The 144179-nt window shown below is 40.9% G+C and overlaps 2 protein-coding genes and 1 non-coding gene across 3 annotated transcripts; 1 reads left to right on the forward strand and 2 right to left on the reverse strand.

Annotated features, from left to right (window-relative positions):
- Positions 1-47741: 47741 nt before the first annotated feature.
- LOC132821718 (very long-chain specific acyl-CoA dehydrogenase, mitochondrial-like) lies at positions 47742-103956 on the reverse strand. The gene is made up of 17 exons (XM_060834425.1): positions 103914-103956; positions 100230-100294; positions 99674-99808; positions 93259-93403; positions 89083-89206; positions 87784-87909; positions 83348-83546; positions 79300-79404; positions 75319-75405; positions 70202-70264; positions 69758-69859; positions 67719-67816; positions 65442-65514; positions 63778-63850; positions 53603-53675; positions 50342-50417; positions 47742-47879 (listed from the first exon to the last, which is right to left on the reverse strand). The coding sequence occupies exons 1-17, from the start codon at positions 103954-103956 to the stop codon at positions 47742-47744; spliced, it is 1725 nt and encodes a 574-aa protein (XP_060690408.1).
- Positions 74163-74248, reverse strand: trnay-gua (transfer RNA tyrosine (anticodon GUA)). Its single transcript is given in 2 exon segments — positions 74163-74198; positions 74212-74248. It is a non-coding gene; the product is annotated as a tRNA-Tyr (tRNA).
- Positions 103957-136657: 32701 nt separating the features above from the next.
- Positions 136658-137695, forward strand: LOC132821489 (leucine-rich alpha-2-glycoprotein-like). The gene has a single exon (XM_060834088.1). It carries the CDS (start codon positions 136658-136660, stop codon positions 137672-137674), a length of 1017 nt encoding a protein of 338 aa, XP_060690071.1. The 3' UTR covers positions 137675-137695.
- The last annotated feature ends 6484 nt before the right edge of the window (positions 137696-144179 follow it).

Here is a 144179-nt window from a genome sequence, read left to right on the forward strand (position 1 = left end):
CCAGTCCCAAGCCTTGAACTCAGCCCGCCCTCCAGACCCATCCATCACTGCTCCCTCTGACCTATCACCTTCTCCCTCACCTTCATCCACCTATCGCTTTCCCAGCTATCTTCCCCCAAACCCTAACCCCTCCCATTTATCTGTCAGCCCTGGCCCACAAGCCTCATTCTTGATCCTATTCCTTGGATGCTGCCTGACCTGCTGTGCTTTAACCAGCAACACATTTTCAACTGTGATCTCCAGCATCTGCAGACCTCATTTTTTACCCTTATGCCTGAAATGTTCATTCGCCTGCTCCTTGATGCTGCCTGACCAGATGGAGGGACAGATAGTGTTGAGGAGACAGGGAGGCTACAGAAAAACTTCACTAGCTGGGAAAGTGGATAAAGAAGTGACAGATAGAATATAATGTAGGAAGGTTTGAGGTTATGCATTTCGTGAGGAAGAATAAAGTCTAGACCATTTTCTAAAAAGGGAAAGACTTCAGAAATCTGAAGTACAAAGGGACTTAGGAGTCCTGCTTCAGGACTCCCTTAACATACTGCTGAGGTTGTATAAGGCTCTTGTCAGACACATTTGGAGTATTGTGAGCAGTTTTGGGCCCCATATCTAAGGAAAGATGTTCTGGTCTCGGAGGTGGTCCAGAGGAGGGTTATGAAAATGATCCCAGGAATGAAGGGCTTATCATATGAAGAGTTGTTGAAGACTCTGGGTCTGTACTCAATGGAGTTTCAAAGAAGAAGGAGGGAATCTGATTGAAACTTACAGATTACTGAGGCCTGGATAGAGCAGATGTGGAGATGTTTCTACTAGTAGAAGAGGCTAGATTTCAAGGGAGTAGCCTCAGAATGAAGGGTTGACTTTTTAGAACTGAGATAAGGAGAAATTTCTTCAGCCAGAGGGTGGTGAATCAGTGAAACTTATAGCCACAGATGGCTGTAGAGGCCAAGTCATTCAGTGTAGTTAAGACAGAAATAGGTAAGTTCTTGATTAATAAGGGGATAAAAAGCTATAGAGAAATGGCAGGAAAATGGGGTTGAGAAACATATTAAACATGATCAAATGGTGGAGCAGACCTGATGGACTAAACAGCTTGCTTCTGCTCTGATATCTTACAATCATATGGCCTAATTAACATGTAGGAAGCAATCAGACTAGATCATATCTGCGATGGTGTTTGTCCCAGGAAACCACATCAAGACCCATCTAAATATTTGTACAGCACTGGGGCAATCACTTGGGTATCAATTAGTTGGAGAGAAATTGCTTTAACAATGAGACACTAATTGAGAGAGGAATTTCCAGCCATAATCCAATCAAAGGAATATGCAATGCACTGGCTGTGACTAGGTTTGGATCATTGGGCAGTTGGAGTGTGAAGTATGTGACAAGCCACTCGTGATTAAATGACTGTTTTCTTTACAGAACTGGACAAAATCAACTGGGAAGCTGAAGGAACAGTATGCCAAGTGGGTTCCTTCCCTCTTGCAACATCCCAGCCAACTTGCCCATTTTACATTTAGCCTGCTGTTTGACTATCTATGTGCTGCATTTCTTTTCTTAAAATACACAACTGAGCTAGGGTTGTTGGAAGATTATATAAATAATCTATCTATCGTTTTAAACTGTCTCAATACCAAGAGTAGCAGAACAATCGAGTTAAAGCAGCAGGACCATCAAGTTCAGGCTGAAGCTGAAGTTAAGTCGCCAACCTTCCAGAACCAGATACACTTTAGTTATGCGAGACTCTAAATTACTTAATTCATCGTGTGTGTGTGTGTGTGTGTGTCAGCCTGAGTGTAAAGGTCAGAGAAAATTTATTATTCTACTTGTACTGAGTTAAATACAATTGAATTATCACCTTTTTATAAATTCAAGAACATATCTTTTGGGTCATAACATGTGAACAGTTAAACACTCATGGAATTGGCAAGCATATCCTTTTTTTAAGGAAAATCATCCACAGTCAAAAACAAGCAGGAAAACAATATATCACCTTCCCACCTGATTGCAACCATGAGCAATAACTGGGAGATATGTGGTGCTCCCATCCATTTGCTGCCCTAGGTCTTCTTGATGACAGAGGATATGGATTTAGGGAACAGCTGGTAAAGGAGCAGTCTCTTGTGAAGATAGTTTTTACTCAACCACGATATGCCAATATCGGAGGGAATTTGGTATGGTGGATGGTATGCTGTTTTAATCAGATGGATTTATTCCTGGTTAGTGTTGAGCTCCTTGATTGATCTAAGAACCAAACCAATCTAGGTAAATGGAAAGTATTTCCTTACCTTATTGTCTGCCTGGTACTTTGTACAATAAAAATAACTTGCATTTATGCAGTCACTTTTACAAAATAAACTATCCCAATGCAATTCACAGGGTCATCAAAAACATTTGAAACCAAGCTACATGAGACATCATCAGGCAGGAGGTAAAACGTTCCTTTGAGGAGTACCCTCAAAGAAGCAAAGAAGTTGAGAAAGTTACAAATGAAATTCCAGACCTTTGGGCAGGGCAGCATAAGGTGGAGCATTTTAAATTGGGGATGGTGTAGATATTAACATAAATCCACTGGATTAGACAAAATTAAGTTAAATTAAATAAAATGAGAATAGGAAAGTGAAGTCTGGTGAGGACGTTATGGGTAGAAAGATCATTGCTTTTAATGTGTTTCTGTGTTTTGCTGAAGGAACTTGCATGTGTATATGTGGAAGGTTGCAATTCATCAGTAATGAACTGAACTGTCATAGAGTCATAGAGATGCACAGCACGGAAACAGACCCTTCGGTCCAAACGTCCATGTCAACCAGACATCCCAATCCAACCAATTCCACCTGTCAGCACCTGGCCCATATCCTTCCAAACCTTTCCTACTCATATACCCCTCCAAATGCCTTTATGTTGCAATTGTACCAGCCTCCACCACTTCCACTGGCAGCTCATTCCATACACGTACCATCCACTGCGTGAAAACGTTGACCCTTAGGTCTCTTTTATATCTTTCCCCTCTCACCCTAAATCTATGCCCTCTAGTTCTGGATTTGCAGACCCCAGGGAAAAAAAAAACTTTGTCTATTTATCCTATCCACGCCCCTCATAATTTTGTAAACCTCTATAAGGTCATCCCTCAGCCACCGATACTCCAGGGAAAACAGCCCCAACCTGTTCAGCCTCTCCCTATAGCTCAAATCCTCCAACCCTGGCAACATCCTTGTAAATCTTTTCTGAACCCTTTCAACTTTCACAACATCTTTCTGACTGGTAGGACACCAGAATTGCACACAATATTCCAACAGTGGCCTAACCAATATCCTGTACAGCCGCAACATGACCTCCTAATCCTGTACTCAATACTCTGACCAATAAAGGAAAGCATACCAAATGCCTTCTTCACTCTCCTATCTGCCTGCGACTCCACTTTCAAGGAGCTATGAACCTGCTCTCCAAGGTCTCTTTGTTCAGCAACACTCCCTAGGACCTTACCATTAAGTATATAAGTCTTGCTAAGATTTGCTTTCCAAAAGTGCAGCACCTCACATTTATCCGAAATAAACCCCATCTGCCAATTCTCAGCCCATTGGCCCATCTGATCAAGATCCTTTGTAATCTGAGGTAACCCTCTTCGCTGTCCACTACACCTCCAATTTTCGTGTCATCTGCAAACTTACTAATCATGTTCGCATTCAAATCATTTATTTCAATGACAAAAAGTAGAGCACCCAGCACTGATTCTTATGGCACTCCACTGGTCACAGGCCTCCAGTCTGAAAAACAACCCTCCACCACCACCCTCTGTCTTCTACCTTTGAGCCAGTTCTGTATCCAAATGGCTAGTTCTCTCTGTATTCTATGAGATCTAACCTTACTAATTAGTATCCCATGGGGAACATGGTTGAACGCTTTACTGAAGTCCATATAGGTCACTGAGGTAAAAACAATGACTGCAGATGCTGGAAACCAGATTCTGGATAAGTGGTGCTGGAAGAGCACAGCAGTTCAGGCAGCATCCAAGGAGCAGCGAAATCGATGTTAGGGGCAAAAGCCCACCCACTAATCCAGACTCCATATAGGTCACATCTACCGCTCTGCCCTCATCAACCTTCTTTGTTACTTCTTCAAAAAACTGTCACAGCAACTCTAAAAAAGCTGAAGTTCTGTTTAAAGACAGACAACAATAGACAATTGATCAGTTTACAACTTGTGATTGTCAGATAGAATTGTGCTATGTAAATGTCATATTATTGATTGGATGACTTAAAAGTGAGCAAGCTAAAACTAAGGTCAAAGGTTTTTAAAAGTAAGAGAAAAGCCTCTTACCGGGGAGAATCAAGCAAGTCTTAATGAACAATTAATGAAACTAACCTTGGAAGGTGACATGTTTGTGATGTTTGATGGTCAAACTGATCGCTTGCTGAGGACAGAACATTGTAAAAGTTTAAAGTTGAAAAATCACACAACACCAGGTTATAGTCCAACAGGTTTATTTGGAAGCACAAGCTTTTGGAGTGCTGCTCCTTCATCAGGTGGTAGTAGCCTACCACAACTACCTGATGAAGGAGCAGCACTCCGAAAGCTAATGCTTCCAAATAAACCTGTTGGACTATAACCTGGTGTTGTGTGATTTTTCAACTTTGTACACCCAATCCAACACCAGCATCTCCAAATTGTGTAAAAGTTTGAATACATAGCTTCTTTGTATGGAAAAAGGATATAAAGAGAGTTTGCCTTAGAACATAGTTAGTTACCTCAGGAGCGACCATCCGATTAGTGGCTGGAAATTGGATGGAGAGGGTTGAACTGGTCTAATCCCCACCAAGTCCATCTAACTAGATTCACTTGTGATTGTAAGTAATGTATGGGTGAGTTTTTCGTAGGTTTGTTTGTAGTGTACATTGCTATAATAAAAAGCTTTGCGTATACTCTGTTGTTGGAATTACTTTGGGTTAGTGATATCCAGAGTAAAGACAACAGTCCAAAGAAAGTGGGAACAAAAGCCTATAGTTCTCAAGAGTCTAGAATTAGGATATAGATGTCTTGAAACATCATGGATAGAAGTGATCAAATGAAAAGGGTAAGACCATCAGGATGTTTTAAATCAAAGATGAGAATTTTTAAGTTGAAATGTTACTTAACTGGAGAACCAATATAGGTCAGCAAGCACAGAGATGATGGATGAGTAAAGACATTCAGCAGATGCTTAAATAAGCTCAGGTTTATGGACAGTCGGATGTCAGATGGAGGAGGCCATCTTGGTGTGTGCCAAGTCAAGTCTAGATGTAACAATGGCTTGAAAGAGGGTTTCAACAGATGAGCTGAGAAAGATAGTCAAAAGATATTGCAGGGAAGGAAATGGATATTCTTTTTGACAAGTATAGACTGTGGCTAAATTTGACACCAAAGGTGTGAACAGTCTGACAGAGTTACAGTTACCAGACAGAGTCAGCAGATATTTAATAGAACTAGTGCATAATAGATCATCAAACTGAAACACTCTCTGCACAGACGCTACTACACCTTTGAAGTATTTACAACCTTCTGTTTTCATTTTCTATATGTGGAATATTTCATGCACTTCATGGTAGATGGAGGACAATGTGGGAAAGTGTGAGGTTATGCATTTTGGTACAAAGAGTAGAGGTGTACTATCTTGTCTAAACGGGAAGAGGCTTCAGAAAACAAGCACAGAGGGACTTGAGAGTGTAAGTTCAGATTCTCTTAAGATTAACATGCAGTTACAGCTGCCAGTTAGGAAGACAAATGCAATTCATTCCAGCACGGTCAGAATACAAGAGCAGAGATTACTGTTGAGACTGGAATGTCAGACCACATTTAGAAGGTTGCAAGGAGTTTCGGTCACAATAACAAAGATGTGCTGGCACTCTTGAGGAGGTTTATTATGGGATGAAGGATATCAGCATCAGTTGAGGACTCTGGGTCTGTGCTCAATAGAGTTTAGAAGAATGGTGGGGGATCTCATTGAAACTTACAGAATACTGAGAGGCTTGGATGGAATGGATGTAGAGATTATGTTTTGACTACCAGGAGAGACTGGGACCCAAGAATAGAGCCTCAGATTGAAAAGACAATCCCTTCGAACTAAATTGTAAAGAAATTTCTTCAGTCAGTGTGTAGGTGAATCTGTGGGACTCATTGCCAGAGAGGGCTGTAGAGGCCAAGTTATTGTCTGTATTGAAGATAGATGAAGACAATCAAGTCCTTCAGTGAGAAGGCAAAAGAATGGATTTTGGAAACAGATCAGCCATGATTGAATGGCGGAGTAAACTCCATCCACCAACTGGCCAAATTCTGCTTTTATATCTTATGACATTCAATTTCTGCTGCTTTATTTGTAGATTTCCCTTACTTATAATTAGAGATAAGATTTTCTGAAAACTATGTGTAACTTAAAAATGAAAAATGTGACGCAAGTGCAACTGAAGGGAAACATTAAGAAGGCAAATGAAATGTTGGCATTCATTTCAGGAGGGGCAGAATATGAGAGCAGAGATAGCTATTGAGGCTGGAAAAGCTCTGGTCATATTTTTTAACACCATTCGTGTATCTCTTGAAGCATTATTTATTGTAAAGGTAGAAATGTTTACCATATACTGGAAAATGAATCCTGATTGCAAAATAAACCCCAACTTAGCTTTCTTGTAGTTCAGGAACATTGCACATTCTAAAATGCTCATCACTTCACAAGATGAAAGCAGTGAATTTTTAAAAACTGTTTGAAAGTGTTCAGCTGTGAAATGTTCTCACTTCCAAATTTGCCACTGTGCAAGGGCTAACAGTACACAAAAAAATCCGTGAAGCCATTCAAAAGAATAAAAAGAAATACATGACAAATAGTCACGACTACTTTGTATTTTTATACTGCCAAGACCACTGCAAGTTTTCTGTATTTTTACAGTGTACAAAGCAAAATGGTAGCATGCATGAAAATTGAATAATATAAGTTTTAATAATGATGCACTTTGCTAAACCAGCTACAATAGAACATCAAAAATGGAGCTGCTTGCATTAAGTGCTTAGTTAAAACCCCAGTGCCTGGATAAACTTTTAAAATAACCACAACACAACGAACAGTAAGAGATTAAAACAATCTTGACAGTATGGTTAAAATTGATGACTTTAATTTCAAAACTCAACCTTTTACATTTAAAGCTTATTATCAGATGTAAGACTGCTATGATGGGTTGCTGACTGTCTTGGAGACTGTTTAATTTTCATTTCCATGAAAATTAATATTATTTATGGATAGCGATGACATGTAACTTTACTCTCTGGAAAATATACCTAATGCATTATAAGGCAGTTTCTAAAACAAGCAAGCAGTGTTGAATGCATGGTTTACAGCAGAGTGAGAGGGTGAGAAGTTGCCCATTCACGTTTTGACATGTTAATGACATGTTAAGTCACAACTACCAAGGAAGAGATGGGTTGTAGTCTAAATCATCAGGTTCATTATTTTCATGCACATCAGTACTAAATAAGTCAGTAATCAGCTTATGCCTCTCTAGTCGATAACATGACCTCAGCCAAGCCCTTTGTAATTTGGCTCAATAAATTCCCGTGATGTATGAATCAGAGCTTTAAAACAGTATAGATGTTTTGATAGTCACATTACTTCAAATGGGGACAAATATTGACAACTAATGATAACTTGGAGATACTTATTATGACTTTCACTTTCAGTAAAAATAAATTTGTTCAATTCATAGTCCACACAAGAAACCTTAGCATATAATATGTCATTCTAGATACATTAACTCAGTTGTGATGTGCAATTACATAAACTAAAACAATTCATTTTTATAACAGTTTAAAATTTTGATTTGTATGGTTTATGACCACTTCTTTATTAAGGGCAATTCACTTGATCGATTGTTTCAATTTTATTAATGTTGATTTCATGACTTATCAGAATATTTTTCAGATACTCGATGGTACTTTCATCTAGTTGCGCATGTCTTGACAATATCCACGCATAGATTGTGGGAGATAGAGAACGCTGAATACAGGAGTAGACCAGCGAATAACCTTTCTGGTCAAAGGCTAAAATCTGATATGGGATAAACTCAAATTTGGCTGCAAAAACAAAAGTTCATTGAACATTAATCAATGATGAAACAAATTATTTTCATGAGGAAAGAATAGAGGCATGAAACAAATATTTGATGTTTGTTTTCACAATAGAAGATACAAGTTGCTTTCCCGAAATTCAGGGTTCCCCGGGAGATAAAACAAGCAAGGAAATTAAAGTCACTCATGTTGGCTTCTAAACGAGATAACAGTAGGAGATAGGACACTCTAACTAATTTAGGGTACTTAATTTAGGGAGGTAGTGCACAGTAGTAAAGTCACTGGACTAGTAACCTGGAACGCAGGGTAAAGTTTCCTTGGGACATTGGTTCAAATCTCATCATAACAGATCATCAACTCCCCATACTGTGGAAACAGGCCATTTAGCCTATCAAGTCCACATCAACCTACCGAAGTGTATCACACCCAGACCCATTCCTGTAACCCTGCATTTCCGATGGCTAACCCACCAACAAGGCAACTTAGCATGGCCAATCCACCTAACTGGCACACCTTTTGACAATGGGAGGAAACCAGAGCACCTGGAGGAAACTCATGCAGGGACGGGGAGAATGTGTAACCTCCACATTGACATGAGGGTGGAATTGAACTTGAGTCCCTGGTGCTGTGAGGTAGCAGTACTAACCACTGAGCACTGTGGTGGTGAAATTTGAATTCAAAAATAAAACTGGAATAAGAAGAAATTGTCAAATGGTAACCATTGGACCATTGTCAATTGTTGTAAAAATCTAACTGGTTCATTGATGTTTCCATATTGAAGGAATTTTGCCATCCTTACTTGGTCTGGCCTATATGTCTCTCCAGTAACTGCTCTCTGGCCAATTAGGAATAAATAATATGAAGGCAGCTCACTATCAATTTCTCAAGAGCAACTAAGGATGGACAATAAAATTAGCCTAGCCTGTAATTGACTGCAATCCCCTTGAAATAATGGCAAGCAAACTCACTTTTTGAAATTTCATGGACCAGCCAAGTCTCTGAACATATACTTTTACAAATTTCAAAAATGTTTTTAAAAGTTCCAGTTTTCCAAACTTAAGAACAAATTGAATAAACTCATACTTTGTACTCCATCTGACACCTTGTATCCATTCACTTACACTGTATCTCTTTGCAGCCGATTAACAAACTGAGATAAACAACTGCCATCTTCGTCATCCAAGCCATTTATACAGACTGTAGGTAGCTGAGGCCCCAGCACTGAAGACCACAGCACTCCATTTGTCACAGTCTTCAAGCTTGAAAATTCCTAGTTTATGTTCACTCTGTATTTCCTGTCCACTAATGAATCCTCTATACACACTAATAAATCATACCCCAACTACATGAGTCTTTAATTTGTATATTAACATTGTGTGTGGTAGCTCATCAAATAGCTTTTGGAAATCCAGGTATACTATTGATACCCTTTATCTATTTTACTAATTACTGCCTCAGAAAAAACACCGCATCCTTTTTGTAAAACCATGCTGATGATGAATATACAGTTGGGCATGTAATTTAGGAACAAAAGCACGTCACTTAGCACTTCAAGCCCAATTCCCTATTCAATATGATCATAGTTGATTCATAGAATCCATACTGTATGGAAACAGGCCCTTCAGCCCAACAAGTCCACACCGAACCTCTGAAGAGAAACCCACCCATACCCATTCCCCTGACTAATGCACCTAACCTATACATCCCTGAACACTATGGGATGGACAGAGAGAGACAGGAGATAATTAAGAAGACAAAATAGGAAAAAGAAAGAGCAAGCATGAGACAGAGAGACAGAGAAGTGGATGGGCAATGTGATCAGCACTTTTAAAGGTGGTTCAATTTTTTATATGAAGGATGATGCAAGACTATTTATCAAACAAAGGAAGTGCAACATGCGCATTCAGGAGAAGCTTTGTCCAGGAGTAGAATAAGACAAAATGTTTATTCATTCATAACAGGTGGACATCACTTCCCAGACGACACTGATTATTTATCCTTTGTTGCCCTTGAGAACAGATGACACTGATTATTTATCCTTTGTTGCCCTTGAGAACATATGAACGAGGCACAAAATTAGGGTACTGTCTGCAATCTTGTCCTTCTAGCTGTGGATTTGTAAGGCACTGACTTAGGAACCTTGGTGAATTTTTGCAGGACATCTTGCGGACAGTACACACTGTTGCTTCTGAACAATGGGGTAGATGGAGTGAATGTTTGTGAAGGTGGTGCCAATTAAGCAGACTGCTTTGTCCTGGATAGTCATAGTGTCATAGAGATGTACAGCATGGAAACAGACCCTTTGATCCAACTCATCCAAGCTGACCAGATATCCCAACCTAATCTATTCCCATTTGCCAACACTTTGTCCATATCCCTGGAAGGAGAAAGTGAGGACTGCAGATGCTGGAGATCAGAATCGAGAGTGTGGTGCTGGAAAAGCGCAGCAGGTCAGGCAGCATCTGAGGAGCAGAAAAATCGACATTTCGGGCATAAGCCCTTCATCAGGCATGATTCCTGATGAAGGGCTTCTGCCCGAAATGTTGATCCTCCTACTCCTTGGATGTGCCTGATCTGCTATTCTTTTCCAGCACACACTCTTGACCCATATCCCTCTAAACCCTTCCTATTCATATACCCATCCAGATGCCTTTTAACACAGTAATTGTACCAGCCTCCACCACTTGCTCTGGCAGCTCATTCCATACATGCACCACCCCTGTGTGAAAAGGTTACTCCTTAGGTCCCTTTTATATCTTTCCCCTCTCACCCTAAACCTATGCCCTCTAGTTCTGGACTCACCCACGTCTGTTTATCCTGTCCATGACCATTGTGATTTTATAAACCTCTATAAGGTCAACCCTCAGCCTCCAACACTCCAGGGAAAACAGCCCCAGTCTATTCAGCCTCTTCTTATTGCTCAAATCCTCCAATCCTGACAACATCCTTATAAATGTCTCCAAACCCTTCATATTCATATACCCATCCAAATGCTTCTTAAATGTTGCAATTGTACCAGCCTCCACCACTTTCTCTGACATCTCATTCCATACACATACCACCTTCTGCATGAAAAAGTTGCCCCTTAGGTCTCTTTTATATCTTTCCCCTCTCACCCTCTGGTTCTGGACTCCCCCACCCCAGGGAGTCTATTTATCCTACCCATGCACCTCATAATTTTGTAAACCTCTATAAGGACACCCCTCAGTTTCCGACACTCCAGGGAAAACAGCCGCAGCCTGTTCAGCCTCTCCCTATCGTTCAAATCCTCCAACCCTGACAACATCCTTGTAAATCTCTTCTGAACCCTTTCAAGTTTCACAACATCTTTCCGATAGGAAGGAGACCAGAATTGCACGCAATATTCCAACAGTGGCCTAACCAATGTCCTGTACAGTCACAACATGACCTCCCAACTCCATGACAAATAATAGTGGATCCAACATTGATCCTTATGGCACATCTCTGGTCATGGGCCTCCAGTCTGAAAAGCAACCCTCCACCACCACTCTGTCATCAACCTTTGAACAATTTCTGTATTGATATGACTAGTTCTACCTGTATTCCATGAGATCTAACCATGCTAAACCAGTCTACCATGAGGTACCATGTCAAACACCTTACTGAGGTCCATATAGATCATATCCACCACTCTTTGTTATTTCTTCAAAAAGTCAATAAAGTTTGTGAGACATGATTTCCCATGCACAAAATATGCCGACTATCCCTAATCAGCCCTTGCCTTTCCAAATACATGTAAGCCCTGTTCCTCAGGATTCCCTCCAACAACTTGCCCACCACCGATGTCAGGCTCACTGGTTTATAGTTCCCTGGCTTTTCCTTACCACCTTTCTTAAATAGTGGCACCACATTGGTCAACCTCCAGTCTTCTAGCACCTCATCTGAGACTATCGATGATACAAATACCTCTGCAAGGAACTCAGCAATCACTTCCCTAGCTTTCCACAGAGTTTTAGAGTATACCTGATCAGGTCCTGGGGATTTTCCACTTTTGCACGTTTCAAGACATTCAGCACTTCTTCCTCTGTAAAATGGACATTTTTCAAGATGTCGACATCTATTTCCCCACAATCCATATCTTCCATGTCCTTCTCCACAGTAAACACTGATGCAAATTACTCATTTATTATCTCCCCCATTTCCTGAAACTCCACACATATGCTGCCTTGGTGATCTTTGAGGGGCCCTATTCTCTCCCTAGTTACTCTTTTTTCCTTAATGTATTTATAAAAATCTTTGAATTCTCCTTAACTCTATTTGCCAAAGCTATCTCATGTCTCCTTTTTATTTCCCTCTTAAGTATACTCCTACTACCTTTATACTCTTCTCAGGATTCACTCAATCTATCCCGTCTATACCTGACATATGCTTCCTTCTTTTTCTTAACCAAAACCTCAATTTCTCTAGTCATCCAGCATTCCCTACACCTAACAGCTTTTCTTTCACCCTAACAGGAATATACTGTCTCTGGACTCTTGTTATCTCATTTTGGAAGGCTTCCCATTTTCCAGCAAACCCTTTATCTGTGAACATCTGCCCTCAGTCAGCTTTTGAAAGTTCTTGCCTAATACCATCAAAATTAACCTTCCTCCAATTTAGAACTTTAACGTTTAGGTCTGGTCTGTCCTTTTCACTATTTTAAGACTAATAGAATTATGATCACAGGCCCCAAAGTGCTCCCCCATTGATACCTGCCCTGCCTTACTTCCTTGTCAAGCTTCTTGAATGTTGTTAGACCTACATCAATCCAGGCATATGGGGAGTATTCCATCACACTCCTTACCTGTTCCTTGAGGGTGGTGGACAGGCTTTGTGGAGTGAGGAGCCGAGTTACTCACCCCTGACCTGTACCTGTAGCCACCTATATGGCTAGTCCAGTTCAATTCTGGTCAATGGTAACTCCCACGATGTTGATAGATGGTAATACCATTGAATGTTAAGGGAGGATGTTGAGATTCTCTCCTATTGGAAATGGTCATTGCCTGTCATATGTTTGACGCAAATGTTTCTTGCCAGCTGTCAGCCCAAGCCTGGATATTGTCCAGCTCTTATTTGAACATAGCTGAAAATGTGTTTCTGGAAAAGCGCAGCAGGTCAGGCAGCATCCAAGGAACAGGAAATTCGACGTTTCGGGCATAAGCCCTTCATCCTGTTCCTTGGATGCTGCCTGACCTGCTGCGCTTTTCCAGCAACACATTTTCAGCTCTAATCTCCAGCATCTGCAGCCCTCACTTTCTCCTTATTTGAACATAGTCTTCTTCAATATCTGTGCTGAATAACATGCAATAATTAGCAAACATCCCTACTTTTGACCTTATGATGGAAGAAGGTCATTGATGAAGCAGCTGAAGCTAGTTGGGCCTAGGATCATATCATGAGGAACTCCTGCTGAGATGTCCTGGAGCTGAGATGACTGACCACCACAATCATTTTTCTATGTGTCAGATAGACTTTTCCCCACTATTCATTCATTCCAGTTTTGCGAAGGCTCCTTGATGCACACTTTGTCAAATGCAGCCTTTATATTAAGGTCCATTACTCTGACTTCCCCTCTTAAATCAGCTCTTTTGTTCATGTTTGGATCAAGGCTGCATTGATGTCAGGAGCTGAGTGGCCCTGATGGAACACAAACTGCATATCAGTGAGCAAGGTGTTGCTGAGCAGTTGCTGCTTGATAACATTGTTGATGACACCCTCCATTGTTTTACTGATGGTTGAGAGAACACTGATCGGTCAGTAATTGGCTAGGTTGGATTTGTCTTGGCCTTTGGGCAAAAGATGTATCTGGGCAAATTTCCACATTGTCGGGTAGATACCAGTGTTGCAACTGTATTGAAACAACTTAGCTCAGGGAGCAGCAAGTTCTGGAGCACATGTCTCTAGTCCTATTGCCGAAAGTTGTCAGGGTCCAAAGCCTTTGCAGTGGTCACTACAACCGTTTCTTGATATCACATGAAGTGAATCAATTGGCCGAAGACTGGTATATGAAATGCTGGGGACCACTGGAGGAGACCGAGATGGATTATCCATTCAGCACTTCTGATAGGAGATTGCTGTGAATGCTTCAGCCTTGTCTTTTGCACTGATGTGCTGGGCTTCCCCATTATTTAGGATTGAGATGTCTGTGGAACCTTATCAAATGTGTTGTTTAATTGTCCAGCACCCTTCATGACTGGTTGTGGCAGGACTGTGGAGCTTAGCTCTGACCCACTGAATGTATAATCATTTGATTCTGTCCATCACTTGCTGGTTATGCGGTTTGTCACACAGTCAGTCCTGTTTTGTAGTTTTACCAAATTGATTTGTCATGTTTAGGTGTGCCCGATGTTGCTCCTGGCATATCCTCCATCACGATTCACTGAACTACATTGATCCCCTGGCTTGATGCTAATGGTTAGGGTTAGGGGGTGATGTGCCAGGCCATGACAATGCAAATTGTATTGGAATACAATATAGCTGTTGCTAATGGCCCACACTGCCTCATCATATGTAGGTACAAGAAGGTGTAATAAATGTCTGTTGAATCTTTCACTTCTTGTAATAGCAACAGTGAGAAGACAGACAGATGGAAGAGAGCCATGACAGAAAGACAAAGAGAGAGAAACATAGCTACAGAAAAGAGGCTAATGGACAGGGAGAGAACATACGTTGCTTTGGTTCCATTTCAGAGAATCAATAAAACAGTGAAGGACCTGTCATGTAAAAATAAGCTTTTGGTTGTATTTAAAAGTTGAACATGGAATGATCTGTTCAGCATTTAGGTTTTAAGTATAAATGCTTACTAGATATAATATCTAATTATTATGCGTTTTCTTGTTCTTGAGTGTTACAGTAAAACTATTCAGTGAAATCATTTTGTATTTTTTTCCATTGTTAACTGATCATTCAAGTTTCTTTTTAAAGTGTTACCAGGCTTTACAGAGATCACAACACCATAAGAGATGTTGAATGAAATGGTGTAATTACTTCTGTAAAAGCTATAAATAAATCCCTTGGGCTTAAGGAAGCAGAGATGAAGGCTGTAGTAGGGGTGAGAGGGTAACAGTTTTAATGTGGACTACATCACTCAAGATTCAACATTTAAATCTCAATACCTTCCAAGACAAAGTAACCTGTTTATCTGCCCTCCATCTAATATTGTCTGAAGACCGTTGGTCAATTGTTGGAGTGTATCTCATAGATGGCATACAACAATGCCAGAGACAGTGAATGCTGAAGAAGTTAGATGCAGTGTCAATCAAGTTTTGTCCTGCATGGTGTTAAGTTCCTAGACCTTTTGTAAGGAGTATCCTATCACACTCCTGACTTGCGCCTTGTAAATGATGTACAGGCTCTAACGAGTCAGGAGTTACTCTGTACTGAATTTTGAGCATCTGACCTACTTTTGTAACTGGTCCAAATTAATATCTGGTCAATGGTAACCTCCAGCATGTTTATAGTGATGGATTCAGCATTGGTAATGCCATTCAATATCAAGGGAAGATGGTTGGATTCTCATTTTGGAAGATTCAAACTTCTTTGATAAAAAAAGGTGTTGCATATTTCAGTACATACCTGAATCGAAATTAAATAACTCCATATGTATACCTGAATCAACAAAATAAAAATCAATGTATTAACACCATGTTTGCCAAAAAGGAACAAAACTAAACAGTAACAATATCAATGCCAATGTAAAACTAAAATCACCTAAGTTCAGGCTAAGTGAATGCTACACACTCACTCTTTCTGAACAAGGTAAGAAATTGACACACAATTCCACAAATTATCAAGGGATGGAATATTTTGTCAATAATCCAGCAAACTATTTGCACAAAACTGATATCAAATATGAATTTTGTTGGCAGAATTTACTAAATATCATGTAAGATTGGATTGTATGTAGATTAGTTTTCTAAAGATAAAGTTATTAATTGATGTTATGATGTGGAAATTATTTAGAAACCAACAACAATGACTTCTGGTGCCAGATTGTCCATTTGATATCAAATTGTCCATGCAACTGAACCCAATGATTACTCCATTGAACAGAGGGATTATTATCAGTCAATCATCTGAAGCCTGAATTGGGCCTTAATAAGTGCTAATTCATTCTTGAAGCTTAACTAGTGTGAGAGTGAGCACTTTTGCCTGAGAGTGAGGTATAGCCTGAGTATAAAGTTCAGGGAATTTGGCAGTGTTGGGATGCTTTTTGCTTGCTTTGTTTTGGTCCACATTTTGTAAGGTTATTTTAACAGAATAAATTGAGGCCCAGGATTAGGGGCCCATCACAGGTAAACTGTAAGTTCATTGGTTGCAGGCTACAAACTAGAAGACCAGTACAAAGTTTTTAATTTGATTTTCTTCAAAAATTAAAACAGTAAAATCAAGATACCAGGCCAAGTAATGGCTCGTATGTGCATGATATAGGAGCTGGTGGACCCCATTGTGGCTCATAGTGACCACATCTGTAGCAAATTTTAGTTGGTTGAGGAACTCCAGCTCAGAATTGAGGAGCTGGAATCTGAGCTTTGAACATTGCAACACATCAGGAAGGGGGAGAGCTACTCAGACATCATGTTTCAGGAAGCAGTCATACCCCGTAGATTAACTACATCAAATTTGGTCAGTAAGTCAAAGACAAGAGGATGTGACTATGAGCAAGGCAGGTAGAAGGATCCAGGGGGTAGTCTGAAGGAGCCTCAGCCCTTGAGCTTGTTTAACAGGTTTGAGATTCTTGCTCCCTGTGGGGATAGGAGTAAGGGCTGTAAGGAGGATGAGCGCACTGACCATATCACAATAGTACAGGGAATCATTCAACGCTGGTTAAAAAGAAAAATATATTTGCGATCAGGGATAATATAGTCAAGGGAATAAATGCTGTTCTCAATGGCCCAGATTGAGAATCCTGAAGACTATGCAGTCTGCCTGATGCTAAGGTTTTGGGCTGCATTTTGGAATGGAGGGAAATGATCAGTTGTCCTGTAAGCACCAATGATATTGGTAGAAAGCACCAACGATATTGGTAGAAAGAAGAAAGGTGTTCCATTGAGAGAGTATGAGCAGCTGGTAGCTAAATTTAAAAAGAAGAACCAAAAAACATTTCTGGATCACTACCTGAGCCATGAGCAAATTGACATAGAGACATCAAGATTAAAGGACTTTTGTGGGGAAAAACAGGTTTGAATTTATGGGACCTGTACTGGAGAAGGAGGGAAGAGCTCTACCTGAATCATACTAGGTTCAGAGTCCTTGTGAGTTGCGTAACTAGGGCTTTGGAAAGTGTTTAAAACTAAATAGTTGAGGGCATGGGTTCAGTTGCATGGACAATTATGGGGAGCACTCAGCAGAGGTTAAAGTCTCTAGAACATGTAATAGGACAGAGATTCCCAGCTGTTTCTAGACACGAACCTCAGGCACAGCAGATAAGAGGACAACTATGAGAAGGGGGGAAGTCAACACAGGACTGTGAGCCACAATGGGGTCCACCAGCTCCCACATCATACATGTACAAGCCATCACTTGGCCTGATATCTTGATTTTAATTAATTAATTTTTGAAGAAAATTAAATTAAAAACTTTGTACTCGTCTTCTAGTTTGTAGTGTTATACTTAAATACACACAAAACTGAAACAAGATAAATAAGTTTCTAGCATAGATGGAAATTGATGGGGATAATGTTATGGATGTCACGGAGACATGGCTCCAAGGGGTTCAGGGCTGGAAGCTAAATATCCAAGGATACACATCCTATCAAAAGTACAGGCAGTTGGGCAAATGGGTCAGGGTTGTCTTGTTGGTAAAAGATGAAATTAAATCAATAGCAAGAAGTGATATGGAGTCGGAAGATGCAGAATCTGTGAGGGGGGAGTTGAGCATCTGCAAAGTTGATAACAGGTCTCCCAGCAGTATTCAGGATGTTCAGAAGAAACTAATTCAGGAGATAAAAAAGGCATGTAAATATGCCTCTTTTATAATAACCACTGGGGACTTCGGTACAGAGGTGGACGGGGAAAATCAGGTCGATAATGGATTTGAAGAAAAGCAATTCATGGAATGTCTACCAATGCTTTTTTTTGAAGTAGATTGTGGTTGAGTGCACAATTCTGGGTTTATTGATGTTTAATGAGCCAAGCTTGATTAGGGAGCTGAGGATGAAGGAACCCTAAGTGCCAGTTACCATAATATAACTGCAGTCATCCTGCAGTCTGAGAGGCAGAAGATTTAATTAGATGTAACCGTATTAGAATTCAGTAAGGGTAACTACAAAGAGATCAAGGAGGAGCTGGCCATAGTTGTTTGGAAGTAGAGCCTAGCAAGAAAGACGATAGAGCAGAAATGGCAAGCACTTCTGGGGATAATTTGGGAGGCACAGCAAAAAGTTCATTCCAAAGAAGAAGCAATACACATTCTGTGCTGATACAACATGATAGTTCTGTTCCTGTGCAATCCCGCATTATAAGAAAATCACGTCATAGCAGCACCATTTAAATCAATGGGGCTAGAAAGTTCATGTTCTACAATAATGGTCTAAATTCTTCAATCGCATTATAGCCAATTTGTATTGAAGAAATGCGCGTTATAGCAGAATCTACTGCATCAAGGGGAGAACGAGGCAACGATGGCTGACAGGGGAAGTCAGGGACAGTATAAGAAGTATACCATGAAGGTTAAGTTTAGTGGGAAGCCAAAGATGTGGGTAGCCTTTAAAAACCAACAGAGAATAACTAGAAAAGCAACAATGAGGAGAAGGTGAAATATGTAATAAAATAGGTCGTAATGTAAAAAAAGATTGCAAAAGTATTGTTTAGATATATAAAGGTAAAAGAGGCAAGGGTGGACATTGGATTGCTAGAAAATAAGGCTGGAGAAGTAGTAAAGGAGTACAAAGAAACAGTGAAGGAACTGAATAGATATTTTGCAGTAGTTTACACAGTGGAAAACACTAGCAACAAACCAGAACTTCAAGAGAATCAGGGGGCAGAGGTGAGTGTAGTGGCCATCGCTAAGGAGAAGATACCGGGGAAGCTGCAAGTGTGAACATGGATAAATCACCTGACCAAATGGACTACACCGCAGGGTTCTCAAGGAGATGGCTGAGGAGGTTGTGGAGACATTGGTGGTGATTTTTAAGGAATCACTAGAGTCAGAGATGGTCCCAGGTAACTCGAAAATGGCTAATGTAACACCATTGTTTAAGAAGGGAGGAAGGCAGAATACAGGAAACTATAGGCTGATTAGCCTGCACTTGGTCATTGGTAAGATTTTAAGAGTCTATTCAGAGATTGCAGAGTACTGGGAAGTGCACAGTAAAATAAAATTGAGTCAGCACAGCTTCATCAAATAGGGATTCATTCCTGACTAATCTGTTTGAATTGTTTGAAGAGCCAATGAGCGAATTTGACAAAAAAAGAGCCAGTGGACATGATCGACTTGGATTTCTAGGAGGCCTTTGACATGGAACAATTGAAGAGACTGATAAATAAGACCCAATGTGATCAAGGAAAACTACTAGGATGGATAGAGGATTGGCTGACTGGCAGAAGCAGACAATAGGGGTCTTTTTCAGGAATGCAGCCATTGACAAGTAGGGTTCCACAGGGATCCATTTTGGAACAACAGCTATTCATGTTACATGTTAATGATCTGGGCAAAAGAACTGAGGGCATTGTTGCTACATTTGCAGATGGCACAAAGTGGATGGACAGGTAATGGTGAGGAAGTGGACAGGCTGCAGAAGGACTTGAATATGCTGGGAGAGTGGTCAAAGAAGTGCAGATGGAATACAATGTGGGAAATTATGATGTTATGCAGTTTGCTGGAAAAAAACTGAGACAAAAACTATGCTTTTCAAATGAGAAAGGCTTTGGAAATCTGAAGCACAGCGGGAGTTCAGGATTATCTGAAGGTTAACATGCAGGTTCAATTGGCAGTTAGGTAGGCAAATGCAATATGGGCATTCCTTTAAAGAGGGCTACAATCCAAGAGCAGGAATGTCCTGCTGAGGCAGTATAAGGCTCTGGTTAGATTACATTTGGAATATTGTAAGTAGCTTTGAGCCCCGTATCTAAGGATACATGTTGACTATGTAGGGGGTCCACAGGAGGTTTATAAGAAATATCCTGGGGATGAAGGGCTCGTCACATGAGGAGCACTTGAGAACTCTGGGTCTGTATTTGATGGAGTTTAGAAGGATGTGGGGAGAATCTGATTGAAACGTATAGGATAATGTGTTGGCATTGAGAAGATGTTTTGCATTAGTAAGAGAGACTAGGACACAAGGGTACAGCCTCAGAGTAAAGGAATGATACTTTAAAACAGAGATGAGAAGCAATTTCTTCAGCCAGAGGGTGGCGAATCCATGAAACTCACTGCCACAGCAGGCTGTGGAGGTCAAGTCATTGAGTGTATTTAGGACAAATAGATTGATTCTGGATTAGAAAGGGGATCAAGAGTTACAGGGTCTTTACAGGAGAAATATAACAGCAATGATCAAATGATGGAGCTGGCTCAATGGGCAAAATAGCCTAATTCAGCTCCTATTTCTTGTGATCTTTTGGGTTTAAAAAGAAAACAACTGGTAAGAGTTATAGGCCAATGGAAGTAGTTTTAATGTTTCTTTCTGTACTTACCATGTTGAAACCGTATTTTAAGATTAGCTGTTTCATTCAGACGAGCTACAAATAACTCTCCTGTGTAAAGTATTCTTTTCCCATCATCCCTGCACAGAATACAAATTTTTAAAATATGTGTCAGTAATCTTTACTTCAGCATTTTGTAAATATCATGGTACAATTTGAAATCTCAGAAATAGTATATGACCAGGAGTGGCTCAGTAAACACACTAATGTGAGAGATGGGTTGAGAGTTCATTTACTGTTATAATGCTCTGTAGCAATACTCAGAAGGAAAACAATTTCTCCAGCATCTATAACATATGGAGCCAAGTAACAAAATCAGAATTTAATCCTGCACCTTTTTCTTCCCCCAAAGTGCTACCTTTGCCATTATGTAACTTGAGTGCAATGGAGTCAATAAACCCTAAAATAATTGGTAATGCATTTGGAATACAGAAGGTTCCATGGGAGGAGTGATTCAGCAGTGGTGCCCTGTAAAGGGCAACACAGTAGCTCAATGATTAGCACTCCTGCCTCACAGCACCAGGGAACCAGCTTCTGTCCCACTCTCTGGTGACTGTCTGGCTGGAGTTTACACATTCACCCCATGTCTGTGTGGGGTTGCTCTCAAAGTCTAAAGATGGGCAGGTCAGATGGACTGGCTGTGCAAAATCACCCATAGCGTCTAGGGATTTGTAGGCTAGGTGGATTAGCCATGAAATGTGGGGTTACAGGGTTTTGAGGGGGCAGTGGTGCTGGGTCTGGGTGAAATGCTCTTCTGAGGGTCAGTGTGGACTCAATGGACCAAATGGCCTGCATCCACACTACAGGGAGTTTATGATGAACCAGTCTGAAGTCTCAGTGATGGAAGGCAAGACAGTAACAGTTTATTATAGAAATTGAAGATAGCAGCAGTTGTCAAGTTGATTTCTGTAATGTTCTTGGGAAATGAGGCAAGAAGAAGGTGCCTTAAATAAAATGCAAGAGTGAACAATTAATCTGACAATCTTCCCCAAGAGCCTGTAAATAAAACTGCAGAAAGCAATTCACTGAAACTTACCAAATGGCCATTATTAAAAGATCAGCTATATTTTAATAGTTGAATCGGTGTGACAATGTATTTACTTTTATAATACAAGTGTTTCTCTTATTCAACTTGATGACTTCATATTCTCATTGCACAATAATTAGCCTAAATTAATCATTCTTCTTCTAATCATATTCCATGAGACAATTTCTCTGATACAAATCATAGTAAAACTTTTCAATCCACACCATCAATTGCAAGCTATTTTTATAGTTGCATCAATAATTGCACATATTAAATCATTGAAATGCAATGTTCCCCATAATCATGCTTTTTTTTTCCTTTCATATATCCAATTGTCTTTTTAAAGTAACTACTAAATATGTTTCTACTACCCTTCCAGGCAGTGCATCATGGATAATAAACACTTGCTGCATAAAAACTTTCCTTATTTTAGCTCTGGTTCTTTTATCAGTGAAATAATTGCTCCCTAATTTCCCTATTAAAACTTTAAATTATCTCAGTTAATTATTCACTGAAAAATTTCACCTCAAGTCTCTCCACACAACAGAAATCCCTCACCCTGGTGGCAATTTAGTAACTCTCCTTCACTTCAAAACCTTTGCATACATGCTATAAAGTGTTGTGCTCAGAATTGGAAGCAATACTTTAACCAAAGCCAAACTAGTGAGTTAAGTTTTTTGCATAATTTCTTTCATTGGTTCATATTTATAAAGCCTACCATCCCATGAGCTTACTTTCACTTGTCTTGACACCTTCAAAGTTTTGTACCTGCGAAGCCTTGCTCCTGAAATACCATTAAATCTATTTGTCATTACATTTCTTTGCACTGTTTTATAACTTGGTTACTTCTGAGGACAATAATTTCATTGGGAAGCTATTTGGTTGATTAATTCCATTGTCAAAAATAAATATCCTCCAATCTGTTTTCTGTTTAATTGCCAGATCCTACTCTTCCATTTAATTTTTGAATACAATTTTGTCTTTGTCATCCAATGGAAGTGTAACATTAGCTTTCCAAATGTTTAGCTCTAGAATTCACTCCCTAAATCTTTCCAACTTTCTCTCTCTCTCCACCTACATGAAAGTGGCTAGAGATCTGAATCAATTTTAATTCAATTTTTTTTGTCTCCATATGCTCATGTGTTGGGTGTTTAAAAATATGTTTTAAATATTAGACAAATATGAACTATTTGTGTTATTGATGATAAGTTACAATTGCTTTGAGCAACTCCATCAATATCCATTAATGGGCTATATTTTATACCTGAGCACAAAAAATACTTGATTTTTGCATCTGGATAAATATAATCCAAATTAACTGGAACAGCTTCTTCAGAGCCCCTGGTTTTTTTTTTAAAAAATAGATTTATTCACAGTTGCATGAAAACAAGTATGCACGAATTAAATATTGCGATGCTGAAAATCTGAAATAAAAACAGAAAATTTCCAAAAATATTCAACAGCTTACTGAGTGATTAGGACCAATTCAGGCAATATTTTTGTTTTTATCATTGCAACAACTTGCAATATGATTTACCAGTTTTGCACTTTTGATTTTTACCAATTGCTCAATTTTCCCTCTATTTCTGGAATACTTACCGCTTCTCTGTAGTGTTAACAGCGATCCAAAGTGTGGAGGTTTTCACAAATGTGTGTGTGATGCAACTTGCTTTATCGAAATGTGGATGAAGAGCTTCAATTTCATACCATGATCCCATAAACTGAAATACAAAATATAAACATTAGATTTGTGAACCTGAGTGCAAACATCAATGAAGATTTAACAATAATATCAAAACAACTTTCATTCCCTGTGAAGTCTTCAAAATTCAGATAATCTCAAACTTCACATAGTTTGTTAATATTTTAAAAATGATCACTGTCAAGCCCAGCAATCAATTTGTTAACTGCAGCAGTGAAATGCATCATTTTATAATTGCTCGTGAGATGAATGCTGGTTAGAAAACCGGAAGAAATCACTTTTGGTTTTCAAAGTATAATGATATATTTTATGTCTGCCTGAACAGGCAGTCACAGCTTTGATTCACCCATAAGGTGTCACAAGACAATGGGCTTGGAGTACTGCACTGAAGAGTCAGCCTCGATCAGTGTTTCTCAATAAGTGGGATAGGATGTGAAGATCATCCAGGTGGGGCACACAGTTTCTGGAAAAAAGGCATTAAAAACAGAATTAAAATATTATCTATTTGAACATATATGAAGACATGTTAAGAAACAACCACCATCTTCTTCCATATATTTTTGTGAGCAAGCCTTCTCTGCCATGGCAACTATAAAATGGAAGGAAACCAGCTTCAACTTGAAACAGCTCTTCATGTCACAATTTCAAACATTACCCCGAGAATTGGCATGTTTTCAAATTAACACAACTTCTTGCTGCGACTAAATCATTATCTCCTTTTTGTTATTTACAGTTTAACAATAAAATGAACTCAGCAAAATCATTGCAATTTTTTATGTCCTTAAATTTTAATTATTGATTACTACTGTAATCAACTGTACATCACTTCCATGTATATATAAACATAAAAATCACTCCTTTGAGAAAGTGAGTTTAGTTTTTACAATGGATGGATCAATTCTTTTGACAAAATGGTTGGTGGCATATGTGATGCAAAGGGTTTTGAACCATTAACCTAAATTCTGAGTCCAAGTGGAACTTTGTGGTCTTCAAAGGAGTTCATTATCAGTGATAAGTATAAAAAGATGTCAACGATCTTCCAAGTTTTGAATTAGTACCAACATAAATGTATGCATCTGCAGGCACAAATGATACATACTCAAAAGTCAGGAGATAACTTGCTTCAAGATTAAATGTTAAAAATGATCCAAAATATCTCAGGGCACAATCCCATTGTTGATCACTAAACTCAGTGCAGAGAGGCATGAGTCAGGCTGTTCATGAATCACTTTAGTACTCCTCCAATACCCACTTCTCTATACCTATCTGAAACACTAGCACCTACCTCACTGTGAGGAGGATCGGCTCCAGTCACTTCCAATTCTGCCAATGGGCTGATTTGCATCTCCACAAGATGAATTATCACTTTGCTCATTTTTCCTTGTATTTGCAACAATTCAAAGATCCAAGTCAGATATCTTGCCCTCACTGGTGGGGTGCACATTTGGTCTTGGAAAAGCACAGCTGGTCAGGCAGCATCCGAGGAGCAGGAGAGTCAGTGGTTTGGGCATAAGCTCTTTATCAGGAATGAGGCTTGTGGGCACTCTTCGACTCCGATCTCCAGCATCTGCAGTCCTCACGTTTTTCTAGCACATGTGGTCTTGTAGAATTTGGCACATGACCACTGAGTTGACAGCTGTCATTATTACAACAGGTTTATTTTGTAATGTTTCTGTAAAAAAAGGTTTCCTTTTAATCTGAGCAGCAGGAACCCTTGACCTGAGGAAGTCCAGACTGATTGCCAATTCCTTTGTAAGGGCTGCATAAAATTTCAACCCCTTAAAAGCCAAAAGGAAATTCAGAGAAACAGCAAGTTCCCTGGAAAAAAACATCTCATTGAGAGAAACACAAAAGCATATGGAATTAGATCTCCACCTCTGAAATGTGCTTTGTTTCTTCACTTTGTTTCCCCTCAAATTAGCTGAGTCATAAATATCAAGCTCTAAATTCATGTGCAGGACATAATACATTAATAGATCATCTTGAATGCTTCTTCCATCCAAAAAGCCAATTGTTTTCTGAATAATGTGCTACTACTAGTAGATTTTTCCAAGCATTAAACAGAAGTTCATAAAGTTAAGCCTTGCAGGTTATGAAATTTGTTTTTAAAAAAATCAAAAATGATTTGAAAGAAAATATGGATTGCTTCCTATAAAGATGAGATGTGAAGTGAAACAAAGGGAATTTTTAGAAAGTTCTTAGATGGGACGTGAGCATCATTAGCAAGGTTGACATTAGTTGTTCATCCCTAATTGAAATTTGAAATCTAATTCCATACTCTTTTGTGTATCTCACAATGAGGTGGATGGCTTGTTCATGGAATATATTATTTCTTTGAGTTTCCTTTTGGCTTTTCAGAAGTTAAAATTTCATGCACTGCTTATAAAGGAATAGGCAATTGGTCTGGACTTTCTTAGGTCAAAAGTTCCTGCTGCTCAGATTAAAAGGAAACCTTTACAGAAACAAAACAAAACAAACCTGTTGTAATAATGGGAACTATCAATTCTGTAGTCATTTACTAAACTCTGCAAGGTCATGTGCACCCCACCAGTGAGGTCAAGATAACTGACTTGGGTTTTGAATTGTTTCAAATAAAAGGATAAAGGAGCAAGGTGGTCATTCCTCTTGTGGAGATGTAAATCAGTCTATTGGCAGAGTATGAGGTAATTGGAGGCAATCCTCCGCACACTGAGATAGGTGCTAGTGTTTCAGACAGGCATAGTGAAGTGGGTGTTGGAGAAGTTCCCAAAGTGATTCATGAACCTTGAGCTGTTTAGTTTTTCTAAGCCATTTCAGAGGGCAATTTGGAGGAGATCACATTTTTTGTCACATATGGACAAGACTGGCTAAAGGCCCTTCCCTACTGGGACATTAGTGAACCACACAGGTTTTTACGACCTGCAGCAATGGTTACATGGTCTTAACTCCAGATTTTATTAATTTAAAATTTCATTATCTGCCACAGTGAACTTTGACTTCAACAGACTATCTGAGGATTCTAGATTACAAAATAATCATCGGATGATGTGGCAGAAACTTGTAGTTTCTTTCTCCAACTCAATATCAATATCTAATAAATACATGTCTGATTACTAGCTCTATATGCAATCTCCATTATATCTATATTTATTTGTGTGTAAATATTACAACTCTCAACATGAAAGATACCATGCTTGACAATATTAGTTAGCCACTTGGTGCAGTAAAGTTTCTTGATTAAAATGTACCATAACCAGACTTGGAATAAAGCCTTCTCACACATTTGCCTTACAACAAAACTTAAACAAAAGAGCTCATGCTTAGCCAATTGATCATGGATAACAAAGTTTTAGTATGAAGTACAGCAAATAATTAGGAAAGCTAATAGAATGTATTTACAATATTCATCTCCTTATTTAAGGAAGGATATAAATACAAAGGAAGCCGTTCAGAGAACGTTTACTGCACTATAATCTCGAAAGAGTGTGTTAGCTTATGAGGAAAGGTTAGACAGGCTCAGATGTATCTGCTAGAGTTTAGAAGAGTAAAAATCATTTGAATTGTAACAAATTTTCCTGAGGGATCTGGACAGGGTTGACGCAGAACGGATATTTGTTCCTGCAGAAAAATCTAGAACAACGGGTCACTAAAAATAAGCCTTGTTAAGACAGAGAGAAGAGGTTGATGCATCTTTGGCATTCTCTTCCGCAAAAAGCAATGGAGACAGTTTTCTTGCATATTTCTAAGGCAGAAGTAGATTTATTCTCAATAAGGTGGAGAAAGTTTATCAGAGGTCAATGGGAATTTGGAGTAATTAGATTAGCCATGATCTTGTTGAATTTCAGAGTGGGCTGAAAGATGTACTTCTGCTCCTAATTTGTATGTTTGTGTGTTCATATATTATACAGGAATGTTGTTACCTTCAGCAGAGAACTGATTTCATCAGACTATACTATACGGGAGTGAAATGAAAGAACAATGTGCTGAATCACTGTGCAATTCAGTCCTCTTAATGTGTACTGTTTTCTACAATTTCTAAAAGCTTCAAACATTGTTAGTATAACAGGTTTGGTGATGCCACATAACTATCTAATCACCAGCATCTACTCACATCATTTAGAGTGAAATTTCTTTGCACTGGTAATTTTGGACATGATTTGAAACTTCCTTTGGTGATGCAGATAGAAAACACAAGCAGCATCAATATCAGTCTCTGCATGCTACAGTCTTGGTGGTGATCTGAAAGGAAGAGAAGCTATATCAGATTTATCAACCTCATTATTCTGAGTCTGAATTCCAGAGGGTGGCATTTTCAAGTAATGGATGGAAAAACAGAGGCACATTTTTAAAATATTGCACATCCTGACACACATTATTTATTATCTGAACATGCACCTTTTATATAAAGGAGCATCAACTTTATCTTTTAAACTCAGTTGTTAATCTTCTCCAATCTTTGCTTTTACTTTCCTTTTTAAAAAGTGCTGTGGAAAACACTGAAACTACTGAGATGAGGATCTGAAAATTAACATCGAACTGGAAAGGTCGATTCTGTTTCTCTCTCAATAGAAATTGCCAGACCAGCTGAGTTTCTCCAGAACTTTCTTTTATATTGCCTCTATTATTTCAAATTAATATTGCCTGATAATGGTTTAATCTGGTATTTTAATTTGTTCCATTTACTGGGAATAAAAAATGAGGTCTGCAGATGCTGGAGATCACAGCTGAAAACCAGCAACACATTTTCAGCATTTACTAGGAAGTAATGCATCATTTCATAAAAAGGATTTTTTTTCGAAAACAGCTAAATTGTAGCGATTTTAATGATTTATTCATTTCCCTTTTTATTTTTAATAATATACTTTATTCACAAAAATATCTTTGTGTACGTACATAGTTACTATTGCAGTTCTTACAGTGGCGTAAGAATCATTGGAGTTTGACTCTATCCAACAAACAAACCAACCAACGCATTTCGTAGAGTAACAGGGTAGGAAAATGGGTCTGGGTGGGTTACTCTTTCGAGGGTCGGTGTGGACATCTTAGGCCGAATGGCCTGTTTCCACACTGTAGGGATTCCGTGATCATTTCTTGTACAGTAAGAAGACTCTGTAGCTGATGCCTATTAAACCTGAACCCCTAAGTGATTATGATCGACCAGTTTATTGCAAACTGCTGTATACACATAGTTTGCAGTCTTTGTTTTTGCTGTGCATGCAAATCTTTTGATTAGATTAGATTCCCTACAGTGTGGAAACAGGCCCTTCAGCCCAACAAATCCACACCGACCCTCCGAAGAAGTAACCCACCTAGACCCATTTCCCTCTGACTTTTCCTACTCGTTAATTTAAATTATGTTCAAATTGTGATTGAACCATTGTAAGCAGCAAACTTAGGCTCATTACCTCTTAGCGCTTTCCTATCATTTTCCTAAATTCTTCCCTTTTTTTTAAGTTTAACAGTTCGGCCCGTTCTCGGGTCCACACGTCTCCGTGCAATTTGTATGAATTGTACAGAGATGATTCAGTCGGTGGTTTAAATATATTGTTGCAAATTTCTCGCCCAAACAAACGCACTTGCTCGCTGTGTTTTCATCTAAAATTCCCAACAAATAGAGTCCCGTCTCTTCAGCGGCGCAACCCAACTAACTCAAAATGGGCTGAAACAATTATCAGGTTTTAGCACTGGGATGGCTAAGATAGAAACCCACCCCTGTTGCAAATCAGCTTGTTACAATCGTTTTTCTCTGATTAAGTACCACCTTCCACATCCCCAAACCCCTCACAAAATGATTATAATTCCCAGCAGCTTACCCTGAAACAAAGCGGAGAGTGAGTGACGCTGTCACCTCCAGGTATTGTCTGCCACTACCTAGCGAACAACTGCACAACTAGTCCTTATATCCAACTCCTCGCTACCCACTAGATCAGAGAGTTACCTAACAGGGTGAGGTAAAAGCAATCCCAGCCCGCGGTCTCTGGGGACATCCCGTGAGGTACACGTAAATTGGGTGGCTGCTTAGTTACTTTACAGTGCACTAACTGCTTTTGAAACAGAAAAATATGGAATTTTGTTGTAGAAATTTATTGGAAGGTTTGAGCTCTGGTCAAATGGCTCTTAATTGATCTGTCTTGGGAAATGTTACACGTGCATGGGTGCTGAAAGGAGTTGTATCACACCGTCTGCGAAATATCTCTGGTTCACAGAGTTGAGGAGAGACTAGTCTGTAATTGACAAACACATTCAAACAGCAATTAAAATAATAACCGTTTTTCTAAACCGATCACTGATTTATCTTCTGGCGTCACTTCTAAATGAGACCTTACTGCAGCATCTGAATTTCCCCATGGCACATTCCATTTCAGGAGCAGCTGGCTCACTGCTTGGCATCTGCCACTGTAACCGCAGCGCGAACAGGATGGAAATTATATCACATAGGGTTCTGCCAAGAGCAATTCACCCCCAACACTTCAGCTATTTCCCCACCACCCTCTGAGCTAATCAGTTATGTGGCTACCACTTGAAATATCTGTGTGCAATTCTGGGTTCCCTCCTTTCGGAAGGATGCTGTGAGAGTTGAAAGTGTTCAGAAAATATTTACAAGGATATTGCCAGAGTTTGATCGACAGGGAGAGGCTGAAAAGGCTAGGGCTGTTTTACCTGCAGCGTTGGAGGCTGAGAGTTGACCTTATAGAGGTTTATAAAATAAAGAAGGGCATGGATAGGGTAATAAATAGACAAGGTCTTTTCCCTGATGTGGGGGAATCCAAAACTAGATGGCATAAGTTTAAGTTGAGAGGGGAATAATTCATAAGGGACCTAAGGGATAACTTTTTCTCATAGATTGTGGTGCATGTATGGAATGAGCTGCCAGAGGAAGTGGCGGAGGCTGGTACAATTACAACATTTAAAAGGCATCTGGATGGGCATATGAAAAGGAGGATTTAGGGGAATATGGGTCAAGTGCTGGCAAATGGGACTAGGTTAGTTTAGGATATCCAGTCAGCATGGACGCATTAGTCCAAAGGGTCTGTTTCCATGCTGTACATCTCTATGACTCTACGGCTCTAGGTCTGATGGTGCACCCAGCTCTATCTCTCGGCCATAGGAACTAAGTTGAACTTCCAATCCAGGACTTGTTGGTCAATGAGGGTGTGTTTATTTTGTGGCCAAATCAGTTGTGTATCAACTTAGTAAATCCTTCCAACACATGCCAATGAAGACAATAAGAACAGGAGAGATTCCTGGCTAGCCATGTGAGGGCAAGAAAATTGGAACTCTACCGTCACCATCTTTGAGCCCAGGCTACCACCTGCTTGTAAAAGTGTAGGACATCACAACTCTGACCCAGTCCCTCCTTGGGGCTTCCAAGTTACATCCCAGCTAATACTACTGACCAAGTCAGATCGCAGCATGAAATCTGGCTTGATAGATCATACTTGGATATTTTGGGATAGTTCAAATACACACACCTGTTATACACACAATAGTTTGGAATACTGTGTGCAATTCTGATCTCCCTCCTATTGGAAGGATGTTGTGAAACTTGAAAGGGTTCCGCAAAGATCTACAAGGATGTTGCCAGGGTTGGAGGGCTTGAGCTACAGGAAGAGGCTGAGTAGGCTGGGGCTGTTTTCCCTGGAGTTTGGAGACTGAGAGGTGACCTTATAGAGATTGATAAAAATCATGATGGAAGAGGATAGGATAAATAGATAAAGTCTTTTTCCATGATTTGGGGGAGTCCAGAACTAGAGGGCATAGATAAAGGGTGAGAGGGGAAAAATTTAAAAGGGACCTAAGGGGCAACTTTTTCACACAGAGGGTGCTTCATATGTGAAATGAGCTGCCAGAGGACATGGTGGAGGCTGGTACAATTACAACATTTAAAAGGTTCCTGGATGGGTATATGAATAGGAAGGATTTAGGGGGATATAGGCCAATGATTTGCAAATGGGACTAGATTAGATTATAATATCTGGTTGGCATGGACAAGTTGGACCCAAGGATCTGTTTCTGTGGTGTACATCCCTATGACTATAACTCTACGACTTGGTCATTTCTTTAAATGTTAACCAGGCAGCCTTTCACTAAAACATAGCACAGAAGGCATAAGATTTTGGGTTGAACATTAAAACACAACAAAGACAAATAACATTTTAAAAATCAAGCTAACTTTATATACTGTTAAAAGGTTTCTAGCAACAATTAAGACCAAATCTACTCCCCAGTGCCATCACTTTACAGGTAACTACGTTCCAGAGACATTTTCCTTCCCTATAAAATTATAGGTTTGACTGAACTACTTCTGCCCAGTTCTGGTCCTATGAACTGCAATGCTTTTTTCTTTGACTCATGCAACTGATAACTTATCTTTCCCAGCTAGCCAGCTCCGCTATTTAACCTGATTATAGCCCATCTTATCCTGGTATCAACTCCACTTCCCTGCCTGCTCTCCTTAGCTCTTTATCCTGCTTTTCATCAGAAGCATATATATTTCTTTCTTGGATTCCATTCATTGATTCTGCCTCCACTGCACTCTGGGGCAGTGAATTCCACAAATTCACACTCTTCTGACAGAAGTAGTTTCTCCTCATCTCAGTTTTGAACCTCTCTCCTCTCACTCTACCTATCCCTTCTTGTTCAATACTGTCCCACAGGGGCAACATCTGTTCAATGTCCACCTTATCAATCCCCTTTAGCTTTTAACACACATCAATCAGATCCCTTTATTCTTTCAAACTTCAGTGAACATAAGCCCAAGCTATTCAACCACTACATAAGGCAGGCCTTTCATCCCTGGAATAACCTTGTGAACCTCCTCCAAACAGTGTCCAGCGCCACGACATCCTTCTTTAAGTAAGGAGACCAAAACCGGACACATTATTACAGATGGGACCTCACAAACGCCTTACGTAATGGTAACAACACTTGTCTCCTTTTGGAATCAAGTCATTTTGCAATAACCACCAGTATTCCATTTGCCTTTCCTATTATATGCAGCATTTCCATACCCACTTTCTGCAATTCATACACACACAGATGCCAGATCCCTCTGCACTGATGCACTTTGAATCTGCTTCCCATTTAAATAATAATTTGGCCTTTTATTTTTCAGGCCAAAATGGATGACTTTGCAATTATTCACATTAAACCCCATCTGCCAGATCCTAGCTCATTCTCCTAGCCTATCAATATCCATCTGTAAACTCTACCACCTCATCACTGTCTGCTTTCCCACTATTGTAGTGTCATCTGCAAAATTTGCTATGTTACACTTTGTTCTTGCTTGCAGGTCATTTATGTAGATTGTAAATAGTTGAGTCTAACAATGGAACCCTGCGACACTAAACTAGCCACTGTTCTCTATCTACTGAAGGATCCATTTTGTCCAACCCTCTACTTTCTGTCAGTCAGTCCTCTATCCAAGCCAATATTCTACCCATAACCCCATGGGATCAGTCTTTAATGTGGCATCTTGTCAAATGCCTTCTGGAAGTCTAGATATATCTACATTGACCAGATTCCCATTATCTACCTTGTTGGTTACATCCCCAAAGAACTCCAGAACTCCAGCAAGTTTGTCAAGCATGACTTGCCCTTCATGAAACAATCCTGCCACTGGTGAATTGTGCTGTGTTTTTCCACTATTCAGTTATCTCCTTCTTGAGATTAGATTACTTACAATGTGGAAACAGGCCCTTCGGCCCAACAAGTCCACACCAACCCGCCGAAGCGCAATCCACCCAGACCTATTCCCCTACATTTACCCCTGCTCCTAACACTGCAGGCAATTTAGCGTGGTCAATTCACCTAACCTGCACATTTTTGGACGGTGGGAGGAAACCGGAGCACCCGGAGGAAACCCACGCAGACACCAAACAGTCAGTCTGACTGAGGTGGGAATTGAACCCAGGTCTCTGGCGCTGTGAGACAGCAGTGCTAACCATTGTGCCACCGTGCCTTATGGTTGACTCCAGCAACTTCCCCACTGCAGAGGTCAAACTAACTGGTCTATGGTTTCACACTTCTTGCCTTTCTCCTTGTTTAAATAAGAATGTCACATTAACATGCTTCTAATTTGCTAATACCTTTCCAGAATCCAGGGAATTTTGAAAATTCATAACTATCTCTGCTGCCACATCCTGTAATGCCCTAGGACAGAGGACGCCAGCCCAGGGACTTATCTGCTTTTAATCTCACCAGTTTACTTAATACCTTTCCTCTAGTTACAATGATTTCACCGAATTCCTCTGTAGTAACTGCAGTTTTTTTCAAAGAAGTTATCATCTTCCACTGTGAGAATAGAGACAAAATACTGGTTTAGTACCTCTGCCATTTCTGAGTTTCCCAATATTACCTCAACATTTTCACCCTCTAAAGAGCCAATATTTACTTTCACTATTCTATTCCTTTTTATATACTAATAGGAGCTTTTGGTGTCACTGTTTATGTTTTCTCTGAGTTTCCTTTTGTGGATCACCATGGCTTTTAGATTTTGTTTTTAGTAACTCTTTGCTAATATTTAAATTTCTCCCAATTATCCAGAGTGCACTAACTTTTGTAGTATGACATGGCCAAGTTTTTGCCTTTATGTTCTCCGTGACTTCCTTGTTAAGTCAGGAATGATTTTTTTAATACCTTTTTACAATTCCTCTTCCTCTCAGGAATATGCTTTAACTGAGAGGTATTTGTATCTTCATAAGCATTTCCACTGTTCTTCAACTGTCCTACCCTTTAATGTTTTTGCCCAACTCCTTCCTCACGCCTGTATAATTAGATTAGATTAGATTCCTGACAGTGCGAAAACAGGCCCTTTGGCCCAACAAGTCCACACCGACCCTCCGAAGAGCAACCCACCCAGTCCCATTTCCCTCTGACTAATGCACCTAACACTATGGGCAATTTAGTATGGGGTAAAAACAATGACTGCAAATGGTGGAAACCAGATTCTGGATCAGTGGTGCTGGCAGAGCACAACAGTTCAGGCAGCATCCAAGGAGCAGCGAAATCGACGTTTCGGGCAAAGGCCCTTCATCAGGAAGAAGGGCAGGGAGCCTGAAGCGTGGAGAGATAAATGAGAGGAGGGTGGGGGGTGGGTAGAAAGTAGCACTGAGTACAATAGGTGAGTGGGGGAGGGGATGAAGGTGATAGGTCAGGGAGGAGAGGGTGGAGTGGATAAGTGGAAAAGGAGATAAGCAGGTAGGACAAGTCTGGACAAGTCATGGGCACAGTACTGAGCTGGAAGTTTGGAACTAGGGTGAGGTGGGGGAAGGGGAAATGAGGAAACTGTTGAAGTCCACATTGATGCCCTGGGGTTGAAGTGTTCTGAGGCAGAAGATGAGGCGTTCTTCCTCCAGGCGTCTGGTGGTGAGGGAGCGGTGGTGTAGGAGACCCAGGACCTCCATGTCCTCGGCAGAGTGGGAGGGGGAGTTGAAATGTTGGGCCATGCGGTGGTGTGGTTGATTGGTGCGGGTGTCCTAGAGATGTTCCCTAAAGTGCTCTGCTCAGAGGCGCCCAGTTTCCCCAATGTAGAGGAGACCGCATCGGGAATAACGGATACAATAAATGATATTAGTGGATGTGCAGGTAAAACTTTGATGGATGTGGAAGGCTCCTTAAGGGCTTGGATAGAAGTGAGGGAGGATGTGTGGGTGTAGGTTTTACAGTTCCTGCGGTGGCAGGGGAAGGTGCCAGGATGGGAGGGTGGGTTGTAGGGGGGGTGTGGACCTGACCAAGTAGTCACGGAGGGAATGGTCTTTGCGAAAGGCAGAAAGGGGTGGGGAGGGAAATATATCCCTGGTGGTGGGGTCTTTTTGGAGGTGGCGGAAATGTCGGTGGATGATTTGTACAAAGGTTGGTAGGGTGGAAGGTGAGCACCAGGAATGTTCTGTCCTTGTTATGGTTGGAGGGGTGGGGTCTGAGGGCGGAGGTACGGGATGTGGACGAGATGCATTGGAGGGCATCTTTAACCAGGTGGGAAGTGAAATTGCGGTCTATAAAGAAGGAGGCCATCTAGTGTGTTCTGTGATGGAACTGGTCCTCCTGGCAGCAGATATGGCGGAGATGGAGGAATTGGGAATATGGGATGGCATTTTTGCAAGAGGTAGGGTGGGAAGAGGTATAATTCAGGTAGCTGTGGGAGTCGGTGGGTTTGTAAAAAATGTCAGTGTCAAGTCGGTCATCATTAATGGAGATGGAGAGGTCCAGGAAGGGGGGGGAGGTGTCAGAGATGGTCCAGGTAAATTTGAGTGTGGAATGTGTTGGTGAAGTTGATGAATTGCTCAACCTCCTCGCATGAGCACGAGGTGGCGTCAATGCAGTCATCAATGTAGCGGAGGAAGAGGTGGGGAGTGTTGCCGGTGTAATTACGGAAGATCAACTGTTCTACGTAGCCGACAAAGAGACAGGCATAGCTGGGGCCCATATGTGTGCCCATGGCTACCCCTTTGGTCTGGAGGAAGTGGGAAGATTTGAAGGAGAAATTGTTAAGGGTGAGGACCAGTTTGGCCAAACGAATGAGAGTGTTGGTAGAAGGGCACTGTTGGGAACATCTGGAGAGGAAAAAACAGAGGGCTTGGAGGCCCTGGTCATGGCAGATGGAGGTAGAGGAATTGGATATCCATGGTGAAGATGAGGCGTTGAGGGCCAGGGAAACGGAAGTCTTGGAGGAGGTGGAGGTCGTGAGTGGTGTCTCGAATGTATGTGGGGAGCTCCTGGACTAGGGGGGATAGGACAGTGTCGAAGTAGGTAGAGATGAGTTCAGTGGGGCAGGAGCATGCTGAGACAATGGGTTGGCCAGGGTGGTCAGGCTTGTGGATCTTGGGAAGGAGGTAGAACCGGGCAGTGCGGGGTTCCCGGACTATGAGGTTGGAAGCTGTGGGTGGGAGATCTCCTGAGGTGATGAGGTTCTGTATGGTCTGGGAGATGATGGTTTAGTGATGGGGGGTGGGGTCATGGTCGAGGGGGCAGTAGGAAGAGGTGTCCTCGAGTTGGCGTTTGGCTTCAGCGGTGTAGAGGTCAGTGTGCCAGACTACCACTGCGCCCCTTTTATCCGCTGTCTTGATGGTGAAGTTGGGATTGGAGCAGAGGGATTGGGGGCTGCACGTTGTGAGGGTGAGAGGTTGGAGTGGGGGAGGGGGGTAGACAGATTGAGGCGGTTAATGTCCCGGCGGCAGTTGGAAATGGAGAGGTCGAGGGCTGATAATAGGCCAGCGCGGGGTGTCCAGGTGGATGCAGAGTGTTGGAGATGGGCAAAGGGGTCCTTGGAAGGTGGGCGGGAATCCTGACTGTGAAAGTAAGCTCGGAGGCAGAGGCGACGGAAGAATTGTTTGACATCATGGTGTGTATTAAATTCATTGATGCGTAGACAGAGGGGGATGAAGGTGAATCCTTTGCTGGGGACTGATCGTTCGTCCTCAGTGAGGTGAAGGTCTGGAGGGATGGTGAAAACTCGGCAGGGCTGGGAGCTGGGATCTGCTGTGGGTGTGGAACTGGGAGTGGGTGTGATGGTGAGGGGAATGGGGGTGGAGTCATGAGCAGGAGTGGAGTTCGCCTCGGGGTTCTGGGGGGTGTGGATAGTGACAGTGGGGTCTGTGGGGGGCGTGTCAGCAGAATGCAGGTGAATGGCATTGGTGGGGGTGGAAGTGGTGGCAGACATGGCAGTAGGGGTGGCAGAAGTCACTGAGCGTGTGGCATCAGCGATGATGTGAGGGGCGGACTTGATGTCAGTGTGATGCATGAGGAATTATGAGGGGCGGAAGTGGTTGTGGGAGTGGCCATGATGGGGGTGGAAGTGACATCATCAATCAGTGTGGGGGTGGCAGCTACATCAGTCACAATGCTAATGGAGTCCAAGTAGTTGCAGAGACTGGGGGAATCTTCTGGAATGTTTGAGGAGTGCTGGTTATGGAGGTGGGTAGATAGGTTTGTTGTACTTACAGTTTTTGATGTTTGAGATGGAGTTGAAATACTGTTTGTTGAGAGTATGAATTCTCCTGAGATGTAGTACAGAAGGGGTCCTTTGCAATTCTGAGAGAGTGTGGCCCTTCAGCTGAGGCAGGGCTGACTGTAGAGAGGTTAGGTGTTGGCGTATTGCTGCAAGCGTGGAGCGGAGGATCTTGAAGGAGAACCGTTGCTGGTGTTTTTAAATCTGTAGTCTGTATTGTTTGTCTAATTCACCTGACCTGCACCTTTGGACTGTAGGAGGAAACCAGAGCACCCGGAGGAAACCCATGCAGACGCGGGGAGAATGTGCAAACTCCACATTGACAGTGACCCAAGGCTGGAATTGAACCTGGGACCCTGTTGCTGTGAGGCAGCAGTGCTAACCACTGAGCCACCGTACCACCCAAATGACCTTTGCCTAACACTAAAACTCTTATTTGTGACACAGTCTTTACTCTTTCAAGCTGAATTTGAAACTCTAGCATGTTGTTGGCACTCCTTCCAAGAGTATCCTTAACTACAAGACCATTTATCAATTGTTCCTCATTACATAATACCAAATCTAAAGTAGCCAGTTCTCTGGTTGGCACCATAACATGTAGCTCGAAGAAATAATTCCTCAAAAAGCTTATGAACCTTTTTTCAAGACTACTCTTGCCAAGCTGATGAATCCAATCAATATGCATGTTCAAATCACCCATAATTACCTTGGTGCCCTTCTTCCTAATTATTTGCTCGATTATACTTTGGCCCACTTCAGAAGTACTGTTCAGAGTCCTGTAAGTTACACCTACCCAGGAGTTTCTATCCTTGCTTCCTATTTCCACCCACACTAACACTTTGGTCCCTCGTACCAATGACAATTCTTAATACAACCGTGATATCTTCCTTAACCTATAAAGCTACTTCACTTCCTGTTCCTTCTTCTCTGTCCTTTTAGAATATTGAGTACTTTTGGACATTGTACTCCCAGTCCTGATCATCCTATAACCACATTACAGTAATCCCCAATAGGCTGTACCCATTTGTCTTTTTGTGCTATCAGCTCATCAACTTTATTCCTAATTCTGCGTGCATTCAGGGACAAGGTTTTTAAGTTGTACTGGTATAAATTTCCCTTTAAATACTTTCTTGGGCATTATACTTTCCACACTCTTCATCCTTATTTATTAATTCCTATTAACCTCGACTTTCTGCTCACTTTCTGACCTGCTGCTTTGGTTCCCACCCCTGCGTAATAGTTTAAATCCATCTGAGTCACATCAGCAAACCTCCCTGCCAAAGCTTTGGTGTCCCTCCTGTTAAGATGCAACCCATTCATTTTGTACAGGCCCCACCTGCCTTGGAAGAGATCCCAATGATCGAAATATCTGAAACCTTGTTCCCCGCACTAACTTGTTAGCCATGTGTTAGGCTGTACTATCTTCTTCTTCCTTGTCACACTGCCATGTGGCATGGAGAGTAATCCTGAGATTACAACCCTGGACATCCTGCTTTTCAACCTACAGCCTAGCTCACTGAACTCGCCTTACAGTACGTCACTCTTCCTGCATGTGTCATTGGTACCAGTGTGTACTATGACCTCTGACTGTTCACCCTACCCCTTCAGTGTATCCTGAGCATGCTCGGATATATCCTTGACCCTGGCACCTGGGAGGCAACACACCATCCTGAAGTCTTGCTTGTGGCCACAGAAATGTCTGTCTGTGCCTCTATTGAGGCCCTGACCACCATTGCTTGCCTGCACTTCTGTGTAAAATCCCACAATATAAACAAACTTCCATGAACATTCTCGGAGACCTATAGTCATCTGCTGTGTTACATTTCTTGGTTTAAAATCATTGTCCCAAAAGGACTGATCTAATTAATTATTAAACGCACAATTCAAATGAATAATTAAAACCGATATGCCATGAGTTTAAAATCCCAATACCTTTGAAATATTCTATATATAAAATTATTGCAATGCTCTGGTTGGTCCTGCCTTGTGGTAGAGCACTTCTTAGGAGATAATATACCTTTTACCTCTGCATTTTGAATGTTCCCATGGATCAATTATCTTTTCAGATCTGTATCATATTTTTAAGACTGCTACTCAGCTGCACATGCAGCTTGACTGAAAGGTTAATGCTTTGCAGTCTTTCCCGTATTTCTGGTAAAGTCATGGTGATGGAGTAGAAGCAGCACAGAAGAAATTCCAGATTCTATCAAGTACAGTGCAGAGAAGACTGAGCCTGGTTGGGATTTTAACTCGAGGGGGGATTGGTGTAGAGGACAGGCCAGCACTAAATTGCTTGCAGTTCTGAGTTGATTAACACACACAACCCTTCAGGGGCAATGCATTGACAAGGAAAGAAATTCTGAGATTTACATGTTAATTGATCGGGACCTGCATTACCCATCCTAAGAGATTAAAGACTTACAACAATCTAGGTTTGCTCAATTCCTCACATTAGTTGTACGACGCTTTGCTCTTTTACTGTACATTCCTTGTCCTATGATCCTGCCCCACTAGCTACCTGACGAAGGAACAGCATTCCGAAAGCTTGCACTTTCAAATAAACCTATTGGACTATAACCTGGTGTGATTTTTAACTTTGTCCGCCCTAGTTCAACACTGGCCATTCCACCTTTTGGCTACCATCGACACGCCCAAAGTAAGGGAATGGTGGTGAGAGAGGAAGGGGACAAAATGGAGTTGGGGAGGGAATACTGCAATTATTGGTAGGCAGAGTTAATTGTAAGCACTAGGTTCATCATTAGGGAATACGGCAATTGTTGGTAGGCAGAGTTCATCAAAATGCAGGCTAGAAGCCATTAATTGATTTTATTTTAAAAGACTAAAGCTCCTTACAGTGACTTGAAACCACAGTCAAAATGGTGACACGTTTTCATAACTAGACTTTACAGAAGCATTGAAATGAGGCAACCAATCTGCATGCTACAGACCAAGAACAATGGCCTCAAAGGAAATTGAATACGGCGCTTTCCTGTTCCATTTAAGGCAGCATCCAAACAACTATTATGATATTCACTTTGGAGGAGATAAACCATTAGACATAATTAATTTGGCTAGGAAAGGAATGTGCCATGTAAGGAGGCAACTGGAAAGAACCAGCCATGACATTACTTCAGTCACTAAACAGTTGGAAAGAGAGATTCATGTGATAAACCAACCTTTTGTGTTTCAAGCACCTGTTGGCTCAGCAGAACAGGAAAACAACTAACACACTGAAGAAACAAGGACATGAGTGGATCCCGTGTGTGTGTGTGTGTGTAATTCTCTCTCCATCCAACTTGCAATACGACCCCATTCTGCTGATTTTGACAAGACACACGTTTCTGTTTTTGGAAAAAAGTTCTAACCAGTGCTGGTCATCCACACTGACTGTACATAGCACAAACTGTTTGATACCTCCCACTACTCAGGAATATGATGCCCGTGGAAGACAGGGAATTGGACATCAGCTTCTACAATGTGGTTCAGGAGAAGGCTTTGACAGCACTTCACACAGCTACATAATGGAACGCTCTCTCCAAAATGGGGTTTAGGGAGGGACATGGAATTTGATACACATGATTTACACAAACAGCTCAGCCACAATTTCAGCCGATGGAAATCACAAAGCTTTTGGATCCAAGGCTGGAGTCAAGCATGGCTATCTCTTTTCCCCTACCATAACTATATGCAGCATTGAGCCTTTTGCAGAGTCAAATAGGACATGCGCAGTCATAAGAGAGATGACTATCCCAGTTATTGGTGGAACTCAGACCAAAATCTCCCTGTACATGGGCAACGTCACCATCTTCTTCTTGAACCTGTGATCAGTGCATGTATTGAGCAAGTATGACCAGCTCCAAACAGGCCTCAGGGCTGAGCTAAACAATGGCAAGAATAAAGTAATGTGTGTCAGCAGCAGAGCAACTTCAGTGTTGTCCACTAATGAGACAGAGTGTAATTTAATTCTAAAATCAGAATGTGAATTTAAATTATGGAAAACAATGGTCCCAGCACTGATCCATGAGGGATCCAGCCAGTATCAGACACATAAAAATCACCAAAGGGTAATGAGACTTGAGCAGATACAACAGGGCAAGGCCATGATTAGATTTAAAAACAAGGGTCAGCCACAGAACATTGGTGTAGGAGTTCTCAGGATTATGTCCCAGACCCAACTATTTTGAGCTGTTTCTTGTAGATCATCCTCTATCACAAGGTTGGACCTGGGGATATTAGCTGATTATTGTACAATATTCAGCCTCATTTACAATTCCTCAGATACTGAAGCAGCCCATGTCCAAATGCTGAAGATCTGGACAACATTCAGGCATGGGCTTACAACCAGCAGAAACATTTATGCCCCACAAGTGCCAGGCAACAACCATTCCAATAAGAGCGAATCCAACCATTATCATTTGATGGTCAATGGCTTCATCATCACTGAATCTATCACTATCAACATAGAGCTATAGAACCATAGAATATCCTGGGGAATTACCATTCACCTGAAACTGAACTGCACTGCACCAAATATTGTGACTACAAGTTGAGATTTCTGCACCATAAATCACTTCCTGACTCTACAAAGCCTGTCTGCTACCTAAAAAACACAAGTCAGAAATGTAATGGAATACTTTCCACTTTCCCGAAAAAGTACGGCTCCAACAATACACAACAATCTCAACATCTAAGACAAAGCAGCCATTTAATTGGCACTCCAATTAACAGCTTCAACATTCACTCCCTCCATTTTCGTTGCATAATGATGTAATGTTTTATACCTTCTACAAAATGCACTACATTAACTCACTGAAAGTCCTGAGGCAGTAACTTCCAAAACCATGAGTTCTACCACCCAGAAGGATATGGGCAACCAATTTATAAGATCAATAGTGCCTGCAAGATCCCCTCCAAGCCTTTCACCAACCTGAATTGGAACGATCTCATCGTTCCTTCATTGTTGCTGACTCAAAATCCTAGAACTTGCTCCTTAGAAGTACTGTGGGTGTATATAACAGTCCATAAGATCATACTGAATTAAAGAAACAGAGTTAGGCCATTTGGCCCATTGAATCTGCTCCACCATTTGATCATGGCTGATGTTCCTCAATAGCATTTTTCAGCCTCCTCCTTCAACATTTGATCCCATTACTAATTAAGAACCTATCTATCTCTGTCTTAAATACATTAAATGGTTTGGCCTCTATGCCCTTCTGTGGCAATGAGTTCCAAAGATTTACCACCCTCTGGCAGAAGAGATTTCTCCTAAGTGCTAAAGGGTTATCCCTTCACTCTGAGGCTGTGCTATAGGGTCTCTCCTCCTAGTGTAAATACCTTTTCCATATCCACTCTGTCCAGGCCTGTCAATATTCTCTGAGTTTCAATCAAATCCCTGTTCATTCTTCTAAATTCCGTCAAGTACTGATCCATAACACTCTTGATATGACAAGCCTTTCATCCTGGGATCATTTTTGTAAACCTTCTCTGGACTCCCACCAATGCCAGCATACAGGACTCAAAACTGCTCATAATATTCCAAATGGGGTCTTAAAAGAGCTTTATTCCATGTAAGCTGTACATCCCTGCTCTTATATTCTAGTCCACTCAAAATGAATGTTAACATTGCATTTGTCGTCTTAACAGTGCATGTTAAGCTTAAGAGAATCCTGAAATAGGTGCCCAAAATCTCTTTTTGCTTCAGATTTCTGAAGCTTTTTCCCATTTAGAAAATATTCTATGCCTATATTCCCATAGTGTATCCTATCTGCCACTTATTTGCCCACTCTTCTAGCCAGTCCAAGTCCTTCTGCAGCTCCCATGTCTCAAGACGAGCTGTCCCTCCACCTATGTTCATGTTATCTACAAATACAGTAACAATGTGCTCAATACCCTCACCTAGATTATTAAGGTATACCAATAGAATTCAAAAGGACAGCTCAACACTACCTCTGGAGAGATATTGTGAATGGACAATAGAGTCTTAGAGTCATTCAGCACAGAAATAGACCCTTTGTCCAACTTGTCCATGCCAATCAAGTTTTCCAAACTAAACTGGTTCCACTTGTCTGCATTTGACTCATGTCAAACCTTTCCTATTCATTTATTTGTGCATGGAAAATCATGTCTCACAAACTTGATTGAGTTTTTTGAAGAAATAACAAAGAAGATTGATGAGGGCAGAGCGGTAGGTGTGATCTACATGGACTTCAGTAAGGTGATCAACATGGTTCTCCGTGGGAGACTGGTTAGCAAGATTAGGTCTCATGGAATACAGGGAGAACTCGCCATTTTTATATAGAACTGGCTCAAAAGTAGAAGACACAGCGTGGTGGTAGAGGGTTGTTTTTCAGACTGGAGGCCTGTGACCAGTGGAGTGCCACAAGGATCAATCCTGGGTCCACCACTTTTCATCATCTTTATAAATGATTTGGATGTGAGCATAAGAGGTAGAGGTAGTAAGTTTGCAGATGACACTAAAATTGGAGGTGTAGTGGACAGCGAAGAAGGTCACCTCAGATTACAATGGGATCTTGATCAGGCGGGCCAATGGCTGAGAAGTGGCAGATGGAGTTTAATTTAGATAAATGTGAGGTGCTGCATTTTGGAAAAGCAAATCTTAGCAGGTCTTATGCACTTAATGGTAAGGTCCTGGGGAGTGTTGCTGAACAAAGAGACCTTGGAGTGCAGGTTCATAGCTCCTTGAAAGTGGGATCGCAGGCAGATAGGATAGTGAAGAAGGTGTTTGGTATGCTTTCCTTTATTGGTCAGAGTATTGAGTACAGGAATTGGGAGGTCATGTTGTGGCTGTACAGGACATTGGTTAGACTACTGTTGGAATGTTGCATACAATTCGGATCTCCTTCCAATTGGAAAGATGTTGTGAAACTTGAAAGAGTTCAGAAAAGATTTACAAGGATGTTGCCATGGTTGGAGGATTTGAGTTATATGGAGAGGTTGGATAGGCCAGGGCTGTTTTCTCTGGAGCGTCAGAGGTTGAGGGGTGATCTTATAGAGGTTTATAAAATTACGAGGGACATAGATAGGGTAAATATACAACATCTTTTCCCTGGGGTGGGGGAGTCTAGAACTAGAGGGCATAGGTTTAGGGTGAGAGGGGAAAGATATAAAAAAGATCTAAGGGGCAACTTTTCCATGCAGAGGTTGGTACGTGAATGGAATGAACTGCCAGAGGATGTGGTGAAGGCTGGTACAGTTGCAACATTTAAAAGGCATTTGGATGGGTATATGAATAGGAAGGGTTTGGAAGGATATGGGCCAGGTGCTGGCAGGTGGGACTAGATTGGGTTGGGATATCTGGTCAGCATGGACGAGTTGGACTGAAGGGTCTGCTTCCATGCTGTACACCTCTATGACTCTATGTATCTGTCCAAATGTATTCTAAATGTTGTAACTGTACTTGCATCCACCACTTCCTCTCAAAACTTTGGCTGAATCAGAGATGTCAATTTTGCAACTAATCTGATATATATCATCCATGAATAGTATTTATATACTCTATGTGCTTTCCATGATAGGTAGGTATGTACCATATTTCTCACAGGACCACTGCCTGATGTTAATTACATCTGACTCTGCCAGTATTATTTACTCAAATTGCGTTAACTAGGAAAATTAATAAAGTTATGTATTCAAACACAAGATACCTGCCAGGAGGTGCCATTGACAGCACATTGTAAACAATATCTAAAATAAACTGGATCCAGAGGGAACAGACGAAGGAATTTCCAAGCAAGTTAACATCAATTTCCAATTCAGAATAAAAGGCATCAACATGGGGAGTTGATTTTCATTGTACTTTCTCTTAATTTTCACTCCAATTCTTTTAACAAATTTTGTAAAAACATTGTATTTTAACAGTACCCATGTTTCTAAAAAAAATTCACCACATGATTCTGATTTAATGTTTTCTTCCTGAGCTAAGACAGGTGTTAGCATAAAGTGGGCATCAGAAAAACACACATGGAGCAGACAAACAATAAGATCACGCTATACTGGAGGCTGATATTTCAAGTCAACACAAGTTTTTCCATCACTGTACCTAATACTGCTGCTGTTCCACTACATTTCAAAATAGAATTTCAGCAGTGGTAGGCCATAAGTCATTTCCATTTGTGCTTGTGTCCCACTATCAGATAAATGACTAGTCTTCCCTTTTCAACCAAATATTCATTAAATTGTACCCAGTTAATTATTAAAATCTAGCTCACAAATTCATGCTCCTCAGATTGCAATAACAAAACAACTTATGACATTGCAATGTCTGCCATAACTTCAGAATACCCCAAAGTTATTCACAGTCACTGAACTTTCAAAGTGTCACCACTGTTGTAATACAAGGGAACCTGACAACCAGGGGAGGATTTCACCAAGAGCAATTAAATAAATTACCAGATAATCTGTTTAAGATGCTATTCAAAGAAATGTTGGTCAATACACCAAGAGAACTTCCTTGCTCTTCTCCAAATATTGGCAATGTGTCCTTTATCACCAGTTAAAAAGACAGACATCACTGCTAATTTAATATCACTGCTGAAAGACATCACCCCCAATAGTGGAATACAACATTCATTGCAACAGTATAAATTTAACTTTATCACATCAACCTGTTTAGAGATATTATTACAGTTTTCTAGACCTACTTGAACCTGGACTTCATAGTCTAGGAGTCTAGCTCTGCACCACAAGAGCTCCTCATTCACAACCATTTAGAATGTATGACCCACTTATTCAATAATTGTGTAATCACTGAGCCAAGGCCAAGACCAACACTTAGTCAGGAACACGGTTCATATTCTTTCCCAAATGATTTAAAATAATGACTTGACACTCCCCTCTTATAGAATACATATTATTTATCCAATATCTGGTACTGTACATTGTTTAATTTATAATCTTTTTGGCTATGAAATAAAATCTTTCAGTTATGGAGGGTAGACTTTGGTTGTTAGGTTTCGATAAAGATAATATTACTAACTTGGTACTGTAAATTCAATTTAGAAAGAAAAACTTAAAATGAGCTAAATTCGAAATTATTTTAATTTAGGGTGAGAGCTGAGTAAGCAGTCCACATCTAGGCAACATGAGTTTCAGGCAATTTCAACTCTCAGGCATCATCAGTCAATTGCTCAACCAAAACTTCAATCAGGAATGAAATGGATCTGAGAAAGGCCAAAGGCTCTGTTCTCCTGTTCGGATTTCCTCAGGCCACAAATGCTTTTTCTACTTGGGCACACTTGTCTTTATTGCATAGGCCACTGGTTGATACATCACAGATTTCCGATCTGCTTTTTCTTAATTAATTTATGTGGACAACATTGGCTGGGCCAGCATTTAATACCAATCCCTGGTTGAAGCCTGCAGTTTGCTATTCCTCCCGCTAAAGAACAGATTAGAATAATGATAGTGGGAAGGAGAAGGCACAGTCTAAAGAACCAACCCTTTAGTCTCCTTGCACAAGTTCAATTTAAGGCAAAATAGTATGCCATTATGATTTAATGGCTACTGAGAACAAAGTGGCTGTGGTCACTCATCGGAAGAGCTTTCCACCAATACTTGTTTTACTATGTGAAACATCAAATTGTGTCATAAAATTCTGAAACAGAAATTCCTGACACATTAGATAAAAGTAAATCAGTAGGTAGAATACTCCTTTCAGAACATCACTGCTATATTCCCTTGGGCCTCATTAAATGTGTTTGTGAACCTCCTGATCACAAGGCTGCTGAACTTGTCAAAACATGCTTATTGTTTCTTTAACAGTATGTTAATGCTCCACTGTATAAAGATGGCTCTATAGTATACTCAGGAGGCTTAGACGGCATCAAAAGTTGTTAAGGTATGCTTCATGCACTAATTAAAGCCCATAATATTGCTAACATTTAACTTCACTATATTACTCATACTGTCAGTCATCCTCATGCTCTGACAGCAAAAAATTTCATTGTGGACAAATGTGAAACTCCAAGGATCAAATTTGCAGAAACTCTTAAAAGTGAACTGGCATTGTCACAATTTCAAAAGCCTTAATCATTATCATTTGGCTTCATGATTCTCCAGGAAAATAATTAATCACAGACGACGTTTTACCACAATCTTAAAGAGGACAGGAATGTCAGAAAACGGAAAAAGAAATCCATATTCTTGGTAAACAACGATGGACCTGAAGATTGAAGACTGGCTTTGAGGCTAAATTTACAAAGAAAAATATTTCAATTTCTGTTTGACTGATGTTCACAACAAAAATGGATCTTGTTCCAGAGGGCTCAACATGCATTTATTGTAAGGTGCACCAAAAACATAATTGCTTAAAAAAAAGATGTCCACCAAAGACTCAATGTTTAGAATCCAAGTGGATGATTTGCTACAACTCCTCCTTTGGTCACAAGGTCTTTTGATATTGTCTTCATGTTGCTGATGACCTGCATGCTGGACTCAGACTTCAGTGCATTCAGATTGTTGGTTATACGAGCAAATGCCTGACATAAAGATAGAAAGTTTGTTAAAATGCTGCATACTTTTTCTAAATAGCATTCAAGTAAACCAGAATGTGCACAGCGAATCTCCACATCTGTTGTAAAACTGAATTGTATTGATGTACAAGTTATAAATCCCTCCAAGTTTGAAGAATAATATTGAATTCTTTCATGATTGATGGGATAATTTATGGTACTTTGTTTAAGAAAACATTTTTTAAAGTCACCTGACAAAGAAACTTATGATTTCAAATAAACCGTTGGACTATAACCTGGTGTTGTGTGACTTCTAACCTTTTAAATTGACAGTAGCATAACAAAAGGAATAATAATTTAAAATTAATTTTATATTGATTATGCAATCATCTACTTCATCTAGTTGAAAGTCTTTCCAAAACTAATAAACTTATAAGTTGACATTGTGGAATCAGTTGTCTGGCTGATGCTGTTAGACTCCTGCGGAATCCCAGGCTTTCGGAGCACTGTTGTTTCATCAAGTTCCTTCACCTGATGAAGGAGCTGTGCTCTGAAAGCTTGTGATTTTATATAAACCTGTTGGACTATAACCTGGTGTCATGTGACTTCTGACTTTATCGCTTTTCATAATGATTGCTTTCCCTACAATTTCTTACAAGAGTGAATAGATTTCGTTATAAATTAACAAAACGAAGGGTTTGCTGTCACCCTTTGCAAAACCTGCTGTAATCAAATGCTGATTGGCCTGAGGATATCCAGCGTGTATCTAAACCTCACCAGCCTCATTTCAATGAACTTCATTTGTGCCTTGAACCTATCTATGATCTTTCCAAATGAAGTTGTGATCATCATTATAGAGGGAAATGCAACCATCAAATCACATACACAATGGTCCCAGAAATAAGAAGAATTAGCAACAATATGCTTGAGTAATGCTTATTTGATGCTGATCTCAGAGAGCTAAACTGCTCTTCTCTAAAAAAGTAGTTTCATGAGATCTTTCAAATTCCTCCAAGAGGGTAGGTAGACCCTTCATTTCACACATCATGTGAATGCTGACCACAGAAAGTGGTTTTAAATACAGTATAGATTATGCACTCAAACGTCTGGGGAAAGGTCAAAGCTCACGAGTCTCTTACTCAGAAACAAATGGAATGTTGCAAATCTAAAACAAATACAGAGTGTTTGAGAAACTCTGCAGATCTGGCAGCATCTGTGGAAAAATAATGTTTCAAGTTCAGTGAGATTCCTCTTCAGAACTCAAGAAGAAAAATTGAAAAAGAGCCATATCAGACCCTAAGTAGTCATGCGGTTTCTTTCTCCACAGTTATTGCCAGACACAGAGTTTCTCCAGTATTCTCTGTGTGCTCAGAAACAAGGTGTGCTGTTCTGAACCAAGACTGACACCTTCAGGTCACTGTGTGTATACAAAAGGGTATTTCCAGCAATAATGATACAGGCTGACAAATAAACTTGCTCCTCTATGCTAACTTCTCCTCACCCCCATCCCCTTCTCATTTATCTCTCCACTGCAGGCACTCTGCCTCTATTCCTGATGAGAGGAACGTCGCTTTTCCTGCTTCTCGGATGCTGCCTGACCTGATGTGCTCTTCCAGTACCACTCTAATCTAGACTCAGGTTTCCAGCATCTGCAGTTCTTGTTTTTACCAAATAAACTTGTTGGTTTAATAGAAAGTACAATGCAATTGTTACTTAATAACCAGTAGAACAGCAATCCTAAAATTTAAACTGATCTGCACTCATTTCTAGGGATGATTCAGGGGGTTGAGGATTGTTATTTCAGATCCTGGTTGGGACATTTCCTATATTTCAGTCGGTCATCAGCACAATGTAATAAAACAAAGAACAGCAGATATCTGAAAGGAGGTCTGAAACCAAATCAGAAATTGCTAGCAAAACTCAACAGGTCTGTCAGTATTTTTGGGGAGAAAGCAGAATTTTGTTTTTAATTCTGGTGATTCTTGATCCACACAATATTCCTTGTATCGATCTGTTCAGTCATCTCTTAACCACATACTTGACTGGAGAACCCCTGATCCATATTCTGCCTTGACCCACAATCATTCTTTGCTGGACTATCATTCTTCTCCCATAAAGCCTTCAAATACTTAACATTTAACAATGTACCAACTACGTGAGTCATTTTGAATGTTCACAATAGAATTTTAAGCTGCCTGTAACTTCCCTTTAAAGGCTGTTAGTGATGTGCAATATGAGTCTCAACCCACTCAACAAGATGTCAAAGAGTGCCATGTGTAATGCTAGCAGCTTATTGGTTCCAATCAAATGTTGATCATGAAAGAAAAAAAGATTATTGGTCACAAGTATAAATATTTGACACACACTTTCAGAAATTGTGGGTCAGGTAAATTTCTCCCCCTTAATTGCAAACCCTGCTAGAAATAAAGAGCATCAAACATTTGGTAAAACTGAGTTTCCATCAGAGAAAAATAGCACAGGAATCACACCTCAAGGCACCATGTTTCACAGAGGACCTTCTCATGTTGAGCTGATGGGAACCCTTTGTTGAGAGCACGGGATGCCCTAGATTACAAGAGAAGAGTGAATGGATTTCATTATAAATCAACAAAATGATTCTGTCTAAACCCTGATATAGATTTAAGGAATTTTAGTTTATCACAGGTCTTTACCCAGGAATAAAGGAACATGATTAGGCAATCGAACACATCAAGTTTGTTGTACCAGAGGAATAACGTCTTCAACTACTCCATCAAGTGCTCTAATACATCTGAAACAACATTTGGATAATACTTACACTCAAAGAAATAGAAAATAACCCTTTACACAAAGTTACAAATTACACAATACCAGGTTATAGTCCAACAGGTATATTAGGAAGCACTAGCTTCATCAGGTGGTTGAAGAAGGAGCAGCGCTTCAAAAGCTAGTGCTTCTCAATGTACCTGTTGGACTATTACCTGATATTCTGTGATTTTTAACTTTGCCCACTCCAGTCAAACACCAGCTCCTCCACATCAACACCTTTACATAAAGGTATCATTCTGATTAACCTTTTGTGCAACAATCACACAGCCTTTTGATTAGGTTCTGAACAGAGATTTATAAAACTCTAATAACTGCTATCTCATTCCATTTCAGCCCACATAATTGGTCAGTGTTTCAATAGCCTTTTTAATTCTTACTATTTAAAAGGTTTTTAGTGATTTCTGTATGTGGGGAGAAGGTAGCACAATGGTAATATCACTGGGCAAATAACTATTTTTATTCAATTATGGAATGTGGGTGTCACTAGCTGAACCAACATTTATTGCCCATCTTTAACTACCTGGAGAACAGTTAAGAGTCAATATGTTGCTATGGCCTGTAGTCACATGTAGGCCAGACCAGGTAAGGATAGCCGATTTCATTCCCCAAAGGGCACTGGTGAATCAGAGGGAATTTTTCCTGACAATCGACTTTAGTTTCATGGTCATCACTATACTCTTATTTCCAGATTGTTATTGAATTGAAATTCCACCAAATTCAAACCGAGGTCCCCAGAACATTACCTGGTCTCCGAATTAATAGTCTAGTGATAACACCTAGGCCATCACCTATCTTAGAAGCCCAGGCTAATGCTTTGGGGTAAATCCCGCCCCAGCAACTGGTGGAATATGAACACAATAATAAATTTGGAATTTAAAGTGAAGCATTAAGTAATGGTGACTATGAAACTGTTATTTATTTGCCATGACCCAGAATACAAGGGTGATAATAGAGGCTGAAATATTCTTTTCATATAGTTGAACAGGAATCTCTCTGAGTCTTACTGTTTTGAATTGGTATGATACGGAGATTGATTCTGAATCTGTTGAGATCCATTTTGAGCTCATTTTCTGTCTGATACTCTGGTCAGATTGCATTTGGAATATTGTGAACAGCTTTGGACCTCTCATCTAAGAGTGTCCTGGCATTGGAAGGAGTCCAGAGGAGGTTTACAGGAATGATCTCAGGTGCTTTTCATATGAGGGGTGGTTAAGGACTCTGGGTCTGTACTCAATGGAGTTTATAAGCATGACTAGATTAGATTACTTACAGTGAGGAAACCCACACAGACACGGGGAGAATGTGCAAACTCCACACAGTCAGTTGCCTGAGGTGAGAACTGAACCCAGGTCTCTGGCGCTGTGAGGCAGCAGTGTTAACGGTATGAGGAGGGATCTGATTGAAACTTACAGCATACTGACAGGCCTGCAGAGAGTGGACATGGGGAAGATGTTTCCACTAGTAGGAGAGACTAGCACCCAGGAGCACAGCCTCAGAGGGACAAGCCTTTAGAGCTGAGATGAGAAGGAATTTCTTCAGGTAGAGAGTGGTGACTCTATGGAACTCATTGCCGCAGAGGGCAGTGAAGGTCAAGTCATTAAGTATATTTAAGACAGAAATAGATAGGTTCTTGCTTATTAAGGGGATCAATGGTTAAGGGGGAAAGGCAAGAGAATGTGGTTGAGAAATATATCAACCATGATCAAATGGTGGAACAGATCTACTGGGCTGAATGGCCAATTTATGGTCCTATATCTTATGGTCATACGGTCAGCTTGGACTTGCTGCACAGCCCAATTTTTAAATTACCTTCTCCTACTAATTTCCCATATCTGACAGTCAAAACATTCTGAGCTGCGAAATGTCATTTTTAAACTTTTGTTTTATTCACTCACGGGTTGTGGGCGTCACTGACTCTGAACTTATTGCCCATTCCTACTTGTCCTCAAGAGGTTGGCTAGAAGGTAGGTTACATTTGCCCAGGAGGTAGGCTACTCCCTACAAGATTCCTAGCACTCAACCTGCTCTTGTAGCCATTGTACCTTTACCACGAACCCAGTTCAGTTTGTGGTCAATGGTAACCCCCAGGATGTTGATAATGGGGGATTTCAGTGATGGTGATGCTACTGAATATCAAGGGGCAAACATTAGATTCTCCCTTGTTGGACATGGCCATTGCCTGGTACTTGCCACTTGGCAACCCAAACCTGAATATTGTCCAGGTCTTGCTACATTTGGACATGGAATGCTTCAGTACCTGAGGAGTCCCGAATTGTGTTAAACATTTGATATAGTATTTCTAGCGATCCAAGTAGTTAAGGTGGAATCAACAAAGCAAAGGTTTGACTGAAGACTTTCCACAAAACAACTCTGGACATTGCTGAAGAAAAGGCAAGATTTTGACAAAGCAATCAGTACTCATCTTTACTACATTATAAATGCTGTTTTTCTTTTATTTGTCCTGATGAGTGCATGTTGAAAAGCTTCAATAAAATGGGTCTTTTGTCAGTGATACTTAACTTATGTGAAACCAAATAATTATTTGGATTAATAATATAGCATGTTCATTTATACCCTGAATAATTAATGCATTTTACTCCAAGGGAGATCGTGTTTTATGATGAGCAACATGGACACTATTTGGCAAGTGGCAAAATGATCTATTTAAGTATAAAATCACACAACACCAGGTTATATTCCAACAGGTTTAATTGGAAGCACTAGCTTTCGGAGCACTGTTCCTTCATCAGGTGGTTGTGATGAAGGAGCAGCACTCTGAAAACTAGTTCTTCCAATCAAACCTGTTGGACTATGACCTTGTGTTGTGTGATTTTTAACTTTGTACACCCCCATCCAACACCGGCAACTCCAAATCATGACTATTTAAGTATATTTAAGTGCATTATTCTATGGCAAAATCAAATTATATTTCAGGAGTTTACCTGGAGATGACCACAGTCATGGCATAAATATCAATTGCTGCATCAGCAACTTTCTTCAATAAAAACTGCTGATCTGAAAAAAAGTAAGATATTAGTGCTATATCAAGTTATCAAGAATGCAACCAGTGACAACAATAACTTCAGCATGCAATTTTTTTTATTGGTTCATGTGATGTGGGTACCACTGACCGGGCAAAAAATTATTGCTATCTCTAATTATCTAGAAGGCAGTTAAGAGGCAACCGTATTGCAGTTTAGGAGCACAGCAGTTCAGGCAGCAGTAAAATTGACGTTTCGGGCAAAAGCCCTTCATCAGGAATACAGGCAGAGTGCTTGAAGGGTGGAGAGATAAGCTAGAGGAGGGTGGGGGTGGGGAGAAAGTAGCATAGAGTACAATAGGTGAGTGGGGGAGGGGATGAAGGTGATAGGTCAGGGAGGAGGGTGGAGTGGATAGGTGGAAAAGAAGATAGGCAGGTAGGACAAGTCATGGGGACAGTGCTGAGCTGGAAGTTTGGAACTGGGGTGAAGTGGGGGAAGGGGAAATGAGGAAACTGTTGAAGTCCACATTGATGCTCTGGGGTTGAAGTGTTCTGAGGCGGAAGATGAGGTGTTCTTCCTCCAGGCGTCTGGTAGTGAGGGAGCGGTGGTGAAGGAGGCCCAGGACCTCCATGTCCTCGGCAGAGTGGAAGGGGGAGTTGAAATGTTGGGCCACGGGGTGGTGTGGTCGATTGGTGCGGGTGTACCAGAGATGTTCCCTAAAGCACTCCAATGTAGAGGAGACTGCATCGGGAGCATCGGATATGATAAATGATTTTGGTGGATATGCAGGTAAAACTTTGATGGATGTGGAAGGCTCATTTAGGGCCTTGGATGGAGGTGAGGGAGGAGGTGTGGGCGCAGGTTTTGCAATTCCTGTGGTGGCAGGGAAAGGTGCCAGGACGGGAGGGTGGGTGGTTGGGGGGCGTGGACCTGACCAGTTAGTTCACCGAGGGAACGATCTTTCCACAGAAGGCGGAAAGGGGTGGGGAGGGAAATACATTCCTGGTGGTGGGGTCCATTTAGAGGTGGCGGAAATGTTGGCGGATGATTTGGTTTATGCGAAGGTTGGTAGGGTAGAAGGTTGAGCACCAGGGGTGTTCTATCCTTGTTAAGGTTGGAGGGGTGGGGTCTGATGGCAGAGGTGCGGGATGTGGATGAGATGCGTTGGAGGGCATCTTTAACCACGTGGGAAAGGAAATTGTGACCTCTAAAGGAGGAGGCCATCTGGTATGTTCTGCTATCCCACTCCACCCTCCTCCCTGACCTATCACCTTCATCCCCTCACACACTCACCTACTGTACTCTATGCTGCTTTCCCCCCACCCCCACCCTCCTCTCATTTATCTGTCCACCCTGCAGGCTCTCTGCCTGTATTCCTGATGAAGGGCTTTTGCCCGAAACGTCGATTTTACTGCTCCTCAAATGCTGCCTGAACTGCTGTGCTTTTCCAGCACCACTAATCCAGAATCTGGTTTCCAGCATCTGCAGTCATTGTTTTTACCTAGTTTAGGAGATGTAACCATAATTGCCCATTTTTTGTTCTCTCATTTGATTTTTTTGGATTGTGAAATTTGACTGAACAACCACATTCACATGCATGGTGACCCTCAGGTTAAACCATCACCAAACTTCTCCCTCTAATGAGAAAGCTACCTATGGTCGGGTCAGAATATAGCAACTTTACAATGTTTACTTTTGGAATGCTTGAAGATCTAAGACCCCAATTTTAACTTGAACTGTGAATTGTGCATTTGGAGAGACAAGCGAATGGAAAGGCTTTCTGAAATTCTCAAGACATGGCAACAGAGAATGAAACCTATCTTTAAAAGGGGCATTCTTTCTTTCAGCGTAGGTCCTGAGTTGTCCACCTCATATTGTACAGTGAAGATGGGTGGGGCTTCCCATTCACTGTTGTGACTGAGTAGATAGTACGATCATTCATATTCACATCTGACCCGGAGGCGAAAATTGCCCAGGTCCCACATTAACCATGTCAAGAAGATTTTCCAACTCTCCATGTGCCCAATTTATGTTCCAAATTAAAATCTGTGATTTGAGCTCTTTGAACAGATGTCATGCCCTGAATTTTCCCAGCCCCTAAACTGCACACGCAATGACAAGTCAATTGGGAAAATATGGTGAGATCGTATAAACTATATTTTCCGTGTTGAGAAAACAAAATCCAATTTTCAAACCAAGGCTTGAGCTGAGAGACAGAAGTCTCAGTAGTGAGTGCGAGAGGCCTATTTAGATCTGTGCATATTTTATTAGTACCTAATCTCATCTCATTTATATCCTTCAGTTCTGAGGAACGGTCACACGACACGAAACATTAACTCTGATTTCTCTCCATAGACGCTGCCAGACCTGCTGAGCTTTTCCAGCAATCTCTGTTTTTGTTTCTCATTTATAGCATCCACAGTTCTTTTGGTTTTCATTTATATACAGTTTGCTATTCTCCCACTTCAGGTCTCTCTCTGGACCAGTAGCTCCCAACATCTCAGGGTACACCTCTTGGGTAGCCATCATCTGTGCTCCCTGGAGTTTGACATCAGAAATGCACCAGCCTCACCATTGCAACATGGTGCCTACTGATACAGTTAAAAAAAGAATATTCACTTCAACACTGCACTTTGCAGTGGACCAACACCTTGCCTTGTACTGTTGCTGCTGGGCCACTTTAGGCACAGGGACAAGCATACATTCATAGACTGGAGGAGAGTGCACCTTAGGGCTCTTTGTTTCACCACTTTGCACCTACTTAAATGCTCAACACATCTCTGCTCAGCCTTCTGCGCATTGCTACATCATTCAGAACTTAGAACTGCACAGCACCCCTGTCTTGTCTTGTCTCTTTGTGCAGAGACAAAGCCAGGTAGCTTGCCATGCTTGTCGGCAATCATCAGTCAAAGGAGTGGACATGTTGTTGTATGCCATAGGCATGATGGAAGGGAAAGCTACTCTTCAGACAGGGTTAGAACATCATGTAGTGCTAAGAATGGATGAAAAATTATCAACGATTTACAAATATGATAATTTATTTACAATGAAGTTTCACATGTGCTAGATACATGCTCAAAATGTTGACTTTTTCCTTTGCATCCACTACACAGGTGCGGCCTTGTGCTTTTGCAGCTGGAGTGCCTATACGGCAACCTCCTTATAGTCCAGCTTCTTGCTCTTGGAGTCTTGGGGCAGCGAGCGATCTGAGGGGTTGCTTGTAGCTGAAGGGCTTCAATATGCTGAGAGTGACCTACCCAGGTGCAGACTCACCCTCTTTGGGTTAAACTCCCATCAGGTGTTGGACTGTAGGCAACGTGAAGGTGGAGTGGCCGGGTACTTTGGAGGAAGTCTTCCTGAGAGAAGACTTCTGGAGATCCTGTAGATGGTTCCTTCTTTGACTGGGTTCACTGGGAGAAGAGGCATCCAGAGTGAGATCATGGTCCCTCATCACCCTGTCAGCTTGCTGATGGTGCTGAGCATGATTGGATGCAGTGATGGAGTGCCAGTCTGTGCAAACATTGAGTGTACTGCACTTGGTCTCCTGTTCACGGAGACAACCAGGCAGCACAGCACAGAAGGCACTGGTGGACTCCTCCAACTTTAGAGTTGTTCTGATAAACCTGCCTGCTGTCACTTAATCTTCTTGTGCAGTTAAGTTACAAATGGCTGACATGAGGTCCTCTCCTGCCTGGGGATAGGCAGGTGAGTAGTCTCTAATAGTTCTCTGAGTGCCAGTGACCTGGGACATTTCTTTTATAGCCTTCTGCAGACACATGTCAGTGATACACTCACCAGAATGTGCTCCCAAGTTTAAATCTAGGTGACATGGCCGCTGAGGTTTCAGTAACTGAGCTGGTGGAGGGTGCAGGTGTCAGCTTTGCTGATGATTCCTCTCAGGGATCTGTAGCTTGTCCTCCCATGAAGAGGGACTGCACTCTTCATGGCACCCAGCTGTATGGCAGATGAACTCAGGGCAAGGTTGGGAACATGGGACCAGGGTATCATAGTCATTTCAGAAACATGGCCCATGGATGGACAGGACTAGTAGCTTCATGTTCCTGGGTATAAATGGTATAGGAAGAATAGAAAGGTGGGGTAAGAGAGGAGGGGGTATGGTGTTTTTTGGTTAAGGAAAACATTACAGTTTTACTTCATAAAGATATTCCCGAGAGAAAGTTCAGTGACGTTATATGGGTGAAACAATGAAATAAGAAAGGGATGAGCACTTTATTGGGATTGTACAAAAGCCCCGAATAGTCGGTGAGAACTGAGAAGCAAATATGTAAGGAGATTTCAGATATCTGTAAGAATAATAGAGTTGTAATGGTAGGGGATTTTAATTTTCCAAACCTAGAGTTGGAATGTCATAATGGAGGTGTAGTGGATAGCAAAGAATGGGATATTGATCAGATGGGCCAATAGACTGATGAGTGGCAGATGGAGTTTAATTGAGATAAATGTGAGATACTCCATTTTGGAATATCAATCAAAGCAGGACTTAGACACTTAATAGTAAGGTCCTACAGAGTGTTGCTGAACAAAGAGATCTTGGAGTGCACATTCATAGTTCTTTGAAAGTGGAGTCACAGGTAGATAGGATAGTGAAGAAGGTGTTTGGTGTGCTTTCCTTCATTGGTTAGACCATTGAGTTTAGGTATTGACAGGTCATGTTACAAGTGTACAGACATTGGTTAGGCCACGTTTAGAATATTGCGTGCGATTCTGGTCTCTTTCCTATTAGAAGGATGTTGTGAAACTTGAAAGGGTTCAGAAAAAATTTACAAGCATGTTGCCAGGGTTGGAGGGTTTGAGCTATATGAAGAGGCTGAATAGGCTGGGGCTGTTTTCCCTGAAGCATCAGAGGCTGAGGGGGCGGGGGGCGAGGGAGAACCTTATGGAGGTTTATGAAATCATGAAGGGCATGGACAGGATAAATAGACAAGGTCTTTTCCTGGGGTAGGGTAGTCCAGAACAAGAGGGCATAGGTTTAGGATGAGAGGCAAAAGATATAAAAGGGACCTAAGGGGCAAATGTTTCCTGCAGAGGGTGGTGAGTATATGGAATGAGCTGCCAGATGAAGTGCTGGAGGCTGGTACAATTACAGCATTTTAAAGGCATCTGGATGGATATATGAATAGGAAGGATTTACAGGGATATGGGCCAATGGGACCAGATTAGGTTAGGATATCTGGTTGGCATGAACGAGTTGGACCAATGCGTCTGTTTCTGTGCTGTACCATCTCTATGACTCTTGTTAACGGCTCAGATGGAGAGGACTTTGTTAGAATATGTACAATAAAAAATTCTTATTCAACAGGTGGTTGTACATATTTGAGAAGGAACAAAACTTGATCTTCTCTTAGAAAATAAGGGAGGGCAAGTGATGGAGCACTTTGGGGCAAGTGATCATAATTCTATAAGTATTAAAATAATTATGGAAAAGGATAGACCTGATCCAAAAGTTAAAGTTCTAAATTGGACTAAGGCCAATTTTGATAGCATTAGATAGGAACTTTCAAAAGTTGATCGGGGAATGCTGTTTGCAGGTAAAGGGACAGTTGGAAAGTGGGAGGTGTTTAAAAATGAGACACTATGTTCCTGTTTTGTGAATAGTAAGGCTGGCGGGTGTAGGGAATGCTGGATGACTTGGGAAATTGAGGCTACGGTCAGGAAAATATAAGTCAGGGAATGACAACTTGGAGGAGTATAATGACAGTACAAGTAAACTTAAGGGGGAAATCTGGAAGGAATAAAGGAGACATGAGATAGCTTTAGCAAATAGGGTTAAGGAGAATCCGAAGAGATTTTATAAATACATTGAGGGCAAAAAACTAATGGAGGGAGAGGAGGGCCCAAGAAAGAGCAATAAGGCTAACTATATGTGGAACTGCAGGAGTTGGGTGAGATCACTATTTACTGTTGAGGACATGAAAAGTAGGGAATCTGGGGAAATAAATTATGATATCTTGAAAAGTGTCCATTGTCAAGAAGAGGAGATGCTGGAGGTCTTAAAACACATAAAGGTAGATAAATCTCCAGCACCTGCTTAGGTATTACCCAGAATTCTGTAGAAGCTGAGGAAGAGATTGCTGGATACAAATATCTTTGACAGCCATGGGTAAGGTGCCAGAAAGCTGGAGGTTGGCTAATGTGGTACCATTATTTAAGAAAAGTTGTAAGAAAAAGCCAGGAAACTACAGACCGGTGGGCCTGACGTTAGTGGTGGCTAAGTTGTTGGAGGGGATTCTGAGGGACAGGATTTACATGTGTTTGGAAAGACAAGGACAGATAAGGGAATTGTGCATGGGAAATCAGGTCTCACTAACTTGATTAAGTCCTTTTGCGAGGTGACAAAGAAGATTGATAAAAGCAGAGTGGTATACATCAATATGGACTTCATGAAAGTGTTCATCAAAGTCCTATATGCAAGATTGGTTAGCAAGGTTAGACCACCAGGAATACAGGTGGAGCTAGCCAATTGGGTGAAAAATTGGCTTTAATGTAGGGGACACTGGGTGGTGGTAGAGGGATGTTTCTCGGAATGGAGGCAATCGGTGCTGGTTGCTTTTGGCACACTTGTCTTCTTCGTCAGTGAATGGAGTATAGGAGTTGGGAGGGTATGGTGTGACTGTCCAGGACATTAATCAGACTGCTTTTGGACTACTGCATTCAAGTCTGGCCTCCATGCTATAGGAAAGATGTTTTAAAACTTGCAAGGGTTCAGAAATGATCTAGAAGGGTGTTGCCAGGCTTGGAGTGTTTGAGCTCAAGAGAGAGCCTGAATAAGTTTGGGCTTTTTTTTACCTGGATTGGAGGTTGAGGGGGGAACCTTCATAGAGGTTCATAAAATCATGAGGTGCATGGATAGGATAAACAGCCAAGGTCTTTTTCCCAGGGTAGGGGAATCCAAAAGTAAAGAGTACTTGAGTAAAGGTGAGAGGAGAAAGATTTAAAAGAAACCCGAAGGGTAACTTTCTCATGCACATGCTTTTGTGTGTATGGACTGGGCTGCCAGATGAGGTGTTGGAGATTAAAAAGGGATCTACGTGGGTACATGACTAGGAAGTGTTTAGAGGGAAATGCTGTTTGCATGCAAAGGGACAGTTAGAAAGCGAGAGACCTTTAAAAGTGAGACGGAATATTTTTGATATTGTGAACAGTAAGGCTGTCGGGTGCAGGTAATGATGGATATTTGGACCCCTTGCTGTGATATTTGTATCCCTAACAGCCATGGGTGAGGTGCTGGAAGCCTGATGGTTGGCTAATGTGGTGCCATTATTTAAGAAAAGTTGTAAAGAAAAGCCAGGAAACTATAGACGGTTGGGCCTGACATTAGCGGTGGGTAAGTTGTTGAAGGGGATTCTGATAAACAGGATTTACATGCGTTTGGAAAGGCAAGGACTGAGTAGGGATAGGCAACATGGCTTTGGGCATGGGAAATCATGTATCACTAACTTGATTAAGTTCTTTTAAGAGGGCTATGGGTCAAATGCTGGCTAATGGGACTGGATGGTGTAGGATTTCTGGTCAGTGTGGATGAGTTGGACCGAAGGGTCTCCTTCCATGCTGTACAGCTCTCTGACTCTATGTGGACGACACTGGTCTCTGCAGGAGACAAGAAGGAAAATGAGTTGTGAAATAGTAAGAGAGGTTTGGGCATTGTAAGAATGTATGGCAGAGGAGCACAACACTTGATGATGAATCTTACTTGTTTGCTTGCACATGGAGGTTTTGGCATCATCACATCAACAGTCAGAATGAAGATTCTGTCTTCATTGGAGGGTGAATACACAAATGTGAGTTGCACCACCATCTATCTTGGCTCTCTCTGCTCTTTTATGTGATGTTTTCACCTGGAATGAGACAAAGAGAAGGACTGAGAGAGATGGCAGTGGTTGGCCCAGCAGTGAGTTCAGGTGGAGGAAAGGCAGTTATGTGTCCAAAGTTAGTAGGGTAGGAGCTTTGGATGATGTGAGTGGGTGTAAGAAAACATTGCATGCAATAATGAGAGTGCTAGACCATGAACCTTGGTGAGAAATGAGTACAGTGGTAGAGGTAGAGTGTGAGCTAGTAGTGGCACATACTCTCATCAAATGCATAAGGTTAGTAACCTTGTTCAATAATTAGTGAATGTTCCTCCAGTTCATCAACACTGCAGTGACTCTGGTAGCATCTGCAGATACCATGGTGCCAATGTCTTTTCTGACAGTCTGGAGAAAAGAGGATGACATTCTTCTTCATCACCTCTATCCACCAGAACCTCCAGGTGCCTGTCAGTAAAGTGAGGCTCCAACGTGCCACTATTGGCTATCTCTGAGGCAGTTTTTCCCATACTGCAACTGTACACATAATTCTTGGTTTGCAGCTGTTAACCTGATGCGCGGCTGGGAAGTAAACTTGGCTCCAGCATTGGGTATCCTGGAAGTTTCCAGAAGTGATGGGTACTTCCATTGCTGGAAAAAGCAAGTTGCGTCATGGAGGTGTGGTATATCCTTAAATGAGGTAAATTGTAAAAATACATGTTTGCATTTTTCACTGAGAGAAACCCTCCATGAAACTCCATAAACTTGACACTTGGCTGATTATTGATAAAATTCAGCTCCATGTATTTTCCAGTCAGGTTGCACAATCATCTACAAAGCACATTCTCATCCAGTACGTACAATTCCAGTGGATTTAACATAAATCCAGGAACTACAAGGCATCAGTAGTTCATCAGAAAATCTTGATGAAATACGAAGTTAAAAATCACACAACACCAGGCTATAGTCCAACAGGTTTAATTGGAAGCACACTAGCTTTTGGAGCATTGCTCTTTCATCAGGTGATAGTGGAGGGCTCGAACCTAAAACACAGAATTTATAGCAAAAATTTACAGTGTGATGTAATTGAAATTATACATTGAAAAATATCTTGATTGTCTGTTGAGTCTTTCATCTGTTTGAATACCATGATAGTTTCACTTCTTTCATGTGTAAATCACAAAACCATTTTTTAAAAAGTTGCATTCTCAGGTTAGCTGTAACAATGGGTGATAGCTAGACAATATTTGTCTATAAATATAAATTTTTGCTATAAATTCTGTGTTTTAGGTTCGAGCCCTCCACTATCACCTGATGAAAGAGCAACGCTCCAAAAACTAGTGTGCTTCCAATTAAACCTGTTGGACTATAGCCTGGTGTTGAAAAATGTGGTGCTGGAAAAACACAAAAGGCCAGGCAGCATCCGAGGAGCAGGAGAATAACCTGGTGTTGTGTGATTTTTAACTTTGTACATCCCAGTCCAACACTGGCATCTCCAAAATTGATGAAATACAGTAGCTGTCTCATGAAGTTAACATTAACTTCAATTTCCCCCAATTGGAAAAGGTGTCATATAACTAGGGAATCATTTTAAAATCTGAGCACAAATGGTGGATCACAAAATAAATCAAGTTGCATAAAATTATTTATTTTCTTGTCTCAGACCCACCACCAGGTATCCAATTGCTTTTTAAAAAGAAAATTTCAATCACTTTACCCTCTACTGTTCTGTATGTTATTCACCCTACTGATAAACAATGTATTGCCATCAGTTCTCTCGTTTGACCTTATTCATCCTTTGTGGATTAGTTTGAAGTAACTTTCCAGATTTACTTTTCCACATGGTTTGCTACCGTTTTTTTAATTTCATAAGTTCAACACAGTCACTTACTTCTGTTTGGAAGCACATATTTTGACAAGGAAGTTTCTAACTATGTGGGAGTGAAGTGAACGAAATGCTTAGAAATGTGTGGCTCAACCATCTCCTACCTCAAAAAGGCTGGATGACTTTACCAAATTAGAAACAGAAAATCAGACTGGTCAGCTGAGAGATGTGGAGCTGGATTATCCTTAACAGAACATAGTAAGAAGCTGCCGGAAATGCTAAACAATTTTATCACCTAGCAAGGAGGGTCCTGCTGCTCCCAGTCGGGGAATGAAGCAGTGTATCTATAATAATGATAAACTCACATTGCATCCGCACATCTGTGAACTATTTTCCACAATACCAAAGCCAATGATATGCCTCATACCAACGATAACTTTGTATTCCATTACATGCTCCATCATAATTTACTTATTTTTGCTTCATCCTTATTTTTTCCTACGTACTTATTATTTCCTTCCTGTATTTCGATAAAAGATCTTCAATGGAAGTTCCAAAGTGCTCAACAGTTTTTGCCACCTGTGAAACATAAAGCCCATTATTAGTTTGAAACCTTTTGAATGGGACAGACTCAGTCCTGGGAAACACAGCATTCCCACCCTGACAAAGCCAAAATCAGAAAAACCAGGTTAGGTCAGACATAGCACACACTTGTTACAGAAGCAAATTGCTTGACACCATGAAATGTCTATATTATCTGCTTTTTATCATTTCAAATGCTTGAACTCAAATTTTCAACCAGCTTTCACTTGGTGGGGACATATTAAGCATTTGTATCGAATTCCTGTCTGCATGAATTAATTTCCTTATTTCATGCCTACAGTAGTCTGCCTCCATACCCGAGGGGGATACATTCCCAGACCTAACTGCGGATGGGAGCGAACCCATTCATTTCAATAGGAAATTTACCCTCCTGGCAGCTTTGTGGTCCCTGATTCTGGAATGTTCCCTATAATATATTCGGGCTGCAGTGAAACCGCGGAAAACAATTCCACAGGTACGGCGGTTGGCCTGTATTTCCAAAAGTTATTTTATATATAGCAGCCTGTTGTTTTTTGAAGAAATGAAAATAAGTATGATATTAATCCCTAAGAAAACTGAAAATGTAGGTCTGGAGAAGTGACTGAAAGACATAAGCAAGAGTGTTTGATCAATAGGTCGGCTAGGACGTTTCTCATTTCTGAAATTTCAATGCAGGGTATAGAAGGGTTAATTTTGAGAATGAAAACCAACCTGTGCCATTAAAATTCATTCTGGATGCATTCTGTTTGGCTTTGATGTGTATTTGCTTCATCTGAGGTCAGACTGGATTCTGCTCTCGGACAGTAGGCATCTTTGAATAGGCTATTAGTGAAAATTTCATTTCCAATCAATGAGCTTAGAAAAGTGAACAGGGATTCTGCTGCTCTCCCCCAGAATCTGAGACGTACTAGTCTTAGTCAGATTTTTTAACTATAGCCCACTGAGAATTAAACTGAGTAGCTTTGGCTAGAATGAACTACATGTATCGACATCAGGAACAAATTACATTTATATAGTACCTTTAATGTAACTTAGCAAAGAGCTGCCTAAGGGTATTACTAAATAGTATCTGACACCAAACTAAATAAGAAAATATGAGGACAGGTGATCAGAAACTTTGTTAGAAGAGGTAGATTTTAAGAAGCGTCATAAAAATGGAGAAGACAGTCAGAAGCAGAGAGGTTTTTATATACTGTATTAGAGACGGCACAGTGTTTAAAACTAGAACCTAGTTTTATGAAATGATTAAATTTAAAAACACAATTAGGACATTCTCTTCTCTCTTTGCATTGTGAAACTATACAGGAAAGTGAAAAAATAAAGAAGTTTTTCAAGTTTGGCCTCACTCTGAAAGAAGTTTCCATTACACCTTCCATAACATAATGGAGTCACAGCAGGAGTAGTGCTGAGGAATTGTTTAACTCCAGAGTTTTTAGTCTATCAGGAGGCCCTGTCACACAATGAATTATCCCAATGGCCAGCATGAAAGGATTTCAGTACATGCTGCTCCGAGAATTAGTCTGCACAGTGAAATCTCCCCAGTCTTGACAATCCCATTAAGGAATATTGTACTATTAGAAATCATTACCAAATCGCCACTCGCTGCTAGATCAGGATGTGTTACATTCTTTAATGATAGACCAGAGGACATGCCCAATTTCCTGTGAAATACAGGTGAGAAAAGACAACACATCAACATCCAAGAAAAAAAGGTAACTACCTCATGCTAAAAGTAACAGGGTAATCCATATCTTTCATCTCTTTATTCCATCATCACTGTCAAGGAAAATTAACCTGTAAGTACAGGTACACAATCCTTTATCCAAAATTCTGAAAACCAAAAAACTCAGAAAACTGAATTTTTTTTGTGGAGTGTGGAGCGGCATTTTGGCATGCAAATAGGTGACCGAACTCTACACCCAGGCAAACCACGTCACTCAGATATGACGTGGCAGCGTGGCCCAGCACTGGTAGGCGTCAATTGTGCCTCAGTGCTCATACTACTCACACATGCTTCTGCTATTAGGTAATTTTTTTTGTGAAAATATCATTTATTCCGAAATCTAAAAAAATCTAAATTCTGAAAAACAACCAGCCCTGAGGATTTTGGATAAAGGACTGTGTACCTGTAATTACTGCAAAAATATAGCTTAGAAAAGACTATTTACTAACTGTACCCAGGAAAAAATAGTAAATTCTTGAGAACTTCTGTCATTTGTTCACAAAATCATTCTGTTTCGTTTGCAAGGCAGTTGCCCTAAACAGTTGAATGGAGAAATCAGACAGCAGTCATTAGAAACCACAACAGATATCCTCCTGCTTTTATTCCATCCTCCATTTCTGACATATCATTTCATCAGAACCTAGTTTATCAGCAGCTTCTAACACAAATGGAGCTCAAAATCCTCAGTTTTACTAATGTGCAGACACTGGCTAGTAACTGTAGTAACTGAGATATTTCAACTAAAATGCCTTTTGCCAATAAGTTTCAATCTGATGGAAGGTTTAATTCTGTAGCTTGAATTTTCTCATAGGTGCAGGAAGCCAGAAACCCAAAATATGAGTATATAGAGTGGATCTTTCCAATGACAAACTTAAGCAACAAATTGTAGATTTGGCAAAAATAGACACATTGTAATCTCAAAGTAATCTTACTTATTTCCAAGTGTGGGCTGTTGTACTATTTAAAAACTTCTGGAATTTTTAAAAAGCAATAGTTGACAAATCTGTCCTTACAAAATTAATTTATTAACAACAAGCTAATTCAAACAGCCATCCACAAGTTGCAGGAGAATTGTAGAAAAATATCTCTACTGCAAAACATCAAACAGCCAGCAAATGGTGACCCCTGCTGAAGAAAGTGAGGAACTGACACTGAGTCATGCAGTCACCAAACAATGTAAAATGTGAATGATTACTAATTACATTTTATACCAATGAGTAGAAATAGATGCACTAACACATACACAGATCCAGCTGCAATTAATGTGAATACATTCTCATTTGAAACTACAGCAATAGACACTGATATCTATATATCTCATTTTGTATGAAATAAAATGCCTGTCCTTTCTTTTAAGCTAATGGCCTTATGGTCACTGAATCCTCCTTAACACTTGAGTCTGCAGGAGATACGAGAGACTAAGTGAAGATAAGGCATCTCAACATTTTGAAGTACAGAAAAAAAGTTTGCAGTATGTCAATTTCAAAGAAAAACAAAAGGGCAACATTTTTTGAGGCAGAGATACTGGATGATGAATATTATGAAGGCTGACATATCTACTGTTTGGGAAAAATAAGAAAGATAATTGGAAGAGCATTGAGCAAGATACTATTATCAAACACAGAGAAGAATACTGCAAGAGAGAGGGACAAAGAGAGAGACTGGAGCTCGAGGTTAAAGAAACCAAGTTTACTCTTCTATCATTGTGTGTAAGGAAGGTCCAGGAATAGGTTCTCAGATAGGGAGTGGCAGTATTCAAGTTTTGAGCACATTTAATTGTTGAGCTGAAAGACAATATTTTGTATATAAAAGTAATGTATGTGAAGGATCTAATACCGGATAATGCACTGGCCATATGTGCAGCTCAAATGTATTTTGCCTCCATGTCAGCTGTTCATATAGCTTTCTTATTATTGACAAAATACATGACTGGATTTTAAACTTCACTATTATGGACAATTGGTAGCATCTGATCAGTTACCTAAAACATACACCATCTAAGTTTACCCCATCGAATAACCCTATCATAGCATGAAAAATTAGTTTCAGGCAAATGCCAACTGGGTTCAAAAGTTCAACTTTGCTTAGTTGGGGTTCTAAACTCTCCTAATTATTGGGTCACTCCAACAGAACTCACAATACCGGTTAGCTCTTTTGAAGATTTGCTCCATTAGTATTCCAGGATTGCTGAACGGATTCTTCATGACCGTCTGCAGTCTTTTAAAGTACTCTCCACTTTTCTGTTACATTAGTATTTAGAAACATTTGAAAAAAAAATCAGTAAAGTACATTCCATTTAGAATTCACTAATGCAGGTCATCAACACTCTGCTCACATTGCTTGCTTACTTGATCAAAGAAGAATACACATTGAAATAAAAGTGTCACAAGTTAAAAAATAACTTCCCATCTTCTTCTGATCTGAGGTTTTGGATCTTCATAAACATTTGTTGAAAATATGGATCGAAGTCTAAGATTTTTGGAAATATTACTTTGTAAAAGACTGTCAAGAATTGAAAATGTTTGAGCAGTGGTGCTTTGCTCTCTAATTCTCCTTCAGCAGGAAATGCAGCTTAGGTTGCCTCAAACTGTTTGTATACTTTCCAAGTAGGTTAAAATTCTTTTTGTAGCTGACAGCACATTTTGAAATCAAGAGCTAATTATATGGTAAATCATTGGCAGCAATCATATTTACCACCCAAAGTATTCCACAATTACTTTCAGTGACAACTGGGAGCTCAACTTGCGGAATATCATGTGGATTTGACCCTGTATTCAAGGCACAGTGTATTAAGGCACTAACACACCTTGCTACTACATTAATCACAAAGGACTGAACAGATAAGTGCTAGATTTTCTTTCAATTATTCTGAATAAGGAGATATTTAGCTCATAAACAGCATGTTTGCAGAAAACTCAAAACTGGATCACCCTGACTATCAGGGTATAGTATAAAGGGCTGTTAACGGCAACTCACACATTAAGGAAAACATAATACCAGAAACAAATCTACAATGCAGAAGAACAGTCAAGTTTACACCTATGTAATATTCCATTATTTGGTAGGCTTCTGGTCTTGGTTCTGCAACCAATGGCAATAAAGGATTATGTTTAGGAAAGAAAATCAAGACCACATACATCCAGTTGCCCTTGCGCACCTTATAGTGCTGTGTGCAACAATGGCACTGAGAAAACAGGGACCGATGGACAAGAGATCCATGTACACTGTACTAGATTGTTTTTGGATTCAGCTTCGTCAACTTTGCGGCAGAAATGTACAATCAGAGCTTTGTTTTTAATACTTACACTTCCAGCAAAGGAATAAATGAATTAAACTAAGATTTTCGGGTCCAGAGGGAAACAAGTATATTTGGAAGGAATTGTTTCAGAATGTTTTGAGTGAGTTTAACATTTTTTTCCCCATTGCTATAAATCTCTCTGCTTCAACAGGCAATTGTAAAGCCCTACTTGCTCCCTTTTGTAATGTTGATTTTTAAGAAGTAACTTTTCTAGCCACAACTTTTCTCCCTTCTTACAAATGGAATATGTTTAAAGGCATGTTCAAACACACTTTCTGTTTGTATCATATAGAATGAGAAAGAGAGAGAAAGTGTGATTGGCAAAGACACTTCATACTGGGGCAGCACAGCGGCTCAGTGGTTAGCACTGCTGCCTCACAGCACCAGGGTCCCAGGATTGATTCCAGTCTTGGCAACTGTCTGTGTGGAGTTTGCGTGTTCTCCCTGTGTCTGTGTGGGTTTCCTCCCACGGTCCAAAGATGTGCAGGTCAGGTGGATTGGCCATGCTAAAATGCCCATAGTATTTGGTGCATTAGTCAGAGGGAAATTGGACTGGATGGGTTACTTTTTGGAGGGTTAGTTTGGACTTGTTAGGCTGAAGGGCCTGTTTCCGCACTGTAGGGAATCTAATCTAATGGTGTGATGTCACAGGTGCAGCCACATTTGAGCAGCTGGATCATGATGGTCATATTAAAAGCAATGCCATTTCTCCTGTGCTGGGAACACAATCTCCGATTATTCTACCTTTACAGTCAGGAGACTTAAACCGTACTTTACCATTAATACCCTATAATTAACAAGACATACTACAATATTTTGCATTGAGTAGGTTATATGTTCCTTGATCTACTATTACTATATTATATAAGCAGTTTCAACTTACTTGAATACCAGTTAATGCAATAAACAAGCGGAGAATGTCATTGGTTCCCTCAAAAATACGGAAGATGCGCAAATCTCTCATCACTCTCTCTATACCTGTTTCCTACAGGAACATAAATAGGTAAATCCAGGCACAAAAAGTAATTGCATACCAGGTAAGGATAACATATGCATACTATTTATATATGTAAATTTCAAATCATAGATCTTTTGTATACTAATGAGCATCCTGCAGAGAACAAAGCAGGAACAAGCATTCACAGTATTGTTAATTCTGCAACTAAGGTCATTGTTTCCTCATATAAATCCAAAAACATCTCCAGCTCCACCACAAAAATAGAAAAGAAAATCACATCCTTTACAGTACTTTCCTACATTCCATTCAGCATATACAAATGCAGTAGGCCTTGTAGTCATCCAGAACCATGATCATCATCTACACTACCTGCATATATCCCATGCCTCCTAGAATTTGGATACATTCATCTGTCACATACCAGGCAGCTTCCTGTAGAGAACATGAAAACAAAGCACACACAATATTTGTGCAGTACAGTTTTTTTCAATGATCATTTGCTTTAAGTATTTAGTAGTTTAATTCATTCAGTATTACATTTGAAATAATAATTTCTTCCCATGTTTTCTGCCATTCCCTTCTGCACAGAACTCCCTTCAATTTAATAAGGGCTTGTATACATCTGATTTAAAGGGTTATAAGAATGAACCAGAGAAATAGTACAGAGGATCTGGAATAAGTTCTGCAAGATGGCTCAGTGGTTAGCACTGTTGCCTCATAGTGCCAGGGATTCTCTGGCAAATGACTCATTTTGCAGATTCCCAAAACATATCCACTGTATAGAAAGCACAAGGATTATGATTGAATACCCTCTATTGACCTGACCAAGTGCATCTTCAACAACACCAAACAGCTCATGATTAGACAGGACTCTTCATCAGCATCTCAACCAGCAACTTAAACAATCACCTCCTCCATCTCTGACACATAGTGCTAGCTGTAGTAAGCATCCATAAAATGTAGCAACATGCCAAGGCTCCTTCAAATGCACCTTCCAAATCAATCTCTGTGAGATAACAAGAGTTCAGAGACAGTATATTCCTGTTAGGGTGAAAGGAAAGGCTGATAGGTGTAGGAAATGCTGGATGACGACAGAAATTGAGGTTTTGGTTAAGAAAAAGAAGAAAGCATGTGACGTGCATAGACAGGAGAGATCGAGTGAATCCTTAGAAGAGTATAAAGGCAAATCAGGAGGACAAAAAGGAGACATGAGATAGCTTTGGCAAATAGGGTTAAGGACAATCCAAAGGGTTTTTACAAATACATTAAGGACAAAAGAGTACTATGGAGAGAATAACGCCCCTCAAAGATCAGTAAGGCAGTCTATGTGTAGAGCTGCAAGAGATGGGGAGACATTAAATGAGAATTTTGCATCAGTGTTTACTGTGGAGATGGACATGGAAGTTATAGAAAGTGAGGAAATAAATGTTGACATCTTGAAAAATGGCCATATTACAGAGGAGGAGGTGCTGGATGTTTTGAAATGCATGAACGTGGACCTGATTAGATCCACCTTAGAACTCTGTGGGAAGCTATTGAAATAAATACTGGGCTCCTTGCTGAGCTATTTCTATCATCGATAGTCACAGTTGAGGTACTGGAGGACTGGAGGTTGACTAACGTAGTGTCACTACTTAAGAAAGGTGGTAAGGAAAAGACAGGGAACTATAGACCAGAGAGCTTGATATCTATACTGGGCAAGTTGTTGGAAGGAATCCTAAGGTACAGGATTTACATGTATTTGGAAAGGCAAGGACTGATTAGGTATAGTCAACATGGCTTTGTGTTTGGGAAATCATGTCTCACGAACTTGATTGAGTTTTTTGAAGAAGTAACAAAGAGGATTGATGAGGGCAGAGTGATGGATGTGATCTATGTGGATTTCAGGAAGGCATTCAACAAGGTTCCTGATTGGAGACAGGTTAGCAATGTTAGATCTCATGGAATAGAGGGAGAACTGGCTCAAAGATAGAAGACAGAAGGTGATGGTGGAGGGTTGCTTTTCAAACTGGAGGCCTGTTACCAGTTGTGTGTCACAAGGATCAATGCTGGGTCCACTATCTTTAGTCATTTACATAAATGATTTCGATGTGAACATAAGAGGTATACTTAGTAAGTTTGCAATTGACACTAAAATTGGAAGTGTAATGGATAGCAAAGAAGGTTACCTCAGATTACAATGGGATCTTGATCAGATGGGCCAATGGGCTGATGAGTGGCAGATGGAATTTAATTTAGATAAATGTGAGGTGCTGCATTTTGGGAAAGCAATGCAAATCAGAGCAAGACTTATACACTTAATGGTAAAGTCCTTGGGAGTGTTGCTGAACAAAGAGACCTTGGAGTGTATGTTCAAAGTTCCTTGAAAGTAGAGTCGCAGGTAGATAGAATAGTGAAAAAGGCATTTAGTATGCTTTCCTTTACTGGTCAGAGAACTGAGTATAGGAGTTGGTAGATCATGTTGTGGCTGTAGACTACATTAGTAAGGCCACTTTTGGAATACTGTGTGCAATTCTGGTCTCATTCCTATCGGAAGGATGTTGTGAAACTTGAAACTGTACAGAAAAGATTTACGAGGATGTTACCAGGGTTGAAGGATTGAATCAAAGAGAGAGTCTGAATAGGCTGGGGCTGTTTTCCCTGGAGTATCGGAGGCTGAAGGTCTTATAAGGTCATGAGGGCCATGGGTAGGATAATCAGACAAGGTATTTTTCCTGGGGTGCGCAGTCCAGAACTAGAGGACATGGATTCAGAGTGAAAGGGAAAAGATATAAAAGGGACTTAAGGGGCACTTTTTCACTCAGAGGATGGTGCGTGTATGGAATGAGCTGCCATAGGAAATGATGGAGGCTGGTACAATTGCAGCATTTAAAAGGCATCTGGGTGGGTATATGAATAGGAAGGGTTTAGAGGGATATGGCCCAAGTGCTGGCAAATGGGGCTAGATTGGATTGGGATATCTGGTTGGCAAGGATTAGTTGGACCGAAGGGTCTGTCTCCGTGCTGTAAATCTCTATGGCTCTATGACTCTAGAAGAACTAGGGCTGCAAACACATGGGAACACTACAAACTGTTCAATCCTCTTTCAATGCATAGCACCCTAACTTGGAACTGGATTGCCATTCCCTCACTATCACCGGATCAAAATCCTGGAATGTCATTTCTTAGAGCACTGTAGGTATACTTGCACCAACTGATCTACAACAGTTCAAGATGGCATTGCATCATCACCTTCTCAAGTGTAATTAGGAATGGACTTTTCATTACAAAGATTACCACTTTTTATTTGTTCTTGGTGGGTGAATCCCATTGGAAATGACAATGCTATTGAGTATCCTTAATTGCCCTTGAAAAGGAACTGTTGAGCTATCATCTTGAATCTTGTGGTCCATTTGCAGCAGGTACACCCACATTGCTATTCGAGAGAGAGTTGCAAGAGTCAGAGAAGGAATCATAATATAGTTCCACATCAGGATGGTGTGTAGCTTGAAGAGGAACTTGAAGGTGGTGGTATTCCAATACATTTGAGTTTTTTTTCCTCCCAGATAGTAAAAGTTGCTGATTTGTAAGGTGTCAATGAAGGGGAACTTGATGGGTTACTGAAGTGGATCTTGTATATCATAAGGAACGCTCCTGCCACTCAGTACTGGTGAATGTTGAAGTTGGTGGATATGGTGCTGATCAAGTGAAATCCTTTGTACTAGATGGTGACATGCTTCTTGAGAGTTAGGGGAGCCACATCTGGACAACTGGAGATTATGCCATGCCCCTCCTAACTTTGCTTGTATATGGTAAATGCCACTGACAGTCAACAGGTGAGTCACCCAAAGTAAAATTCCCAGTCTCTAACCTGCTTTGTAGCTAAATTGCTTGGATGGATCATCTTTTAGAATGACAGTCAACAGTGACTCTCAATAAATTAATGATGGGGAATTCAGTGATAATATCCAATCAGATTTCCTACAGTGTGGAAACAGGCCCTTCGGCCCAACAAGTCCACACCGATCCGCCGAAGCACAACCTACCCATACCCCTACATTAACCCCTTACCTAACACTATGGGCAATTTAGCATGGCCAATTCACCTGACCCGCACATCTTTGGACTGTGGGAGGAAACTGGAGCACCCAGAGGAAACCCACACAGACACAGGGAGAACGTGCAAACTCCACACAGTCAGTCAGTCGCCTGAGTCGAGAATTGAACCCGGGTCTCGGGCGCTGTGAGGCAGCAGTGCTAACCACTGTGCCACCCACAAAAATTCATTTGGGATTCGGTTTAACACAAACAGCAACCAGCACATAGAAGTTTTATTCCATTAAAATGAATCTCCTTCGAGCTGGAATTGAACCAGCGACCTAAGGATGTCTCAGTTAACTCTACAGTCCTCCGCTCTACCAGCTGAGCTATCGAAGGAGAACTAACCCATGAAGGAGAATTTACCCATGACTAATCCACCTAACACTATGGACAATTTAGCATGGCCAATTCACCTGACCTGCACATCTTTGGACTGTGGGAGGAAACTGGAGCACCCAGAGGAAACCCACGCAGACACAGGGAGAATGTGCAAACTCCACACAGGCAGTTGCCCAAGCCAGGAATTGAAGCCAGGTCCCTACCACTGTGAGGCAGCAGAGCTAACCACTGAGCCACCATGCCACTCCTGTTAGAGATTATCATTGCCTGACACTTAGGTACACAAAAGTTGTTTTCACTTAGACTAAGTCTAAATATTTTCTCGGTCTTGTTGCGCACAGGCACTGTATGCGTCAGTATCTGCAGAGTTGGAAATACAACAGTGCAATCATCAGGCAACATCTCTTTAAGGTCTGGAGGGAGTCATTCTGGCAAACATAAGTTGAGCCATGTTATTGATCAATAAGTTCTTAAGAGCTTCTGTCACTTTGCTAATGATGAGAGGAGAATGATGAGATGGTAACAGGTCAGATTTCACTTTGCCATGTACTATATTGTCAGAAATTCATCTGGGTGGATTTTCAAATTGTTGGGTAGATGGCAGCATTGTAGCTGTGCTGGAACAACTATTCTAGGTGGTGCAGCTAAAGTATAAGTCTGGAGCACAAGTCTTCAGCGCAATCAGCAAATCATCTTTCTTGTTTAGATTTTTAAAATTGTTTTTTCATGTGAAATCACACTGCAAAACAGTAAGAGTATTCTGCTCTTCCTCTGACTTCCAGAATGCCCCTTAGCTAACTTCTCTGTTCCATTAAGAACATTTCTGGTTCTTGACTGACCCTTTTCACTTCCCAGTGATGTGGCCAAGAAACCCGCTGTACCGAAAACTAAAGACACAAAACATCTACTACTTTATTGCATCATCTTATGCTGTTGTAACATTGCTGGAGATTCATTGTGGTTCAGATTCAATCAAGCAAATAAGTAAGTTCTGTTACTAGGGAGATGGGTAATAACAGTTTGCAACTTGGTCCAATCACAACGGCATTCCTTCTGCCAATACTCACTGAAGCAAAGATCTTGCTAATTGCAGCTTCAATCTGGAATTCACTTGCTCCTGCATCCATATTAGCACTGACTATATAAGCCATCGACTGTAGAAATATACGTGAGCTTTAGTAAAAGCATTATGTTATGATTATTTCATATTTAGTCCTTTTACTTATGTACTTAGAGTTGACTCGATACTCAAAAGAAAAAGAAAACTATTTTTAAATCAAATTAATTCAGTGGGTTGAATTCAAATCTCCTCTAGAATGCTATACAACTGGAGACAAAAGATACAAGGATCAAATTGATACCTGATACAAAAAAGCAATGTATCCTGAGACATAAGTTTGCTAAGGTTCTTTGCGGCTGGTGGTGTGATGTTATAGAGATCTCAGTTGTTAAACAACTTTTCTCCTGCATGCAAGAATGTGTGGTTCTTGATTTATCTAGCTTTTTAAATTTATTCCAAATGAAATGTGTTTTGCAAAGCACCTTTACAGTAGAGCAGACTACCAACATGCACAATAACAACAAAAAAGTGGCAAATGTCTGAAATTACTAAGGAGACATCTGGTAACTTTTATGACCTGTTAGGGCGGCACGGTGGCATAGTGGTTAGCACTGCTGCCTCACAGTGCCTGTAGACCCAGGTTCAATTCCCACCTCAGGCAACTGACTGCGTGGAGTTTGCACATTCTCCCCGTGTCTGCGTGGGTGTTCCGGTTTCCTCCCACAGTCCAAAGATGTGCGGGTTAGGTGAATTGGCCATGTTAAATTGCCCGTATGGGTGGGTTGTGGGTTGCTGTGGACTTGTTGGGCCGAAGGGCCTGTTTCCACACTGTAAGTCTAATCTAAAACCACCAAAGGTTGTTTCACAAGGAAGTTATTACAATCTATAATTTAATCCCAGCAAATCAAATAGTTGTGTAATCAGAAGGTAAATTAATCCTTGGCCAGATAAGATGCATCTCAGCATTTTTAAGGAAATAATAAAAGGATTAATAAAATGGAGGAGGTCTTCCAATCAGGTTTAGCTTGCTTTGAAGGTGTGATAAAGGGATTGGATTCATTTGGATTTCAAACTTCTTCACAAATAATGGGGAGGATTTAATGCTCCATCCACTTGTCCCCATGCCTACCCCCAATGTGGAAAACCTGGAAAACAAGAGGTTAGGGATAGGATCAAACATTCAAAGGCATTCAATGCCTGATTAAGAAGCCTGACATTTGGTCGGGAGATGTCACAAAGAATCATCCCTGCATCTCTGGTTCCCCTGCCTCCCTCTCCAAGATCCCATCCCGCAAGCCCAATTGCTCCCCTCATCTTCCTTTTGCCCTGGAGTCCTTCCTGAACTCTGTTGTTTTGTAGTTGCATTGCCTGCATCTAATAGAATTACTAATGAGCAAAAAGAATTGCAGGCCACTAATTGGTGGTCCTCAATTGTTGACTTCTCCTCTCTCCACGGATTTTGCCTGAGTAACTGAGTATTTTCAGCATTTTCCTTTTCTCCTGCAAATTTTCAGCGTTGTCTTATAAAATTCATAGCATATGGATTATCATTAGCCTGCCATAATATTACTGTTTACTATTGCTATAATTTATTTAATGTTCTCACATAGGTTCTAGATCTCATAGTCTTAGAACCAGCAGCTAAATTTGCAAATGATATAAAGCTAATGAACACCGTAATGCCACATCTAAACACAGTGAGCTGTAGCAACATTTGAATATCCATGTGTATTGAGCAAATATATGAAAGATCAAATCCAGTGGAGAGAATATCACAAGGACAAAAATGTCCAATAAGGAAATAGAAAGAAAGGGAAAGAAAATAGATCATGTGTGTGCTAACAGGATGGTGAAGAAAGTGTTGGTATGCTTGCCTTAATTGGTCAGTGCATTGAGTGTAGCAGTTGGGAGGTCATGCTACAACGGACCAGGACATTGATGAAGACACATTTGGAATGCTGCATTCAATTCTAGTCTCCATGTTATAGGTAAGATGTCGTTAAATTTGAAAAAGCTCAGAAATTATTTACACAATGTTGCTAGGGTTGGAAGATTTGAGCTATAAGGATAGGCTGAATAGGCTAGGGCTATTTTCCTGGAGCATTCCAGGCTGAGGGGTGACCTTATAGAAGTTTGTAAACTCTTGAGGGACAAGGATAGGGTGAATAGCCAAGGTCTTTTCCCAGCGTAGGGGAGTCCAAAACTAGATGTTTAAAATGAGAGGGAAAATATTTAAAAGGGGCCTCAGGGGCAACGTTTTCATGCAGAGGGTGGTGTATATATGTAATGAGCTGCCAGAGGAGGTATTGGAATCTGGGATAATTACAACATTTAAAAGGCAGCTAGATGCATAAATGAATAGGAAGGGTTTAATAGGATAAGGGCCAAATGCGGGCAAATGGAAGTGGATTAATTTCTGAGAAAGGGTCACCGTTCCGAAATGTTAACATTGATTTCTCTCCACAGATGCTGCCAGCCCTGCTGAAATTTTCCAGCAATTTCTGTTTTTGTTTCAAGATTAACTTACAATATCTGGTCATTACGGACGAGTTGGACCGAAGGGTCTGTTTCACTGGTGAACATCTCTGTGACTCTAACCCTGTGGAGCTTGTTGAGTATGAGCTCCCATGATAACAAGCAATAGCCTATCCAGCTAGAATTCATCACCTGAGTCCTTTATAAAGCAGATTATAGGCCCTTCTGTGTTGCTGAGATAGTGTCTCTACCTTCACAACCAAAAGACCTGGGTTCAAGTCCCACCTGCTCCAGAGGTGTACAATAACATCACTGAACAGACTGGTTAGGTAATGTCTTGTTAATTTAATTTTTAAAAAGATTAAGGCAGACCCAGGGATGAGAACCGCCTCGATTTTTGTGTTCAACAATGAATGATGTTGCTTTTTAGCTGGGTTTCCTGAGTTGTTACAATGTGGTAAATAGACAGATTTGGGACAATAGTTGAAGCTCTTGTAATAATATTTGGTGACAGCAAAAACAAAATCAGTTGTTGTCATGTATCAGAAATATCCTACTTATTCTGAAACAAATCCAGAGAAACTCTGCAGCTCTGGCAGCATCTATGGAGAGAGAAACAGTTGATGTTTCAAGTCTACAATGACATCCTCAGAAACAGACATAAACATGTAGTCTGTATTGTGTACCAGTCTGGTCACCAGAGTATGAAAAGGACTTTGCAGATATTGGAGACAGCAATCAGAATGGATTGGATTATGTGGAACAATTGTGTAAATAAAGCATTGTCTCTGAAGAAAAACTGAGCAATGATATGATTGTTCTTTTTATAACTCCAAAGGAACTACATAGTGTGAACCACTGAAAACTGTTCCACCTTTTTCAAGTAGAGGCAGTGAATACCACCTACTTCAAAGGACCATATTAAAAATTAATTTGAGCAAATGGTATTTTAATGAGTGAATGATGAACTTAGACAGCAGGTTCCCTAGATGGATGGTAGTACTAGGGTTGATTCATTTAAATGAAAACTAGATTGATTCTTTCAGAACATGCTAATTTGGCATTTACTATGACTAATTTGATCCAAGATTTATCTATGTGTTACTTGCTTGGGAGAACAAATGACTTACGGTTTTGAAAGCTCTGCAGCATGGAAATTTGACTTGTACTTTCTTTTGAGTCATTTCCAGACTAACTAACAGAGATTAATTATGATAATTAATTAGCTACTTCATTATCATGTTAAGTAGCTACCAGGATGGTAGACAGCAAACGAGGTGGGTCTTCTTCTCCTGTCAAATTATTCCTTTGTTCCCATTATATTTGCAACATTTTTCAGGATAAAAATCTCTAAATAGCAAGAGAAAATGTGCTTCAACTTTCTGATTTTAACACCAGGTGTGACTCTTGCTATTCCAATTGAGATCTGCTAATTCAACAGAATTGGTGATTAAATGTGGGACTTTCCTGTCATTTGTATGCAATCTAGGAACTGGCGAGAGAAATATCATACCTCAGTTACATACTGTAACATGGCCATAGTGGCAACTTTCTCTTGAATGAGACCATATGTGTGAATCTTGCTGCCAAATTGTGTTCGATTAGTAGCATGGTCAACCTGTTAAAACAGTTACAAAAGATAATATAAAGGGTATTGGATAAACAATGATAAACACTGAAGTTAAGTGGAGTTTTTTTGTTCTACTTCAGTTCAAATCAAACCTGATGATTCTACTGTTTTGCAGCTTTTGTTTAATGCAGAAAATAGAAAAAAAATCATTCCAGTAATTGATATAAATGAAGAGATGGCAGGGAGAGAGGAGCCTAGCAATATTGCAATCATGAGGGAAGTGATACTGAGCAAACCGATGGTGCTGTAACAAATACCAAGTGCTGGAGAACCTCAGAAGAGTTTGCGGACAGGAAAAAAACAAAATTATTACTTCAGGTCCAGTGACTAATTTCTGTTTGAGCTGTAAGAAGAGACTGGATAGGCTGGGACTTGTTTCCCTAGAGAAGTCCAAGGGTTAACCTTAGAGGCCTATAAAATCATGAGAGGCATTGATAAGGTAGATCACCAACAGCTTTTCCCCCTTGGTAGGGGAGTCGAAGACTAGAGGACATGAGTATAAGGCAAGGGGGAGAGATACAGTGAGACAATTTTTTCACCCAGTGGGTGATGTCTGGAATGGGCTGCCAGAGGTAGTTGTGGAGACGAGCACAATTTTGTCATTTAAGAAACATTTGGATAGGTACAAGGATGGAGTAGGTATAGGGGGATAGGGACAAAACACAGGCAAATGGGACTAGATCAATTGTGAAATCTGGACAGTATGGCGTAAGGGCCTGTTTCCAAGCTGTAAAACACTATGACTCTTCATCAGAACTGAAAGCAGCTGAGAAATGGTGGCATTTATGCTGATAACAGGGGTGAGAGAAATGAGTGAGTTAAATAGGTGGAGATGGTGCCCAGAGAGAGAGGGACAGCGAGAGAAAGATCAAGAGCGAGTGAGAGAAAGAGTGAGAGAAAGCAAGAGAGCACGAGAAAGAGAGACAAGATAAACTAAAGGGATTGCTGATAAGTCAGAAGGGAAATAAATGCTGAATATCTGCTATTGGGAAGTGTGAATAGTTAAAAATGGGTTGGTTGTGCTGAGAGTAACCCATTCACCTGGGGTGTGGGGTGTGTAATAAACATGGAGAAAGGTGTTTACACTTTGAAATCATTAAAATTAATGTTGAGTCCTGAGGGCTGTAAGTTACCAAGGTAGAGGATGAGGTGTTGGTCCTCCAACTTGCAAATGAGCTTCACTGGAGCACTGCAGTAGGCCTCAGACAGAAACATTGAAATGAGAACACAATGGTGAGTTGAAGTGGCAGGTAACTGGAAGTTCATGGTCATTTTTACAAATGGAGTAGAAATATTCCCCAAAACGGTCACCATGTCTGTGTTTCATCTCCCCAGTGTAGAAGAGACCACAATGTCAGCACCAAATACAGTAAACTAGATTAACTGATGTGCAAGTAAATCACTGTTTCACCTGGAAGGTTTGTCTGGGCCTTGCATAGTGAGAAAGGAGGAGGCAAACATGCAAGCTTTACACCTTCTGTGACAGCACAGGAGGGTGCCATAGTGGCTGTAGGGAAGTGTTGGGAATGGAGGTTATTGCAGAAAATCAAAGCTTACTATAGGGAATAACACATTAGCATTATTAAAAGCTTGTCTGACAGAAAACTACATAAAGGAGTCTTTGTCATTGTCTGATTGGTTGGATGATAAGTGGACTCCTCAAGGATTCTGCGACTCTATGATTCTGTATGCAAGAACTTTCAGAACCGCATACTATGCTGTGGAAAGGATTTAACTAAAATACATACCATTTCTTAGGAGCAATGTATTGAACAGGAAGAGTTGCACTGATCATATTTTCATATGAAATAAAAATATATTATTTCTGAAAATGCTGAACCTGGCTGACTCCATTACTGATATAAATCCACTTAAATCCCACATTATTCATGGAGCCAGACAGTTTGTCCATGATTATAGTCACGAACCATGACTTTTGGAAACCTTGGGTAAACTAAGTTCAAGCAGTCTTACTCTCATTGTGTTTCCAACCTAACTCATATACCCACCTACTCCCCATAACACTTCCATGCCCCCATTCCAATGTCAAAGCACTTTACCCTATACATATTATACATAGTAAGGCTTGACTGAGATCCCAGACTTATAAAAGATTAATGAGAGTGGAAGGCTGCTGAACTGACTTGATAACTTTGCTTGTTTGACATTTTGTCGTTATTAATATGTTGCTCTTTCTGCAATCTCTTTAAATGTCTTAGCGATAATTTGCATAGAAGAAAGAAATAATGAAATACCTAGCTTCTATTATTGATACTTTAATAGTCTGTTTGATTGATAATTCTATAGGGTTCAAGAAATAGCAGTTTTCACAGAATTATCAATGGGTGTCTTTTTATAATTATTTTTACACATGCCAGTGTTCCTATCAGGTCATTGGCTCTGGATATAGTATACATTGGGTGAACGAAAATGAGATGACTTGGGGTATGGAGATGGCATATGGAGTGTCTAACAAAGACTCAGAGAACCAAGGCAGGCCTTCCAGTGAGTCTGTATCAGCCCTTGGAGACTTGCGGTGGCAATTTCTGATCAGCTTCATACAACCACCCCCTCCAATCCCACCCCCACCCCACACCCCTCCTCACCAATCAAACTCTCTCCAATTCCCCATTCCCCCCTCTCCAATCCCCCACACCCTTCTCCTCTCTCAAATCCCAGTCCCCCTCTCTCCAATCCCCCACACCCTTCTCCTCTCTCAAATCCCAGTCCCCCTCTCTCCAATCCTATCTCAAAGTGATATTTGGTTTTGAAAGAGCATTTTCTCCTAAGCAGTTGCAGTGAGCTAGAAACTTCCCCAAGTCAATAAGTGTGGCGCTGGAAAAGCACAGCCGGCCAGACAGCATCCGAAGAGCAGGAGAGCCAACATTTTGAGCATAAGCTCTTCATCAGGAATGTGAAAGCTTATGCTGAATCATCGACTCTCCTGTTCCTTGGATGCTGCCTGACTGGCTGTACTTTTCCAGAGCTATACTTTTTGACTCTGATCTCCAGGATCTGCAGTCCTTACCTTCCCCTAGGAACTTCCCTGGCTCAAACTATTCATCTCAAAGACAAGAATCTCTCCCTTTGTGTTTGAAATGGTGGCACTATGTTTTTATACCCTAACTTTATTTCCCAATTGTAACACAGGAATAGATCAAAATCTCTGCAAAGTCATTTTATATGTTGCATTTGGTCACAGGTCTGCAAATTAACTTATCAAAAGCTTATAATTTCTTTTGTTCTACATTTTATTATAAATGGGGAAGACAGCATCCAGAGGGGCAGAGGGCTGCTCTCTCATTAAGGAAAGACAATCAGGAGTGGTTTAACCTGGGGGTCATGAGGCCTCAGGAAAGGGGGAAGAGGTTGAGAAGGAGAATCCTTTGTGGTAACCTTGGCTGGTGTAGGGATTGAACCCACACTGACAGGCCAAAAGTCCAGCCAGCTCTGATAGACAGGATTCAAAGTGCACATCATCTATGTGTTACAGCTAAGAAAAGTCAAATATAAGTTTCAGTGCAGCTATATTACTAGGCAATCCATTTTGCCAAGCATCAATTTTGGCAATGTTGAAAATCCAGTCCAATTTTGAACCTTACAAACAGTATCATGTTACTTCCCCTCTCTAAACTGTTTTTGATCTTTGATATTCTTTTTTATCACTAAACTCACCTACTAAAAAGTTATATGGTAATTTTGATCTCTTCAAGCAGTTGAGTAGTAAAAGTTCTATGAGTCAAGCAACAGGCAACTTTCACATTTTACCTGCATAGAGCCGTGCATTTCACATACAAAATAAAAGGTACCATGCTGGAGTCAAGGATCAGTAAGTATCTGTGGTACCAGTGATCCATACATTTAAATCCAGGATCTCATCTAAGACATTTACACACAAATGAATTGTAACATAAACCAAATGTTTGCTTACTGCTTTGGAAATAGCAGCAATCATTGTCCCTGAAAGGGCAGCAGCCATGCCGAATCGACCATTGTTCAGTATGTTCATGGCAACTTTAAACCCATTGCCAACTCCACCCAGTACATTTTCTGCTGGCACCTTCACATTGTCAAAGTAGACCTCAGCTGTGTTGGAAGCCTTGATTCCCATCTTCTTTTCAGGAGGACCACTGAATCAAAGCAAAAAAAAAATACCTTGAGGCACCTGTGTCATCTTGATGGATCAGGAAGTGAGCAAGATCCAAGTTAACCACAAAGAAAATTGGATCTTCCAAATATAATAATTGCGCTGGCTCAGTGGTCAGCACTATTGCCCCATGGACCCTCCCAGGTTCAATTCCATCCTTGGGTGATGGTCTGTGTGGAGTTTGCAGGTTCTCCCAGTGTCTGTGTGGGTTTCCTCCCACAATCCAAAGATGTGCAGGTTAGATGGATTGACTGTGTTAAATTGCCCATAGTGTGCAGGTTAGGTGGGTTAGTCATGGGAAATGTAGAGTTATGGGGATGGGATGCGCTCTGGCGGGTCAGTGTGCCAACTGGCCTGTTTCCATATTGTAGGGATTCAATTAAACTTTTAAATGATAAAGTATGCAAATGATATTTTATGCCCTTCCCCCAAAATCTGTTCTTACACTATCCGTTGGAAGACCAGCAAATAACAGGGTACAAGACCTTGGTCAATTCTGTTTTGTGATTATGTCTGCACTTTTGCAGGATTGGGTTAACTCAATATTCTTGCTTTTTCCATTCCAAATGGCAGGGATAGTCAGAAGCTGATAGTCACATGCTGCTTTGCAGAATGATAGAATGCTATTTTTGTCCATAATTCTCTATACAATGCAGTTGTCAATATCAGGTACACCAATTACCAAGGGGAGTGCCAGGGAAAATTCCAACAAATCCAACAGGAAAGAAATACACAGACAATGACAATTATGAGTCAAGGAAATATGTAGGCATCTGTCCTCTCAACTGGAAACAATGAAAGGCACAGGGAGATCAATCTAAGAGAAGAACATAGAACACAGAACATAGAAAAATACAGCGCAGTACAGGTCCTTTGCGCCGACCCAAGCCCACCTAACCTACACTAACCCACTATTCTCCATATGCCTATCCAATGCCCGTTTAAATGCCTATAAAGAGGGAGAGATCACCACTGCTACTGGCAGGGCATTCCATGAACCCACGACTCGCTGAGTAAAGAATCTACCCCTAATATCTGTCCTATACCTACCTCCCCTTAATTTAAAGCTATGCCTCCTCGTAATAGCTGACTCCATACGTGGAAAAAGATTCTCATTGTCAACCCTATCTAAACCCCTAATCATCTTGTACACCTCTATCAAGTCACCCCTAAACCTTCTTTTCTCCAATGAAAACAGACCCAAGTGCCTCAGCCTTTCCTCATACAATCTCCCTACCATACCATGGCAACATCCTGGTAAACCTCCTCTACACCCGTTCCAGTGCCTCCACATCCTTCCTATAGTATGGTGACCAAAAGTGCACACAATACTCCAGATGCGGTCGCACCAGAGTCTTATACAACTGCAACATGACCTCAGGACTCCGGAACTCAATTCCTCTATCAATAAAAGCCAGTACGCCATATGCCTTCTTCACGGCACTATTTACCTGGGTGGCAACTTTCAGAGATCTGTGTACATGGACACCAAGATCCCTCTGCTCATCCACACCACCAAGTATCTGACCATTAGCCCAGTACCCCATCTTCTTGTTACTCTTACCAAAGTGAATCACTTCACACTTACCTACATTGGACTCCATTTGCCACCTTTCTGCCCAGCTCTGCAGCTTATCTATATCCCGCTGTAACCTGCCACATCCTTCCTCGCTGTCAACAACTCCACCTACTTTCGTATCATCCGCAAACTTGCTCACTCAACCTTCTGGCCCTTCGTCCAGGTCATTTATAAAAATGACAAATAGCATGGTCCCAAAACAGATCCTCGCGGAACACCGCTAGTAACTGCACTCCAAGATGAACCTTTACCATCAACTACTACCCTCTGTCTTCTTCCAGCCAGCCAATTCCTAATCCAAATCTCTAATGCACCCTCAATGCCATACCTCCGTATTTTTTGCAGTAGCCTACCGTGGGGAACCTTATCAAACGCCTTATTAAAATCCATATACACCACATCTACATCCTGAAGGAAAATATTATCTTCAAAGATAAAAATGCACACCAGTATCTATTAAGTATAAAACAGGCTGAGAATGAAAAGCAGGAGCTATTTTTTAGGATACAATATAAACTGAGAATCTCCACACAATCAGCTCAAAAAAATCTAAAAACAAATCCTGTGAATGTGAATATTTACTGACAAAGCAGTTACAATAATTATAGCTAGCAATTATTGTTCATACCAACTTTAGACTGAATGTCTACTAACACCTGTTATAGAAAAGACAACTAATGAAAAATCAAAAGACACTGGTGTTTTGATCAGTGACGCATTTAATAAATCTTCCATTCAAACAAACAACAATATATAGCACCTTGAACATAGGAACAGGATACATCACACATGCAGCCTGTTGAGTCTGGTCCACCATTCAACACAGGACTACAGAAATATTATCGCACAGAAAGAGGCCCTTCAGCTGATCATATAGTTTGGCCAAATAATCCAATGCCCTCTTGAAAACCTTACATGATCATAGCTGATTGAATATGTCAATGCTTTTCACTCACCATATCCCTATAATCTTTTACACCACTGGTAATCAGAAATCTTTCAACTCTACCCTTAAACTGCGGAGCTTCCACAGTCATCCATTGTAGAGAATTCCAAAGCCTCATAGTCATCTGAAATATATAATTTATTCTCATTCCCTTTATTTTTGAAATGTGTCTAGTAGTTCTAGACTCTCAAACCAAGGAAAGCATCGTATTTATATCCTGCAGATAGGCTTCTGCAGGGAGGAAGTCCTAATCTTGGGAGTAGCCAGCCAATCTGTTTGGCCAGCAGCTCCAACTAAGCTGTAAGTGCCAGGAACTCAATGGTGGCTGCTACTGGAGCTGCAGACAGATCCACAGAGTTCAGCAGAGAACCTGGAGTGAGTTACATGTGGGGTATTGGTTGGGGACCTGAGCAACCTTAGGTAGTAGGGGTAAGAGGGATGCAGAGGCTGGGTTGAGGACAGGTAGGTGTAGGTTCCTTACTCTACATTTCTTATGCAGCTGTTGGACAGTGAAAATGACATCTCCTCAACCAGAGTTCTGTCTTAGATCCAAGCATCTTTGAACGCATCCCACAGCATGCTATACACCACGAGCTAGCAACATCCCAGTCTGCACAAAGTAGAGAAGGCCATCTGCCAGTTTCAGAACAACAAGGCTGCTGGAGCTTTGCAGTGTGAAGGCAAAAAGCTCCTGCTGCAGCTACATGCCCTCATCTGCATATCTGGAAGGAGGAGAGCATTACGAGAGAGCTCAGAGATGCCAGAGTCATGAACATTTTCAAAAAGGAACACGTCTGACTGTGATAACCACATGGGACTCTCCTTGCTGTCGAAGGTGAAAAAGTCATCACCAAGAATCTTCTCAACCATCTCCTGCCTGTGGCTGAGGAAGTTCTCCAGGAATCACAGTGTGACTTTCCGCCACGGAAGGGCACAACAGACATGATTTTCACTGAGCAACAGCTGCATGGCCTTCTTCGACCTTACAAAGGCCTTTGACACCATTGACAGGTAGTACCAGATGGGTAAGAAGGAAATGGGGCACTATCCTCAGGGCTTCCCTTGATATGTTTTTAATTCACTCATGGGCATTGCTGGCTGGCCTGCCCTTATTACAAATAGCATTCTCCCTCAGCCGCTATTTTAAAAACTAAAAGTAATTGGCTGTCCATTCCTGCCTGGCTATCCCAGCCATCTATATTATCATCTGGATACTATTGTTCAGGTCAACTGAGATTCCAACAAGCTATGCTGACCCTTAATTATTGATGTGTATTATATAAATATATTGTGGGCAAGTTATCAATTTTGGCACCTGCTCACCCTCTCGATTGTGCGAGTGAGCTTGGTGATTAGGAAGGCTAGCCAACACACACACACACACACACACACACACACACACGTGTGAAAGGGCTTATAATATCCAGCTCCCTATCTCTAATAGAAGTTAAGAAAAGATTTGGAGGAAAACCAAGACAAATAGTCAATTAGATTGAGAAACAGATTGTAAAAGCTCCCACAAACTTTCAGGAAAACTATAAGTGATCTAATAATATGAGATAATTGTAAGCATTTCTGACAACAGAGATAACAATAAACTGGAAGAAAAGTAGATACTTCGCCAAAGAGGCACTTCTTTAAAAATGCTTACCCGAAAATTGAGACAAAAAAAACTCAACACTTTTTTCACTTAACTGAGACACTCCTCCAAATTTTCTTTCCACTATAAATGCAGTGATTTTGTCCTTCTCCTTTCCAGTGTGTTTGTCCTTGACAGCAGTTTTTGCAAACACAGTGAAGATTTCTGCTGTGCCCCCATTACTGAAAGAAATTCAAAATAAATAACTGAACCAAATGTCCATGCAATTAGTTCTCTTCTCACTGCTTAAAAATGTAGTTATCAACAGCTTAAACCTTCAATGAGGAGCAACATTCAGTCAGGAAAATGGATTTTATGAATATATAGCCTTAAAACAACCGAAAACAACAAGAATGAAATTCACGCTAGACTGAGCAACCTGAATGTTTCTCTTTGGAATGGACTTCCTATCGGAAACATGTCTGACATCCCATAGTGCCCATCCCAGCTTCAACCCTGTGTCAGAGCTCATAAGGGGTTCAATACTAACAGTGGATCACTGTTGTTAAGGTTAAAAAGTAATCCCCACTTCCTCTCTAGCAGTAATGAAACAGAACATATTCTATAGTGTGAAGTTGATCACACCATCTGAAGGTGCAATGAAATGCTTGTTTCACTGGAATGAGGACCCTCCACTGTGGGTTTTATCCAACAACAGGCCTATCAGTAGCTACAAAGACAAAAATTGCTGGAAAAGCTCGGCAGGTCTGGCAGCATCTGAGGAACATCACTAGACCCGAAACATTAACTGATTTTTCTCCACAGATGCTGCCAGACTTGCTGAGCTTTTGCAGCAAATTTCTGGGTCTTTTTTCTGACTTCCAGCATTCACAGTTCTTTTGGTTTTTATTTCCTATTGGTAACTACATTGTTGGTGTATTTAGGTTAGATTAGATTAGATTACTTACAGTGTGGAAACAGGCCCTTCAGCCCAACAAGTCCACACCAACCCTCCGAAGAGCAAACCACCCAGACCCATTCCCCTACATTTACCCCTTCACCTAACACTACGGGAAATTTACCATGGCCAATTCACCTAACCTGCACATTTTTGGACTGTGGGAGAAAACCGGAGCACGCAGAGGGAGCCCACACAGACACAGGGAGATTGCACAAACTCACACAGACTGTTGCCTGAGGCAGTAATTGAACCCAGGTCTCTGGTGCTAACTACTGTGCCACTGTACTGCTTAGTGAAGAAGGAGACTGCTTCAAGATTTTCCTTCATTCATTTTGGTAGGTACTACTACTTTTCCAGACTTAGCATCTGCCGCATGGTGCATCCAGGAAACAAGAGAATTGTCAATTCATTTTACACATGAAACCCTAATCTTGAGAATACAGTTGACACTCACCTAATCCAGAGCTTGCCCCCATTCAGAATGTAGTTTTCACCCTTCTCCACAGCAGTTGTTTTTATAGAGGCTGCATCAGACCCACTAGCTGTTTCAGTGAGGCAGAAGGCAGCTATTGTTTTACCTACAAATGGATAATCAAAAGAATAAGTAGGACAAAAGAACTTTTGTGGTTTGGCACCTATTTGGGATCTGGCGAAAATCCAATTGTCCTTTAGTGTTGAGTTTCCTTTTGTCAGTCCCTGCTAGTCGAAGTCAATCACATACATTCTCCCCAAATGACATGAAACTCTCACTCTCACAGACAAAATTCACAGAAGGGTTAATCTGAAAACATAAAATTTAGCCAGTTTGGTACTGAGGAGGAAAAGTAAAGGGGATTTCTTTTCTCTACATGTTTCCCTTAATTTTCTCTTAATTTGCATTTCAGGAAGGAACCCAACTGTTTAAGACAAAACACCACCAAGTTATTGAATCACCAAATTAAAGAGACCCAGCTCTTTCTTTCCACTTTCTAACCAACCTGTTCAGTGATGTTATTGCACACCATTGCAGCAGAGTAGGATTGGAACCCAGGATTACTTGCTGGGAGGTATGGACATTACTGCTGTAGTGCAAGTGCCCTTATAGTTTCCTGTTTACTGAAGCAGTCCATGCGCACAAGCAATAAGGTCTGGACAACTTGTACTATTACACACTTCTGGAGCATTGGAATTCCCCAGATCTTGTGGTTCAGATCTCATCAATACTGCAACTGTTCTGCTTCATCCTTAAAGGGATATGCATTTCTTACACTGATAAAATGAACCACAAATTCTGTGGCCATAAAGTTTGTGAGGGTTAATTCCGACATCAGATCAAATTATGAATGGTACATAATGAGCCATGTCTAGAATACACCTTTCAGAGTGTATATCACCTATGTAAAGTCATCCAGCCTTTAATATACTTGTTTTATTATTCATTCATGGGAGAAAGCATTTCTGGCAAGGCCAGTATTTATTGTTCAAAGGACAGTTAAGAGTCAACTGCATTGCTGTCATAACTCAGGCAGTCATTTTCTAATTGAAAAATGTTAAGCAAATCTCTCAGCCAATTTTGCCCCCTCAAGCCTGGGCCCAAGCCTTTTACTACAATCAGTAGTGAATAAATCAGCTGCATCTCAAAAGAGATTGGAATCAAAGTTTTACCCTTAATCTGTAAAGGTTCCCAGTATAGGTTCTCAGTCCAGTTGAGGTCTTGTGCAAATTTAAAGGGTGGATTCCTGGGTGAATTTTAATAAAAACTAGTTTTGTGATTACTGAAACTGCCACACCAGCACTGACCTCCATTAGAACAGGGTAACCATTTAACCAGATGTTTATTTGGTTGGTTCTGATTTAGACGTTGCTACGCAATTCAACTATTCCAACACAGATATAGGTGGACTTTCCAGAGTGTGCACTCTCCTAGATGCCTGTATGGAAGTTCTTACTCAATTTAGGTCTGTGGGACACTTTTGCTGTCTCAAGTCCGCAAACCGACAGCAAGTCTAATGGCTTGCTGGCCCATTCCTGAAGAAAGTTTTAACCATTTGGCCAAGGCTTGGCTTTGTTTTAGGATTTTGCTGTGGGCGACCGAGAGTCATTCTGTTCAGGATATGTTCTTATTGTCACTACGCAATTGCCTTCACTCAAATGTTGCTCCCCAACCTTAGTCAGACAGATAAGAGTGTCCACTTCCAACAGAATACCCTGAAACTCACTTAATCAACTTGCCACATTTTCCAATGATAAAGCCAGTTGCACTGTCTCTTTGAAGTCCAGTTGGGCATCAGCTAGTAGGCAATTTTGCATCATTAATCCCATATACCAAGCTCTCAGGACATCATTGAGGTTTAATTCAAAGTCACATGCCTTTGCTAGTCATCTTAAACAAGTCAAAAATCAGGTTATGATTCCCCTGATTCCTGAGTTGCCCAGTAAAACTGATAGTATCTCAGAATTAGAGGAGGTTTGGGTCGTAATATTCCTATCTAAATCTGTCAACCTCTTCAAAGCTTTAATATCTAATGCCTCAGGAAATGTTCAGCTCCTAATAACCAAAAATGCTGCGGGCCCACAAATTGTCAGGAGAATTTTTCCATGCTTTTCATCTCCTCCAATGTCATTTGCCTGGAAAAACAAATACTGGGCCCAGTCTTTGATGGCAGGAGTCAAGCTTCCCAAAAAACTGCTTGATGCCAGAAATGCTTAACCCAACTCTAAAACAATCGTTGCAAGTGAATTCCTTCAGGAGCATGTTTTACTTTCGTTACCACTGAATAACTCCACAGAGGCCAGTATCCCATAAGATCATAAGACATAGAGTAGAAGTTAGGCCATTCAGCCCATTGAATCTGCTCCACCATTCAATCATGGCTGATAAGTTTCTCAACCCTAGTCTCTCTCTTTCTCCCCACTTGATCCACTTGCCAATCAAGAACCTACTTATCTCCATCTTAAATATACTCAATGACCTGTCCTTCCATAGATTCACCATTCTCCTTATCTCCGTTCTAAAATGCCTTCCCTTTCCTGTAAGGCTATGCCTTCAGGTCCTAGTCTCTCTGACCAATGGAAACATCTTCCCAACATCCACTCTGTCCATGCAATTCAGTATTCCATATGTTTCAATTAGATCCCCTCTCATCCTTCTAAACTCCATCAAGTATAATCCCAGAGTCCTCAAATATTCCTCATATGTTTAGCTTTTCATTCCTGGGAGCATTCTCGTGAACCTCCTCTGAAGCCGCTCCAAGGCCGGGACACCCTTCCTGAGATACGGGCCCAAAACTGTGCACAATATTCTAAATGTGGCCTGACCAGAGGCTTATAGAACCTCAGAAGTGCATTCCTGCTTTTTTATTCAAGCCCTCTCAAAATAAATGCCATCACTGCATTTGACTTCCTACCTACTGACTCAACCTACAAGTTTACCTTCACAGAATCCCAGACCAGAACTGGCAATTCACTTTGCACTTCAGACTTCTGAATTTTCTTCCCACTTAGAAAGTAGTCCAAGCTTCTAATCTTCCTCCCAAAATGCATGATCTCACACTTTCCCACATTGTACTCCATCTGCCACTTCACCAAGTCACTTTCTATTTACATGTGAAGAGTCCTTGACATTGAGCTCCCTCAGAGCCAAATTTCGGTGTGAACAGGATGACTGACCTTCCTGTTTATATCCGACAGCCAAGGCTCCCTGAATGGACCAGATTAACAGCCCCAATCAAGGAACTCATATTCTATGGGATCCTTCTGGCTGACCTCGTTATCATCACTACACCTGGGTCTTTTTGTTTCAAGGTGGCTTTAGCGAAGTAGCAGCCTTTGTGTCCAGGTCCTAGGCCCAGAGCTCATCTACTTCCATCTGCCATTCTTTTTCTCGCTCTCTTCCTTTTATATTTGCTCTTTCTTTATGTCTTTTCTTTCCTTTTCCAGTGGCATCAGTCCCCTTCCCAGTAGTGTTGGCAGCAGCGGGTTCCTTTGTTGAAACGTCACTGCCAGAAGGTGGCAGCAGCACAACATAAGCTGCTGGTACACTAGCAGCTTTGGTGTGGTGGACATAGTATATGAGCCCAGCGTGGGCACATGCAGCAATTACATCAGTTGGAGGCAAGATGGCACCAACAAATTGCAGCACACTTCTGCCAGCAGTGGTGCAGCTCCAGGTGGTAACGTTCCTTCTGTGGCAGCATGCGGGTATGTGGGGCACCTGAGTGTTCGCGGACTGAGGGGTGGACATTGTATCTGCTTTCTCAGGTGGCAAGGACTCATGGCAGAGGTAGGGGTGTAAGCTGGGTATTTCCTTTGGGCTGTGTCTTTCACTTATGATTCTGTTTTTAATCCTGTTCTTTGTATACTAAGATGGTGCCAGAAAATGATGATTTTGCACAGTTTTCACTGTGCTCCTGCATTCCTGTACTTGAGTACACGAGGCAATAAAGCCTAAAACTAAATCTGGATTAGCAGTGATAATACTACGCAGCCCTCTCCCTCTTACTCCCCCCTTGTGAAGAACAGCCTCAACCAATTTATTTCTACAAATGTCATAAGTAATGTATACATTTGACCAGGGAACATAAAAACACAATGCCTATTCATAAGTAGTAGATTTCCTATACCCTGGAGCTCTGAATGAAGTCTCACCCACCTGATGCAAGGTCAGGCAAATATTTCTTCTTCTGTTCATCAGTGCCAAATAATAAAATTCCTTTAAATCCAATAGATTGATGAGCCCCAAGGGTAATGCCCACTGCAAGGTCATGATGACCAACGATTTCCACCAGTCTAGCATACTGTGTAGAATTGAAAAATGGATGGTAAAGTACAACAGAATGCAAAATTCATAAATATTTGCAGTTCATCAGCAAGCAATTGAATAAAAACCAAGAATAATTGTATTCCAAGAGTGTAAATATCCAATTCATTTCCTGAAGAGGCAACAAGTTGGGAAAGTGATAAATTTTCTTTCTGCTTCAGCCAAAAAGAACAACCAAATTGTTTCCTTGTAACAATAAGACTGTGCACTTCAAGGACCAGAAAGACAGTTTAAAAATAAGAGGTCTGTCATTTAAATGGTGGTGATGAGGAATTTTGTTGTTGAGTCATTGGTCTTTGGGATTCTCTCCATCAGAAAGCAGTGGAGGCAGTGTCATTGAATATATTCAAGGGCAAGTTTGACAGATTTTTGATTTACAAGAGACCAATCAAAAAAGTCATAATCAGATTAGCCATAATCTTACTGAAACAAAAACAGAAACTGCTGGAAAGGAAGCAGAGTCAACGTTTTGAGTCCAGTCACCTGAAGAAAGGAATTTTATCATTTGGTACTAATGCACAAATCAAGGGTCACTGAACACAAAACATTAACCCAGCTTTCTGACCACAGATGCTGCCAGACCTGCTGAGTTCTTCCAGCAATTTCTGTTTCTCTTTCAGATCTTCAGCATCTGCAGTTTTTTGTTTTATTTTAATCTTATTGAATGCTGGAACATATTCGATGGGCTAAATCGCCAACTCCTGCACCTCTCTGTTATGATCTTAATCTGATCGTGTCTTTAATTGCAAATTGGGTACCAAAGGAGCCTCAGGATAGTTCCTTCTAAATGGCAAGATACCAAACAGTGAGAACAAACTTTAGTGATCTGTCCTCAAGGACAAGATATGGCTAAGGACTGATGGTTTCTTGGGTCTGCAAATACGGAATCTAGTGAATTACCTTTTCTAAGCTATGAAAGGTAACAATGGCACTAAGGAGTACCTCCTTCACCAACATAATATTTAACAAAATAAGATGGCATAGTAGCTCAGTGGTTAGCACTGCTGCCTCACAGCAGCAGGGACCTGGGTTTGATTCCAGCCTCGGGTGACTGTTTGTGTGGAGTTCACACATTCACCCTGTGTCTGTGTGGGTGTGCTCTGACTTCCTCCCACAGTCCAAAGATGTGCAGACCAGGTGAATTGGCCATGCTAAATTGTGCATAGTGTTAGGTGCATGGATCTGGGTGGGTTACTCTTTAGAGGGTCATTGTGGACTTGTTGGACTGAAAGGAATCTAATCAAGGATGCAACTAAGAGGAGCAGGGTAGATGGTTCAGCCATCAATCTTCACCGCCATTTGATATGATCATAGCTGATTTGCCCTAGGCCTCAACTCTTTTGTGTCAGCTCAGCATAGCTGTCAACTTTCTGTGTCAAAACATTCGACACATTCACTATCCTCTGGGAGAAGAAATTCCTTCACACATCAGTTTTAACTAAGTATCCCCTTATTCTGTAACTATATCACTCAGTTTGAAATTCTCCCAGGTATGGAAATATCTTCTCAATATCTAGAATCTTGCACATTTCAATAAGATCACCCCTCATTCTTCTAAACTCTGATGAACAAAGAACAAATTTGTTTAGCCATTCTTGAAAAGTCAACCCCTTCATTCCAGAAATTACACTTCAAACAGTCTCCAGTATCTGAACTTTTTTTTAAAATACAGGACCAAAACCAATCTCCAGGTGCATCCTCACTGACACACACACTGTACAATTGTAATATGACTTCCCTGTTTTTAAACTCCAACCTCTGGCAATAAAAACTAAACTTCTATTTGCCCTCAATTAATTGCTGCAAATGCATGCTTATGTTTTATGTTTCATGCTGCCAAGATCCCACAGACTACACTTCGTTGGAGTCTTTCCTATTTAAATAATAATCTGTCTTTATTCCTTCTACCAATATGCAAGACCTCACATTTTCCCACGTTAAACTTCATCTGTTCCACTCACTCAACTTCTCCAATTTCCCTTGCAAATTCCTTATATTCTCAACATAATACACCCTCCCACTTATTTTTGTACCTTCAGCAAATTTGGATATATCCCACATGTCCAATCCTCCTCGTCATTAATATAGGTAATAAAGGCCCAATAATCCTGGCTCTCTGTCTAGTGTGTGTTAACCAATCTCAATCCATAACGAAAATGAAATAACTCCACAGAGGTCAGTATCCCATCACCAAGTCATATTTTATTTACACATGAACACTCACTGGCTACAGTACTGTCTCATACTGTGTCATTATCACTGACACTCACCCTTTTTATATGTCAGTCAGGGCTCTCTGATTAGACCTGATGAACAGCCACATTCAGGGGACTCATATTCTATGAGGTCCATTTGGATGACCTCATTACAATCACCACAATTAATATTGTGTACTCATAGATTGTACAATAACGTTTTAGACGGCACCTTACTGAATGCCTTCTGAAAATCTAAACATATTAGATCTATCAGTCCCCCTTTATTAACTCTGCTTACTGTAGCATCAAAAAACTGTGGAAAGTTTGTTAAATATGATTTCCCATTCACAAAACCATGTTATCTCTGTTTAATTACCAGCCTCATCTTTCAAAGGGTCAACACTTACTTGAGCGACTTTTAAAAATATTTTTCGATAGTTTGCCAGTAACTCAAGCCAATTCCTTTGGATCATTGCTGAAAAAAAGAGACTTCTTGCCAAAGCTTTTCATGGGGCATTCATCAGGACAAACACAAGAATGGCAAATTTCAAACGATCACAACAATTATATTATGGGAGAAGATTATGTTCATTGGTGGGAACGATGACTCTGATTGCCACGACCTTGACATGGAAAAAACAATGGGACTATAGTCTCCCGAAACTCCTGGGTAATTGAAAAGTGGCATTAGGATTGAACATGTTCCCTTGGTTTGCAGAGAAGATACTCCTGGTCTATGAGCACATGTCACTTCCACTAAGAATAAATGAGTCTTGATATCAGCTTGATGATCTTAAACTGTTTGTTAGCATGGTTATTAGCACACTCAGAATTGTTCAGTGAGTGTTGTGAATCAAAAAAAAATCTTACAACGGATGTTTTGCTTTTGGGCTATGTAAGTGAAAGCTGTTGGAATATGACCTCTCTATTAAAAGCAACTAAAGGGAGCATACTGACCTCATCAGACAATTGTTGGAACCATACCTGGTCATGGACCAGCACAGAAATTCAAATTTTGTTTTGAAGGTAGAAAAGATTTAAAAATCTGGCACAGCTCCTTTGTTACTCTGGCACTGCCAGGCTCACCTGTTTTTTGTTAAATGGATTTGCAAGTTATCACAAAAGCACAGTTGAAGGCCATTTTGTCCATTGTATCTATGCTGACTCTCTGAAGGAGCAATTTATCTTATGCCACACCCTGATCCTCTCCCTATAAACCTGAACATTCTTCAGGGTTCAACTGTTCTCTCGTATTTCATCTGCAACCTTTGCATTATAGTTCTCTCCAAAGCCAAACTTGAAGCAATCCCTTATAACTCGACAAGTCCCTGGTGAGACCACACTTGGAATATTGTGTCCAGTTCTGGTCATCCTACTATAGGAAAGTTACAGAGGCTTTGGAGAGGGTGCAAAGAAGGTTTACGAGGATGCTGCCTGGATTGGAGGGCTTGCCTTATGAAGGAAGGTTGAATAAGCTCAGACTTTTCTCTCTGGAAAGAAGGAGGAAGAGAGGAGACCTGATCGAGGTGTACAAAATAATGAGAGGAATAGATAGAGTCAATAGCCAGAGACTTTTCACCAGGGTAGGATTGACTGGTACGAGAAGTCATAGTTTGAAGATATTAGGAGGAAGGTATGAAGGAGACATCAGAGGTAGGTTCTTTAAGCAGAGGGTTGTGAATTCGTGGAATGCATTGCCAGCTGTGGTGGTGGAAGCGAAGTCATTGGGGACATTTAAGGGACTGCTGGACATGCACATGGATAGCAGTGAGTTGAGGGGTGCGTATGTTAAATTACTATGGTTTACATTAGGATTAAGTCTCAGCACAACATCATGGGCCTAAGGGCCTGTTCTGTGCTGTACTTTTCTATAACTCCATGCTCACCTGGAACTAGAAGATTCCACCACATACACTTGTAACTGAGTCAGCTGCCTGCTGCCAGCTGGGAGAATTTTTCATTGAAATTCTAAAGAATGCGGAGGGTGGTCTCATAGCCACCTATAAAATTCTAACCGGACTAGATAGGGTAAATGCAAAATGTTCCCTATGCTGAGGAGTCCAGAACAAGGAGTTATAGATTAATGATATGACTTATACCATTTAGGGCTGAGATGAGAAGAAGTTTCTTCACTCAGAGACAGATGATCCCATAGAATTCTCTGCCACAGAAAATGGTTGAGGTCAAGACATCAAATGTCTTCAAGAAGGAGTTAGATATAGTTCTTGTGGTTAAAGGGTTTAAGGATAAAATGAGAACAGGATAGTGAGTTGGATGATCAACCATGATCATAGTGAATGGTGGAGCAAGCTCAAATGCCTTATCATTGAATCCCTACAATCTGGAAGGAGGCCATTTGGTCTATTGAGTCTGCACCAACCCTCTGAAGAGCATCCCAATCAGTCAGCCCCTTAGTTCACCTAGCCTGCACACCCCTAGACACTACAGACAATTTATCATGAATAATCCACCTAAGCTGCACACCTTTTAACTGTGGGAGGAAACCAAAGCACCCGGAGGAAACGCACATAGATGCTGGGAGAACATGCAATCTCCACACAGACAGATGCCCTGGCTGGAATCGAACTGGGCACCTGGTGCTGTGAGGCAGCAGAGCTAACTACTGTGCTGCCCGCACAGAAATGGTCTTCTCCTGTTCCTATTTTCTATGTTTCATTGTTTTTAATGCTTCAATCACATTCTTTCACCTGGTGCTGTGAATTTTATGATAAGAAGAACTTTCTTTCGGAGGCAGGTTTCTATGATTCAACATAGCTGATTGGCTAACCCCTTTCAAGGAGCAAGCTATTTTTAGCCTTAATCTTATATTGTTCACCATGCAAATGGCATTCTGGAAGGTATTCTATCTGCGCTGTTGCTAATGGAAAGCTCAGTGTTCCAGTTTGTGAATTTGCTACAGGATATTAAAAAACTAACTTGTGATTAAACTTGGGAGTTACATCTACTCTCCAGGGCTAATGCATACACATTCTTTTTCTTTTACTTTCTTTTAACAGACTCATTGCAGTTATTAGGGGCAAGCAAACAGTAATATGATGATGAAGACAATGAGAAACAAAAAAAGATACTTGGGCTTCTGGAAGATAGTGATCCTGCTCTATCAGCCTTAGTAACTCCTCAGCTGACAGCCCTCCTGATGAGTTTCAGTCGCTCGATTACTGATGCACATCCCTTTACTTGAAGTAATCTTCTACTTTCCCTTATGCTTTCTTTTTCCCCTCTTCCTGCCCCTGCCCAGGCAGAATATAGAAAAGCTGTCATGGGGATAAACCCATGCTACTCTATTGTAATCTTTACAGAGGTTAAGAGCTAACATAGGGCAGTGCAGAGCACCCCTCTCCATTAATTTAAGATCCAAGTCATTAGCTGACCAAAGCAAAAATAAACACTTGAGAAAATGGATGTGGATCTGAGATATGAGCAAGAATTTTCAAAGTTGTGATGCCTTTATGAGCAACAACTGAACCAGGCTGAAATGACTAATTTTTCTGACCATAGGTTACACTGAGTACAGTTGAAGGGTAGGGAGGGGTCCCAATATCTCATACGAATCCTGATACCTTAAAACCATCCTAACATGTTCATCTGATTTGCCCATTTAAATTGGAAGGGTGCATGGAGAAAAGCCCTGTTACAGGACCAGGAACCTCTCAGCTGACACATGATGGAGTGAAATGGACCTTGCCCCATAAATAATGACCTTGAAAACAACAGGTACCCACACCTCACCCTGTCATACCAGAACAAACAAGGAATTTCAAGGCTTTGACAATAACATGGAAAGACAATGTAATTCAAATTCAATTTTAAAAATGCATCCTTATAGCCAAAATTTCAAGTTATGCATTAACAGTGTGTTAATTGCATATGATCAATACAACATTATTCTTATTTACTCTGATCCTGTTAAAGATAAGAGATTGAAGGATTTAATTTGAGCATCCCTCATATTCTAACTAGACGTCGGTATAGAAACTCCTGCTGAAACCTAGTCTTCAGAGAAGAGCAGAAATAGCTGAGGCCCTTACCTGAGAATTTTTGAGTCCCAAACCCCCAAGATCAACAGGAACCTGCAAACCAAAAGCTCCCATTTCCTTTAAACCTTCCATGGTCTTATCCTCTACCTTCTCCAGTCTATCATTTTCAGCAGGGTTGTTGACCTCCTAGAATAAAAATGCAGTAATTAGAACTCAGCATCAGGAAACCCAGTTTCCTGTTCAGTTTCTCATGACATACTTTCTGTGGGAAATGCGTGAATCTTGACAACAAGTGTGGACCGGCTTTTGATTAAGGAAATGGGACAGTAGTGCTGATCCCCTTACCCACCATCACAGATGTGCACTTCCAAAAGGAGTTTTGAGAATAAGATTAAGAATGGAAATGTAGTTTTACTTTCCTAACCAAACAGCAACAAAGCAGGATCAAATAAAATGCGATCATTGAAATTCCTGAACATGAGTGAAATTAAGCAGAATATTTTTTCTGAACTCAGTGTTATTTATAACAAACCTTCAGAACAGTCATCCTAATGTACACAGTAACCAAACTGAGATAAAAAAAGGAAGTCAGCATGATATTACTTACCTGGAAAAACTTGGAGACTGGGTCCACCAGCTCCTTAAGAAACTGTGACTGCTCACTATTTAGAACTGCATGAAAGAACAACAGAACGCATATTTAAATTGAATTCTCAAATAAAGATCACATTTCAAAATTACACCTCTTATGTTCACATTTTCTCTACATCTCAAAAAGGCTGGAACACGTAGAAGTTTTCTTAAATTGCACTAATTCTATAATGGTTTGTATTACTGGCCACCAACAGATCATTATTAGCAGTGGCTTCCAGTTTGTTTTGGACAGTCATTGAAGACAGGAAGGGCAGAAAGGCCTCTTTCTGTGCTTTGCCTTTTCTATGTATAGTTTTCTTGCACCATTACTTCTTGCATCCCAGAAGGATGTCACCTTCAGTTCTCTTCTCTCTCTGGAGTTTAGGTGGGGTTATTCAGCCATGAAACTTTTGCGTGTGAAATTTAAAGACATGGGGATTATACAGCTGTAGGTTCCAAGTTTGTGCAGGTGGATTGCAAGAAATAATGAAGGCTACCATGATACATTGTGATAATTGCCATATGCATTGTAAAAGATTAAGCCTAGAAATATCATGCACATGGAAGCAAACAGAAATGGAAAATCAGTCATGCTTAACGGATCTTGCCATATGAAGTTGGCTGTTGGGCAGGCTTTCACCCAAGGCATGAGTGGCTTGAAATGTGTCCAGAGGGTAGGTTGACTATGTCGAGACCTCAAATGGAAAACATAGAGTCATAGAGATGTACAGCATGGAAACAGACCCTTCGGTCCAACCTGTCTATGCCGACCAGATATCCCAACTCGATCTAGTCCCACCTGCCAACACCCGGCCCATAGCCCCTCTCACCCTAAACCTATGCCCTCTAGTTCTGGACTCCCCGATTTCAGGGAAAAGACTTTGTCTATTTATCCTATCCATGCCCCTCATAATTTTGTAAACCTCTATAAGTTCACCCCTCAGCCTCTGACGCTCCAGGAAAACACCCCACCCTTTTCAGCCTCTATCTATAGCTCAAATACTCCAACCCTGGCAACATCCTTGTACATCTTTTCTGAACCCTTTCAAGTTTCACAACATCTTTCCGATAGGAAGGAGACCAGAATTGCACACAATATTTCAACGTGGCCTAACCAATGTCCTGTACAGCCATAACATGACCTCCCAACTCCTGTAATTAATCAATACTCTGACCAATAAAAGAAAGCATACCAAACGCTTTCTTCATTATCCTACCTACTTGTGACTCCACTTTCAAGGAGCTATGAACCTGCACTCCAAGGTCTCTTTGTTCACCAACACTCCCTAGGACCTTACCATTAAGTGTATAAGTCTTGCTAAGATTTGCTTTCCCAAAATGCAGCACCTCGCATTTATCTGAATGAAACTCCATCTGCCACTCATCAGCCCATTGGCCTATCTGATCAAGATCCTGGTGTACTCTGAGGTAACCTTCGTCACTGTCCACTACACCTCCAATTTTGGTGTCATCTGCAAACTTATTAACTGTACCTCTTATGCTCATCTGAAAATCATTTAGGTAAATGACAAAAAGTAGAGGACCCAGCACCGATTCTTGTGGCACTTTTGGGACATGAACATTGCTACTGTCCAGCATTTTTATTGTCCATCCCTAGTTGCCCTTGAGAAAATGGTGTTCGCTGCCGTCTTAAACAGCTGCAGTCTACATGCTGTAGGTTAACCCACAATACCTTTAAAGAGGAAATGTCAGGAGTTTTACACAGTGATGATACTTCCAAGTCAAAACTTGGAGGGGTACTTCCAGGTGGTGGTGTATCTACATATCCGCTGCTCTTGTTCTTCTAGATGGAAGTGGTAATGGGTAAGGAGATGCTGTCCAAGGATTTTGATGAATTTCTGCAGTACATCTTGCAGATAATACACACTGCTGCTACTGAGAATCAGTGACAGAGAGATGGATGCTTATAGACGTTGTGCTAATCAAGCAGACTGCTTTTCCCTGAATGGTGTCAAGATTCTTGAGTCTTGTTGGAGCTGCATCTATCTGGGTAGATGGAAAGTATTTTGTTACACTTCTGACTTGTGTCTTGTCAGTGGTGGACAGGCTTTGGGGAGTCAGGAGGTGAGTTATGTGCTGCAGTTTTCCAAGTCTTTGACCTGCTCTTGTAGCCACTGTGTTTACATGACAAATCCAGTTGAGTTTCCGGTCAATGGTAAACCAAAGATGTTGATAGTGGGAGAATCAATGATATTAATGTCATCATTAATGTCAAGGGGCATATTATCTCTTATTTGAGATGGTCATCACATTGCGTTTGTGTGGTGTAAATATTACTTGCCACTTGTCAGCTCAAGCCTGGATATTGTCCAGACCTTGCTGTATTTAAACATGGACTGCTTCAGTATCTGAGAAGTCATGAATGGTTCTGAACATCATGCAATCATCAGTGAACATTTACATTTCTCATCTTATGATGGAGGGAAAGTAATTGATAGAGCTGCTAAACGTGGTTGGTTCTAGGACACTATCCTGAGGAACTCTTGCGGAGATGTCCTGGAGCTGAGATGACAGACCTCCAACAACTAAAACTATTTCCTATGTGCCAGATATGACTTTAACCAGTGAAACGTTTTCCCTGATACCCATTGATTCCAGTTTGCCAGGGTTCCTTGATGCCACACTTGGCCATGATGTCAAGGGCTGTCACTCTCACCTCACCTCTGGATTTCAGCTCTTTTGTCCATGTTTGTAATAAGGTCAGATGTTCAGTAGCCCTGGCAGAACCCAAACTGGGCATCACTGAATGGACTATATCTGAGCAGGTGCTGTTTAATTGTAATGGTTGATGACACACTTCTTCAGTTTATGGACAATTGAGAGTGGACTGATGGGCCAGTAATTGGCCGTATTGGATTTGACCTGTTTTTTGTGGATAGGACATACCTGGGCAATTTTCCCATTGTCAGGTAGATGTCAGTGTTGTAACTGTTTGTAACACCTCACTGAGGCTGGGGATAGTTGGGGAACTTCACCCTCTAATAAGTTGCTTAATTGCCCACCACCATCCACAACTCCAATAGAGTCAGCCCACAGCTCCAACAATTTGCTCTGCACACTTTCTTCATGATTGTGATCTTCAGGAGTTCCTGACTCCCTTCCATTTCTTGATTTGTTGCTAAATCTAGAATGTTGTTTGTATTCTCTATTGTTAAGGTCAATGCTAAATACCTGTTTAATTATTATGCCATCTGATCACTTCATATTATTAACTCTCCAGTTTCATTTCCTGCAGCATCAATGCTTGTTTTGTTAACTCCTGAGATTTAGGAAGACTCCACAATGCTTGGTTCTAATCTGCACATGATCTCTGACACCTCTGCCTGATATTCCCCTGCTTGCTTGTGCATCTCTGTCAGCTCCTCAATGACCAATCCAGAGCCTCGTCACCTGCACTAGAATCAGCAGGGAGCTAATCTACAGAGGTCCTCTAAGTTTCAGAGATCTCAGCCATTTCCTCTGCCTTGAATTATTATCCTGCATTGAAGATTTTTGCAGAAGTTTATACAACATAAAAACACATTAAGTAGGAGCAGATTTCTTTACAGTGATCCTCTGGCGGCAGTTCTCACCAATGGTATAAGATCTGATCATTTTAACATTGGTCAGGGTAATCAGCAAGGCTGTCCCCTTTCACCTTTGATTTTCACATTAGTGATTGAGCCGTTGGCGGAGGGCATTCGTGGGGACACTAATATAGCTGCCCCAAAGGTGGGGTCGAAGGTGCATAAGATTACAGTATATTCGGATGATGTTCTCATTTTTCTCTCGAACCCAGTAGTCTCAGTGCCCTGTTTGGTACAGTGTATTAATTTATTTGGTTCTTTCTCAGGTTGCAAGATCAATTTTTCAATGAGGCAGATGGAGGCTATGCCTATGAGGGGAATACCTGGCGTGGAAGATGGGTTCCCCTTTAAGTGGGTGCAGGGAAGTTTTCTTTATTTGGGCCTCTCTGTTACCCCTAGCTTTGATCAGTTATTCAAGGCTAACTTTGTTCATTTGTTTGACAAGATTAAACAAGACCTTCATGGATGGGGGGGGAGGTTCCAATATCTTGGCTGGGGTCGAGTCGCTCTTATCAAAATGAATGTTCTTCCTTGTTTATTGTACCCTTTACAGATGCTCCCTTTGTTCTTTCCTAGGCAAACATTTTGGAAATTGAATGGCTGGTTCAGTTCTTTTTTTTTGGCGTTATAAGTGGTCCCTTATTAAGCTTGCAAAATTGCAACTGTGTCAGGGATTGGAGGGAATGGGCCTCCTGGACATTAGACGATATCAACTGAGCTCCCTCCTACATTTTCTAAATGACTGAGTCTGTGGGGACTCAGCGTCGACATGGTTGGACATTGAGGCCTCCCAAACCAAGTGTCCTCTTATCAACCTGTTGCTTTTAGACAAAATGAGGACAGTTGCAAAACATTGCCGTAATCCAATAGTTACTAACATTGTCAAAGCATGGAGATCAATGAGGCTGATGGAGGGTATTGTGTCTAAAACATCTTTTCTTACACCCATAGTTGGCATGCCGGGTTTCCAGCCAAGGACAATAATTCCTGGGTTTAAACTTTGGGTGGATAGGGGAGTCTCTTGTTTGGGTGATCTGTTTGGGGATGAAACAATGATGTCGTTTGATCAAATAACTTGGAAATATGAATTGTCAAGTCGAGACTTCTTCCGTTTCTCTCAGATTAGAGATTTTATCTGAAAGGAGATTTTGCTTTTGACTGAGGGTTGTAGATCTGATATGGAAAAGAGGGTGCTTCAGGCTAGGAGCATTCTTTCAGTGAGTACTCTTTATCATTTGTGGGAGGGAGGTTCCTTGGGTGAGGTCTGGGAGAGAGAGTTAGGAGTTGAGATTACTTCACAAACATGGAAGGACATTTTTGATGTGAAGAGGATTTCAATATTTAATAGGACCATGCTATGCAGTTAAATATTCTTCATAGCGCTCACCTGGCCACAGATCATCTTGTGAAATTTAAGCAGGGAGCATCTTCAATATGTCCCAAATATAAAGTAAATATGACTACCCACACTCATTTTCTGTGGCCCTGCCACAGGCTCACGTGTGTATTGGAGCACTGTGATAGGAGTAATAGAGAGAGTCTTGGCGATCAAAGTCAAGATGGACCCAGTCTCTTTGCTCCTGGGTCTGCCAAATTTACCTCACTTAGATGTTCATGGGAAAAAGCTTTTTAACATTCCCATTTTTTGTGCGAGGAAGAACATTCTGATGTGTTCGGTGTCTGAGAACCCCCTGGGTCTATCGAAGTGGCATAAATTAATTGTAGAATATATTCCTTTAGACTTTCTTACAAATATGGGTGCACCAGAAAATGGACAACTTTTACAAGACGTGGCAGCCCTTTCTGAATTACTTGGAAGCAGATCTGTCCGCCATTTGATTAGGGCTTTTAGTCTTGGTATGATGGCTTAGTCTGATAAACCTAAAGCCACGAGATGAAGAATTTCAAATGAATGTGGATTTAATAATTGATGCTCTTGAAGGTTGAAAGCTATGGTCTTGTTACACTGAGTGGCATTATTTATTTATTTATTGATTTGTAATAAGTGTAGTTTTGATTTCTTTTGTGGAGAAGTATAGTAGTTGGTTTGTTGTTGTTTTTGATGTTATAATGCTATATTTTAATGTTTCTGCAACTTTCAAATTTTGTAAAGAAAAACATTTTTTTTAAAAAAGAGCAGATAGAAGTCAATTGACTCCTGGAACCTGCTCCACCATTCAATAAGATCATGGCTACCTCTTTGTTTCTCAAATTCCACCTTCACATCTACTCCCAATAACCTTTGATTTGATCTCCCTGCCTTACAGGAATCTATCATTGTCGATCTTAAAAGGATCCATTGGTCTCCTTCTTTTGCATTCTGAGGAAGGAGGTTCCAAAGTCACATAAATCTCTGGAACTGGTGGGGGCTGGTACATTACAACGTTTCAAAGATATCTGGATGGTTACATGAATAGAAAAGGTTTAGAGGGATATGGGCCAAATGTTGGCAAATGGGACTACATTAATTTAGGGTATCTGATTGGTGTGGATGAGTTGGACCAAAGGGTCTGTTTCTGTACTGTATAACTGTGTGAAGCTAAGGGAAAGAAACATCTCCATCACTGTTCTAACAGGGCCACCTCTAACAATGCCCCTTGGTTGCGGACTAAGAAACCAGAGGAAACATCCTTTTCACATCCATATCTTCAAGGCTATTCAGGATCTTTTTATATTTCAATCAAGTCACCATACACTCTTTTGTACTCAAGTAGAAACAACTGCAGGCTGTTCAACCTATCTTCATAAGAAAACTGGCAGATTAGCTATCTACCTAGTATACTAAATTGCCCCATAGTGTCCAGGTATATGTAGGCTAAATGGGTTAGCCATGTAAATGGGGGTTACAGGGACAGGCTTGGGGGGTGTCGGATGCTTTTCAGAAGGTCAGTGTAGACTCAATGGGCCAAATGACTTCCATCCACACTGTAGGGATTCTACAATATATTCTACAAAACATTTAGATCCTTCTTTATGAGACCAAAACTGCATAAGGTATTCCGGATGTGGCCTTGCCATGTCTTTTATAACTAAAGCACAACATCTTTAGTTTCATATTAATTTCCTCTCATTTTAAAGGAGAGCATTATTAACCTTCTTGATTATGTGATGTATCTGGATTCTAACATTTTGTGACTCATGCTGTCAGGCTAAAACACCAAGATTGCTGTGTACCTCAGAATTCCAGTCATTCTCTGTTTAAGTCATGCTCTGTTTTTTTTTATTCTTCCTGCCAAAGTGAATAATTTCACATGTCAAACTCACACGTCACTCCATCTGCCAGATTTTTGCCCTTTCACTTAATCTAGCTATATCCATCTGCAAACACCTTATGCCTTCTTCACAACATACTTTCATCCCTGTCATTGTGTTATTTGCAAATTTAGCTATCATCTTTTCATTCTCTTTACCTAAGCCATTGACGTAAATTGTAAAGTGTTGAGGCCTTAGCACAGATGGACTCTGTTCATCACATCCTGCCAATCTGGGAAAGACCCTTTGACGGGTACTGTCTTTTTTCTGCCAGCCTGCCAATTTAAATCTATTCTGCTCTGTAATCATGAGCCATGATTTTCCAAAATAAATTTTGAAATGGTACCTTACCAAATGCCTTCTGGAAATCCAAGCACATTCACAGCGACATATGTAAAGTGGCGAACTGAGATAACTTATTCAGTAGACTTCTGGGTGGCATAGTGGCTCCCTGGTTAGCATTGCTGTGTCACAGCATCAGGGACCCAGGTTTGGTTCCAGCCTTGCGTGACTGTCCCATGTCGAGTTTGCACATTCTCCGTGTGTCTGCATGGGTTTCCGCTGGCTGCTCCAGATTCTTCCCACAGACCAAAGACATGCATGTTAGGTGGATTGGCCATACTAAATTGCCCCATAGTGTCCACGTATATGTAGGCTAAATGTGTTAGCCATGTAAATGTGGGGTTACAGTGACGGGCTTGGGGGGTGTTGGATGCTTTTCAGAGGGTCAGTGTAGACTCAATGGGCCAAATGACTTCTATCCACGCTGTCAGGATTCTACAATTCACAGATTCTCCTTTATCATGTCACTCCATCTACATTCAAAACTTGTCAGCCTGCAGCTCCATCAGTTTGTTACATTTCATTTCCCTCGTGATTGAAATTTCATGAAATTCCTTGCACCTTCCACTCCCTGGTTTACAGCTATCCCTGGGATGTGTTTTGATTATGAACGGTTTGCCTGAATTGATAGGTACAGATAGAGATATCATGCTCCTAGACTGTGAGGGTCTATATTTGTTGCTTGGAAGAGAAATAAGGTGTAGAGAAAGTTAGGAGCTGAGGGGTTTTCATTGCAAAGGGCTTCAATGTCACCAGAGAACTATAGTTACTACAAATCAATAAAGCAGCATCTGATATGTGTGCTTAAGATTACTTTAAGCTTTACATCCTGAACCTAAATTTTGTGGTGGAGGTAGCCTTGTGCCATGCAAACATTTTGTAGAATGTTATTAGTTGTGTCTGTAGAATTAAAAGTCACACAACACCAGGCTATAATTCAACAGGTTTATTTGGAAGTACTGCCTTTCAGAGCACTGATTCTTCAACAGGCAGCTTTAGATGAGGATCATAAAACACAGAATGTATAGCAAAAGATTACAGGGTCATCTAATCCCAATAACTGCAAACCATTCTAAAAAACGAAAGATTTAACAGCAAGCTAGGTTTATTCAACGTATTATTTCAGTTGCATGACACTAATATTTTGCTATACATTCAGTGTCTTATGACTCTCTTCCAAAGCTATCTGATGAAGGAGCAGCGCTCCGAAAGCTAGTGCTTCCAAATAAACCTGTTGGACTATAACCAGGTGATGTGTGGTTTTTAACATTGTCCACCCTAGTCCAACACTGGCACATTATGTATATAGAATAGAAGAGAAATTTATTGTCACATGTACTTTTACATGAAAAATACAGTGAAAGATTTTATAAATTGCCCCACCACAGCACCCACATTGATGACAGAAGTCATATAATAATTTTAAAAAAGTAAAATTAAGACAAAGTTCATCATAGTTCGGTTAATGGCTTCAAGGCTCAGGGAAAGCTGATTAAAGAGCAATGGAATGTCTTGAAGACACAGCTGGGAGAAGACCACGATTTCGGGACAGTACCACCAGGTCACTGGAATATTGACCGGAAGCCTCTGCTGAAGGAGACCTCAGTGCCAGGCCAACATCCCCACTCCTGGGTGAAACTGTCTGCCAGGCCCCTGGAATGCCTGGAAGTCGAAGGTGAAATAGATCTACACACAGTGATGAGACCTCTACACTGAGACAAGACCTCCAGGATGGGACAACATTGCCACACTGGGAGACTGTCACACTGTGCTGAGACTGTCACTTCTCCTCCTTCAGGCACCCTGGCCTAGCTGCAGATCTGGAACCTTGGCCTAGCCTGCAGATCATGGCCAGGGGAGTCAGCCCAGGACCTGCTCCTCGATTGATGGGAGACCCTGGGCAGGGTTGAAACTGTATCAGGCCTGTTCTGGTAATGCTGCAGGTGTTGCTGCCACCAGAAGCCTCCGCCTTCACCCACCACTCTGCAGACATAAAAGGAAAGGAAACAAAGAGAGATAAAGAATGAAAAAGAATAGGAAAAAAGCTAAATAAACAATAGGTGCAGGAGTAGGCCATTCAGCCCTTCGAGCCTGCACCGCCATTCAATATGATTATGGCTGATCATTCCTAATCAGTATCCGCTTCCTGCCTTATCTCCATAACCCTTGATTCCACTATCTTTGAGAGCTCTATCCAACTCTTTCTTAAATGAATCCAGAGACTGGGCCTCCATTGCCCTCTGGGGCAGAGCATTCCACACAGCCACCACTCTCTGGGTGAAGAAGTTTCTCCTCATCTCTGTCCTAAATGGTTTACCCTGTATTTTTAAGCTGTGTCCTCTGGTTCGGCACTCACCCATCAGTGAAAACATGTTTCCTGCTGCCAGAGTGTCCAATCCTTTCATAATCTTATATGTCTCAATCAGATCCCCTCTCAGTCTTCTCAACTCAAGCCCAGTCGTTTCAGTCTTTCAGCGTAAGGTAATCCCTCCATTCCAGGAATTGACCTTGCGAACCTACGCTGCACTCCCTCAATAGCCAGAATGTCTTTCCTCAAATTTGGAGACCAGAACTGCACAGTGGTCTCACCAGGGCCCTGTACAGCTGCAGAAGCACCTCTTTGCTTCTATACTCAATCCCTCTTGTTATGAAGGCCAGCATGCTGTTAGCCTTCTTCACTACCTGCTGTATTTGCATGCTTACCTTCATTGACTGGTGTACAAGAACACCCAGATCTCTCTGTACTGCCCCTTTACCTAAATTAATTCCATTGAGGTAGTAATCTGCCTTCCTGTTCTTGCCACCAAAGTGGATAACCATACATTTATCCACATTAAACTGCATCTGCCATGCATCTGACCACTCACCTAACTTGTCCAGGTCACCCTGTAATCTCCTAACATCCTCAGCACATTTCACCCTGCCACCCAGCTTTGTATCATCAGCAAATTTGCTAATGTTATTGCTGATACCATCTTCTATATCATTAACATATATTGTAAAAAGCTGCGGTCCCAGCACGGATCCCTGCGGTACACCACTGGTCACTGCCTGCCATTCCGAAATGGAGCCGTTTATCACTACCCTTTGTTTCCTATCAGCCAACCAATTTTCAATCCAATCTAGTACTTTGCCCCCAATACCATGCGCCCTAAGTTTACTCACTAACCTCCTACGTTGGACTTTATCAAAAGCTTTCTGAAAGTCCAGGTACACTACATCTACTGGATCTCCCTCATCCATCTTCAGAGTTACATCCTCAAAAAATTCAAGAAGATTAGTCAAGCATGATTTCCCCTTCATAAATCCATGCTGACTCTGTCCTACCCTGTTACTACTATCCAGATGTGCCGTAATCTCATCCTTTATAATAGACTCCAGCATCTTTCCCACCACTGAGGTCAGACTAACTGGTCTATAATTTCCTACTTTCTCTCTCCCACCTTTCTTAAAAAGTGGTATAACATTAGCCACTCTCCAATCCTCAGGAACCGATCCCGAATCTATCGAATTCTGGAAAATAATCACCAACGCATCCACGATTTCCCGAGCCACCTCCTTCAGTACCCTGGGATGTAGACCATCAGGCCCCGGAGACTTATCAACCTTCAGACCTAACAGTCTCTCCAACACCAAATCCTGGCAAATACAGATTCCCTCAAGTTCAGGTCCTTCAGTCACTGTTACCTCAGGGAGATTGTTTGTGTCTTCCCCAGTGAACACAGATCTGAAGTACCCATTTAATTCTTCTGCCATTTCTTTGTTCCCCGTAATATATTCCCCTGTTTCTGTCTTCAAGGGCCCAATTTTAGTCCTAACCATTTTTTTGCCTTGCACATACTTGAAAAAGCTTTTACTATCCTCCTTTATATTATTGGCCAGTTTACCTTTGTACCTCATTTTTCCTCTGCATATTTCCTTCTTAGTAATCCTCTGCTGTTCTTTAAAAGCTTCCCAGTCCTCCGTTTTCCCACTTATCTTTTATACTTTTTCTCTTTTAACTTTATATGTTTCTTAACTTCCCTCGTCAGCCACGGCCGCCCATGCCTCCTTTTAGGAATGAACTGATCCTGCAACTTTTGCATTATACACAGAAATATCCGCCATTGTTCCACCACGGTCATCCCTGCTAAGGTATTGCACCATTGAACTTTGGCCAGCTCCTCCCTCATAGCTACACAGTTCCCTTTATTCAACAGAAGTACTGTCACTTCCGATTGTACCCTCTCCCTCTCAAATCGCAGATTGAAACTTAATGTATTATGGTCACTACTTCCCAATGGCTCCTTCACTTTGAGGTCTCTGACCAATTCTGGTTCATTACACAATACTAGATCCAGAATTGCCTTCTCCCTGGTCAGCTCCAGCACCAGCTGCTCTAAGAATCCATCTCTGAGGCACTCCACAAATTTTCTTTCTTGAGGTCCAATACCATCCTGATTCTCCCAGTCTACCTGCATGTTAAAATCCCCCATAACAACTGTAGTAACATCTTTACCACAGGCCAATTTCAGCTCCTGATTCAACTTACATCCGACATCCAGACTACTGTTTGGGGGCCTGTAGATGACTCCCAAGAGGGTCTTTTTACCCTTAGTATTTCGCAGCTCTATCCACACTGACTCTACATCCCCTGACTCTAGGTCCCCCCGCGCAAGGGACAGAATATCCTCCCTTACCAACAAGGCCACTCCACCCCCTCTGCCCGTCAGTCTGTCCTTACGATAGCACTTGTAGCCTTGAATATTCATTTCCCAGGCCCTGTCCACTTGAAGCCACGTCTCAGTTATCCCCACAATATCGTATCTGCCAATTTCCAAAAGAGCCTCAAGCTCATCCATCTTATTTCTAATGCTTCGTGCGTTCATATACAGTATTTTTAATTTGTTACTGCTCTCATCCTTCCCATCAACCCTTATTTCACTCAACCTTACAGCATGATCCCTTTCCGAGTTTTCTGCCTCATTGATACAGTTGTCTTTCTTGACTTCTCTTGTTCTAACTTTCCCTACAATTTCCTTTTTATACATCCAGTTTGTCCCCTCCCCTCCGCTCCTTAGTTTAAATGTAGCGGTGTTACAGTAGAAAACCTGCCTGCCAGAGTGCTGGTCCCTAACCTATTAAGGTGCAAACCGTCTCTCTTGTAGAATTTATGTTTACCACTAAATATACCCCAGTGATTCAAGAACTTAAATCCTTGCTTCCTGCACCAGTTCCCCAACCACATGTTCAAGTCCATTATCTCCCTGTTTCTGGCCTCACCAGCCTGAGGAACTGGAAGCAAACCAGAGATAACCACCTTGGACATCCTGCTTTTCAGCCTTCTTCCTAGTTCTCCGAAGTCCCGCTGTAGTATGTGCCTCCTCTTCTTCCCGACGTCAGAAGAAAAAGAGAAAAAAAAAGCCGATAGAAGCAGATGAGCCCCAGACTCAGCCACCTGCTCCGCTGCCACCTTGTAAAGAAAATGATTCTGTTCATTATAATGAAAACTCAATAAGCTGGTGATGTGTGGGCTTCTAAGTGTTAGAGCTCCTTTTGCACTTAAATGTGCACCGAGACAGATGTGTGAGAGGCAGTGTTACAGCAGTTCATGCAGTGCAACATTGGTGGCTACAATGAAGGGACAGAAATAGATTGCACATGGGGCATCTGATAGAAATGTTTGGCACACAATCTGTGACAATCCTCTGCAGTGACAAGTTTACAATGCTACCTTATACCCATAGAGGTAAGAGGCATTGAGTACAGAGTTGTACTTACCTTGCTGGTCAGCAGCAGATCACTTATCCTCTTCCAACACTGGAGTCAGGCTTTCTCGAGCCACCTACAAGCGCTTACCTCTGCAGCCACCTCTGCCCAGGTTACATTTTGTCAATCAATATTGCCTCCTGTTGCCATCCCTTCCCTCCTGAACAGTCTTCAGCAGAACTTATGCAGAGGCACGGTTCTGCTTTTTGTCTAGTTCCTGGCATCTCCAGTGATGCATTGGGTGATCAGCAAAGGTTGAGTTCTCCTGAGTTGCAAACATTGAAGTGTTGTCCAATTGTTTTTTAAATATGGTGCCCGGAAGTTGAAGCCCAGAAGTTCCAGGAGAATGGGGTGGGAGTAGGGAGACCAGAACTTCCTGCCCATAAAATTTGATGTTTGACCAGAACACTAAAATGCAAAATACTGAGAAGAATATAATCACATAAGCAAATCTTCCTTCCCGAGGGGAAAGATTGCCAACTTTACTGCCTCCACACGTAGTCTGAAAGAAAAAGCACGATTCCACCCATCCTCCCTGAATCCACCATGTTGAGTCCTTTAAGAATTTGTCTGCTTTAAGGAGAACAATGTTAAAAATTACACGACATTCAGGACAACCACCTGATGAAGGAGCGGAGCTCCGAAAGCTAGTATTTCCAAATAAACCTGTTGGACTATCACCTGGTGTTGTGTGATTTTTTTTAACTTTGTACACTCCAGTCCAACACAGGCATCTCCAAATTAAAGAGAACACCTCTCATTCTTCTAAAGGCCACATAATATAGGCCCATAATCCTCAAGCTTGCCTCACAAGACAGTCCTGCCATCACAGGGCTCAGTCTGGGGAACCTTCATAACACTCCCCCATTTCAAGTGCATCCCTCCTCAGGAATAGTTTCATCTTTGAACATAAATGCAAAATGCAGATTGCAGGTGAACTTCAACGTTTATTCTTTAAAGGAAGATCACCTGCATTCAGCTATTATTAACAATAAGTAACAATATGATAAACTAATCATAATTGTGAATCCTTTTACTGTGCTATATAGAATCATAGAATTGCTACAGTGTAGAAACAGGTTATTTGGCCCATCAAGTCCACACTAACCCTCTGAAGAGCAATCCCACCCAGACCCAATCGTATCCCTGTGACCCTACACTTCCCATGGCCCAATCCACCGAACCTGCACATCTTTGGACTATGGGAGGAAAATGAAGTACCTGGAGGAAACCCACATAAGTACAGGGAGAACATGCAAACTCCACACAGACAGTCACCTGAGGATGGAATCAAACCCAGGTTTCTGCTACTGTGATGTAGCACTGCGAACCACTGAACCACCTTGCCACTTATTTTTAAATTAACATACAATATGTTATTCTTAATTTTATTTTAGTAATGGTCAGGAACTGAATCATATATTACAATTATATTGCTGGGATGATATTTCAATTGACCAATTATATATTTATCTATCTAAATCAGTGAAATGGGGATGGACTGCAAAATTCAGTGAGGGAAATGATTTGAGTGTTGTGTTGTTGATGAGTTGAGATTGAAGCAGAGTGAAGGATGGCAGGCTGATAAGGAGAGTATTGGAGAATTTTAGGGATAAATTTGTTTGTGTAATACAATTTCAGGGGGTTAGGGAGCACTCCCATGTGCTATGATCACTGGCCCATGGTGATCTTCAATTATACCAATGAAGAATCCCACAAGGGCCAGGCAGGTAGCAGCCCATGGCATTGTTTAGCTGTTCTAAGTGAATGAACTTCAATAAATTTATAAGTGGATAGATGTGTTAGAAACACTGGGAGTGAAGGTAGAGACCATGAACAATATGATATATCATAGTCAAAGATGTTTCATGAAACATAGGAATTGATATTTCAGATACAGACACAGTCAATAGTTGTATCTTTAAAAATGGCATTTTCACACTAACTTCTTTTCCTAATGACAGACGATGCAGTTACAGAATAAGAGCAAACAAAAAACCAAACCTCTTTGCTAGTGTTTACTGATGGAATTCCTCCTCCATCCTCTGTACATATTTAACCAATCCATTCAAAAACATTTTTACAGATTTAATTATTAAACTTTAAAAATAAAACACTGAATGTTAAGCAGTGGAAACACAGTCATTGATATTTTGTACAATGTGTGCAAGGTCAGTTAATCATCTTATCAATAAATTAAATATTACAGATGGACTTAATTAGAAATTTGGCAGCTTGAATCACTTAGTTCCAAACTAGTTGCATTTGGCAGCATCTGTGGAGAGAGAAACAGGGCTATCAAGTCCGATATGTTTCTTCTTAATTTAAAACTGAAGAAGGGTTGTCGGACTCGAACGTTAACACCGTTTTTCTCTCCACAGATAATGCCAGACCTATTGATTTCACCAGAATTTTCTGTGTTGTTTCAGATCCCCAGCGGCCAAAGTAATAGCTTTCATTTTAGCTGCACTTGATCTGCTTTGCGGTGCTGTTGACTTGCCTCGCAACAAGTCAATTGTACAAATCTTCAACGGCTCATAAAATATGACCTTTCTGTGTTTCAACTCTTGGACCTCAGGAACATGCACCACTGATCAAAGTTCATCAAAAATCAAGTTTAAAAAAAAAGTAGAATTAGCTGCAGCACAGAGATCAATCCCCCTGTATTTATCAGCAGGATGCAAACTCTGAACCATTTAGTCGTTATTTGAGAAAAAGGATAAATGTACCTGATTTAACTTCTAAAATACAAACAAAATCTGATGTGTCAACAAAGTTCACTTTACAATGCAAATTCTCGAAGCATACATTTGAAATGAAATGAGTCATATCAGACTCAAAACTTTAATTCTGTTCCTCTCTCCACAGTTGCTGCTAGACCTGCTGGGTTTTCCCAGCACTTCCTCGTTTTATTTTATATTTAACAAAGGGGATGTTTGTTCCATAATAATTTGAATGCAACATCAGAATGCTATGACTGCCAGGCTTAATTACAAGTTACTAAGGAATAGAAGGAAAAATACCAAATTCAATTCTGTTCAACAATCATCTATTTCAGGAACCTGTAGAAATTGAAGACATCTGCAGTAAGTCTCAGAAAGCAGCACATGCAGAGGGTTATGTTAGACTACATTTTAATCTAACAAACTGAAATACTGGTCTGACCACATCTGTGGACTGAGAAAGTGAGTTGAGGTTTTACGTCTTGTTCAAAGCAGACCTGCCAGATCTGCTGAATATTTCTAACACTTTGGGTTTTGTTTTCTTCAGCTCTGCTGGGTTTTGCTTTTATTAAGGTTGGAGGAGATCACTTATTTTACACAGGGAAAGAAGTACCAAAGTCCGTGGTGTATAGATTGGACCTCAGTCTGAGGAGGAGAAACTTTATACATCTTTAGGCATTTTCTGTCCAATAGTGCAGCTTAAGTGCTAGATTGAAAAACTAAAGGGTAATATAACTGAGGTGAAAAGGATGAACAAGAGAATTAAAAACACCTAAATTAGCAAAATTACAAATATGAACAAGAATAAGTTCCTACAGAGCTTTGATACAGAGGCAGTATTGCTTATCATGAAAGTGTTTGACAATACCACAGGCATAAGACCAAAATACCATTAGAAATCAGAACAGGCATAGGCCATTCAGCTCTTCTGTTCCACCATTCAATAGGATCATGGCTGAGTCAACATTTCTCACGTTCATTTTCCTTCCCTTTCCCCATGAATCTTGATTCCCTTACATTTATTTATTCATGCAGATAGTCCTCAACTTTATACCTGCTGTATCAAAGATTTTTTGATACAACTGTAATATTTCTACAAAGTTCAGAGTAAGTATCCCTTTTTTGAAAAACTAAAGCCTTTAAATAAGCGAAGAAAAATCATGTTTGCAGGAGAAAGCTGAGTTATTGGTGCCTTGCAAGACATTAGGATATTGCCTTTTTGTGATAACAGTATATCAGAACAACCATTGCACATAAAATGCCTACAGTGCAAGTTGTTAGTGTTTGTGAAATCTGCAGCCATCAAGCTTTTCTTTGCACAGCAATTTATGCAGAGTAGTGGTTTCTGTCTCACTGATCACTACTGACAGCTGCAAAAAGCTGGCTGTACTCCACAGAAATCACATAACTATGTCTTCCTGTCACTCTCTTACAGACCTCAGGTTCAAAACTACTGGAGCTACTGAGCAAACAAGCAATTATAAAAGTGAGTGAGAGTGAAAGCGTTCAAAAACACAGGTGACTGGTTATTGTAGGCTGCTGACATAAAGAAGCAGGTTTTATGGCACAGTGGGTAGCTCCTCTGCCCCTGCAGTAGAAGCTCAGAGTTTAAGACCCACTCCTGGACAAGATGGACAAAGAAAGGCATGCATATTGCAGCCAAATCAGTTGATTTATCGCCTTGCCAAAGCTGTGACCATGTTGTAAAATTACATTTCTGGAAGATCAACAAGGTTTCAGTCAGATTAAACTGCATCTTTCACCAAGGTGATGTCCATTAGCAGTTGTTAATGTTTGTCTTTGAATGTTTCCCTGTAAAACACAAAATCTTGAACACACAGTTATATATCATGATGCTGCCTGAAGTGAATGTCAAGCATTAAGAGCTAGAGAGATTCCTTATCAGGTTTGTGTGGAAAGACATTTTAAGCTTCTGCTACCATCACTATCTAAAGCTCCACTCTACAAATTGCATGCAAAAGCCCCAGACACTAAGGGCAATTTAGCATGGTCAATCTCCCTAATAGAAGTTCCTAACTTATAGAGGTTGATAAAATTATGAAGTGTATGGTTAGAGTGAATAGCCAATATCTTTTTCCCAAGGTCGGGGAATCCAAACTAGAGTGCATAGGTTTAAGGTGAGAGGGGCAAGATTTAAAAGGGACCTGAGAGGCTACTTTTTCACACAGAGGGTGGTGTGTGTATGGAATAAGTTATCAGAGGTGTGGAAATTGGAACAATTACAACACTTAAAAGACATTTGGATAGGTACATGAATAGGAAGGATTTAGAAAGATATGGGCCAAATGCTGGCAAATGGGAGAAGACTAATGTAGAATATCTGGTCAGCATGGACAAGTTGGACCGAATGATCTATTTCCGTGCAGTATGACTCCATGACTCTAACTGCATGTTGCTACAAAAACTTGGCATAGCTGAGTACTCTATAACTCATACATGTACATATACACATGACCAAATTTAGAGTTTCATCAGAAAAGATCTGCCCTTGAGATGTCTGTGGTGACAAAGAGACAGTCTCCTACCTCTTTCTAGAATGTGTCTTTACAAAGAAGGTCTGGAAAGTGGTGCAGTGCTTTTTGTTGAGTTTCAGCCTAAGCAGCATCTTGATGCATGACTCTGTGTTATAGAGTCTGGGATTCACAAGCTGTTCCCAGGGAGACATACAAAGACAAACATTAACAACTGCTGGAGGATCATCAATCTGGCAAGAGATGCTGGTTGTTCTGCCCAAAACTTTGTTGATCTTCCAGGAATGTATTTTTACAATTTTTTTGTGAATGAAGTATATTTTTGGAGAAAAAATGATTGGAAGAGCTTTGGCTACCAGTTCTATCTACTTCTATTGATCAGAATATAACAGGGCTATTGAAAGCAGAAGGAACAAAACAACATAAAAAATAAATTAACAAGGGTAGGTTATTCAGGCTCTCAAAACTACCCAACTAGTCACTAAGATCGTAGCTGATCTAATATGACCATAATGTCATTTCCCAGCCTAACCTCCATAACTGAAAATGTGTTGCTGGAAAAGCGCAGCAGGTCAGGCAGCATCCAAGGAACAGGAAATTCGATGTTTTGGGCATAAGCCCTTCATCAGGAATGAGGAAAGTGTGTCCAGCAGGCTAAGATAAAAGGTAGGGAGGAGGGACTTGGGGGAGGGGCGATGGAGATGTGATAGGTGGAAGGAGGTCAAGGTGAGGGTGATAGGCCGGAGTGGGGTGGGGGCGGAGAGGTCAGGAAGAAGATTGCAGCTTAGGAAGGCGGTGCTGAGTTCGAGGGATTCGACTGAGACAAGGTGGGGGGAGGGGAAATAAGGAAACTGGAGAAAGCTGAGTTCATCCCTTGTGGTTGGAGGGTTCCCAGGTGGAAGATGAGGCACTCTTCCTCCAACCGTCGTGTTGTTATGGTCTGGCGATGGAGGAGTCCAAGGACCTGCATGTCCTCGGTGGAGTGGGAGGGGGAGTTAAAGTTTGAGCCACGGGGTGGTTGGGTTGGTTGGTCCGGGTGTCCCAGAGGTGTTCTCTGAAACGTTCCGCAAATAGGCGGCCTGTCTCCCCAATATAGAGGAGGCCACATCGGGTGCAGCGGATGCAATAGATGATGTGTGTGGAGGTGCAGGTGAATTTGTGGCGGATATGGAAGGATCCCTTGGGGCCTTGGAGAGAAGTAAGGGAGGAGGTGTGGGCGCAAGTTTTGCATTTCTTGCGGTTGCAGAGGAAGGTGCCGGGAGTGGAGGTTGGGTTGGTGGGGGGTGTGGACCTGACGAGGGAGTCACGAAGGGAGTGGTATTTTCGGAACGCTGATAGGGGAGGGGAGGGAAATATACCCCTGGTGGTGGGGTCCGTTTGGAGGTGGCGGAAATGATGGCGGATGATGCGCTGTATATGGAGGTTGGTGGGGTGGTCGGTGAGAACCAGTGGGGTTCTGTCCTGGTGGCGGTTGGAGGGGCGGGGCTCAAGGGCGGAGGAGCAGGAAGTGGAGGAGATGCGGTGGAGGGCATCGTCGATCACGTCTGTGGGGAATCTGCGGTCCTTGAAGAAGGAGGCCATCTGGGCTGTACGGTATTGGAACTGGTCCTCCTGGGAGCAGATGCGGCGGAGACAAAGGAATTGGGAATATGGGATGGCGTTTTTACAGGGGGCAGGGTGGGAGGAGGTGTAGTCTAGGTAGCTGTGGGAGTCAGTCGGTTTATAGTAGATGTCCGTGTTGATTCGGTCGCCCGAGATAGAAATGGAAAGGTCTAGGAAGGAGAGGGAGGAGTCTGAGACGGTCCAGGTGAATTTGAGGTCGGGGTGGAAGTTGTTGGTAAAGTGGATGAGCTGTTCAACCTCCTCGTGGGAGCACGAGGCAGCGCCGATACAGTCGTTGATGTAGCGGAGGAAAAGGTGGGGGGTGGTGCCAGTGTAGTTGGCGTTTTTACAGGGGGCAGGGTGGGAGGAGGTGTAGTCTAGGTAGCTGTCCAGGCGCTTTTCCAGCAACACATTTTAGGCTCTGATCTCCAACATCTGCAGACCTCACTTTCTCCTCGAAGATTTTAACCTCCATAACTCCCTTCTTGATCAAAAATCTTAGTCAGCTTAGTATGTTGAATGAAGCAACCTGCAAATGTTAAGTTCCAAATTTCAATTACTAATGATCTTCTGAGAAGATGAAATTTCTCCTCACCTCCAGCTTTAATGAGGTCCTTTACTTGTAAACTGCACCTCCTAGTTCTAGATTTTAGCTATGACAGGAATCCGCAAGGACTGTCTTGGCATCCACCTTGCCAAGCTCCTCAGGATCACATACATTTCAAGAAAATAACCTGTTATTCTTCTAAACTCCAATGCTCAGCCTGTCCAACCTTTCCTCATAAGAAACCCTCCCCCCATCATAGGTACAAGTCATATGAATCTTCTTTCAATTGTTTCAAATGCATTTATATCCTTTCACTAACCAAAGCTATGTACAGTACTCCATGTGTGGTGTTACCAAAATGCCCCTACTTTTCTCTTTCATCCACTTTGCAATAATAACATTCCAGTTCCCTTGCTAATTACTTTTTGGGGTTGCATGCTGACATTTTGTGATTCATGTAGAAGGACACCCAGGTCCTTTTGTACAATATCATTCAGCAGTTTGCCTGAACTAATACTCTACTTTGCTGCTTTTCCTGCCAAAGTCGACTGCCTCATAAAACATCTCATTTTCAAACAAATAAGCTAAGTCAAAAGAAAGAGTCAAACATTAAGTGGTGGATCATTCTTACAGTGTGGAAGCAGGCCAAGTGGCCCATTGAGTCTACACCAACCCTCTTAAAGCATCCCATCCAGACCCACCCCATCACCCTTAATTTCCCATGGCTATTCCACCTAGACTGCATATACGTGGACACTATGGACAATTTAGCATGGCCAATTCATCTTAACTGCACATCTTTAGACTGTACGAGGAAACCTGAGCACTCAGAGAAAACCCACACTGACACAAGGAGAACAAGCAAACTCCACACTGACAGTTGGCCAAGGCTGAAATTGAACTTTGGTCTCCTACACTATGAAGCAGCAGTGCTAACTACCATGGTACTAGCAATCTACCAGCAATCCCAAAATATTCAGACCTCTCTGACCATTGTTCTCACCTCACCCATAAAGATACTCTCAGTGCCATTTGCTGTCACATAAACGCTCTCAGTATTTTTCATTAGCAAAACTGGCACACCTTACCTCAAAGACTTTCAACTGCATTGTGAAGATTTGCAAGTTTTACCAACTCTTTTCCTTGAGTCTCACCCCTCGACATATTTTTACAATATCTTCTGACTTCCTCCTCTCTGATTCTGAATGCTTTGTCCTTAGAAAAGTCCTTCATCCCCTCACATCCTACTTTAATGAATTTCAAACTTGGAACAATGCTCGGTTTAGCACTTCTTCCATCATCTCTGCCTCCTTGCATTTCAAACTATTGATGTGGTGATTTTCAGAGCATATATATATGAGCCAGGGTCTCTTACATTTTAAACTTATAAAAAAAGAATTAATTAGCACACTCTCTTTTCTATTACACTAAACCTGTTCACCTGATGGATAGGGAAAAACTTGTTCAGTGCTGATTCTGCCCTGGAAAATGTTCACACCAAAGGAAACTGATTCCTACAAAGGGAAAAAACAAAATCATGTTATTTAATCAAAATTCCCAGAGCTCACACAGCACTTCACAAAAAACATCAGTACACTATATCAAAAATTAAATATGGAACTGCATTATTTTTCAGACCTAGAATCATTTCAATGTGATTCCAATGATTTTATTTGCACTACAATTTGTGAATTATCATTACGGTTTACGATTTCATACTTTGCAGTTCTGAGGACAAACTGAAGTATGTTAAACATTTTCACTTTTGGAACCAGGGTTCCATTTAAAACTTTGCTGAAAGGATGTGATTTTGGGCTTTGATTATGGGCTCCAGAGGTCTCATATAAAATGCGATCCGCTCGTCTCAACTCAGTTTTTTACAAGAAAAACACACAAGGATTGCTCTGAATTAGGCCTCAATTGGCATCTAACAACAGTTCTCACTCAAAGCATCTTACAGCAATGCTTCCCAATGTTTTCCCACTGTGATCCCAAGTTACTGTATAGCTGCGAGAGTAGGCAGGAAGCAGACCTATGTGAGCAAAGATGGAAGGAAGAAAGATGGGGTGGCGGGGGTGGGGAGAAACAAAGTGTCACATAGTCCACTGATGCCTTGGGAGCACACCTGTTCCAAATTTCAACTTTCAATCCTATTTTGGGTCCCGACCCCCATTTTGGGAAGCTCACATCCAGAGAACTGTTTTCCCAATGATCTAAGTGGAAAGATTTCAGTTCCCAACATTTTGCACAAAAAGCTTATTATTTTGTTACTATTTTTCAGAGAAATTAATTTATGCTTTTGAAAGGAAAATGTAACTGAATATAATAGAAGATAAATATGAATTAAAACAAAAATAGTTAAGTTCATCAACTTTATCTTCAGTATCAAACACATGAAATAATTTACAATGCCATTCTCCCATTATCAGACTTGCATATCTAATTCTGTGAATTGAGAAAAAATTGGAATAGATGATGGATGGACACAAAGATTATGAATAAAGCTAATTATGTGTCAGGGTTACTAATACCAATCAAATGGGAGATAACATTACTACTCCAGATCAGATGGGGGATAAGACTGCAATTTTTCCAGACAACTGTACTTCAGATGTGATGAAGTAATCAGGATCAGAGTTAACTGTAATAAACTTCTACAACATGCATTTAATAAAATACAGCAGCATCTGATGAGCCATCAAATTATTAATTTTAGTATTTCACACAGAAGCAGTTTCCATGGAAACAGTTAACACTCAAAAAAAAACTTCCACATTGAGAACTTCCCATGGATCATACAGAGCAGGGAGGCGTGGTAAAGACAGTACGGTGCACTGCAGCCATTCAATTACGGCCCGGGGGACAACAAAGTACATCTGGATTCAATAATTGGGGCAGAAACCTGTAAAGGTACCAGTCTGTTGTTGTCGACAGCCAAGAAGGTGCATCTGTGCTTGGCATGGCAGCTGTGAGCAGGTACTGCGAGGGGTGGGGCTAGGGCTGGTGCAGCACCTGGCTCCTGTATGTGAGAGGAGGAGAAAGTGAGGACTGCAGATGCTGGAGATCAGAGCTGAAAATGTGTTTCTGGAAAAGCGCAGCAGGTCAGGCAGCATCCAAGGAACAGGAGAATCGACGTTTCGGGCATAAGCCCTTCTTCAGGAAGAAGGGCTTATGCCCGAAACGTCGATTCTCCTGTTCCTTCCCTTCAGGAAGAAGGGCTTATGCCCGAAACGTCGATTCTCCTGTTCCTTGGATGCTGCCTGACCTGCTGCGCTTTTCCAGCAACACATTTTCAGCTCCTGTATGTGATACACTGATGGTTCCAGTAGCCACTGCTGTCAGCCGAGGTCACACTTGTGACTCTGCACCCCAATTTCCCAATCACAACTGTGCCATCATTGGCACATTCAGAAGAAGCCTAGACAGTGCAATAAGGTGGAGGCTGGTACAATTACAACACTTAAAAGGCATCTGGAAGGGTGTATGAATAGGAAGGGTTTTGGAGGGATACTGGCCAAGTGTTGGCAAATGGGACTACATTAATTTAGGATAGCTGGTCGGTATGGATGAGTTGGACTGAAGGGTCTGTTTCTGTGCTAGACATCTCTATGACTCTGTGACTCTAAGATGGAACATTCCCTATTTTATTGCAGATCAGACATTTCAATTTCAGCTGTGACCAATGTCTCCTCTTTGACCTGGCAAGAACAGAAGCAAATCAAATAGATTTTGGTTGCTCTCAAAGTATTCCCAATGAAAACAGCTTGCTTCTGAAATAGCAACAATTGGAAATCTCTCTCAAATGCAATATTGATAGCTGGTGTCAGGAATAAAAACATTCAAAATGACACAGTTGTGGATTAGCTGAAACATTTTTTTTCAATATAGCATCATATTGTGACTAACTGCTGATTCTCTTTGCAAAAATTGGGAATATTCTGCAGTCATCAACGCTATCATAAAAACGAGGGGATCCTGCTGATTCAGAATATAACTTTCCAAAGGTTATAGCAATTTTAAAAATACACACTATCTTGTATAGAAGGCTATTTTTAATATCACTGGTGACATGCTAGAGTTACACACAAGTAATGGTTAATACATTTTCTCTGGAAATATATAATCCATTTGAATTCTTGCATTATTACTGGCATTCAACTTACATTTAGGTAGTTCATTTAACATTTTAAATGGCCAATTAAAACCAAATGCTGCGGGGGACTAAATGTTTGGATGGCCAAATGCTAGTTTTGAGGAGGCTTTTAAAACAAAATGAGAAATCACAGTGTAGCTATGAGTGCTAACCACATGGTGGGCAGTATGGTGGCTCAGTAGTTAGCACTTCTGTCTCACAGTGCCAGGGACCCGATTTGATTCCATCTCGAGTGACTGTCTGTGTGAAATTTATTAGTATACATTCTCCCTGTGCCTGCATGGGTTTCCTCTGGTGCTCTGGTTTCCTCCCATAGTCTAAAGATATGACATTAGACAGATTTGCCATGCTAAATTGCCCTTGTGTCCAGGAATGTGTAGGTTAGGTGGATTAGCCGTGAGAAATGCAGGACTAGAGGGATAGGGTAGGGGGTGGGTCTGGGTGGGATGCTCTTTGAAGGGTCAGTGTGGACTTGTTGGGCCAAATGGCCTGTTTCCGCATTGTAGGGATTCTATGATTCTTGATTGAGGTCAGGGAAAAAAAAATCTTCATTCAAAGAATTCAAATTTTTGGAATTCTCTGACCCAGAGTATTCAGAATGGTCAGTCATTCATCAAATCCAAGACAGAAGCTGATAGAATTTGGAGCACAAAGGAAAATAAAGGCATTTGGAGGTGAGACAGAAGTTCATATGTGATCTTGTTGAATTGTGGAGCAGGCTTGCAGGCTCGAAAGCTCCAAAGTGGTACTTCAGCTACTATTTAAATTCTTACTTTAAAACTAATATGAGCATCATACAAAAGCATTTCAACGGTTTGGCTCACCTTTTTTCCTTTACTTGCAAAGTGGGCATTAAACTGCAAAGTGGGAATAAATACTCCTGGTAAACTTCTACTGGAAATAGGAATGTGACATGTACAGAATATTAGAAAACCATTAGGATGACTTAAACAGTGTCAGAAAACTCAGAAAATAATGTGCTATATCATTTTTACAGGCATATTTTAACATTTCAATACCAAATACGAACTGATGTTAAAGCAGTGAATAACATCCCTATGAATTGGGTTTGTAAAGTCAACTTGTTTTAGATGAATCCATCTTAGATTGAAGCTCGTGAAATTGAGGTGAATTTTTTTACCTGTTTAGGAAGCTGGCTGAGCAACAGGAGACAAACAGAATGACAGTGGATACTTTAATTAGGTGGATTGAATTAATAGTATCTCTCATTGATCCATGTTGGATCCTCAGCTCTATACTGTGTATATGTATTTTTTAGATTAGATTAGACTTACAGTGTGGAAACAGGCCCTTCGGCCCAACAAGTCCACACCGACCCGCCGAAGCGTAACCCACCCATACCCCTACATTACCCCTTACCTAACACTATGGGCAATTTAGCATGGCCAATTCACCTGACCCGCACATCTTTGTGACTGTGGGAGGAAACCGGAGCACCCGGAGGAAACCCACGCAGACACGGGGAGAACGTGCAAACTCCACACAGTCAGTCGCCTGAGTCGGGAATTGAACCCGGGTCTACAGGCGCTGTGAGGCAGCAGTGCTAACCACTGTGCCACCGTGCCGCCCTCAATGATGTTGTTGATGGGACAGAACCACATACACAAGTTTGTTGATGGCACAAAGATCAAAAGCATTGTAAGTAAGGTAGATGGAAGTCTAACATTACAAGGGAGTTAGATGAGGGACTTTCCTGATGAAGGGCTTATGCTCGAAACGTCGAATTCTCTATTCCTGAGATGCTGCCTAACCTGCTGTGCTTTGACCAGCAACACATTTGCAGCTGTGATCTCCAGCATCTGCAGACCTCATTTTTTACTCGGCTTCTCCTGATCTCCCAACATAACTAATGAAAAGACAGACAGAAGATTTACCCCAGCCTTTATTCACGAGAGATCCACCTTCTCTTCCCCTTGCTACTTTTACTGGTTAATATAAGCCAATTTCAATAGTAATGCATCAGTCTATCTGATCTACTCCACAAGAGCATCCCTACCCTACTTCGCTTCATGCTATCATTATAATTTTCTATTCCCTGCTCCCTCAAATTTGCTCTAGCTTGCTCTTAAATGCATCTCTGCTATTTGAAGGCTTTCCCTCCCTTCAGATAAAAACAGTTGTTTGCCCTCTCCTGGAGCAGTGTCCAGTTCCAGGCACTACACTTTGGCAGGAATGTGAAGCCATTAGACAGGGTCTAAAAAAAATCACTAATATGATGATTCATTTACTTGGTGAGAAACTGCAATTATGTGCACAGAATGGAGAAGTTTGCACTGTACTCCCTAAAGATGGTAGAACTATTCAAAATCATGAAGGGGCAAAGTAGCTAGAGAGAAGCTGCTTCCACTATTGGAAGATTTAAGGAGCAGCGGGCGCTTATTGAGGCAATTGGAATTGGGAAATGAGGAAGAAGAAACTTGGTTCACACAGAGTGAGTTCGGATCTGCAATGCACTGTCCCAGATAGCGGTGGAAGCAAGATGAATTGAACATTTCAGAAGGGAGTTAGATTATTGAAAAGTATAAAAACCACAGCTGGGTAAATGCTGGGAAGCGGAACGAGCTGACTTGCTTTCGGGCAGGCTGAACAGAGACAAGATAAAAACAATGACTGCAGATGCTGGAAACCAGATTCTGGATTAGTGGTGCTGGAAGAGCACAGCAGTTCAGGCAGCATCCAAGGAGCAGCGAAATCAATGTTTTGGGCAAAAGCCCTTCATCAGAAATAAAGGCAGCGAGCCTGAAACGTGGAGAGATGAGCTAGAGGAGGGTGGACCGGGGGGGGGGAGAAAGTAGCATAGAGTACAATGGGTGCGTGGGGGAGGGGATGAAGGTGATAGATCAGGGAGGAGAGGGTGGAGTGGATAGGTGGAAAAGGAGATAGGCAGGTAGGACAAGTCCGGACAAGTCACAAGGACAGTGCTGAGCTGGAAGTTTGGAACTAGGGTGAGGTGGGGGAAGGGGAAATGAAGAAACTGTTGAAGTCCACATTGATGCCCTGGGGTTGAAGTGTTCCGAGGTGGAAGATGAGGCTTTCTTCCTCCAGGTGTCTGGTGGTGAGGGAGCGGCGGTGAAGGAGGCCCAGGACCGCCATGTCCGCGGCAGAGTGGGAGGGGGAGTTGAAATGTTGGGCCACAGGGCGGTGTGGTTGATTGGTGCGGGTGTCCTGGAGATGTTCCCTAAAGCACTCTGCTAGGAGGCGCCCAGTCTCCCCAATGTAGAGGAGACCGAATCGGGAGCAACGGATACAATAAATGATATTGGTGGATGTGCAGGTAAAACTTTGGTGGATGTGGAAGGCTCCTTTAGGGCTTTGGATAGAGGTGAGGGAGGAGATGTGGGCGCCAGTTTTACAGTTCCTGCAGTGGCAGGGGAAGGTGCCAGGATGGGAGGGTGCGTTGTAGGGGGGTCGTGGACTTGACCAGGTAGTCACAGAGGGAACGGTCTTTGCGGAAGGCGGAAAGGGGTGGGGAGGGAAATATATCCCTGGTGGTGGGGTCTTTTTGGAGGTGGTGGAAATGTCAGCGGATGATTTGGTTTATGCCAAGGTTTGTAGGGTGGAAGGTGAGCGCCAGGGGCGTTCTGAACAGAGACAATCCGAGTGGCCTCTTTCTGTGCTGTGACAATTCTTATGATCCACCACTTGATTGCAAAATTGCAACCTGAAAATGACTGGGCGTGATTGGTTCCCTCTGGACAATTTGAAGTTCATGAATGAGTCTCAATGATACCGGTGGGTGGGGGAGGCCTGTACATCCTCATATTGAGCAATGCTCACCTATTGGCAATGGGATGAGGAGCCCGCGAGTGGGCGATGGGCGTTCGGCGAGCACAGCTCCTCAGCACCAGGCGGAAGAGCATCGTAAGGTCTGCTCTCTGATACCACCTTAGAAGGAGGCAACGCGTTCAGCCCTCGCTGCCCAACACCGCCATCCGCAGCACGGCGCCTCTGCAATGCAGCCTCACGGCTCCTCAGTTAGCCTCGTCTCATGGGAGAGACGGTGCAGGCCGCCGCTGTTCTCCACACCCTCTTTTAAACGGCGAGGGCGCCTCATCTCCAGGGCAACTGTTCTGTGACGCCAGCCGTGACAATTTTGGGTGAAAAGTGATTCAACTTTGCCAGTGGAACATCTGAGGACTTGCTGCCCTTGGTTCCCGGCAGGCTGGTGTGGAAATGCTTGCAGCCCTGTGTATCCTCAGTGGACTGGTCCACTGTCCGATTCGCTCTCCCACAGCCGTCGAGTGCCCTAAACAAGCGCCCTAAACAAACTCGGATGTGTCCTCAAATGTGAAGGGTGCTATGGATTTGAACATATTAGATCACGGAAATATAGAAAATAGGAATAAGAATTGCTCCGTCTTTCTGGCTGATCATCAAACCCGGTACCCTGTTCCCGCTTTCGCCCCACGTCTTTTGATCCCTTTTGAACTACATTATAACTACCTCCTTCTTGAAACCATTCAATGTTTTAGGCCCGTCTACCTTCTGTGACAGAGAACTCCATATGCACGTTTAATATAATCAAATTAGTTCTTTATTACCTATCCTCTTTTGAGGATTGAAATTTTATGCCAATAATTTGCATGATATTAGTGTCCATTTTATATGCAGGGTATTTTCCCACTGAATCACAAGATGAGCAGGAAAGCCATTCATAGTTTATCCAATAAGAATAGTTTAGTCCAATGTAATCCCTGTATCACAGTTCATTTAGTTCGTTAATTCTTCACAGATTTCTGTCTGCCATGCCCTCATTTGAAGCCCAATCAACATCTAATGAAAATATGAAATAGGAACAGAATTTTACCCCTCCAGACTGTTCCACCATTCAATAAGATCATTGCTAATTTGTTTGTGTTTAGAATTTCACATTCTGACCTACCCTGATAACCTTTGGCCTTTCTATATAATATGAATATCCACTTCCAAAATATTCAATGACTCAACTTTGAGACAGAGAGTTCTGAAGTTGAACAAACTTCTGAGAGAAAACCTTTCTCTGTATCTCTGTCCCAACAGAGCCATTCCTAATTTTAATTTTAAAAATGTCTCCTTGTTATGGATCACAAGAGGAAATTCTTTCCACAACCCCCTTGACAAGGTCATTCAGGATTTTATACAGTTCAATCAAGTCACTTGTCATTCTTCTAAACTCAAATGGAAACAAAACCAGCCTGTCCAATCCAATTCATCCTCATAAAGCATCACTCCAGCTATCATTCTAGTAAACTTCCTTTGAACCACTTCCAACGCACTTACCTTCTTCCTTATATAACACCAGAGCCATACAGTTATGGAAATGTAATCTCACCAGTGAACTATATATCTGGAGAATAACCCTTCTACTTTTACATTGGAGTCGGAGCAGCACAAGGGGACGTGTGTCCCAGAGCAACATAAGGGGAAACATGTCCTGAAGATCTGTGAGAGGAAAAACAAGTTCTGGAGCAACGCAACTTACCTTGATGCAGCTGAGTGTCTGGCGGAGCGGACTGAAGGCTTAGAACAGTATGGAACTGTAGTTGGACTGAGGCCTGATGCAGGTGGTTAGACCACATGCTTACCATGCTGCTGCAATGTAATGTTGATCTGAAATTCTTTACCTGCCATGAAAGGCAGCTATTGTAAAAACTTTTTACTATACTCCTATACTTCTGTACTGGAGTACATGTGACAATAATGGATATCTATTCTAAAGGAGAGCATCCCATTAACTTTCTTCATAATGTGACGTACCTGTGTATTTAAGGTTTTATGACTCATCAAATGCCTTCTGGAAAACCAAATATATCTATCCTGTTAACCACATTACATGTTACTTCTTGAATTAAGTCTAATAAATTGGTTTTAAAATTATTTCCTTTTTAAAAACATTTTCCAATTACTTTGAGTTTTCCCTAAGTATGCAGCTAAACCTCTTTAATAATCGATTGTAATACCTTCCCCATGACAAATATCAAGGTTGATAGTTTTCTGTTTCTGCTCACTCCATTCATATAAGGAGTTCTTTTTTTTAACTTTTCATTGAACAGGAACCTTTGCCAAATCGAGGATATTTATTTTACACTAATTCATCTACAAACTTACCAGCCATGTCTTTTAAAACTCTAAGATGAAGTTCATCTGCAATAATATTGATTTAGAAAAAGATTTTCTGACTAAACCCTAAATCTGTGTTTCTCCACTTTGATTTAATGCCAACGTTCTGGAGTTTTTTTGTTTCCGTGTATGTTGTAGCATCCTTCCTAAAGGAATTTTGGGCATGTACAACAAGAGATGGAAAACATTGAAAGATACGAGCCTGCTTTTGGGTTTAGAAAAGTCAGAGGTTGATTTTAGCTTAGAAAAACCCAGATAATGGAAAGCTGAAATGAAAACAAAAAACTGTTGAAGAAACTCGTGCATGTCAGAAATGGAATTAATAATTGTACTGGTTAAACAATTAAACTTTGACATATAATCAGCACATTTCTTAAACTAAAATAGGAGCCAAAGCATATGTTAAATCATCATACTATAAAGTTTCTTCTTTTATACCTTGGCTGATGAAAAGGGTATTAACAATGCTACCAGTCACGTACAGTAATACAATGACCCAATCTTAGCCGAGGGGACTTTTATATTGAAGCCTGAAACAATGTAATAATTGTTAAACTATCGGCATCAGTTTATTGAATTCACAGAATCGTCAGGGGCCTGTGCATGGAAAGAATGATAAATTTAAAGTTTTATCCATGTTCATTTATCTTTGCTATGTGGGCTATGGTAATCAAAACCCCTTTTTTGTATTCCTACCCTTTTTTGGTGCTGCATAGATTTCCTCTCTTGTATGGCTTCCCCTCACTGAAAAGACTTCCAGTCTGTGGTAACTTACTATACACTGTGACCAACTGATTTTTTTGCAGCATGTCATATTCCCTGCTGTGGCATTTCTCACATTTCGTCAGCATTGTTCAGGCTTCCTTTCTCTACAGTTTAGTGCTCAGGTGGATCTTGTCCTTTACACACAGCAGTTCACTTCCACTAGGCTCACTCTTCAAGTTTATCGCCACTTCTATGGTCCTATGGCTGGGCTGGCCTCAGCTTTCACCATTAGCACTGTACTGTCACTGGGTCTCACTTCCGACACTCCTTGGTGCTTGCCTCCAGTTCTTTTTCTACCATGTTGTAAGGTCAGTTCTACTCAAAGGTAAGTGAATATTTTCAGACTTTATTGAATATAACTGTACAGAAGGTATGATGACCTAAGATTGAGGTTCCAATTCAACGTGATCTGACATCACTATGTCATAACACCTTTCATGTATGCTCAGTAATTATTCTTAAAAATATTAGCAAACGCTTTACGCTATGTGTTGGTGGAGGTTGATATTTGAGGTTCTTAACCCCTGGCCTCTCCAAACCTAGAAGGCAAGGGCAGCGGTTATATTAATTAAAACCAATTTAGCTTCTAACTAAAGCAAGATTCTAAGATAATTAAGCAGTATCACTTTCTAAGTTAGAAACCAAAATGTTTGTCTATTAAAAACAAAATTCTGTGCTGTTGTGAGATGGCACCTATTTGGGAGATGCAAGTCTGAATAAGTAACTCATGTTCATATTCATAGAATTCCTATGAAGCAGGCTATTCAGCCCATCGAGTCCACATTGACTCTCTGAAGAGCACCCCATCCAGACCCTATAGCCCTGCATTTCCCAAGACTCACCCAACTAGCCTGCACATTCCTGGACACTTTGGGCAATTTAGCATGGCCCATCCAACTCACCTGCACATCTTTGGGCTGTGGGAGGAAACCAGAGAAAATGGGGAAAATGCACAATCTCCACACAGACTGCCACCTTAAGGTAGAATCAAACCCGAGTCCATGGTGCTGTGAGGTGGTAGTGATAACCATTGAGCCAATTACCAATGCACTAGCCTCTATTTCTTTATCAATATTCACAGATTATTGTTAGAATATTTCGAAAACATTTTTCCTGTATTTTCCACAATTCTCACTGAGTCATAGAACATAGAACAGTACAGCACAGAACAGGCCCTTCAGCCCACGATGTTGTGCTGACCACTGATCCTCGTGTATGCACCCTCAAATTTCTGTGACAAAGCGACCTTGTCTTAACTGAGAAAGAAATAGGCATATTGAAATTCTAACGTAATGGTCAGTGATAATTACAGTCTTATCAGCAGATCAGGTTACAGGTTCACTAACTTTTAGATATTGCTGCTGGTTCCTTTATGTTTTAGAGTTCTTGAGCAATATCATTTTATCAGATCAGCAGAATTAAAATGAAGAAATAGCACACACTTCAGAAGAGTTCTGCATGTTCTGTACAAAGTAGTTATTGCTCAGCTAACTAATGTTGCGTGAAGGTGCTATTGACCAAAATGACACAGACCTCAACGATATTCCTTTGTTCCTATGATTGTGTAACATCTCTTCAAAGTTCACCAGTTCCAGCATTCCACCCCCACATCCTTTGACAGGAACAGGAGGACGGTTGCTTGTTTTGGCAAAAAAAAGACTGGCTATAGAACCTTATAAAATACTTCTCCACGTTAATTGCTTCTCACAAAGCTGACAGAACAAACTTACTTCAGAATCAGTTCAACAATAAGGTAGGAATATGCTGAGTTTTATGTTTGTGTTTGCACCAGCCTTACTTTCTCTCTTTCATTCTCTTTACTTCCAGGCAATCTGCCCAGATGTTTGGATGAATAGTTATTTTGCCATCTTTACAAATAGGATTTGCTCTATCGTGCAATATTTTTATCCTATCCAGTTACTGAAGGGTGTTATAAAGATTCAAATTAATCACCAGATATTTAATACTAAGCGGAAACAGTGATCGATCTTTGCTGAAATGTTACTTCATAAATGTACAGTACCAAAGCAATAAATTACAGCTGCCACATTCTGTTGGAGTGTAACTGTTAAAAAGACCAACTGCTCGCTTCCTCCCTGAGTCAAACACAGCAGCTTGAGTGCTGAGAAAATTCTATGTTTTTGTTAAGCAATATTTTGCTGGGTGGTGTACTGTAGAGAACTGTCGTTCAGTTATTATGAATGAACTGGCTTCTGAATGCAAAAACTGGAAATTGTGCTCATGTGTTTTTGTAACAGTTAACACAAACATTGGACATTTTCTCAGTAAAATAACTGTATTAACATGCAGAAATAGCAGAGGTGTGATATCTTATCATTAACACATCAAATATTATAATGTACAAGGTTATACACTATTCTGTAAACCTCTGTTTAATGTCCTAGTTTCTGACCATGATTAGTCTGAGGTAATGTAAGTTGTTCCTACTGTTTAGTGAGTATACTGAACCCAGTTATTAGACTGCTGAGACTGATTTCTAGTGTCTTGTGGTAACCATTTGTCCCTCTTTCCTACTGCCGGGCCTGTTCTGGGTGTTCTCCTTGACAAGCACACTTATTTTTTCACTCTCCTTCTCTCTAAGATTTTTGCAGCATTGCTATTTATGCAAAGGTAATGTTTCCATTGATCATTCAGCTCACTGCAGCAGATGTTAGGATCCTATGGAAGGGTTCAGTTCTATAAACAATCATGGAAATCTGAACAAACAACTAAACATTATGATCTGATAACAGATTCGATAGAACACTGAAATTGATACTTTACTGGGAACAAACTACACACTGATTTGTGTGTAAAATGCTATATAGCTAAGCTTAAGTAAAATGCCGTAACGTGTAACTTTTAAATGTTCCATTCCAAACAATAAAGTGCAACGCACAAGAACACAAATCAGAAATCTGGACTCAAAGATCAGTTTGCACATTTCACAATAATCCTGATTTTCTATGCAAGCTATTTTGACCCAAACACTCTGGCCTTGATTCTTACTTATCCAATTATGCTCAGTGTATATATGCCAACTGACCTCCCCAGAATGGGACTTCACATGATTAAAAAACTAATTGAAAGGATCCTAGAGCATCACAATGTCTGAATTCCAAAACAGGATTAACAGCAAGATCAATGCATTTTTCAGCCATCTTCCACTAATCATATTATTTGTATGTTTTGTTTCAACAGAGACATTTTGTGGAGAAAATGAACTTAAATGTGAAAATCTTTTGCCATCATGTTTAATTATACTATCAGCTCTATGGTGATTGAATCAAAGATTCTTTCAATTGAATATTGAAAAGACTGAAGTCATTGTTTTCAATCCAATTCTGAGTGCTGTTTCTTAATAACTGACTCCATCGCAACAGTCTGAAATGAAATGAGTCCGTTCACAAGCTAGCTGTCATGCCCGATCTCAAGATAAACCTTTCAATCTCAAATTGTCCAACATTAATTGCATTTATTTCCACCTTTTTAACAAAGTTAAAAGTCACACAACACCAGATTATAGTCCAACAGGTTTGTTTGGAAGCACTAGCTTTCAGAGTACCACTCACAACCACCTGATGAAGGAGCAACACTCCGAAAGCTAGTGCTTCCAAATAAACCTGTTGGACTATAACCTGGTGTTGTGTGATTTTCCACTTTGTCCATCCCAATCCAACACTGGCACCTCCAAGTCACCTCTGTAACAGTACTGACCATACCAAAGTCTAAATTTATTTGCTCTGAAAACCTTATCGATACACTTTGTACATCAGATTTTCCTATTTCATAATGTGATCAATGCCATCAAAAGCCCTTAACTCACAGGTAGTCCCACTTCTCTCTCAGCTACCCTTCCCCAGCCCCAACCCCCTCTCATTTATCTCTCCACCTCTGAGACTCCCAGCCTCATTCCTGATGAAGTGCTTTTGCCCGTAATGTCAATTTTACTGCTCCTCGGATGCTGCCTGACCTGCTGTGCTCTTCCAGCACCACACTTTCTACTCTAATCTCCAGCATCTGCATTCCTCACTTTCACCTATTCCTCTATCAGCCCTGTGATCTCTGAACTACAATGTGACCTTGACGACTTTGTGCACCAGTCACTGAAAGTAAGCATGCAGGTGCAACAGGCAATAAAGAAGGCAAACTATTTGTTGGCCTTTGTACCATGAGGATTTGAATGCGGGAACAAGCATGTTTTGTTGCAATTAGACAGGGGATTGGTGAGGCTACACCTGGAATATTGTGCTCCATTTTGGTCTCCTTATCTGAGGAAGGATGTTCTTGCTACTGAAGGAATGCACTGGAAGTTTACCAAATTGTTTCCTGGGATGGCAGGAGTGACTTAGGGAAGATTGAGTTGGTGAGGATTGTATTCACTGAAGATTAGATAAATGGGGGTAGGGCAAGGAGATTCTCATAGAAACATATAAAATTCTAACAAGACCAGACAGGTTAGATGCAGGAAAAGTGTTCCTGATGGTGGGATACACCAGAACAAGGGGACATTGTTTGAGGACAAGTGGTAAACTTTTTAGGACTGAGATGAGGAGATATTTATCCAGAGTGTAGTGATCTTGTTGAATTCACTACCAGAGAAATTGGTCAAAGCCAAAACATTACATGTTTTCAAAAAGGAGGTAAATATAGCTCTTGTAACAAGAAATATGAGGGGAGTGGAATAGTTTCTTGAGCTCGATGATCAACCATGATCATATTGAATGGTGGAACAGACTCAAGGGGTGGCTCTGCTCATATCTTCTATGTTCCAGTCAAGAAATATCTTAATTTATAACTTTTCATTTCAGTCATAAATCTCTCTAGTACCTTGTATCTCCCTATCTCTAAAAGCTCTTCCACCTGCGCAGAACTATGGGGAAATAGTGCTCATCAAATTCTGGTTATCTGAGCTAATATTTCCTTGTGTGGCATAGTGTCAAACTTTATTTTAAGACACTCATTAGAACCTTTCCATATTTAAAAATATAAATTTGTAGTTGATGTAACTGTTGTAACTTAGTCACAAGTAATATTGTTCTTTTCATGCTTCTCACAAAGTTTAGATCAAATGGATGCCATGAAGATTACTGCAGTGCTATTCCTGAGCTACATTTGCTTTTCATCATCTATGGCCATTTGCCCTAATCAATGTACTTGCTATTTCTCTGACAATACCACAGCTGTGATTTGTGTCTCAATTGAATCTCTTTATGAAGTACCAGAAAACATTCCGCCCAATGCAACAAGAATATCGTTAGAATTCACCAACATTGGCATCATAGAAGAAAAGGATTTTCTTGGATTTCACCAACTTGAAGAGCTTCATCTCTCAAACAACAGATTGACAAACATCTCTTCAGGTGCACTAAAAGGCCTTCATCAGCTGAGAATCTTGGATTTAACCAACAATTTGCTGACTACAATTGCACCAGAATTATTTAGTACCTCTTTTAATTTAACCACATTGGTGTTACTTGGAAACAAGTTGCAAACTGTAAATCCATTATGGTTTCATCATCTTCATAGCCTTGAATCATTGGATTTATCGAACAATATGTTGAAATCATTACCTCCCAATTCATTTCAAAACCTGACTAATCTGATAACACTTGATCTTTCCAGTAATAAACTTGAACATTTATCCATTGATTTATTTAACAAAATGTCTAAACTGGAGAGGTTAAATCTGGGCGATAATCAGTTGCGCAGTGTTCTTCCTGGTATCTTTGACCATTTGCTCAATTTAGAATATTTGTTTCTTAATGCTAATCAAATTGGAAAGATCCCAGTAGGACTGTTTAATAAACTACTGAAGCTAGACACAATGGATCTTTCAAGCAACAAATTAGAGTCAGTTCCTCCAGGAGTGTTTGATAAACTTTTGCACATCGGGACCAAATGGCAACAAGGTTTAGATGTCTCACTGAATCCATGGGTTTGTAACTGTGATCTGAAGTATCTGTGGAACTGGCTAACAATGAATTCCGAAAAAATGTTTTCACTTGATTCAACAGTATGTGCAAAACCTGAAATAGTCAGGGAGAAACAGATCACAGCACTGACTGAAGTGGAGTTAATGTGTTAAAGTAATTGCCTTCTGAGTCACATTGTACTTGGTGCTTGTGTGAATCATTTCAAATAAATAAAGATAAAGACTTTTCTTCCCATTTTGCTGTGGCATCAAATTTTAGAATAATATGTTTATAGATGAGCTGGTGGCAGCTGACAAATTCTAGGCCAAAAAGTTCCATGTTTCATGATTACACAACTAATGTACACATAATCTGTTTCATTAAAGCATTATGCATAGGATTTGGATTGAGAGGGAGCAGGTCACTTGACCAACACATGCGCTCTACCAGTGGGTCTGCAACATTACAGCATTATTGAAACCCTATAAGTTGCACATCTACTGGCTCTTTATCCAGATGGTATATGATCACATGGCAAGAGTTTAATAAAGTATTGGCATTTATAATTGGGAAGGTTCTCTCTATTCATAATGTATATGGAAATAGTGAACCCCATCTTTATAAAATTATGCACATTACTCAAATGTTTCTCCCATGCCACTTAGAAAATCAAAATGGATACTAAAAATTCTTCAAATGGGCTAAATGGTGACATTAATATCCATTGAGAGTTGGACTATAGAGGAGGTGATGACCTAGTTGTGTTATTGCTGCATGACAAATCCAGAGACCTGGTAATATTCTGGAGACTTGGATTCAAATCCTGCAATGGAAGATGGTGACATTTGAATCAAATAAAAATCTGACAATCATTGGTGATAGTTGGAAAACTATCTGATTCCCTGATGCATTTTAAGGAACAAAATTGCCATTCTTACCTGGTATGGCCTTAAATGAATTAAACAAAACAAAATGAACTATGTTGGAAGCCAATGTGAATGTAGAAGAACTAATCCATCCTAATTAAACATTTACCATATGTATGCATTACCAATATAATTGAGAACAAGACAATGGGTGGGGAGAATTAATGTGTAAAAGTTAAATTCATGAGACTTTTACTAGATCAAAAATCACAGGCGTACCTATTGAGTGGGCCATGTTTTCAATGAATTTTGGTGTGTGCTTCATTTGGGCCTGAATGAAATGAGTAATGGATCATCACAATGGAATAAAACAAAAACAACACAAAATAATTCATGCTAATTATCTAACGTATTTATTTTATAACAAGATTGGCTATTGACAAACGAATCAGAAACAATTGTATTAAAATTAAATAAGGATAGTTACAAAGAGGTGAATGTCGATTTAGATGGGGTGGCGTGGAATCGAGCAGAAATGACAGTCGAGGAACAAGGCAAACATTTAAGAAAACTACTTCATTATTCACAACAATGATATATCCCAGTGAGGAAGAAGGATTCTAGGAAGGCAATAAACCAACTATGGTTAACCAGCGAGTGCAGCAAATTGAAAGAAAAAAATAAAACCTGCCAAGATCAATCGTAAGAAGATTGAGACTATTTTTAAAAAAACCTAGAGGTGACCAAAAAAAAGGAAGAAAATGAATCTTCAAGGGTAAACTAGCAATAAATATTAAATGGACAGCAAGTGGTCAGGATGACATAAGAAGTGGGAGGTAGACAGATTAAGAGAGCAGGAAGAAAGAACTTGTCGCTGTAAGAGCTGTAAGAAATATGTATGTTTGTGCACGTTGGCAGGAAGTGTTGAAAATTATTTAAATGCAAAGAGACTGCAGGAAGCTGCAGAACAGAGGGATTTGGGAGTTCTCATGCATAAACTGCAAAAAGCTTGCATCCAAGTTCAGCAGCTATTACGAAAGTCCTTTGGAATGTTGGCCTTTATACAAAAAGACCAAACTATACAAACCACAAGTTGGAAAACAAGTAGAATTCTGTGAACTGGTTTGGTTCTTGTATCTAAGAAAAGATAAAACTAAGAGGTAAAGCTACCACAGTCTTACTAGACCAAAGGGCTGCTCTCCCATTCAAGAGGGATAACCAGAGGGTCACCACACCTCCTTTGATCGATCACTTGGAACTTGATGTACCTCTCATTACATTACAGCCTGTCTCTGTAACAGAAATGTAGCTATAAGTATTACATTCCCCTCAGAGTCCATCACCCCCTACATTTTCCAAATCAGCACATATGTTTGAGATGGGAATAGCCACAGGCAACTCCTGCCTCCCTTTGCTAACTTTCCTGGAGTTAACCCATTTACCTGATTGTATCTGGGGATTTTCTCCCTTCCTATAACTGCAATCCACCACACCTCCTAGGTCCTGTAAGTTCTTTTTTGCCTGTAACTGCCACTCCAACCGATCCATGCGACTTGATAAGATTCACAACCAAAGACACTTCCTGTAGGCATAATCATCAGTAACATGGAAACACTCCTTAAACTCCCAATCTGACAGGAAGAGTACATCACTTTACTAAAGGGCATCTTTGCTCCTTCACAATCTATAGACCCATAAAATAGCACATCTTATTGCTCTAAAAAATACTCCTCCTGGCTAACTTAGAACTTATGATTAATATTTTAAAAATGTAATCAAGTGACAGATCTCAATAAAATATATAATCAAGAAAGAACCCACTCTATTCGCTATTATAGATTTACAGCAAGACTACACTTAAAAACTATACACCTTTCTGCTCCTGTGCTGTGAACTCTCCCAAACAGGTTCATGAATGGTCAGCTGTGAATTTTGCTGTTTGTTAATTTTTCCTGGACTCACTCCACTATCCAGAGATACTTGAACTCAAACAGCAAATGCAGTAACTGTGCAGATTTACCTCTGTGTCAGACAGCAGTGTCATTTTCTTTCTCTGACCATGTGGTCATTGCCTTTGTCTGTTTTCATCCTTTTTAAACTACCGTTGTTTTTTTTAGATTAGATTAGATTAGATTACTTACAGTGTGGAAACAGGCCCTTTGGCCCAACAAGTCCACACCGATCCGCCGAAGCGCAACCCACCCATACCCCTATATTTACCCCTTACCTAACACTACGGGCAATTTAGCATGGCCAATTCACCTGACCCGCACATCTTTGGAATGTGGGAGGAAACCGGAGCACCCGGAGGAAACCCACGCAGACACGGGGAGAACGTGCAAACTCCACACAGTCAGTCGCCTGAGTTGGGAATTGAACCCGGGTCTCAGGCGCTATGAGGCAGCAGTGCTAACCACAATGCAACAGCTTATAAAGCAGTAATTGCACCTCCCAGAATTCAAGGAAATCACCACCAAAACCTAAAATACCTTAAAAAAGGAACAGCTCTTATAGCCACAATGTTTTGCATCCTCCATCTTGGCTCACCCAGAAGGTTGGGAAGTAGAATCTTTCATGGTAACCTCAGCTGGTGCTGGAATTGAACCCACATTGTTGACATGACTCTGCGTCACAAACCACTGCCAGCAGTTGAGATATGGTTCACTTGGTTGATCCCTAGTATGGAGGGATTTTCTTCAGAAGAAATTGAGTCAGCTGGGTTTGGAATCATTAGACTTTTGAAGCTTGAAAGGCAAACATATTCAAAGATATAAGGTTATTAGAGAGCTTGACAGGATAAATTCTGAGAGGTTGATTCCCTTTGTGGGAGTGTCTAAGACCAGGGGACATAATCTTAGGAAAAGGGTAAAACCAGTTAAGACAGAAATGAAGTGAAGTTGAGGATTATGAGATCTGCCATGTCCTCATTAAAAGTGAAGCAGACTCAATGAGCCAATGGTTTACTCCAGGTTTGATATCTATAGTCTTACATACATTCTCTCCATTGATAATCATTTAACATTTATTAGCTTATTTACTAGTTCTTATTTTAAATACTAATGGTATTTCTTAACGTTTGAAGAAAGAACAGTAGGTCATACAATTCCTCAAGCCTGCTCTACCATTCAATAAGATCATGGTTGATCAGTTTGTGTTTCAAATTCCACATTCCCCTCTAGCCCTGCTAACCATTGTTTTTCCTGCCTAACAAGGATCTACTTACTCTGTCATAAAAACAGTCAACGATCACATCTTCTGAAGCAGAGTTTCAAATTTTCAAACCCTCTGAGAGGTAAAAGTTATCTATTATTTCTGTCCTGAAAGGGCAACCCTTATTTTAAAACAGTGCTTCTGTCCTATCATTAACAACTTCAGGATTATGCTTTTGTTCTTACATTTTTGGGCTTTGATCCCTGAGACAACAGGGTCAACCTTTACAAAAGCCAGATGTATTGTTATGACATTACAAGGCAAAATATCATGAAATCGACTTTTATACAAGATCAACTTTTACTGATTGTGTTCAGATGCTGCCATCATACAGAAATTTACAGAATTTACCCAATGGATTCTTCTAAAATAATATTCCCAAAATCTACAACCTCCTCCTGTTTCACTGGTTTGCTGGGCTTTTTTTGTTGGTCTTATTTGTTTTTGATATTGCTTTCAGTTACCTTGACTTTGCTCACTGGAACTTCCTTCATAACACTTTTCACCTTGCTACTTTGCTTGCTTCCTTGTTTTAAAAATGTTCTCTAAATCTTATTTTTTGCATGGACCTTAGACCAATTCTCCAAAATCATCTACTGTCCGGTCTAGTCTCTGCTCTGTGAAGTTTCTTGGAACTACTTTTTAACTCAACATGAATTGTTTGTGGCATTCATACGTGTGATAAGAATTAAAGCAAAAAAGTCACCAGCTTAAATAATACAGTTTTAATAGTGCAGTTAACTTTCAAGACAATAGCAAAAGCATCCATAATCTTTCAAGTAATGTGCATTTTAGTTCACTCTTTAAACAGAAAATACATATTAACAATATTTTTACAAGGTCTATGACTGAAACCAGAACCAGTTTTGTTGATGATGCGATCTATATGAAATGATTTGATATGTACATCAGTCTGCGCTTAGCGAGCAAATTATAACTTGTTTTTAATTTAATTGAATTGCTATTTTGGTTAATGGCTGCTGGAACTTCAACATCATGAAACAAAGTTTACTACATGTATGATAGCTTTCTTTCTGGCCTCTACCTGATATTTTGATAACAATTCTGGTGAAAGTGAACACTGCATAGAAACATAGAAGCTAGGACCAGGAGTACGCCATTTGATCCCTCAAGCCTGCTCTGCCATTCAATATGATCATGGATTATCATTGAGCTCAATATGCTGATCCTACTCTTTCCCCATACTTGTTGATCCCCTTAGCCACAACAGCAACATCTACCTTCTTCTTGAAAGCTTTGCAAATGTCTTCTTTCCTCATTTTTCTACTGTGGTGATTTGCAAAAGTCGATCTTTAACATAAGCAGTCTCTGACTTTTTTTTTTGGATGGGCAATTGTCTATTGGTCTCTTCTTTCTTTGTTCATGTGCACAGAGCGAACTCCAATACCTTCAAAGTATTTAAATATCCCAGGCCTGGAGGATTGAAAACAATTGTTGGGACATGACACTGCATCACCTTCAATTGGCCTAAGTGTGACACTTGATGTTGAAGAGTTTCATTCCATGGATCTGTGTTATCACTTTGATTGTGTAAATTAATTAAATTGCATTTTTGATTTCTATTGTACCTTTAGCACACTCTGCCAGATACTATGCAAATCACTTCTACTCAACAATTTCTGGAAAGGTTAGCTTGCTTTCTTTCTATGGATACTGCCTGACCCACTGTGATCTCTAGCACTTGTTGTTTTCGGCACTGATTCCCGGGTCTGCAGTAATTTGCTCCTTCAATGAAATGCGTCTGTCCATTTGATGGGATGAAAATGATCAAGATTAGTAACTTCCAAGAGATTTTTTTAAGTTAGTTTTGGATTTTTTTCCCATGCCTGTCAACATTCTGGAAAATCTGTGACATCAAAACCAGAGTTGTCATACATGCAGTGTGTTATTTATACCCAGTGTTTCCATTTCTGGACAATATTCACTGGATGATAATCTGGTTAAAATGGCACAACTGTTTACCCATTAGGGATGCTATAAACTCTGATTAGAAGAGAGGACTTTATGAATCGGTTTCTGTTTTCTCGACCATATGATTCATTGACTGCAACTTGTTTGGCAACCTTTGCAACCACAGTGCTACATTGTATTTAAATTAAGGATAAGCATGAGCAATATTAGATTAGATTACTTACAGTGTGGAAACAGGCCCGTCGGCCCAACAAGTCCACACTGACCCACCGAAGCACAACCCACCCATACCCCTACATTTACCCCTTACCTAACACTACGGGCAATTTAGCATGGCTAATTCACCTGACCCGCACATCTTTGGACTGTGGGAGGAAACCGGAGGAAACCCACGCTGACACGGGGAGAACGTGCAAACTCCACACAGTCTGTCGCCTGAGACGGGAATTGAACCCGGGTCTCAGGCACTGTGAGGCAGCAGTGCTAACCACTGTGCCACCGTGCCGCCCAAGTTTGCAGACCAGGACATGTATAAAATAATGCAATTTGAAAACACAATATAACCAAATAGGTAAAAAAAAAACTTTTTTTTTGAGAGGAATCAAAGGTCCAGAGCTAGAAGGCAGTCTTTGTTTGCAGAGTCAAGTGATGCCTGATGGGATCAAAAAAA

This window comes from Hemiscyllium ocellatum, chromosome 13 (genome assembly GCF_020745735.1).
Source record: "Hemiscyllium ocellatum isolate sHemOce1 chromosome 13, sHemOce1.pat.X.cur, whole genome shotgun sequence".
Taxonomy (NCBI): Eukaryota; Metazoa; Chordata; class Chondrichthyes; order Orectolobiformes; family Hemiscylliidae; genus Hemiscyllium; species Hemiscyllium ocellatum.

Bases quoted from the DNA above. Each gene is read 5' to 3' on its own strand.
- LOC132821718 (XM_060834425.1), bottom strand. From the start codon at position 103,956: ATGCCCTCCGCCAACGGCTCAATCACTAATGTGAAAATCAAAG. The intron at 79,405-83,347 runs GTAAGCAAACAT...CTGTTTTAACAG, and splicing joins TTGCTGCTATTTCCAAAGCA to GTTGACCATGCTACTAATCG. The intron at 50,418-53,602 runs GTAAACTCCTGA...CTTGTAATCTAG, and splicing joins ATGACTGTGGTCATCTCCAG to GGCATCCCGTGCTCTCAACA.
- LOC132821489 (XM_060834088.1), top strand. From the start codon at position 136,658: ATGGATGCCATGAAGATTACTGCAGTGCTATTCCTGAGCTACATTTGC.